The following is a 144,179-nucleotide window of genomic DNA, read 5'->3' as shown; positions in this document are numbered from 1 at the left end:
CCTGAGCACTTTGTTTCGGACGAAAACGGCAAGTAGGTGACTTAAATACCAGAACTTCCTGGCCTTGTTCTGGGGTGAGAAAATGAGGACGCCACTATAAAAATTAATGTATAATACTCGCCTTAGAGTCTTATTTTGGGCGAAAAGGAGAGAAGCCACCTCGTATAAACTCAGCTAGGCTTCCTTCCATACTATGATTGCGAAAGTACAATATTTATGTTCGGTATGTTCTCAACTTTCAATAGAGGTATAATTGCCTATTACACAATTCTCATTGAAGATCCGATTTAAGACTACTAGTATCAGTGGCTAATGAGAGAATTAAACAAATTAAACAAATTAAACGATAATTCAGAAATGATAGTCAAGAAGCTAGTGACATGTTCAGCTTGTAATAAAACAGTTTTCACCTGGGTTAACCATGAAAACTGCATGCATAGATAGCTATAAGTATGCTGATGGAATTTTATACCAAAGGAGAATGACAATCATAAAGCAGAAAACTTACGCGGGTGAGGTACAACGAACCGAGAGCGAAGTATCAGCGAGAGTCTTTATGAGCGGAACGAATTGAGAATACTATGGCCACTTGAACATCTAAATGTCGACTTACATCGCCTTTAATGGCCACCTGAGCATAGTTCTCGAGGTCATGTGAAGGCAACGATGCTACCGTATTAGTCCTCATCTGTGATGAGCTCTGACTGCTTCTAATTTCACGTTTTCTCGTCAAACGCAATTATTTTCTCCCTGACTCTACTGAAAAAGTTGTAAACCGCGAGATTACGCTTCAAGCGTGGAGTGAATTCATTAGCACATATTAATGCAGGTTAAAAGCACTTTCGTGTAAAACTAATGAAGACTACCAAGTAAGTTGGATTTCCATGATCGATCATTTGGCCAAGGTGGATATTTCAAGGCCACACAGACAGACTGCTATGTTAATGAAGGGAGGTGGCTTCTACACTCCTGGTTAATGCATCGATTCTCTTCCTCTACGCGTGCTCTTCCGTAACCATCCACGGACGAACACTTCGAAATCTAAGACGATGGAGTAGTTCATGCTAGTGGTTATGACATAAGTGTGGTATCAGTATAGGGGAAGGTCACTGTCGATAGCTGTTGCCTACTAGGTGGCTTTCCAGGGTTCAACAACAGACAGGAGCTCTGACAGTAGGAGGAAGGGGGAAGAAGGGGGGGGGGGGTAATCATGCATTCTATAGGGTTCATCATAAGTTCCCGGAGTAGTATACATGTACCCAGATGGTGCAAAGTCACCCGACATGCCCGAGTTGAGTCAAGGGGAGGAAGCACGGACCCTCGATCGCGCGTAGTCATGCAGTCACAGCGCTCGGAGGGTAGCTCCAAGCTGCTTTGGCAGTGCGTCACAGGGTGACCTCACGCCAGGTCTGATATCCTCAGTGACCAACTCCATAAAGTCCGACTTATCCTATCGACGACAGCGCCACAAATCCCATGGAATCAGACAGTTTTCACTTCTCCTTTCCATTCTCCTTCTCCTGAATTATTTTCTCTTGATTCTTCTTTTTATGTTTTTTTTTCAACTTCCATCTCACTTTCTTCTTGTCGTTGTTCTTCTTTTTTTTTTCATCTTCTTCCTTTAATTTTATCAATATTGTGCCAAATCTCCAGAGAGCAAACCCACTTTCAATTTACACCATAGGTCCCAAATTTTTACATTAAAGTTAAGACTCAAGATAATGGATGGCAGAGTGCCTGATCAGAAACGATCTGAAACGATTTAAGGGCACTTGGCTGATTTTGATGATATTCAGCGACTTGGGCATTAAAATGCTTTAGCGAAAATTCCATATGACTTTAAAACAAAGACTTAGTGAGCAAACAATACAAAGGAACTCCTCTCACGCAGGTTTGATTTTCTTTGAGCGGTGCCAATAAAAATCTTTTTTTTTTTTGGTCAGGTGTTACCCAGCAAGCCAAGGGGATCATATCAAGATTGAACTGACAACGAACTTTAGCCGCCAGCATCTCCGTTGCTCCGAAACACACATTATCGCAGAACAAGCCTCGAATCGATTCGCGAGGGAAACGAGGCGGTATATATATAGACGCCCACCTAGTCGCTGGATGCAATTCCACACATTTTCACGGGTGGCATGTGACGGAGAATGAAATTGGATTTTAGCTCAGCGGTTGTGGGCATTGGAGAGAGAGAGAGTGCACTGATCGCTTTGTGATATAAATATCGGCAGCTTTGATCTTCAGCTTCATCGATATTCTGCTCAGCGCCTTCGATATCATTACTGTATCGATTGGATTGGTGCAGAGGCGTGCGTACGGCCGGGGAGAAATAGTAAATCACTTTCAGCCTCGGTGGTTTTCGTACATGGGCATCCTTGTCATGTTCCTCGCATACACTAAAGGTGTCGTAACAGTCAACATATTATAAATTCTGATAAATTAGATATATATAGTGCCACGGAAATCTATAGAAAACATATTCGACGTGCAGGTGTAGGCTAACAGGCAAGTGGGTTGAAAATGGGAAAAAGCAAATTTCCCGACTTAAATGAAGGCATTGTACATGTGTGTGTGTGTGTGTGTGTGTGTGCGTTTGTGCCTGTGTTCCTCTGTATGTGCATAAGGAACAACAGTGCATTGCTAAATAAAGACTGACTGTAACTGGGGAATCGTCGCAGAAAGCTTCAAATGCAAAAACATGTTTTTGTTTTTGTTTTTTGTCATGTGACAGAAACGACACTGTGTGACGAAAGAGAGCACATTGTCAAGCTGTACTGTACTGACCGTTAACCGCATTCAGATTGCTACTATAATGTAATGAACGAGCACGATTATTAATTTTTAAAAAGAGCAATTAAAATGCGCAGTATAGATCTCTTCTTTGGCATACTGCATTTCCTCCCAATTGTTTGATTAGATGTCCGTATCCATCATAAGGTTCGATAGCTTAATAGACGACTATTTTCTTTGCAGTTTACCATCTTGTTTATGGTTTGCGTTCGAGCATAACAATCGAATTATCGTCAGAAAAAACAGCCCCACGCCTTGACGAGAGGCTAATGTCAACAGGTCTAAGGATGTTGTGAAGTTGGCAGCGTTTTGCTCCACAGGAAGCGTGCAGTGCCTGTCCCCTTGGAGTAAGTACACAGGAAGCCGGTGGTTCGGGGACGAAAGGGTTCCTGATTCTCGGTCCACAGAGTTCTGAAGGGGTGTAGAAGTATACCCGAAAATAATTCTTCCTCCCTAAGATCCGTCCAATCATATTTCTTCTTATCTTAATGCTTCTACCTCTCTACTCCCCTCATCCTCCCTCAATCTCTCTCATATTCCGTCAGTCAGTCAGTCTGTCTGTCCCCCCCCCCCCCCCTGTTTCTCTCTAGTTCCCCCTTTTTCCACTTCTGGTTCCTGTTTTTCAGGCAAATTATAATCACTGAATATTCTCCTTCTATATCTCCGTCAGGTCACGTTTCTTCTCATCGCTAGTTCCCTCAACTCACTTCGTTTCTTATTGCAGGTCTCCTCTGTCAAAATACATCGATTACTATATATTTGCACTCATCAGAATCCTTGATAATCCCATTGAGTAATTTTTGCCTGCGTTTTTCTTCCTATCTCTCCTAAAGGCAAAATAGATACATAATTCCATCTCTTCCCCTTCCGCTTTTTTCTTCTTCCTTCGCATAGAAAAATTGGGCAAAATAGGTAATTACCATCCACAGTCTGTTCCATTTCTGGATGTTCACAATCCTTCCCTCCCCCCTCCCCCCCCCCCCATCCCCAACCCCTCTGGTCCCGACAAACATTTCATTCCGCACACGTATAGCTCCAAACTGCGCCGCAACTAATGCGATTTGCAATGTGCGTCTATATTAAAGGGACTGTACAGTACTGGTTGAGGTAGGGATTCATGTTTTGAACATTCCTAAGTGAGATAATGAAAAGCCTCTTATGAAATATGAAAGAGCATGTAATTTTAAGAAGGATTCAACGTTTATTTGATGAAAATTGGTTTTCAAATGGCTGAGATATCCCAAAAAGTGCTAATAATAAAAGGCGACATGCCCCAACTTTATTAGTATCTCTTTGTTTCACCTTGTTTTTGGATATCTCAGCCATTTCAAAACCGATTTTCATCGAAAAAACTTTTGATACCCCTTAGAACTGCATGCTCTTTGACATCTCATAGAGTGGTTTCTGAATATCTCACAAAACGTTAAAAGCTAAATCTTCACCTCGACCAGAACTGTACACACCCTTTAAAACCATCTAAGTGATTGCGGTACTGATGCTTTTAAGGGTGCTGTTCGTTATTCCGAAGGTTCGATATTCCGAAGGTTCGTTATTCCAAAGGTTCGTTAATCCGAAACAAGCAAATTCCCTATACCTAGAGGTTCATTAATCCGAAAATGAAAAAGGGTTCGTTAATCCGAACATTTTTGGCGTTATTCCGAAGGTTCGTTATTCCGAAGATTTGTTCATCCGAAAATGAAATTCGGAAAAACGAACCTTCGGAACAACGAATCTTCGGACTGAAGAGCCTTCGGAATAACGAACCTTCGGAATAACGAGCTGTAACCGCTTTTAAAGGTAGCACGTAGTTTTGCAAATGAATAAATACGTGTGTGCGTAAAGCACTTCCTATGGAAGAAAATTAATTCAGAATAAGTGTATAGAAAACTTGATATAGAGAAAAAGGAACGTGGATAATGGTAAATTGTATGTAGTGAGGGTCTGTTTTTTTTTAAAGGTGTTCCCTTACTGAAAATGCAAAAAAGAAAAAAAAAACTCACTACATATTATACAATGTACCATTATCCACGTTCCTTTTTCTTTATATCAAATTTGATTTCATTTCGGTTGTTCATCGAAGAAAGACGACTCATTATTTGAAAACAAAGGTGTCGCCTGTTTTTGCAGAAACACATAATTGTGGCCGACATATTATTATGTTGGTGTCTTGAGCGCGTTAAACACAATCTTGCTGTCATGCGTATAGGCACCCTACATCTGATTGAAATCATAAACTATACCAACTTTGCATTCAGCATGTTCATTCATCAAGTTCTGGGGAATTCTGCTGCAGGAATAATCATCTCGTCATCACTAAAGTGGCACCTCCTCTGACATTCCACTGCCTTTGCTAATCTTGCAGAAGATTTATAGAAGGTACTACATTCATTAATCTGTAAGACGTTAAAAGTACATTTTACATGCCTTGCCAATTTGAGAGAAAAAAACAAAACAGAAACTTCCATTTCCTTGAGCTTGTACTGATTGAAGAACAATGTTTGGTTATAAATCGTCCTATAAGAGGCTATAGAAAATTCGACAACTAAAACAAACAATTACATGGAAAGTAAAGAGTTTAAAAAAATGAATACAGATTATTGATAGTTACCAATACAACAAAAGAACACGGTACCAATGTGGTTTCTGGGACTTCGACAATAATAACAACAAATCAAAATTGTCAAGAAAGAAGGGGTTATAGAGTCATAAGACTGAAATTTGCGACAGACGTGGATTTGGACGAAAAAGTTTCAACATTTCTTTAAGCCAAGCACAAAATGTGTGTAACATGGTGCCATCCTTGACATTTGTAACTACGGAAACGTTTATTGTCTGAAACTGTGTGATACTGAGTAAACATATTCATTCTGTTTGTTTATGTGTATATTTGTAAGTGTGTCATTATGCGCGCTTTTTGTGAGAGTCGCTTGTGTTGTGAGCAGGTGCATTGTGTGCCAAAATGGTCGTTTCTTGTTTTTTTTTTTCCTCTGTCCTAAAATTCCCTTCATTGTCGCTACCCCGCTACCTTGAACGCTAGTCAGATTAACAATTTTACGATTTTCACAACCTCTCTTACCCTCCAAATTTTCGTGCCACTGTCAACATTATGGGCTCAGCAATTGTTGCCGTCACCTTCAACTTTAAACTGACTCTCAAAATGACAGAACTTGACGTGTTTTCAGCAGACCATGTTTTTCCGCGAGGCACGCAGCTAATCACACTAATAGTGGCCGATCTCCAGCGCGCGGACTAAAGCAGTTGGCGCATATCCATGGGCTTTTCAGCCAACACGATGGTCACAGAAATAGAACGAAATGCGCACTTAATTATATTACGACCTTGTACAGTTGCAGCTCGTTTTTCGAATTCGATACCGCCCACTCAAGAGACAGATGCCTTGTGAATTTTCGTTTTCGTTTTTGTTTTAAAGACACGTGTGCCGTCATTTCTAGAGTCGTGTGGGGCGTTGTTTGGTGAAGTGAATGAACAACTGTTGTAAAACCTTGTTTTTCTCTCGTGATCATATTATAAGGGGAAAATTTCAATGCATGCGTGAATTTCAAATTAGACAAAAAATGACGTTTTTAAACTGAATTTATATAATCCAATTTGTGACAAACCTTTTCCAGAAAATTGTAACAGGGCGTAAGTCAATACGTGAGAACTGACAAGAAGTCAATATCGAGTCATAAGCATTTTGATCCTGAGACCTGTTGGAGGATCAGCCAGGGGCGATGATTGATAAAGCTAGAGCCGACTTATATCATTAATTTGACAGGGTAACTAAAATGTCGTGCGTGATTGCTGCTTATTTCATCTTAGCATTCGCATTCCAAGTCATTTTAAAAATAAATGTCATAATCCAACTCGTGACCGACTTTTCCCAGAAGGCTATCAAAGGAGTCGTCATTGGCGAAAATATGTTGAGTGCGGTTTTCGAATAAATTTCGATTTTCGATTTGCAAGTCCGCAGTGCAGAGAAATGAGCCTGCCTACAATACGCTTGGATCGAAATAATGGGTGATGTTCGTTATTTCGAAGGTTCGTTGGTCAAAAAATGAAATAAGGTTCATTACTCCTAAACACACAAATGCCATATATAGGGCCTACCTATTGAGATATTCGTTGATCCGAACATGAAATAGGGCATTTGTGACATTGTTCCGAAGGTTCGTAAATCCGAAGGTTCGTAACTCGGAAAATGAAATACAGTTCGTTATTCCGAAGTTCGTAAATCCGAAAATTAAATAATGTTCGCTATTCCTAAGGTTCGTTAATCTCAAAACGAAATAAGGTTTTTAATTCCGAAGATGCGTTTAGTATAGGCCCACACACCTTCTTTTCATTTTCGGATTGACAAACCTTCGGAGTGACGAATCTTCGGAAAGGCGAACTGTAACCGAAATACTCCATTTGCTGTCGAAAGCAAAATTTGGAATTTGAAAATTTGAATCAGAAGCCACGTATCGGGTGAAACTGTCCCATCTCATTTTTTTTTTTCTTAAAGAGAGAGAATGAAGCGTCCCTTGCTTTATCTTTATTTTTTTTATGGAATTCACCTTTATGTAACTAGTTCTGCGTGTCCGTCATAAAATCTTAATGTCTAGGTTCAAGACCACAAATCAAAAAGTAGTGATCGCCAGGGAAATCTGCATTTCCGCTATTTGAGCCCCTCCCCATCCCATTCTCTACCCCCCCCCCCCCACACACACAAACACAACATACACAACGTTTTCATGATTTCAATAATAACACGCAACACTATACTAGCGATATATTGTGCTAACATTATACGTTCTCTCTGACTTGTCTTATCGTTCTGAACCAAACGATGCTACAAATAACAGACTTTAGAATTTTCTTTTAAAAAAGTATCCGCGTAAATTTGCTTGCAAACTGATCAAAAAGTAGTTTAACAATTTAGATAAAAAATGAAATAGTTATCTCTCATCAGATTCTGAGTGACTGATAATATAATTGTTTAGACAGTTGAATTTGTTGGTCTTCCAAACGAGCACAAATACAGCCAAAATACAGCCAAAAACAAATATCAATTATTTCGTGGTTTAAAAATGCACCAGTCTATTCTAAAAGTCTATTCTTATTTCACGACTTGATTCTTGACGTGTTGACTTCTTGATTTCTTCTGCTAGAGACGAACAGGTATAAGGCTATCTACAATTCGTAGTTAATTTGGGTCAAATTGTATCTTGATCACAGCAAATCATGATTTTGGAGTCTTTTACTTTTGGCGAGAAATCTAAATTTATTGATGCTTTCGTCAATATACGAGGTATACATGACTGTGTATCACAAAGATTACTTATGATGGAAACAAAAAAAAAGAGGAAATATATGAAAAGAAAATCTTGCTGTGACATAAGTCTAGAGGAGACGTTCAAATCGAGATGGATGGTGAAAATGACAGAGATGACAGGACATTTTCTATTCTTTAGTTTCTATATCTATTCTCTCTTTTTTTTGGGGGGGGAGGGGAAGGGCTCTCATCTCTAGGCTCTCTTCTACAGAAGAAAAAAAATGACAGAGCAATATGAAGTCATAACTGTCTACTGTTGTCTTCAAATGTGACAGATAGGCAACATCAGGTAATTATTGCTGTAAATGTCTCCATGATTGGACTAATCATCACGCATCATACTCGATCTCTTCTCCAGCGATAGCTTTAAGGGACGATCCCTCTAGATCAGATCACGTGGATGCGATCTTGCCTTTTACATCTTTGCTTTTTTTATTTTTTCCCATCCATCTGTTCATTCGAAATTGATTTCTCTTGGTGGATTTTTCTTTCTCATCAAGACGTGGTTAAAGGCGACCTTGTCATATCCTGTCGTGCCAGCTGATATTTAAAATGGCGCCTTCAGGCTAGTCTGTCGATCAGGCGTTTCCATACTGTTTGCAGAATTAAATGTCACGTTTCAAAGATCGTGTCATTTCCGAAATTTCTTTTTTTCCCAGGAATTTTCCAAGGAAAGAAAAATATGAAGTAAAGAGGTGATTGTTAAATGCTTTAATTTTCGTTTACTTGTCGATTTAATTGACTAATTCGTGGAATGTCAACCCTAAGCTACCAAAATATCTAAATAACATAAATAACTCTTGACAGTAGGTCTCTAGCACGTGTGCTATAGACAATAGAGTTCAAACATTTAATTTGTGGTGATTGAAAGCACGCATTTCGAATCATTTAATGCAGAATCCACGATCTACCTGTCGCAGGACAATCAACTATACATTGCTCGTATTTATGGGGAAATTCACTCCAATGTATAGATGCATGAGGCTTCGAAGACTGCAGTTATATAAACTTCTGAATGGCTCTGCGGTACCCACGTGCTCTGGATAAGAAGACTACAACAATTCGTGACGTCACATTAGGGAAACGATATAAAGAAGATGTTAAGAGAATTCAACACATTTTCATGAGTAGGGCCCTAATAGTCTTATATCTTTCAGAAAGCAGGGGATATTATTGCCCATAACATATCATGTCAGTTACAAGGAAGGAATGCTTTTATTTTTAAAAAGCGAAATATTTTGAAACTATCTTCATACAATATACGATGCAAACTATTGCATACACGGGCACACAATGCTGGAAACATATTGCATAATTTTGCTACTATGATAACTTGTGGCGAAACTCGGAGACTATTTCTATCAGTTTATCACCAGTGGGGGAAGAGTAAACATAATGTCTGTCACAACTCGCGCAATATGTTGAGGATGGGAAAATATTTGAGACACAAAAATATTGCTCGGGGAATTAGAGTGCAACGTCCAAACTTATAGGATAGAAAGGATCTGTCACAAGCGCTAGTACCCACATTTTTGTATATAGTGTTGTAGCTCAACACACAAATACAATGTATATACCCGCTCAACACACAAATACAATGTATATACCCACGAGCGAGCACACTCACAACACCGCACCCAAACATACACTTATAACAGACGCAGACCAACACACTCACACGCATTGCATCTTGTGCTAAATTGATCCAGGTATAGTCAATCACGATGAGACACTGGGAGGTCAACGAAGGGGTCTTCGAGTTGGCCAACATGTCGATTCCCTTGATTGGACAAAAGTAATATCGTCACGCCAGCTGCTGGCAAATCAGAAGCTGAATCGCTCCTATGTCTGTAAAAGTAATATCGTACAACGCCTCAGATAGCGCCGCGCCTCATCGCGGGAGGTTACGAAAGAACCGACGGTCGATATTTCACCAGAGGACGTTTGGCGGGAAATCCTGTCCGCTAGCCACGTCCGATGACATTGCGCTTGTCAATAACGAGGGAACTGACACGAAATCAATATCAAGCCATACAGATTTTGATCCCGAATTCTGTCGATGGATCAGCCGGGGGCAATCATTCACAAAGCGTGGGCTGACAGTCGAAAAGAAAATGAACTACCGTGCATGACTGCTTCATCTTTCACTTTATCTACTGTATTCTGCCACTGATTATATCCACATTTTACTCTTTGAGAATGTTGTGACACTGTTTCACTGCGTCAGAGACTTTGGATAGTGTGTACAACTAGTTTTGTACAAGTTTTCTGAACCAATCGACACTAAAAGCACACAAAGGGTTGAAGTGTTGATTTCCTTCTGTTCTGAGTATAACAGTTACGAACCTGTTAGCCCATACACTTGAGTTTGTCACACCTTTACCGTCACCTAATTTCTACCACACCTTTGTGAAACATCAAATTGGTGACAATACACGTCAACGAACTCTCACGAACGCTATTCAGTCATGCTCGCAGCAGCACTCAGCCCATATTGCCAGTTGAAGGCTAGCAGATCTTGCAGCCGTAGCATCGTGAGACAACTGAAGAACTATACATTCTTTCAATATCATTATAATAGTAGAAAGACAACAAAGAATTATTCTTATGTTATCTTTTGATTAATAGGTAATAAGGAATGTACGGCGAGACAGATAAATAGAAAAATAGATAGATGGATGTATAGATAGATAGATAGATAGAGAGAGAGATAGATGGATAGATAGATAGACAGGGGATACGGGGAGAACCTTTTGAGTACGGCCTTGCTTCAGCTCTAATTGATATACATAAAGTTCGTGCCAAAATGATGTCATTTCATACCAGAATGGTATTGGGTTACAAGAAACACTGGACACCTGTGTAAGACAGCTAACACCATTTTGAAGAGGTTAGCCTTGGTCAAACGCAACCAGACATGCAGGTGAGACGTGTCCTCAAGAATACTTAGTACGTTTCCCAACCTGCGTTAAAACGTAATCCTAATGGCCTTTAATCTTTTCCAAGCTTTCTGAAACAGCTAACGACAGATATATAAGAAAGCCATACGTGTAATTGACGGCGCACACTCGAAATGTAACAAACGCACACACACACACACACACATACGAACAAACAAACAAACCCGATCACCACCTACAAATCCCCCACAGTCATCAGTAGATATGTAAGTCCTAACCATCCGTGACTTGACTTGTAAGAGAATTACTGTGTAAATATGATAACAAATATAAATTCGTCTGCATGGTTTCGTGTATGTGAGAATTGTGTATGATCAAGATGGATTTTGACGCTATCATCATCATCATCGAAGTTGAATGTTTACCAGTCCTTATTCCTTCAGACTTCCTGTTTCAGATAATATGCGCGCCTGGCTCCTGCTGCAGGCAATAGTGGTAACGGCAACCTCACTCAACCCCCTCCCTTTTTCGTCCCCCCCCCCTCAAGTTAACTCTCCTATTAACTTGTGTTATCACATGACTACGTTCCAAATTCTTCTAATCAGTGTGGTTTCTGGAAAATTTGATCAGTCATTAAAACATGGGACGTGACGGCAGCCCCAAGAATAACCCGCCTCACAAAACCGAGCTGTCAACTCCAATTTCGGGCGAGACGTTCTCTGTGGAAACTAGGACGAGGTTTTTGGACGACCTCTTTGCAAAGTTTGGACAGAAATATAAACAGAGAGGGAACACGGAATCAAATTAATGCAAATAAAAATAGCTGCTATCAGTCTACTTTCATTCACCTTCGTGCGTTGCGTATAATATGGTATGTTATAATGGAAAAACTTCGTCTTATTCTTTCGGTTCATACTCTCATACCAAGAAGTTACTACCAGGGGTCTGGTAGTAACTACTTGCTCTTGGTTTACCAATGTGCCTTTCTTTCCCTTATATTCCTTATTTCTTCCTGCCAATTCTTCTACTTTTTCTTCGTCTTCCATTTCTTCCACTACTCCGAGTCTCCGCAGAAAAAAAAAATAAAAAGCTATTTATTTCATTAACTCGTGTGTTTTCTATCTAACTGTGTCTCTTTTCACCCTTCGAGTTCCCAACAGAATTCGTTCTTGGGGCAATAGAGCTTCCTCCCAGTCCTAGTTCTTAAAGGAATGGTACAGTATTGGTTGAGATGAGGATTCAGCTTATAACTTTTATCGAGATGCTTGGAAATCACTTTATGAAACGTTCAAAAGCATACAAATAAGAGAAATTCAAAGTTCATTTGATGAAAATTGGCTTTGAAATGGCTGAGATGTCCAAAAACAAAATAAACCAAAGTGATCCTAATAAAAGATTGGTCCCTCCTTTTATTAGGATCGCGTTGTTTTGGATATCTCAGCCATTTCAAAACCAATTTTCATCACATAAACATTGAACTCCTTTTTAGAATTACATGCTCTTTCATATTTCATAGGAAGTTGCTCATTTGATCTCACTAAGAAATGTTAGAAACCTGAAGCCAGGTCTAAACCAAACCTATCCCATCCTAAACTCATTGCCTATATGAAACTGAGAATAGAGACATCGCGCCTACTTTTCGAGAAAGAACTCAAAAGCTATTTGTTTCATAACCCTTGTGTTTTCCTTCTTTTTGCTCATTATTCAAATGAAGCGATGTGAAAAAAAAGAAGTCTTACCCTTCTGTACTAGTAGTGTCTCTGTGTGACAGACACTGTGCATTAGAAGACCCCATTATCATCATCATCATTTATTATTGTTCTAGTCATCTCTTGTAAGTGTCATCACTACTTCGCATGTAATCATTTCATTACATGTAATCATTTCATTTCAAACAAGAGATTTGTAATCTACATTTATTTCATCATACATTCTACTACATTAGGAAACAAACATTGTTCTATATCTTTTTCATTATTTTGGTGTTCTTACGAATTTTGAATTAAATGAATACCTCATTCCCTCTAATCTTGTGATTTGACTATAAACTTCATATGAGCGCATTAGATTCCTTCTATGATGGCATAGACATACGACATATACATATATAATATAGTGTGTATATATATATATATATATACATACATATGTGTGTATATAAACTATTATAATACGTGTATTCATGTGTATTCACGTTGTTTCCTTGTTGCGCGCAGATGCACTAGTGAGTGACTCTCGAAACACAAATTAATTGTTAACTGATTTCATTTTTACATAATTAACAATCTTATCTATCTCAGTGGCAGCTGAGGCCACTCCTAATCAAATTAATTAACATCATGACCATTAGCCCTCAATCCGAGGCAATAAGAGTACCATCAATCACAGTTTCACATGTCCCGCTAACCTTTCTATAAAGACATTCTGGGCCGATTTACGACGTCTATTATACTAAAGGATGTTTCTTTGATGATCATAATCATATCATGTGATGTCTACAATTTAAGCAATGCACGTCATTCATTACATCGTTGATGTATTCATTCCTATTCAGAAATAGTTAACAACAAGCACTTCAGTTGTTCATACTAAATACCCATATAGTTATATATAAATGTATATATATATATATATATATATATATATATATATATATATATATAACACACACATATTCGTTTGGTATGTATCCGTCGGTAATTTATAGTTTGTTGAGGATTGATGAAAAGTGCTCGATGCTGTAAACCAGAGCATATTAGGCGTGGACATTAGATAGACGTATATATATATATATATATATATATATATATATATATATATGTGATATGTCTATCTGTTTAATCATATATCTATGAAATGATAGAGTCGAAATACAGTGAATTGGAATCTAGAAGAACTAAAGATCCTTCTTGATATGCATGCTATACATACGATAACTCTTTTGGAGTATTTCAAGTCTATACTATACGGCGCTATATACCTTCGCCAGCGGCATCCCCTTTGCATACAGCGGTGAGGAAAACTTCCCTTTAACAACGCAATTAGTTTCAAGGTCGACTCTCTTCGGGATATGCGATAGGGAGAGAAATCGATGGACTAATTTGCTCTCAAAAGCACCATTAAAAAGAAGATGGGATACAAGAACATTAGATATATACACACCGGAGAGATGGAGAGGTAAAATGAGTTCGAGGGAGAGATCAATAGTAAAACAGAGAGGGAGAGAGTACAAGAATGGAAAACGGGACAGGCAAAAAAAAAAAAAAAGGGACGATATGAAACACAAATTTGATTGTTCTTCTGGCTAATAGAATCTTTTCTGAAAGAAGATTTGATTGGATATCCCTAACTCCACTGAAATAGGATTCACAAGCTGAACTCAATACTGCTCCCGCAGGGAAGTAAATGTTTAGCGAGCCTTTTTTTTCACTCTCTCTGGATCAACAAGACACTCTGAAGCCGTAGAATCTTATTGGTTCGAAATAAAAAACTTACTCTACCAGCAGACACAGTGTCGTGTGTGGCATTAGACTACGCTATATCTGAATTAAAAGAAGGAGGAGAGTCTGGATTACTTTGAAAATAGTCAAGGAAGTTGGTGAGACGATGACATAACAGTGTTTTTATTGTGCTTACAGAATCAAGCGAAGGAAAAAAAAAATATCCCACATAATACCACCAAGATGCTTGAAAGAAAAGTTGCTACTTTATAGAGGCGGATCTATAATCCCCCATTTAAGAAACATCCTACATCTGAATCAATATACATGACCATATGGGCGCGATTAGTATACATGGGGGATGGCAACACTTTGAAATACCGGTGGATCTTTTATTATTATCATTATTATTCAAACCATACGCTTCCGAACATGCACTTCTATTTCTCGAAACTGAAACAACGCTGCAGCGTTTACGAACCAGGTGTATTTGGAAAGATTGTTTTATTAACAAATTTTATACAATGACAAGATCTGTTAAAGACTGTTAAATGCGGAAACAGAGGGAACATTTTAAAAGCATTGTATTAAAGATCTCTGTTGCACGCAGCCACAGTGACGGACGTGTGTGTGTGTGTGTGTGCGTGTGCGTGTGTTGTTGTGATGATCTTGGTGAGGGGTGTTCACACAGCCATTATTGTAAGCATGCTGTGTCACGTTTGAATCGTGACCCCATGCAGAAGAATGGAAACATTCTTAATCATATCATGTTTGATTTGAAATCTATTCACTCACTCGACATCTCCGAACTAAAAGGAGATTTAAGAGGGATTTTTTAAGAGGGATTTTCATAATGTCAGGACCAGTTGTGTAAAAATCGAAGTGTTACTTACCTTTAATCGAACTTATCTATATAACATGAATGCATGTGCTTGATTCCATGCTTAAGATAACTTTCGTTGTGCAGGAGTGAAGAAGGGTATTGTTTACGCCGTACCTGAGTTACGCGCACTTTGGCATTTTCACCGCACACTATCGGGATGACAGGAGTGCGGTGGGGGCACCTATTTTCCGAATTGCACTTTATTTTTTTTTCGATGTAACGTTACCATCTAGGTGACATATAGATGTCTCCGAGCGATACTATAAGAAATAAGCTTGGTCGGAGAGAACACCGAACGAACATTGTAATGTCATTATCATAGAAGACAGGAGTATGGTGGAGAAAAAAAAAAATCGTGAGATGTGTCCTTTTGCAAAGCTGAGGCAGACCATGTAATACACTCCTGCCATGTGACCCGTCTTCAACCTTCTTGAATTTCTCTTCAAACCATCTGTTGGCATAGGAGTAGCACTTGTCTAATTTCGAAACATCTTTTTTTTTGATAGTCAGCGAGAACCGTAAAATTTCAATAACAATGTGCCAGAAGGTGTCTTTGTAAGCTGTCATAGAGTAACTTAATCTCACATCATTTTATGAAGATATTGATTCAAAACAAATTATATCAGCTAACAACTGGACGTATTTTAAGTATGACTTCGTTTTTCGTTTCAAGTTCATTCTCAATCTATTTTCATTCTTTCTTCCACGGAGCATAATGCAATAATATAACATATTACTAATGTTTGTTTTTGCCAAAGGCTTGCATGTCCAAAGTATATCTGCTTGGGTTTTCATACCTAATGATCATCAGATTTCTTCCTGTTCTACCCTTCGAATTTCTTCAAAGTGGAGGCTGAATTGCTTTCCGTAAGTCCTAACAACGATCCTTGTATGTTTTTTTTTACCCTATCTTGTCCTATCATGACAAATATGTTGTATAATAAACATAATTCCGCTTACCCCTGGGGCTCCATCTCCGATTAATCTTCTTGTATCTCCCTAAACCTATCTTTTCCTCTTTCCCCTATCATCAATCCTCATTGCATGGTAGTCTCTTCTTGCCATCACTCAATGCTGTATTTATCATTGGCTCCTCTCTTTCTCTCCAGAGCTTTCTTAACTTCTTGATTTTCTGTTATAAATGACTGGTGACAGAGTCTACCGCCCGCAACCTCGAGACCATACAATGTTATAAAAGATACATGTGAACTATCCTGGCGTAGATCTCAGTTGGTTAAAGACCATTATATTATAACACGTGCCAAGAACACCGAAAATGTGTCTTCACCCCATCGAAAATGCATGTGTGTTTGGGGGGGGGGGTGGGGTGTGTGTGTGCGAATGTGTGTATGTTTAAGCTGATCACGGTGAATACTTAATTATCAGAGTTCTATGTGTCAAGGCTAATACTTCATTGTCAGACGTCTATGTATACATGGTGGCAGATTTTTGTATAATTCTTTTTTTTTTTCATGAAACCGTTTTAAACTTGATGTATACGCATTTGTTATCAAGTAGCATAATTGAGTGTTCTTTGTGAATAATTATGATTTTGATAACATCGAACTAAATTCAAATAAAGAATATAAATAGTGTGTGTGTGTGTGTGTGTGTTTGTTTGTTTCCATTTATTCTGCTTCTCAAGTTAGAACAAAAAAAAACATTCTTGTAAAGAATCAAACAAAACAAAACTAAATTACAGAGGAACGTGTGTGCGCGTGATCGTTTTACGAGCGTGCGTTTACAGGGGTGATGTGCTGGCTATTAGAATTAAACTTCATACTTTGGAGAGGAAAATAAGCCCACTGGACATCATGACTTCTTGACTCTAGGTGACAACGAAACGTTCAACTTAAAATATGTATGTCAATTGCCCTATGATTATAATTTCGTCCTTGTTGCCAGTCGTTCCTTGGTAATTACTCGTATCCTCCGAACCGTATAGCGGAAACCACAAATTTGAAAATACACATTCCAAAGGTGTCATGCACATGGAGTCCATGTATACAGTGGACTGACCGAGATGATACAAACTTGTGAGGGCAGGTGACGGTTTCGCAAGACATGAAACCAAAAACCAAATCATCCGCAAAGTGCACGTCACTATTCAATATCTTACAATATTGTTTTCTTTTATTGTCAAATATCGCGGAATATATGAATTTATTCAACTTATAGGTCGCAGCAATACCAAGTGGTCCATACAAGTCCATTCGTAATTTTTACACCAATTAATTTGGGACTTGCAGGTCTACAAGTTTGTTGTTGTTGTCGGTTTTTTTTTTATTATAGACCCCAACATTTTTCTGTTACTTGCTTGAGACACCTTTATACAATCCATAACATGACCATCAATATTTGTGTTCAGTTCGATTCTTTTTTTTTTTTTTTTTGGGGGGGGGGGTGGTAAAATGACAGTGTGTAGTCAAAAGACATGATTGTATGCATTATGTATTCTTATTTGTTACACAATGTCAAAGAATCTGTTATTCCTTCGACAATTGTGGAAATATGAAGATGAATTGAACTGGACTGCGCTGAACATATTATATGGCTTGTACTTGTTGTTAGCGAATTCATCTGGAGTCCCCAATTCAATCCGTCCAATGCGAATGTTTTGGTGACATTAAGGGGCTATAGATAAAGACCCGAGACCTCGAAACTCTAGAGGCGGAAGGATGAAATAGAGCCAGAGAGATACAGGACATGTTTACAGGAGGGACAACGAGAAATAGCAGACGACTAAGTGCAAACATAAATTTCGCGCTTTTTTTTTTCACGTTTGCATGGCAACGCTGCTAGCCGGCTTAACCGAGTCATACAGGCATTTAGAGCGTAATAGGTTCTGATAGACCTTGACGTAAGTAGATGAGGGTAGTGAAGGGGATGTTGTGGCTACGTCTCATGTTTACAGATCCGTAACAGAACTTTACATCCCATTTTAATTTCAGACCATTCAATCACACCAATTTTGTATGGACTGACAATATTACTGGTAGGCTATTTCATCACATCACACAGCATGAATAACTTAATCAACCCCTGAGGGGGAAAAACACATTGTGGTGACGACAGTTGTGTTATGTACACAGCAGACAGGTGAGTGTCTGAGCAAAATCAAACATACATACACACGTACATACACGATATCACATACATACATACATACATAGGCCCTATAATATACATGATATCCAAACCATAGGAATAATTATACTAGTAGTTGTTGTGGAGTGTCCAATCTGAAATGGCCGCAGCCATATTCATATGCATGACGATCATTAGGGCCTATCATCACTAACTGCGTATAACTCAACATTAGTTTTGTTACAAAAGCAATTTGCATCAGGGTGTTCTTTTTCGACTTCTCAACATAGTGAGTGCGTAAGAACATGGCGCAAAAGAATAAACATGAGCAAATCCTGAAATAGAAACCGTTGTGTGTGTGGGTGGGTCGTTGTTGTTGTTATTATATTCGAGGAAGTGTCATAAGTACACAGGAGCCATGTTGATGTTCCCGTATAGGACATCGTGACAGCTGACTTTCTGGAATTCAAGCAAACCAGTATCTTCTTTCTCTCTCTCTCTCTCTCTCTCTCTCTCTCTCTTATATATATATATATATATATATATATATATATATATATATATATATATATATGTATATATATATATATTATACGTATATATATAATTTAACTATCTATGATACCTCTAATTAATGAATGCTGTTATGTCTCTTGCCTTGTGTTCGTTACCAAACCCCCATCATGCCAGACACTCAGACATTAATATATTATCAAGATATATGTTTGTATGAATATCACTACCGAATAATTAGTTTTACAGAAAAACATATGGAAATAAACAGTGATATAAATAATAATACGAACACATTGCAGTTGACTAGAATCTGAGAGCATATCAATATGCAATACCACACATCTACATTGCATCATGCTGGACTAATGAAATTAACCATAGAGGACAAAATCAAGATCGCCCTGGGCATGCTCATGAGTTCTAGTTGATGGCTTTATAAATCATATTTATATTTAAAGATGACCCTCTTGATAGAAAATGTAAAAGTTTTTTTTTTATTACCCCTTATTTGATTAGTTTGATACAATACATTCCATTTGGAAAATGTTAACTTTGTTGTTGTGTGATTTTACCCCTTGCTCTCTCATGACGAAATATAATATTGACATTTTGTAAGAGGGCCTGCGGACAATGCAGTTTGAAAACTAAAAACATCTCTTGACAAAAGGGGATAAAGAAAATACTATATTGATCAGATGACCATACAATTAAACATAAGCTCTGCAGTTGTGTAATTTAGTTCGATAATCTCCCTACCAGAGTCTGTATGGAAAAGTAAGGGAATTCCGCTTTAAGTGCACTTATTTTCTCGTGTGGAGAGAAAATGGGCTCCGCAAAATACTGGATCCTAGATGATTGTACATTGATATGGTTCATTCGAATCCAATTAGGAATAATTTGATATGATTGGTGGAAAGAAAATGCAGTCCCCTTTCATCTTCCGATTGCCTAGTTCCTCCCACATCATTGCCCCGCTCAAAAAAAAAAAAAAAATCATATCCTGCATAAGATCACGAGCCTCGATGAGATTGTCAAGAAGATGCTAACATACGACCATAAATCGCGCTCCTCCATCTACATGAGGCCAATTTACAGGGGTTTTAAGGGGGATACTCAAATGGCTCCATCAATAATGTCCTTACGGAAGGCCTCAATCTGTACCACCATAACGACAGTCTTGCAGGAAAATCGTCAAAGTTCATTTTCATCTCTTGTTTGTCTGGCAAAATATGGTTTTGAGTAAGGTTTCCGCAATTTCAGTCACAAATGCATCAAAAGTTAAATTGATAATCCAGTTTAGATCCGGAGTTTTATTCAAATTGAAATCACATTGTACTACAAATGTAATCATACTCCATAGGGACCTTTCGAACACTGCACGTGCATTATTTTGATCACGTAACTTTCATGTCATTTCTTCCATGCTTTTCTCTTTGTCTTGTTTTGCTAGTTCGACAATTTGTTACTTTTTATAAGTAGACTGAAAACTATGATCCTGCTTTTAGCAGTCGATTCCCCTCCATTTCCAGCAACTTTGATTCGGTATTTGTCATAAAGTCACATTGTTCACTGTATTTCAGTTCGCAGTAATTTCCTCGATTGCATTGTACTGATTTCGTGTCATTATGTGTATTCAAATATTTTATTGGAATTACATTTTTTGTTGAAATGACATAGATGAAATGAACAAATGAAAAACGCTGTTTAAAGAATAGATGAAAGATCTACCGTACACTTCGAATTAAAATTACTGAGATTAATCAACTTCGTTTTTCTCTTCCTTTGTTATACCACGCTGTGATGAATAACTGTATCATATACTTTAAATACAAAATTATTGAGGTCAGTCAACGAGATTTACCCACACCGTCTCTGATTATAGTTGATTTTGGATCAATGAAAGAGTTAAAATTGATTTTGCAAAGTTTTAATTGATTCGGGAGGAAGTTATAATTGATATTGATATCAATTATAGGTCTCTTCATAAAACAGAGTTATATTGTTGATTGCGAATTCATCATTGATTTATAGACTTATGATTGATTTGGGAGAGTTATCATTGATGTCCAGGACTTAGAATCGATTGTAAATTTTGATAAAATAGGCCCAGAATGCTACTCGCCTTTTGATGACTTTTTATAGTGTATAGTTGTGTTTTTTTTTTTCAATTCCAAGACCGTCATTCATATTGCAGGGTCAATCGCCGCACTTGCAATTTTACCACTTTCCAAAATAGACATTAAGTCGTCATCAGAGGGGAATTAATCTCAAAAATACATGTTAATTTATGTAAAATGTAAAAATATAAGAAGTACATATTAGTAAAGTTAGAAGAAATATCGGACAATCTGTTCAAAACATTTTTTTTTTTTTAATTTTGGTTAAATCCATGTGCCGTTATTGCTGGATATGAAGAGCACATATTTTATTATTGTCACATTGTATATAGGGCAACGATATAAAGAAATATACAAAATCTTTTCATTTTACAAACGTAATGAAAGAGCACTTGATTAACCTCTTTCAGAAGGAAGACAGGATGAATCTTAAACAAGTGTTAGCAACAAGTCGAAGTACTGTGTATACGTTTCAAAAGAATGAAATTTTGTGGTGTTCTCTTTCGACCTTATTCACGTCGTTGCCCTACCGTGACCTTTAAAGGGATTGTTGGATTTTCCCCACACTTCACTAATGTGTAGAATGATTTTGCATTCACTGAATCCTCATATATATATATATATATATATATATATATATATATATATATATATCATATAAGATTAATGGTATCAATTTAAACCAGGTAGATATATCAAGTTTCTCGGACTTTATATTGATAGTGATCTATCCTGGAAAAAGCACATTAACTATTTAAGTAAAATTTTGTCCAGAAACATAGGAATTTTAAACAAGCTGAAATATTATTTCCCCGTACATATATTACAAATTATATACTCAACAATAATTTCCCCTTACCTCAACTATGGAATTCTAGCATGGAGTAATTCGTCCAGATTTTTGCTTGATTCGCTTTTCCTTCTTCAAAAACGCACCATCAGAATTATCAATAACGCCGGATATCTATCTCATACAAATGAATTTGTTCACAAGAATAAAATTTTGAAATTGATTGATTTGTTCGATTATAATCTAGGTATTTTCATGTATAGATATTCCGCAAATAATCTTCCTGATGTTTTTCTTCACATGTTCAAAAGAAACTACTCAGTTCACAATTATCCCACCCGCCACCGGGACGCTTATCACCTTCCACGTACTCGCACAATTTTCGCGATGAAAACAATTATGTATGCGGGGCCGAAATACTGGAACGATCCCCCCCCCCCCCCGAACTCGCAGGTTGTTTATCACTATCATCCTTTAAATGTAAATTGAGACAGTATTTATTGAATAATTATATCAATTGTTCAGACATAAAAAATTATGAACAGCCGACAGTCTCAGCTGCAGGTTGAAAAAAAAAACCAGTTGACTCTTCATTGTGCCGTAAAAAAAAAAAAAAAAAAAAAGGAAGAACGAATGCAAAGCAATAACATTCCTCACCAAAGCGTAATCTTCGGTCGATTATACCACGATGCGAAGCACGGCATAAGAACTAAGCATGAACAGAAATCGGATTATACGCCTGATGCTGCGATCCGTCTCAACTCTGTTGATCAGAACGTCAAACCCTGATTTTTATAGGCGATATGGGTTTTGCTTTGTGACAAGTTGCGATCGATTCCTTTGCTAGCACTTAGAATGGAAACTTACACGGTATCATCGAGTATAAGATGTTTCCAATTTGTGTTGAGGAATCTTGTAAATGAAATGATTTAATTCAATTCAATTTAATTTGATTTGATTTGATTTGATTTGATTTAATTTAATTTAATGTCATTTCATTTCCAACAGCACAAAATGTATACACATAGTAACACAATCAGTACAATGTTATAACAAAGAAATCTTACTGTCAACAGACAACAGATACTGTGGTCTTTCTGATTACACCAAATTAAGGGTGAAATTGCTGGAAATTTGCATTCATGGTAACAGAAAATTTTCAGGAATAATGATCCTAACGAATGCATGACCACGCACACTGAAATCCCATAATATACGTGTTGCACCATACTAACTTGTTGATGCAAGCCATTATAAGTACGGTTAGCATCATCATCATCATCATCATCATCATCATCATCATCATCATCATCATTATCATTATACTGTATCATTTTGATATGCGTTACGTGTCTCACTTCTGCCGTAGTCATATTACATAAATTGCATTGATCTGTATTCGTTTGTCATTCGTCAAATCGTCTGATCAACCTAAAACAGAACTATGAACCGCTTCCCAAGATGCATAAGCGACTCAGGTAAGTGCAATCGGTAGATGATTTTTTTTTCCAATCACTTTTGTCGCTGATTCTAAATTTGTTGCCGTGGTAAAGACGGGCGAGCTCCACATCAATCGAAAGACGCGAGGCTCGAGCAGCCACGCGAGGCAGAGCTGTCGAGATGGTAACCATCATCATGTTCGATTTGTCGTGTAGATACGTGTCCGGAATCTACAAGAAACAGAAATATCCAAGCTCCCCCCCCCCCCCCTCTCACGTCTGATGTTGACGATCCTTCCCCCTAGACTAGAAAAACAAGAGAACCGCGAGGCCTCAAGCAATAATGATACTAATGATAATAAAGACATACCCCGGATAATTATGTTCCCTCAACCTCTGCTATGTGACAGGATTGTCGACACGTTTTCTCCCCCGTACAGGAGATTTCTTTTGCCTCATCACATTGTACCCTGAAAAGAATAAGACAGAAATAGATAGATAGATATTTAGACAGATAGATGGGGGGGGGAGGGGGGGGGGAAGCAGTGAGAGAGACGGGGGAAAATGTCCGCTCGAAGACAAAGGGTTTCGAGCACACGAAACTTGGTGACACATAGTTTGACAAACAAATCGTGCTTGCAGTAATGAAATCTTGACGAAATAGGACTCGTTGAATGAGAATGAAAAAAAAAAGTCACTTTTGCAGGTCTTCCGCCAAGCTGTTTATTTTGCACGGTCCAGCTTCTCTATCTCATCTCTCTCACTTTCTCATTCTCCGTACCTTCCTTTCACTGTGATTCCTCTTTAATTTGGTCCCCAGAGTATGTCCCCGCTCTTTCTGCTCGCTCCCTGCCGTCCGGTTTGCTCTGGGGTTATAACATTTTTAACGCTCGCAATCCCGTCATTTACCCGCGCTGATTTGTTTGAATTTTCACTTGGTACCTTTCAGTATTCCCCCACGTGCCTCGATCTTTCTTTTCTCTCCTTTCTTGCGTTAGAATCAGACACAAATTCAAAATATAGACAATGTTGACAGTGTATCATATTCCATGCGTCATCGGCAAATCTCACGCCGACTAGTTTGCTCAATTCAATATACACTTTCAACCATCTTTTACTATATATTCCATTACCGACTCGCATGTTCGTGTTACGCGATAGGAATTGGTCACACCTTTCAGTCACTGACTATACCTGTCCAGGATGTATACATGTCTCTGAAATCTGTATCCAACATCAGTCAGAATTCTATTTCAGACGTTTGAATATTCTATGACAACAGGTGAAATATACGAGAGCGATTCCATACCCTGGTTTGACTACTGTATATGCAACGACTTTATTCAACAAGTTTTGCGCTGCTTTGTAGCTGCAGTGCTGATAGACCCTGTGCAGGGAACGACCAAGCAGTACCAATGAAAGCTCCAGAATTGCATGGCTGTATAAAACATACAAATAATGATAGTAAATTCACGGACTGATTATCAGTTAAATGATGACCAAGTTTCAAAGTATCGCACGAAATGTTCAGTGAAATCATCATCATCATCATCATCGTCATCATCATCATCATCATCATCATCATCATCATTATCATCATTATCTTCAAAGGATCATTATAATATGTCCAATGCTATTACAGCAATTCCTTTAAATAACATACATGTACAATACATTTCCTGCTTTGCAAGGACGTCGTGTTGTGTAACCTGCACGAGGAGCGCAGCCGCACTCGAATGCCGCCTACATTGCTTTCATTGATAGCGCAGGGGGTGTTTCACGAAGAATCTAAGTCAAACTTAAAATCTAAGATTGACTGAAAAATTTTGGTATGCTGTGTATGTCTTCAATGTTGCTAAACTTTGTAATGAAAATGAAGATTTTGGTGATATTCATGTAGCAATTGATAATACAATATAGAATAAATAACAAAGGAATTATTCTGTAAACATTAATGATAATCAAAAGTGGGTGGTGATTAGGCTAATAAAATTGAACAGGGAAACCATTGGCATACCATGATTTTTAGTAAATCCTAGATTTTAAGTTCGAGTCAAATTCTTCGTGAAACACCCCCAGATTGTGTTTTGTGCCACATTCGAGTTAAACTCAACCCTCATTTTGGAGAGATTGATCTTGAATGTATATCGCCACCTGTTGAGTGACGAATCCATCAAGATGTTCGATGATGGAATCTCATACTGTTCGTTTCAAACAACGCGAAAATGATTATCGCTGACGTCATTGGTCTGATTGTTGGTTACGTCAGACCATCGTAATTGTCTCCCGTCTAAACAATGAGGGCTCCATCCATTCATTGTTGGACCAAATTTCGATCGATTTCAATAGCGCGGCTTTGAATGATTTGACCTTTTGAAATGTCCACAAAAATAGAGTATTTAATGATTCGAGCAGCAAGAATCACGGAGAGCTGTCTCAGACAATATTCACGAGCTGGTAAGCGTGAAAATCTACCTTGATAATCACAGCTTATATAAAGATTTTGAAAGGTTTTGTGGGGTATTGTTTTTGTCAATACGCATGCAGAGCAGGTGTCTTGAACGAAAGTCATACCTCATTATGAGAGGTGGGGTTTTTCCCGTTCAAGGTTCATGCTTAGTAATGCTCTTATTGTGTACAGCTCGCTATAACAATCCCCGAGGCCCAGCTAGAACTGGATCAGGTATCAGATAGATTTTTTTAAAAAACTTGTATTAACATAATATGATTTTTTTTTTCACACCAGCTGCTCGAATTGCTTTCAGCAGCTGCTATCAGCAACTATATCATTATTATTAATACTGCATGAAATATAGGTGAAGTAATCGTAGAAGCAGTAGTAGAGTAACTGTTGCAGAAAGAGATGTAGTTATGAAGTTATACTAACAGGAGGTTGTAGATTTCAAGCACTGGCAGTATAGTTGTCAACAATATCCTATAACCAAGTGTTTGTAAATGCAATTTACTACAAATCCAAAATGCATCTTGATGACGAATAAATGGTGATATGGTCACAGAAAAGTGCAAAGCATGTCCGAGAAGCAAGGGGGATAGCATGAGAAATTGTTGATATCATACTCCTTCATGCACACATATTATCTGACACAGGTGAAAGGAGGAAGGTAAGGGAGACTTAGTCCGATTACAATGAAAGGGACAGACGGAAATTAGCAGGATGAGAAGGAACGAGGCACTCAATCAGAATGCTGTCAAAAAGGCGTCTTTATGCGTTTCCGTTGGAAGAAATGGTGAATACTTCAGAGTGGAGTCATTCAGATTGGCGGGGAAAAAAAAATCGTTCGTAATCTCGTTTCATGAAACACGTTTCAGATCGTGTTTAAATTCATCGTCTGTTCATACAGACACTGGAACAATTTCCTCTCCTTGCAAAACTTCATTCCATACAACAGGAGTGTCAAGCAATCCATGGAGTGTTATTCTAATATGTAACTCTTTATGATCTAACTCGCGAGAGTACATAAACAAGCACTATGGCGGAAGTGAATTCAAGGTCAAGATAAGATCCGTCCCTTCAGTCTCGTTTAAAGGGTGTGTACAGTTCTGGTCGAGGTGAAGATTTAGCTTTTAACGTTTTGCGAAATATTCAGAAACCACTCTATGAGATGTCAAAGAGCATGCAGTTCTAATGGGTATCAAAAGTTTATTAGATGAAAATCGGTTTTGAAATGGCTGAGATATCCAAAAACAAGGTGAAACAAAGATATCCTAATAAAGTTGTGGCATGTCGCCTTTTATTATTAGCACTTTTTGGGATATCTCAGCCGTTTGAAAACTAAAAAATAAACGTTGAATCCTTCTTAAAATTACATGCTCTTTCATATTTCATGAAAGGCTTTTCACAATCTTACTTAGGAATGTTTAAAACATGAATCCCTACCTCAACCAGTACTGTACAGTCCCTTTAAGGGATCAAACCATTCAAAATAACAAACATACATTCAGAATCGATGACTCCAAAACATAATTGGAAAAATGTTTTTGAAACACTTACTTGGGAGAAACACGATACAAGTTTACTGTAAGACTAACAAAACTACTCGATGAATATGAAACGAGCAAGTGTGATATGAAGACATGATGACGGGTATGAAGGCAGAAGTGCGAGCTGACAGTAAGCAGTGATGACAGAAACAGCAAGTTTCCAGACGTGAAAGGCGTTGGATATTTAGACCAGCCTCCTCACTCCAGTATACTGAAGTCCGTCTACTGAAGATAGAAACATATTGTAAATGAACTGATGTTGCGCTATTTCCCTTCCTATGTATGCAAGTCTGATGGATAAAATATAGACACCAGTGGTTACGTATGTCATTACTCATTATCATGATACAGTGGTATCGATATCATTATGAATACATATTTCATCAAATGCAATATACCCCCTCCCCCGATCGTCAACCGCAGAAGGTAGAATGCATCCAGTTGAATAAAACATACAAATAAATTTGCAGAATCTCTACCACACAATCCATTATTTACGTTTACATCAGATATACCCATAAAAGTTTGCATTATACTTTTTGCGATAGCTTCGGGGATTTTCCGAAGGTATCACACGAGAGCGCTGTAAGCCACACTACATAAAAATAAACGGAAATTGCCCTCCATAAGTTTGTTCAGGGTCCCAATTCATTAGATTTTTTTTTCAACTCTCCCTGCAATGATAAGTGTTATGTTAACTACAAGAATCCTGCCTCCTGATTGGCCGTTGCTACAGAAAAAGGCATTGCAGTAAGACTTGTAATCCTCACATCTTTTATGAATTGGGACCCTGAATTTAATGGACATTTTCTCAATGCCTGTTCACTTTCACACCCTGCCCCTTTTCCCTCCTTTCTTTTCACCTGTTCTTCCAACAACACAAACACTCATAGGTTGTGTCCATTAACACACACACACACACACACACACACACACACTCTCTCTCTCTCTCTTCCTTTTTTTTTTCTGTCTCACTCTGTGAGCCGTATGTCAATCTCTTTGGTTTAAAATGCAGAGTGATGGATTATCAAGAACAAATATCAACAACAACAACAAAAGTAGCAGAAGAATAATTTGATGTGTCGGGGCTATCTCGTCTGAACGAATTCGATACCCGGTATCCCCTTTTTGGTCGTTGCTGTGGTATCCCAACATCCATCGCAGTGTGACATGATATATTAGCCCTTTTCTCTCTCAAACACACGCACACACACACACACACACTTCTTTTTTCTCTCTCTCTCTTTCTCTTCCTCCAGTAAACTGTGGTCTACCAGGTGGTTGACGCCATGTCATCCTCCGACGCGACGAACCGCGTCGGCATTCCGCATGGGTAACAAACACCCATCGCGGCGAAAAACTAAACAAAGCAAATTAAAAGAAAGAAAAACGATACCAGCATCAATTTGATCCATCCATGGGCATTGTGGTGTCTAACCATGCCCACCCCATCATCATCATCATCATCATCATCATCAACGAAAACGACAACGACCATCATACAGATAAACAGAAAGTCATCGTGAAAGTTGTCCTAACTTTCCTTCTGGCTCCTACCGCAGATTTCACGTCTTGACTATACATGCGGGAATGTGAAATATAATGACAGCCAACTGTGACTCTCAATACTCGAATTCATTTGACGTTCTTGGTAGCTTCAAACTTATATATTGAGACCTGATTTCTGAAATCATAACGTTCAAGAAATCAGAAAAAAAAAACGTTAAAGTTACAGCTACTTCCACAATGCAGCTGTTCCACATATTAACTAATGCAATTAGGGCGTCTGACGAAATTTCTTAACGAGGTAACGTTTATCTGTCCTAGATATACTGAGGCCCTATCGCTCCTATATCATACACTATACAATAAGTTCTACTAGCACAAAAAGTACAGATGTAAACTCTTTATTTTTTCGCAGTGTGATATGGCACATCGTAAATTCTAATGTTACACTATTGAAAATAAAATTGAAGATAATGTAAGGATTGGAAACCCTTAATATGAGAGAGGGTTTTTTAATTACAACGTGATGTATTTCATCGCATAAAAATCGTTTGCTTAGATCGTATCTGAAAAGGTATAGCATCTTTTCACGTTGTGAAACTTGCCATTTGGTCTGCATTTACGTCTTCCATTTAAAATCGAACAATTATCTCTTCGACGCCATAGCGCAAGTGTATACCCTCCCTTCCCAAAATTATCCAGCCACAATTTAATCTATTCGTCTACAGTACGCCTGACTTCCGTCTTACGGACGACGCGCAAAGTGACCAACGTCAGTGGCCGGCCGTCAGTAATTCAATCATTTATGCATATTTTTCTTATTCAATTACGCCTATTTTGACGAAGGCGCGTCTTTAGCCTGTTTTCGGTCAGTTGACATTACTCCCTGTAACATCCTACACCTTCTGTTAAATAAAAGAAAAAATATGCTTCATAGCATTTCAAAATTTGGACTTCTTCTATGGTGGAAAAAAAAAAACAACTGGAGAGTTACGGTTCATCAAGAGCACGGATAGGGACAAATAAGTGCATGATGGAGTCGTGTTTGTTTGACATTTCTGCCATGCTAGCCGAGTCTAAATCGGTCCTTATTGCTCGCACGCGGCATGCGAGGGCTACTCTTTCATTCAAGGGGAACTAATGCATTCTGGGAAGAAGTCTGTTGCTCGCTCGGTAGGTATATATAGTGGTCTGCCTGTGCATGTGATGACGGTATATTGCATGCCGCCTTGTAAAGGTCGCCGTGATCATCCCCGGCACGTTAAGCATTTCTCGATATATCTATACGCGTTGTGGTGAGGAAGATCACCCCTTGCTAATGAGCGGGTGATTCCACCCGAAAGGAGCTTGTCGAGATTAGAGGGGAAGAACTATAGGTAGATAATCGAATACGACAGGTAATGAGGAGAAGGGACTCTACAGAAAGGTGTAAACCGGCCAGCAGTGTTCAGAGTTATTGAATTGTCAACAAAGCGCCCAATTGTTGAGGTATAAGATGTATTATGTTGAAATACCTTGAATATCGTGATTTCTTGACTTCTTGCTTGTTGTGTGATAGCCGTCAATGATATAGGTTTGATACGTTCCTTCGTCGCGTCTCTGCGTTTTCTCCTCTTCTCAACAAAGAGGAGGATCTTACGTGGGATATTGTCGTTTCCATGGCTACAGGAGGGAGGGAACTTTCACACAGAGAGCGAGTGAGTGAGAGAGGGAGGGGGCAGAGGGAGTGATGGAAGGGGTAGAGAGAGAGAGAAAAAAAAAAGATACAAGACAAATCATATTCCAATATTGCAGTACGAACGTTGTCCCAAGCTTCGCAAAGATTCCGTCACCGCATACGAGAAAAACGTCATAACGTCCTAGAAGCGAAATTGATCATTCCTCGTTTCGCGCCACCGCGACTCCGGTTTCCTTCACGTTTTCATGCCTTGAGCTATGATTCCTACCTTTCCGCTCAATCGTCGGTGCAAAAATTCACAGACGATATTCGATATTTGGTGATGCTAGACAAGGCTCAAGAATCAGAATACATGGGCTATACACGGGACTGGGAAAGAAGAGGCTGAGGATATTGGAGCTACAGCGTCCGTCATTACTCTTCGCATGTTCTCCTGATGAGTATCAACAAACCTTTCACTATCGCTTTATAACACTGTAGATCATTGCAAGGCAGCTCGCGAACTCTTTGGGTCAGGAAGAGGTAACGAAATAATGTGCTCCCGGTGCATGCTAGCCGTATAGACAGCAGAGAAGAACGAAGACCAATACTGGTCATACGTGTTAATATAAACTACTACAAGCTGGAATCCATGGGAGCAAAAAATAATGACGATGATGAGGAGGAGGATGGCAGTAATATTGATAATGATGATGATGATGATGATGATGATGATGACGATAATTATAATGGTAGAGATAATAATAATGATAATAGAAAAATAATAATGGTAATGATAATAATAGTAGAAAAATAATGATAACAATGACAGTAACACTTACAAAATAATGATAACAATGATAAGAATTATATTAACATCAATGATAGGGTCTATGACATACAGGTCTGGAAGGAGTACTACTAGTAACCTGTTTTATTGGGAATTATATTACTGTGATTCCTTATGAAAAATCTTCTGAATATTCATGATGTATTAACTAACTACAACTAATGTGTCTGTTTCCGTTGTTGATGCTATTGTTGTTCAGTGATGTACCCCATTCATCACACGAGGCTTCAGTCAAATTAGCGTCACTCGTATAAATCCATCGTCGTGAAAAATGTCTCATAACATTAATAAAAATTCTCGCCTCAAGTCTGTGGTCCACTTTCTCCCACCTGTGCCCGTGAAGCTAACATTAATATGGGTCTTGGATTTAGGCTATCCTCATATCCTTTGCAAGGTCATCAGGGAGCCTCCTTTTACATATTTTAGTGATTCTAGCGCTGAAGGTTTATAAAACAGGTTGCAGGCTGGAAACCAGGCTAAATCACATCCATGCGTTGGAGCAATCTTGTGGAGGTTAGAGCATGGTTAGAGGATAGAGATGCTGCTGTTCCTGAGGATAATGATGATGATGACATTTTTTTTATGGAGGTTGTCAAGGTGACAGGGCTGTGCATGAAGCTATTGATTGATGTGTGTCATAAATCTGCGAGAAAACATTTTATTTACGCATACGACCGTGTGAGAGCAAGAAAAGTAAACAGCAGTAAAAAAAAATAAATAAAATGATAGTGAGTTATTTTTGTCACTCTTTTCATGTAAATATGCCATTCGAGAGATTGCACCCGAATTTCTCCGTCTGGTGTCGTAAATTTCTCTCGCATCGCGATTATGTTTGGTTAGGAATGTATGGCCACATTCAGACGCAATTTAGGCAAGGCAGGTGAGAAAACGTGAGGGGGGAAATAATGAGGACGGGGGAAGAAGAACGAGATACAGAAGGGAGAGAGGGAGAGATGGGGAGAGAGAAGGGGTAGAGATAGAAAGAGAGAGAGAGAGAGAGATGGGCACGCAGACAAACTGATTATCATGCTGTGGTATAGTGTCCACTTTTTGGTTGCAATCTCTGTCTATATGTCTATACTTCTATATACCTTTTCTCTCCCTCAGTCTCTATTTATCTATCTATTTTTCTTATATCTATATATTTTTCTCTCTATCTCTCCCTCTCTTTATCTCACTGTATCTTCATACTAACTACCTGTAACAGTAATAATTATAGTTTTATATCTGAGTAACCAAAATATATCTCCTTTGAAACACTGCATTCATTCCACAAAGTAATACCCCCATCCACCTCGCCACCCCCTTTCTCTATCACTCTATAATACGTAGATATCTCTCCTAAATTCCAATGATACGGTAAAATTCACACCATCAGCCGTTTTCGCAAAAGATGACTTTCAGACTTGGTGCTGATAGGTGTCACCCGAAGAGTTACATGCATAATCAATACGTCACAATTGCAATGCATCAACGTCATATTAGCAAAGAGAAGTGTCATGGGAGAGCATACTGCGTCACATATCTTCCTATCTCCATTTTCTCCTTGCTATCTCCCCAAGCTGTTATATATTTTATTTCACTTTCTCTTCAAATCATGACACCTGTGGACATGCTTCAAATCTATATTTATGCACAGTTTTCTGCATTGAAAATATAACATGGGAGTTACAGTGATTTTTATTCATTTTTCGAAAACAATAAGACATTCAATCGGTACATTCAATGGGTTAAAACATGAAATTACGCACACAATAGACTGATAACAGCCTGGAAAGAACAAATGTTGGCTTAGACCTATTTAGGATAGAGGAATAAATGGTAATCTGACTGAATTTTGGCTGGATTTTATATTGGTGGGACTGAAATGCAGAAGGCTGTATAACCAAGCGAAAGAGGTCAGGTTATGCGTTACTGTATTTCGGCTTTGCATTGCGACGATAACACATCACCGGATAGCATAATGTTCTGCGAGTTTGACGGAAATACTGGCTGGGCATCACTGACTTTCAGCAAGCACGCTGAGATCTTGACGGAAAATGTGTCCCCACCCCCACAAAAAATGGAAACTTAACAATTTTTATCTGTATTTCTTTCATCAAGCCATGTTGTACCATGTGACTTGGTGATATCATCACCCTATCTCACTTGTGGTATCACCAGTCGGTGAAAGCATGTGAAACCGCCAACACCACGACTCTCTAATCTCATATCCGGTTTTGATGTAACTTCTTCCAAATTTAAAAATGTTCTCCCGATGTATCAGCCACTGAGAATATACACACCTTTGACGACATAACGTCATAGATGATGTTTCAAACTTCTAAGATACCACACGAAGAAAAGGGAAAATTGAATTGTCTTGACGTACTGAAACGAAAACAGCAAATTGCGAGCATTTAAGGAAAAACCGGTAAACATCAAGATAATTATGACCATTCTTTTTATCAGACATTGGAAAGTCCAATAATGTGCCTTTCAAAGGGCACTTGGAAGTGATACTTTTAGTGACGTGATTATGACGTCGTTCCACTAACTCCCAATTCATGCGTCGAAATGTCAACAACTAAAACATTTTTTCAAGACATTGATTTTGTTCTCCATGACAAATGATCGTCTATTCCTTTTATTCATTGCAAGACTTTCATCTTAGTTAGTAAAACACCACTTTCACAAGAGATATAAGACTTCAAGAAAAATCAGTTTCATTATACTTTTATACGACCACACTTTCATCTCTTTGCATTACAGATGAAGGCGGACATGGTTGCCATGACAACAATGATGAGGTATTCAGTGTCCCTGCTGGATTACCAACTAACACCCAACTTGACATAAAGGTCCTCTTTCCTTTGATTATTCCTCTTGCTGATTTTCGCCTTGATTTCACCAATCTCATTCAAAACAACTCCATCTGTCACCCTCTACAACTGTCTAATTATGTTTGTCTGTCTGTCTGTCTGTCTGTCTGCCTCTGTCTCTCTCTGTCTCTCTCTCTCTCTCTCTCTCTCATTTAGGTAAATTTTGTACGTGATTCATTGCGAAGGAAGTGGGAGTTGAGGGGAATTATTGCCTTACAACACTGTACAATGATATAGTTATAGATCGTTATAGACTATCACCGATAACTTCACTGTCGCTTTAAAACTGAAGACCTAAACAAAATCTCTCGTATTTGTCATATTGCGACTACTTAGTTATCAGACGCCTTAAACAATTTAAAGAGAAATCAATCCGGAAATCTTTAAAAAGTACCCTAATTTCCCAAACGACAAACACCCGCTTATAGTTTTTCATCTTTGACTAATGTCACCAGTAACACGATAGCCCATCCCATGGAAGCAAAATTTGGTTTGATTGGGAGCGCTTTCCACTGCCTATAATAATCGCAGCTTTCTGATAGGATCTTCAAGCCTTAAGGCAGTGGGGAAGTAAGCGGCGGGTGCCTGGAAAGATGGAAAGCGATATAATGAAGGGAAGACGACACCATCAAGTATACCTAGGGGGGAATGGATGGGTGGATCGAAACTTGAGGACCTCGAAAGAGCTGTAAAGTTTGGGTTTTTCGACATTATTTTCACATGAAAGTAAAAGTAAGCTTACAGATCAAATACCGTGTATACAGCATTTTAATGTCCACTGACAAAAATAGCATGGTTTCAACACTGAATTGAGATAGAAAGACGCCTTTCTATCTAAGAAAGAGGAAATCACTTAATATGAGCAGTTAGGGATCATTAGCAGCTCAAATAAATTACTATTCCTTGTAAACTTGCATGTACACTTATTTTAAAAACTTGAATTTCGAATGCTCTAGTGATGGTGGTTTTGTTCTTTATATTTATGTAGTGGAACAAAGTGGTCATAAATCTCCGTGAATAACGGCCTTTGACCATATCTTCCGCATAGCGAGAAAGCGAGGAAAGACAGTCTCCATTCTCACGTGCGATGATTTATATGTGACACAAACATAATAGATATCCGCTGTCTTCCAAATCAGAAATCACTGCTGTTTAGCATGAAACAAATGATTTGTCCTCCCCCTTTAGCTGTTTAGTATTAGTATTTGCTTCAATTCTCTAGAACAACTTTGAGCTCAAGGCAGCCATCACTTGGTTTACTGGAACCTCTTCACGCTCAAATGCCGACGAAAAGATTCCGTTCCCCACGTCGCGGTGTGTCCTTCGAAAGTTTCTCAGTAAAAGAAAAAAAAAAAAGAAAAGTAAAAGCGTTTCGGTAAGCAGAGAGAAAGGGCATTTCAGGTCTTCAAATCCTATATCTTTGATCACGATGCAGATCACTGCGCTAATTCCCCACCGTCGGGGACGGCGCTTTTCTCTTTGGGATGGGGGAATATATAATCTCCGAAAATGTTCGTTAGTTTGACTGAAGTATACCACGCATATCGAACTTCATTCAGCGCGCGCTAAGTAGGAGCTTTATAGTCTGTTCTATACAGTTGTGAATGAGAGCAACTTTTGGCTAGCAGTTTCCGGTTGTAAAAGAGACGGCCCTATCCTATGCCTGGAATGTGACTCTCTAAAAACACAGAGAGGATTAAAGTGCTTGCATACTTAATGATGTAACCTCTGTATAACGTTGTCTGCATACTTCTGAGTACACACACGACACTAATAATATGCCCCTCCTCTCACCCCCGATAGTACTTTCAACACAAGCTATCCGGGCATACCTAACAGTTTACCGTTGCAGTGAAATGAGGCAAAGAGCTAATGCTGTTCAAAAACCCATGATATACCAGCCCTTGCGGCTGAATCTGCCTCGTTATCATTATCTTCAGTGAGGCAATGAAAGAAATAAGTGTCATGAAAATTTTCCTGAAATCTCACTGCCTTGTCAATGTTTTTAAATGTGTGTTGCATTTCATTTGGATACACATTTTTCCCCAATGAATTATTTTATGTTGTGAGAAAGCCACAGAGTAATAACAAAACAAACATTTTGTTGTACCCATTTCATTATGTTCAGCGCATAGTTAGCTTGCTACCTAACCCTAAGTTAGATTAACGTTAATGAAATAGCATGACATACAATACTTTGAGTGATGCCAGCTTTCGGGAAACGTGCTTTAGTTATCTCTACCTCCCGTAACAGTCCATGCTGAGTTTGTTTCATGTTACGTTGAATAAACTATCGTTCTTTCCAGCCGCATTGTGTATACTTGTCATTATTCAAAGCAACTCTTGCGACGGGTGAAAGTTGCCTCAATTTACGTAAGGAAAGAAAAACGACGTATGCCTTTCGATTGAAAATCAAGAAGCATGCCGATAAAAGGCTAACCTTTCACTGAAGCTGTCAGGCATGCTTGGGATTGTGGAGGAGACTTCAGGTTACCGCTACTGCCCCTATCCCCTCTCGTCAGGCCGGTTAGAAGGAAAGTCGGTCGTAGGATATACTTGGAGGATCCAGCATCAACACTTCAGTGCACTCTGGAGGGTCACACTCGTCACCCAAAGCTAATCCCTCCAACGACTCCTGTCAATTCCAAGCGTCGGATCAGACACTCTTGTCGAGATAGGACGTTGAGGTCTCCTAAAAAGCCCACCGGACGCCACAAATCTAATAATAAGCCCACACCACTCTCGAGCTCCCTTCCCTTCTGTCCGTCTTGCTCTCTCTCCTTTTCCACCTTTCTACCTCTCTCCCTTGTTATTGTACACTCTCCACTGCTGAATTTCCAGACAAGAGGTACTTTGATATACGTGCACTGCACTTAAAATCGTCCAAAAGCTTTCCCTTTTTCACGTCTAGATCTCTAAGAGCAGACGACACCTGAATGCATGCACTTTTCGACACTACCACTTGCTGGCTCAGGGTCTCCCGCGCGCACAAGAAGATTAAGCGTCATTAGCGAAGTGTTGCATTAGTTACGGGGCTGCAAGCACGAAATTAAAATGGGGTATAAAAGAACAACTCATCCTACCTTCCCTGCACGTCTAGAGCGTCTTTCCCACTCCAGTCACTTTTCCTTCTCGCCTTTACTTTAATTTCCCTCCGTTACTTTCCTCTCCTTTTTATCGATCTTATTCCATCCACAGCACAGCAGGCATCGCAAACTTACTCCAGCGGCAGAGGTTTATATTATTTTCCCAGGCATGTTGTATTTCAACACGAGAGACTCAGCAATGATTGGGTGGCTGGAGCGTGCGTTCTGCGAGGCAGGGGACGACGCTCTGAGGAGTTTGTGGTTGCACGGATTGTCTGCAAAAGCACTTCACTTTGCCGCGCGCGGCGGCATCACAAAATACCCAGTCGTTCGACCCTTCGGTGCGGTGCGTCTCGGGAGAAACTGCGTGCACTATTAATAGTAGCGTTCATGCTTTTCACAATACACTGGTGTGTGTAAGGTGATGATTAAAAAGCTGAAGTATCCAAAAATGAAAATGACTCTAATCCCCACGTGAGCGATAGATTGATATCGTCCCCTTCATTTACATCTTTATTTTAACTTGGTAGGGTAGAACGTCTCATGTGAGACTTTTATCAGACTACTGCATCGACAGTTACGGATGTAGGCATAAAATTATTAATATACTTAGTATATAGTACCAATCACATGACTTTGATTTCACAGAAATCACCACACATCCAAGCATGAAGTGTTGACGATTCCGTCGACTTCAACCGTCACTCTTGGGTTTATGTAGGGAGATGGAAACTTAGCTTAATTGCTGTGTAAAGCCCGTCACTGATGGACAAGCGATTCCAACGTCTCTGTATTTTACTGCATACCTCAAAGGGAATGATCGCAGCAACAATCTGCGGATAATCGAGGGCGCCCTCATGAAACACGATCATGTTGATAGCAATGTAGTTCATCACTGACCTCATTGAGTTACATTCAGAATTCGTACATTCCGGTCGGCTTCCATTTTCTAAAATCTTAATACATTATATTTTCAGGTCCCGGTCTTTTTCTATAATCTTCTATAAAATGGCTTAAATATCCAAAATAGAGCAATCTTAACAAAATGTGGGTCGCTTTGTTTTACTTTGTTTTTGGATGTCTCGGACATTCCAAAATTGATTTTTATCTAATAAACCTTGAATTCCTCTCAGAATAGTATGCTTTGTATTATTTCGTAAGTGGTTTCTTGGTATCTCGCAAAAAGTTAAAAGCTCGATCCTCATCTCCGCCAATGCTATACCATCCCTTTAAAGTACCTTCTGCTTAACGGCAAACAGAGTTTTTTTGTGTATGTTTTCCCTTCTCACAACTATAAAGCTTGCCAGCAATAACACCCAGAAAATGCGTTTGATGTGAACAGGTCCTGAAGGAAGAATTACACCTACTATAATGCCCATAAATTTGCATACATTCTCAATCTGAACTATTCAATTAAGTGATGACTTTGCATTTGCTTTGTATATAAAATAAAGGGAAGAAGCGGCTTCTTCCTTTTTATGTAGGGGGAAGGAAACAAAAACAAATTCTGCCTTGGAAAATTTAATATCAGTTATGATTAATTTCAAATACAAAATCTCAGCTTGCGGGGTCACGTGAGTTGAATTGAAAATGGATATTGAACTCCTGTATAAACGGCGGGTCATAACCTGAACGGGCAGAACGTGCCTCTGTTGAATGAGTTGCACGGTTCGAGGGTCTGGTCTCCTACGTCATCATGACGTAACATTCAAACGTAAGAGGAAAGAACAAAAACCCTTCTCCACCATAATGAACAAAAACAGCAAAACTTCCAAAGAACAACAACACCAACAACAAAATCAAGAAACAGACACAGAACAAATAAAAATGTGCGACAGTGCGAAATCAACGCAACAGACCAGCAGAAGTTTCGGTGAAATCAGAAAAATTGTAGAGAAATGATACTTACCAATAGTATGTCATAATTATAGGATATGGCGATTTACGGAGACCTGGAAATGGTCGCTTTTATCAGTCAGTAATACGCAGAGAGCTTAGAATAAAATAGAAAGAAGGGGAGGGAGAGAGTGAGCAACTTGTTATTCTTTTAACTCACTCATTGTCATTGTCGGACAATTCATCGCCATAAGTGGTTGTGTTACCCTTGGTCTTGATAGGGTTAAATCATTTCTCGCTGGAAAAACAAAAATATGAAGAAGAAGACATACTCACTACTCCGAGATATGAAGGGCAGGGGGTGGAGAGGGTTAGCTTTTCCCTTTAAAAAAGGGCGGCAGCTCCCCACAAAACGGCAACGTGACTTTGCATCTGACAATCCCATTGTCTGTCGTGGTCCATGTGTTGCGGCATCACCCCCACATGATTATGATATCAGCAGCACCCCCGAGCTAGCCAGCTCGATACCCAGCCGGCTGCCGAAACCAATGATTCAAGGAAGCCTGGCAGAATACGTCAACGCAATCATCATTCTGTGAACACGCAATGTGTCATCTCGCCCGCATGGTGGCGCACTAATTAGACCAAGGCCGGCGTGAACCGCTTGCCCCTGGGGAAGGCGAAACACACGCATAATAATTCTAAACGATCTAAAGATAGTCTGCCACTTAAGCAGACGACGTAACGGCTATTTGCTCTGTAATTCATGTTTATCATGTTACGCATTTTGCAGTAGTTTAAATGCAGATTGGATAACAATAATCTCTGTTTATCTTGGTACCTTGATTCCAACGGAAATTGAGCTGTTATGAACAGACGATGATCAAAGCAAAGACCAGGAGAAATTCCATTGAAATAAGGCAGAATTCTTACAAAATGAAAGCAATTATGGAATTTCATTGGATGTGGTTAATTTCAGGGACTTCGAAAATTTGTTTAACCGTTTAACTTGCATGATTAAAATATCTTGCGTGGGCAGTCACAAAGAAAGTAACTGAGAAGAAAAATAAAATAATGTTGAGAAATATGACACAATTACACGTGGACAGCCAAAATGAGCGGAGCACACACGCAGTTAGGAACCACGACTGTCCCGTACCCAAAGGAACTGGTTAAAGGTACATTGTTAAAGGTGCAGTCATAACCTTCTTCCTGTTTATCTTCTTTCCTTTCTTTCTTCATTAACGGCCTTATGAAAATTAGTTTTTAGATTAGTTTGCGGCTTTGGTATTGTTGAGGAGCATATTAATATTTCTTCTGGGTGCATTTTCATTATAGCAATGTATTTCACTTCGGATAAGTTGTCTAGCTTGACATTCCACTGGTGTCTCCAAGGTGCCCCAGACTGCATCATCTCGATCTTCCTTTTAGTATGATAACTATTCTTAATGTTTCACGTTTTCTTGGATGTAATTATGTCATCATTGAATGTCATGTGTTACGTCATCAGCATGTTTTGATTCCTCGGACTTTAAACAAGAGGAAATCATTTTTTTTCTCCATAATCTTTTATTGATTCCATATTCAATACAATTTCATAACAGATCAAATCACATGTATTACAAAATCCACGCTTCAGCAAAACACAATTATAATGATATCAGACAGTACATTCGTAAAAAATATAAATTATGTTGCACCGGGAAAACAAAAACAAAAACAAAACAAAACAACAACATACACTGCTTACTTACTTTCATTAAAATCAAATCGAGCTGTACTTTCAGCATGACAGTACATTCATTAAAAAAAAAAAAAGAATACTTAACATGTCATCAATCTATACACAAACCTATTGGATTCTGCAGTCGATGGTCATGTTGTCACTGGTTGCGATTGGTTCCACTCCATATATTATTTGATTTGGATTTGCTCACTTCATCTAGGTTAAGTTCATACTATACAATTACGCTTAGGCCTCACTGCAAATAATTTGAAATACACAAATCGACTATAAATGTCATAGCAATGTCTTTCTACTTCTTCCTTACTGGTCTTTACCAGTGTTGTTGACGTCTTACTTCTTGACTCTCGTGCAGGTCGTTTCAAGAGAAAATAGCATTACATTTCTCTCCAATAGCACAATGTGCCTGGTTGATACCGTTTGCTAACTATATTGCTAGTCACCTGGGGTGAACCACGAGGGGTCGACCATTCACCCGTTTTACTTTTATGGGTAGAGATAGGTGGACCATTTTCATCGGGTTATCACCCTACCTACTCTTTTGAGCTGAATGAATTAAATGGGATATATCTTTTACACGTTCATGAGTAAAATGTGACTCTCTCTCACTCACAGGACCTCCATTTTATGTCCTATTGGAGGGACAGAGTGTTTTGCGTCTTACTAGAGGAGACGGTATAATAATTGTACACACATTGCGAATCAGTACTAGACTTGAACCAGGGTCCTTTGGATCTGTATGGAGGCAGACGCGATACCGACTGAGCCAACTCATATGGACTTCATTCCTTATCTTATGGATCAATCTCGTGCTACTATGTTATAGTATAGATCAACAGCGTATTGTAATTGTTGTATGTACTTTTTTGTGATTCTATGTGATTCTATGTATGTTACTTTAGTACAAGTATTATACCAACAAGCGTCATTGCCATTATAGTATTTTCATCAAGTTTCGAAATGCTAAAAAAACAACAACACAGAATTAAACGAAGTGAAGTGAATTTGAATTCCACAATGCTGTCATATTGTTTCGCGATGTCTAATTCTCCAAAAGTAGGGCAAAGATCAATATTGATGTCGAAAATGTCAACAGGACAATCGATGTATTGATTGACATTATCTGCACCTTCTTCCCGATCTGTCGCCCCGAGCTGCTAATGAATCGATACATTATTACCGATCATCGACCGATTCTTTCTCTTCTTGCACGACATGAGGGATTTTGAAGTACGCTGACTTACATGGGGAAAGATAGATGAGATTAATAAATTGTGTATAGAGTGTCTGGTTCAACACGTGATATGTTAGGACTGAACCCCATCAAGACACGTTCTGGGTGCGTTCGTATTTTCTAGGGGCTGGGAGAAAAAGAAAACAATGGAATTAAAAGAGTAATGATAAATCGCCGTTGTTTGTATTGCCTCAAGAGTATGATACATTTGTACTATTATTATGCTCTCGGGCATCATCACCAGAGCAGATTCGTACACTGGACGCATTTCCCCCAATTCGTGTGGACATTCTGCAGGCGAGCAGTTCGTTTTCTGGGTCTATGGTCCGACCGCAAGAATAATAATTCTGTAGGGTTTTTCACTGCAGATGGCAGCAAATAGTGTCGACGTAAAAAAAAATCTTCGTTATTGAATCGATAGTCCCATTTCGCTCAAACTGTCACCTCTCTTTGTGCATTCGAACCCATTGCCCTTGTCGTAGCTTCTTTTATGTCTTCGTCTTTGTTTTGTTTTGAGAGAAGTGTTCACTTATTCTCAGTTCTCCGTAGCTATATAGGAGCGCAATGGTGTGGTTTATTTATATCTATTACTTTTTTCTTTTCTCTGTGTGCGTGTGTGTGTGTGTGTGTGTGTGTGTGTGTGTGTGTGTGTGTGTTACTAGTGGTGGTGGCTAATATTTATCAAAATGTGTTGGTATACATTATTTTCCCACTGACTATCTCAGGAATTTTGCAGCTTGACGGAAATTTACCTGATCGATATAACCCGAAGACTTTAATTTGGAATCGATCTAAGAATGTAGTTGTGCGAACAAATACTTGCAAACATTGATAGTTTTTTATGGTTGTACCAAGACGTTTGTTTCATGATTTCATATACAATTATATTTAATAAAATTTAATCTATTTGATTACAAACATAAATGACTGGCATAACTTTCTTCAAAAAAAAAATCTTTCTCTAAAAAAAAAATAATAAAAAATAACGTTGTTTAGAAAGAGCATATTTATATTTATTTACCACACATCATCCTTATTGTGATATAACAAGATATTCGATGACCAAAAAGGTTCATAAGTCTCTATTTTGGAAGGATCATATATCATGATTTGATGATGATCCCAATGGTTATCAAACAAAGGTAGAATAGCCCTTTTCCAACGAAATTTGGAACGTCCTATACGTACAATGTAAAGTGATTGTTACGCAAACATCTACACCCACCACATCTATGATCCATGCTTAGCAATGCTATAGGCCATTAATATGTGTTAAGGGGATTTTCCCTTTCTTATACGGATCAGTGTGATTTAGAGAAAAAGAATTTTCATCTGTCGTACGCCTCATTTAGACTTTTCAATTAACGCCACATCTCTGATGATCAAAATTTGATATAAAATTCTACGCTGAATGAATCATTTCCTGGGGATATCTATCTTCATTTGATCAAAAATATGTTCACATTCTCCACTCTCTTTTTTAGATACTTCCCAACAAGATTGAACATTAGCCATACTTACATGTTGATCTTGAAAAATAAATACAAATGTTATGAAATATGTAATCAAAATTTTCTGTGTAAAAATCACTATAAATTTTGTTCCTCAGAATCAGAAATTTCCTTATCATTAACACATGCACTTTTGAGAATCGTTTTTGTCTTAATCAATTCCATTAAGTGTTATTTGAAATAGGATGAGTCACATTATGTTATATATCGTTCGATAATGCCATTTGTAGCATTGTGGAAGTCATTGTGGCCCTTGCGCAGATAAACCAATACGTTGAAAAAAATAAACATAATGCTTATAGACCTACACTGACCAAGGATGGTAGAGACTCGCATTATTTCAGCAATGCAACAATGTAAATCAATATTCAACACAATTTTACTTAAGAAATTTACCTATGTAGAATTTATGCATGCTTTCGTGTTTTTTTTTTCTTTGCTCTGCTTCCTTTAGCATGCTATGTACATCATTCTTCTTCATTGTAATCTGTTATGATTTTTTAGATGTTCTTATTCCTCATCCCAATCACTGTAAATTCTGAAATCCTGCATCTAATAGAGGCAATTTTCACGTTCAAATGCAAAAACTGTTAAAATCATCCGGAAGTGGGGACGAGACCCAGCGGTGACAATAGGTGGCGCTCTATATCTCTGGCTGACTGCGGTGTTGAAATCAGCTCTTTCGTTGGGCTTTGCTGCATGTATAGCAACGAACAACATTACTCCTGCATACACGCATTAACATTTTATTCAAGCATGATCAAAGCGAATTATTGAGTTATAGTATGATAGAAGACAAGAGTGCATGACGGACTTCTAAAAACAAAAACAACACACACACACACACACAGACACACACAAACAAAAAAACAAACAAAAATGTTAAAGGGACTGTATACAGTTCTGGTTGAGGTGAGGATTTTGCGAGATACTCAGAAACCACTCTATGAAATGTCAAAGAGCATGCAATTCTAAGGGGAATCAAAAGTTTATTTGATGAAAATCAGTTTTAAAATGGCCATTTAAATACTAATTTTCATCAACTAAACATTGAATCCTTCTTGAAATTACATGCTCTTTCATATTTCATAAGAGGTTTCTCATTATCTCACTTAGGAATGTTATAAACCTGAATACTCACGTCAACCAGTACTGTACAGTCCCTTTAAACACCGTCTTTTGATCTTCTGGATGCCTGCCAGTGGACAGCTCTTCATGCTGAAAAACAAAACAAAACAAAACAAAACAAAACAAACAAAACAAAACAAAACAAAACAAACAAACAACAAACAAACCTCCCTCTATCCATTTGGAAATCATTACGGTGTCTCTTGTCGATTTGTACTGTCTACCCCCCCCCCCCCACACATTCTCTCCCTTCCCATCTCTCTACAATTCTCTTAAATAGTCCCTTCCATTGTCATTTTGCACTATGTAGATGCTTTCGATGCTTAGGGGTGTGATTTTCGTTACTTATCATGATCATCTGTGATTTCTAATTTGCTTTTTATTTTCATAAGATGCCATGTTAACTTATAATCAGTAATTATTTTCCAGCTGCTGTAATAATCCATCCTATAACAGAAATGAAATCATTTCCACAGGTGCATTTGTGTCTTTGATAATCGGGGTTCGTTACCGCCGTCTTGCTGAGCAATCTAAAGATTTATTTTGAGCTCTAACATTTCAATTTATGTCGGCTATTATTTTGCTTGTAGTGATCAAATGAAAAATGCCACTTAATGATATGGAGGACATATAGGAATAATACTATAGGAACATGAACGGACATCCTGGTATTTAGCGGCGGCTGGAGTAAAAATAAATTTTCGATTGGTGTATTGGTTTACACGAAATAATCTCCTTTTTTTCATAATGAAAATCATGCACCATGAGACAAAAATATACCACGAAGCTATTAGAGTTATGGTCCATCTATATTCTAATAACCACAAGAAATATAATGAACAAAATTACTGAAAAGAATGGGGAGAGCCGAAGATCTTTTTATCTCCGACGAGGCGTCGTTTGAATCATCCTAAGAGTATTATTTTTGACTATTATTATGCTCTAGGGTATCACCAGAATAGATTCGTACACTGCACGCATTTCCACCGATTCATGTGAACATCGCGGGCGAGCAGTTCCTTTTCCACGTCTATGGCTGCGTTTATCAACGTTCCCCTGTTTAAACGGCTTTCCAAAGCCCTTTCCAAAGCCCTTTTCTAAAGCCCTTTCCATAGCCCTTTCCAAAGCTCTTTCCAAAGCCCTGTATGGTAGGGGTCCAACCCACCGACCGGGTCCATAACGACCGACCGCGCATTATAATGGCATTGCGCGTACAGAAAGAAAATGTACGCATGGGACTACGCGCAACGGTGTTCGATTCTTCACTGGGCTACGCTACCGAGTAAAATGTGGCGAAAACAACTAAGTATTCCCTCTAAATTACCAAAATTTAGCAAAATCGAATAAGGTTTATCGTGTAACTACATATAACTAGGCCTACCTTTGCTGACTCGTTGTTAGATGTAGAGTATCCTTCCGTAATAAATTTGACGATTTTGACCGCAAAATTGTCACCGCCGCTTGTACGATCGTGCACACACGTAGAATACACATACACATGACATAAACATTTTGTCGCCCGCTACGACCGTACGAGTTGATGCAGAAACGAGAAATGAATGTGAAAAAACAAACCGACTCATCTAATTTATTTCAATTACGATGAAAAGTTTCCTAATGAAAATCAAGTCAAATTCATCAAACAGTCCTTCAAAAGTAATATCGAAGGATTCAAAATATATTCAAATATTATTGGGGAAAAAAAATTACGACTAGAAAAAAACAGCAGCTTGTCGAAAAAACGCGTTTAAGTACGCTTTATACGTATTGTCAATAGAAGGCGGGGTGGTCGGTCGATATGAGCCCGGCAACTGAGTGCGGAAAAAATGACACCCCACGCGTTCGAAGCCGCCATCTAGAGCGCGTACCTCAGATCGCATTTTCAGTGCGCGCTTGTGAATCCGGAGTATTTTCTCCACACGTGAGTAAAATTTCAGGCAAATTGTGAGATTTTTCACGTTTCTATTGATAGAAAAACGTTAGGTGTCCGATATTATGAACACCCAACCATACTATTAATGTGCCACTTTTTTTTCTAAGAAGGGACGGCGAAAAGGAATTACCATCATAAAGACATATCTTTCTTTGAGAGTGACGAGTCATGATGTAATGCCACATGAATCAATTGTCTTCCTATCTGTGAGGCAGCTCCAGTTCAGCACATACTTCAAATATTTCTGAGTGGCGGCATGAGACTTTGGCTGCGTTTATCATAGTCTAGCGGGCGACGTATTTTTAGCCTACTGTAAATCAGTGATTGGCAGTCAATAGAGGGCGCGACGATGTGGAAGTCGAGTTGACTAAAAATACGTCTAGCAAGAAACCTCCGAATAGAGGCGTGGAACCGGGTGTGGCAAGGCAGTTGTCAGTCGTCAACTCTCGAAGTTTTATTGGCTGAGCATCGGATGTCAATCAAAACACGTCGCAGAGCCCGAAGAAATGCTAGTCTACTCTCCTAGGTATACTAAAGATAATCTTTCAATAAATATACAGTTTGCCTCTCTCTTTCAGCTTACTACAGTATTTTTTCACTCTTCTCCATTCTTTTTGAGGTGTATTACATCTTACCTTACTTCAAATAGAAAAGAATGATGGCAATCAGTGCAACTGACTTCAGTTGTAAATCTATGAGGGTTTTTCACGTGGAAACTACGCCCAAATTACTGCCGAGTGCGAACCTTCAATATTATTGGAGTAAAGTCTACTTGATATTTACTTCAATTGTACGTTTCGGAAATGTATTTGATATCGACACTCCCCTTTGTATTTTTTAACCTTGAGTTACCATATATTTTGTATCAAACTTTGTATGATATGTGTTTAACATGAATAAATCTACCATCAAGACGTCAATCTCTATATCGGAGCACCATAGACTTTAAACAGGCATTTTCTGTGGTGTTCACTTGTGATCACACTGTCACGGAAGAACCCGTCCGCGGTAACATGGGCGTCCAAGGGGAAAACAAAGAGGAGCTGTGACACAAAAAGATTCCTGCAAAGCCAAAAGCCCAGGGGAAATATGGTGCATTCTTTGCAATCATGAAATTACGAGATGCCATCTATGTGGTCCTGGCAACAAGTAATAATAAACCGATTCAATCTGATTCACATTTCATTACAAATGCATATATGAGGACATCTTTGTGACCATTCTGTTTGCATGTACAATTTAGTCCATGGGCCAGGCCAGATAATGGTACCACCTGAGGTGGCAATACCTTTTTGGTGTCATTTTGTTTATCAAGCTATGATAGCATTTCCAAATGAGTAGCTTAGTCATAAATGAATTTTAAACCAATTTGGTCTCGTTGTTATATGCCTATACTTCTGAATCGAGACCAACCGCTATACAAAGAAGAGCACTGTCTTCTGTATGTTCACAGGTGTTTTGTTGTAAACGCGGTGCGCTTAGTCTTTATCCAAGGCAGCGAAGGGAATATCCAAGGGTTATGATGTCCACAGCGCTTAGTCTAATATTCAAGACGGCGAAGGGAATATCCAAAGCTTATAATACAATGCATATCCCTTTATCTAAAAACAACAACAACAGAGCAATTCCTCGTGAATTTTATCGTATTTTCCAATTATTTATCATTTTCCGGTGAAAACGCTACAGCTGGTGAAAACGCTACAGTGAAAACGCTAATACCACGCCAATGTCGCTTTATTTCCAGCCAACAATGAAAGATAATGCAAAAACAATGTACCGGTACACTACGATACATTATAATAAATAATGTTGTAAATGAACAGAGTGATTTTTGTTTAAAACTGATGTATTTGTTGAGAGGGTGGTATAAAAACAATATTGATAATCCCTTTTGTTAGGAAGTTTAGATATGATAACGGTACATTGGTCTAGATAAAGACTAAGCGCACCGCGTGACAGCTGTGGACATCATAACCATTTGGATATTCCCTTCGCTGCCTTGAATAAAGACTAAGCGCACCTCGTTTGCAACAGAACACCTGTGGACATACAAAAGGCAGTGCTCTTCTTTGTATAGCGGTTTAGTTTCGATTCAGAAGTACAGGGATATAAAAACGAGACCAAATTGGTTAAAAATTCATTTATTATGACTAAGCTACTCATTTGGAAATGCTATCATAGCTTGATAAGCACATCTATGTCCGACAAACAAAATGACACCAAAAAGGTCTTGCCACCTCAGGTAGTACCAAAAACCCATTTTTCGGGTCTTGGCCCATGAACTAATATGGCTAAATTGAGTATCATCAACAAGCGAACAACTGTGGTAAAATACACGTACAAACACGCACGCACACACACACACCAACACACACACACACACACACACACACACACACACACACACACACACACACACACAAGACGTATTACGCAACTGAGGCACAACACGCAAGAGTTGTGTCCATGTCCAAATCGCTAGAAGTTACACGTGTACATGGCTCTGCTAAATAGTCTTGTGCCATTTTCGCCTGGAACATCTCATTTAGAGGTTAGGCGTGGTTGTTGAAATAACATTCACTTGATTCGACCTTTCAGAAGAAATGATTATACTCGTATTTTCTGACAAGATTTCAGAAATGATTGATATGTTCCTTCATGTCCTTTCTGGGATTCATCATTCCAAGGATCGTTAATCTGATAATGAAATCAGGTTCGTTATTCCGAAAACGAAATATTCTTCTTTTAGTTACAAAATACGTTGATGTGACAGCAATAATAAAAAGGTTAAATATTATGCAGTAAAAATTGAATGAAAACAAGCACACGTATTCATGCCTACACACGTGCACACACAAGCATTGACACACACAAGGACAAGTATAATGACAAACATACACAAACTAAAAACGTCAAAAATAAAGCATTCGTGTATGTGCTGATATTCCCCTTTGAAGTACGGCCCAAATCATAGATCAGCCCCTTCCAACTCTCATAACTCAAATGCATCAGACAGGCAGTTGTAAACCATGGATGACAGCATGTTTTACAGTAGGGCCTACTAGTAGTCGTTGAAATAATGGTTTAGTTTTCGGCCTATTTGCACATATATAGAACGCAAGGTTTCACTTCATATCCTATTATTCGATATTATTCGATAAGTTATTACTCTATTGAGGCACTTCCATCATGACTGGCGATGTATGTGTCGCTAGACAGAATCTATAGCTTTATAGAGGATCACATTTCCATGTTTCGCCATTCGAACAAAGTCACTTTCTTTGTCAGCTCAATTGGACATTGTGAAAAGTGTCTTTTTTTTTTTCAGGCAAACGTCTATCAAAGCAATGAAAATTCTGGCTTTCGTGCGCTAGCCACTAACGCAAGTTATTTATACAGATATTTGGTTGAATAGATGCAGAAAATCATGATGGATAAAGCTTGAAAAGAAAAGTATTACAGTGTGCTGATAAAAGAGAACAGGGTCTTTCGCGAAGCGTAATAAGCGGTATCGTGTTTATTATCTTCTATGGAGTGAGAATGGTGAATCTCCACATGCAAGCGAAGCTTCTATCTGAAATCGTTCGTCACTGCATTCAGAGCAACAATTTTGAAAATTTCAATTCAGATGTCCTCATGCTCACTTGAGGTGCATCCATATTTAAAGAGTATGTTTTACCCATTTACGCCTATACTTCCTAGTCATATTTCACACTTTCAACAAAAATATATAAAAAAAAAAATACTGCTGGCGCTCGCGCATTTCCAAACATTTACCTAATGTCTATACTTTGTGATGCCACGTTGACCTGCTGTACACCTGGGCCCTGTTTTATCAAAAGATAAAATCGATTTTAAATTTCCTTACCACACAGGCTGCCATAGACTTACAGTTGAAATCAACTATATAATCAATTTTAACTCTTCATAAAACAGGGCCCTGGAAATATAACTTTAATTTTTCAACCAATGTATAACGTCCCTGAGCCTCGAAGCACTTTCTGAGATATGAAAACCAGGAAAGTAATATATAGGAATTACCATGAGCTACCAACTATATAAGCATGTACACAAATTATTCGTGGATGTTTGATTTGACAACGGTGAAATTGGATAAAAAATGATCATCACTTGTCTTTTCCGGCGCTTTGGCCATGGTCACATATTGTGCGTGTTATGCTTCAGTTTCGTAAGTAGGTCGTGCTTTTTTTTTTTTTCTTCCTTTGCGTGTGTGTGTATGCATAAGCCTCATTGGTTAGCTTAATTTTCTGCATTGGCATGCATTCGGAATGGTGAGAAAGATGTCCTCATTTGCATTTGTAAAGAAATGTGAATCAGATTGAATCGGTTTATCATTACTTGTTGCCAGGATCACATAGATGGCATCTCGTAATTTCATGATTGCAAAGAATGCACCATATTTCACCGGTGCCTTTGGCTTTGCAGGAATCTTTTTGTGTCGCAGCTCCTCTTTGTTTTCCCCTTGGACGCCCATGTTACTGCGGACGGGTTCTTCCGTGACAGTGTGATCACGCGGAACACGATAGAAAATGCCTGTTTAAAGTCTACGGTGCTCCGATATAGAGATTGATGTCTTGACGGCAGCTTTATTGATGTTAAGCAAATATCATGCAAAGTTTAACACAAAATATATAGTAACTCATGGTTAAAAATGATAAAGGGGAGTAATGATATCAAATACATTTCCGAAACGTACAATTAAAGTAAATATCAAATAGACTTTACTCCAATAATTGAACGTTTGCATTCGGCAGTAATTTTGGCGTAGTTTCCACGTGCAAAACCCTCATAGATGTACAACTGAAGTCAGTTGCACTGATTGCCATCATTCTTTTCTATTTGAATTAAGGTAAGATGTAATACACCTCAAAAAGAATGGAGAAGAGTGAAAAAATACTGTAGTAAGCTGAAAGAGAGAGGCAAACTGTATTTTTATTGAAAGATTATCTGTAGTATACCTAAGAGAGTAGACTAGCATTTCTTCGGGTTCTGCGACGTGTTTTGATTGACATCCGATGCTCAGCCAATAAAACTTCGAGAGTTGGCGACTGACAACTGTCTTGCCACACCCGGTTCCACGCCTCTATTCGGAGGTTTCTTACTAGACGTATTTTTAGTCAACTTGACTTCCACATCGTCGCGCCCTCTATTGACTGCCAATCACTGATTTAGGCTAAAAATACGTCGCCCGCTAGACTACGTTTATCAAAGGGCTTGTGCCGAAAGGGTGGGTTGGGTGGTGGCGCGTCGCGTTAATGGAACACCACCCTTCGTCCAAAGCCCCCCCCCCCCCCGGTTTTGCCGAAAGGTTGCGTTGGGAGCGTTGGGTCGCGTCGCGTTGACTGGAACCCCACCCTTCGTCCAAACCCCCCCCCCCCCCCCCGGTTTTGCCGAAAGGGTGCGTTGGTATATACTTTTGCTCATGTAATATTAAAAGACAAGTTTTGAATTTATATTTAACCTTCAAACAACCATTTCAAAGAGGATATCGTCCGGATCGGTTTACACTCTATTACCACTTGGTCTACAGCCAGCTGGTCTAATAGACTGTTTAGATATCAGTTGGTCTAATAACCAGTTGGTCTAGTCATCATTTCGTCCAATTTCTGTTTAGTCTAATTGTTATTTGGTTTAATTACTATTTGGTCTACAGTCAATTCGTCTAATAATAGCCATTTGGTTTATTTTTGGTCTATTATGAGTTGGTCTAATTCCATTTCGTCTAATCATCAAATGGCCTAAAATAAAACCAAATTTGTTCAATATAAATTTGGTGTACACATCAATAAAAAGGGCCCACCCCCCCCCCCAAAAAAAAAAAAAAAATAGCCCATTTGGTCATATAGACGAAACGATGATTGGACCAAATGGTACCTAATTAGACCAGGAGGCTGGCTATTAGACCAAATGACAATAAGATCAATGGTTATTAGACTAAATGGGTGTAGACTAAATGATGATAGACCGAGGCTTGACCAAACTTTATGGGCAATGGACCAAAATTAATGATTTGTACACCAAATTTATATTGGACAAATTTGGTTTTATTTTAGACCATTTGATGATTAGACGAAATGGAATTAGACCAACTCATAATAGACCAAATCGGTATTTGATGATATAAATTGGTGTTAGACCAAATTGTAGACCAAATGGCTATTATTAGACGAATTGACTGTAGACCAAATAGTAATTAAACCAAATAACAATTAGACCAAACAGTAATTGGACGAAATGATGACTAGACCAACTGGTTATTAGACCAACTGATATTAAACAGTCTATTAGACCAACTGGCTGTAGACCAAGTGGTAATAGAGTGTAAACCGTTCCGGACGATAGCCTCTTTGAAATGGTTATTTGAAGGTTAAATATAAATTCAAAACTCGTCTTTTAATATTACATGAGAACAAGTACCAACGCACCCTTTCGACAAAACCGGGGGGGGGGGGGGCTTTGGACGAAGGGTGGGGTTCCAGTCAACGCGACGCGACCCCAACGCTCCCAACGCACCCTTTCGGCAAAACCGGGGGGGGGGGGGGGGCTTTGGACGAAGGGAGGTGTTCCCATTAACGCGACGCGCCACCACCCAACCCACCCTTACGGCACAAGCCTTTCAAAAGCCCTTTCCAAAGCCCTTTCCAAAGCCCTTTCCAAAGCCCTTTAGAAACGGCTTCTAAAATAGTTGCGTTTATCAACTCTCTTCGCGAACACGATACTGGCCTGTCACTGCACAGCTGCACTGCGCAATTCGACCCGAGGAGAAGAGGTCATAAGGCGTTGCATTGTTCGTAACTGCAGTACAATACATGTACTACAAAGCCGTTTCAAAACATGCTTTGCGTTTATCAACTTCAAAGGCTTTTACAAACAGGTTTCTGAAAACCTGTTTAGGAAACCTGTTTGGAAAGCCACAAATTTACGGCTTTCGAAAAGGCTTTCCGAAAGGGCTTTCAAAACAGCTTTGCGTTTATCAACTCGTAAAAATTCCTTGAAAGCTGTTTGGAAAACCTGTTTCTGCCGAGAAAAGGAGAGTTGATAAACGCACCCTTTCGAAAAGGCTTTCCGAAAGGGCTTTCAAAACAGCTTTGCGTTTATCATCTCGTAAAAATTCCTTGAAAGCTGTTTGGAAAACCTGTTTCTGCCGAGAAAAGGAGTTGATAAACGCACCCCAAGACAGCTATGTAAGGTCCGACCCATAGAACTCTACACAGAATGTGCAGAGTTCGATGGTCCGACCGCAAGAATGATTATGCTGTAGGTTTTTCAACTGCAGAGGGCAGCAAATAGTATCGACGTTTAAAAAAAAATCTTGGTTTTTGAATCGATAGTTCCATTTCGTTCAAACTGTCTCTTCTCTTTCTGCATTCGCCAATTCTAGCATGGACAAAGTTCAAGGAGAAGACAAAATGTCCCGATAGTATTGACTGCAAAAGCACCCATTGCCCTTGCTGTATCTTCTTTTGTGTCTTTGTCTTTGTTTTGATTTGAGAGAAGTGTTCTCTTATTTTCAGTTCTCGGTGGCTACATAGGAGGGCAATGGTGTGGTTTATTCATATTTATTTCTTTTTTTTTTTGTTCTGTGTGCGTGTGTGTTACTATTGGCGGTGACTAACATTTATCGAAATGTGTTGGTAGGCCGATGCATTATTTCCCCACTGAATGATATTAACACACTATCGCAGGAATTTTGCAGATTGACAGAAATTCACCTGATCGATATAAACCGAAGCAGTCATTTTTTAATCGATCTAAAATATAAACAGTTGAGCTAACATATTATGTATGCAAATATTGTTGTTGTTTTTTATGGTTGGGCCAAGAAATTTGTAATATGATTTTGTTTAGAATATATTTAATACAATGTGATAAATTTAATTACAAAAGTAAATAACTAGTGGAACTTTCTTCGAAAGAATCCAAAATAAAAAGTAACTGCGATTAGAAAAAGTATATTTATATATATTCGACAAATCACATTTAGGTAATGACAATGTATACTTTACCAAACGTTCTTTAAATGCAAATTTTGAATGGGTGATACATCATTCGTAGATGTCGATCGCCCACATCTAAACATGTAACGAAGGATACAATGATCGAATGAGTATGGCGCGCGTAGTTCCGTTTCAAGCACACGAGTGTCATTAAGAAAATGCATCTACAGGTACGCTATATTGGAATATGTATAAGACTAATGCACCGATATCTTATAATCCACGTCAGAATATGAGACAGGCCTGTAATCTGCATTGAAGGGGTTTCCCCTTTCAGAAGACAATATTCAACTGTCGTATGCCTCATGTAGACTTTTCAATTAACGCCACATCTCTGATGACTAAAATTTGATATACAACGTTATTCTACGCTTAATGAATCATTTCCTGGGGATATCTATCTTCATTTGATCAAAAATATTTTCACACTCTCAACTATCTTTTTTTTAGATACTTCCCAACAAGATTGAAGATAATCCATACTTAATGTTGATCTTGAAAAATAAATACAAATGTTATGAAATATGTAATCAAAATTTTCTGTGTAAAAATCACTTTAATTTTATTCCTCAGAATCAGAAAAAAAAAAATGCTTATAGACCTACACTGACCAAGGAAGGTAGAAACTCGCATTGTTCCAGCATTTTTTGGATCGATCTAAAATATAATACAGTTGTGCTAACAAATGTATGCAAATATTGTTGGGTTTTTTATGGTTGGACCAAAAAATTTGTAATATGACTTTTGTATAACATATTTAATACGATTTGATAAATGTGATTACAAAAATGAATAACTAGTGGAACTTTCTTCGAAAGAATCCAAAATAAAAAAAATAACCATGGTTAGGAAAAGTATATTTATATATATATACCACGTCACCTCTCTATCAATCGAAATCATTTTTACACCCATAAAATATATGGAAATTTTGGAAGGGTCATGCATCATGCAAAGATGTTGAGCCTCTGAGTAGGATAACATGCTAGAAAGAATAGAGCAGCTGTATATGTATCGCGTGATTAGTCCCAGTAAGCACACGAGTGTCATTAGACACTGTCTCTAATTGTATGCAATGTTGGAACATGTATGAGATTATCGCACCAATATCTTATAATCCACATCAGAAAATGAGACTGGCCTGTAATCTGCATTAAAAGGATTTCCCTATTCATATGGATCAGAATGATATTAAGAAGAAGACAATTTTCATCTGTCGTATGCCTCATTCAGACTTTTCAATTAACGCCACATCTCTGATGACCAAAATGTGATATAAAATTTGACGCTTAATGAAGCATTTCCTGGGGATATCTATCTTCATTTGATCAAAAGTATTTTCACACTCTCCGCTATCTTTTTTAGATACTTCCCAACAAGATTGAAGATAATCCATACTTAATATTGATCTTGAAAAATAAATACAAATGTTATGAAATATGTAATCAAAATTTTCTGTGTAAAAATCACTTTAATTTTATTCCTTAGAATCAGAAAAAAAATAATGCTTATAGACCTACACTGACCAAGGAAGGTAGAGACTCGCATTGTTCCAGCAATGCAACAATGTAAATCAATATTCAACACAATTTTACTTAAGAAATTTACCTGTGTAGAAGTTATGCATGCTTTCGTGTTTTTTTTTTCCTTTGCTCTGCTTCCTTTAGCATGCTATGTACATCATTCTTCTTCATAGTAATCTGTTATGATTTTTGAAACATTCTTATTCCTCATCCCAATCACTGTAAATTCTGAAATCCTGCATCTAATAGAGGCGATTTTTGACGTTCAAATGCAAAAACTATGAAAATCATCCGGAAGTGGGGACGAGACTCAGCAGTGACATTAGGTGGCGCTCTATATCTCTGGCTGACTGCGGTGTTGATAAGCTCATTCGTTGGGCTCTGCTGCATGTATAGCAACGAATAATATTACTCCTGCATACACGCATTAACATTTCATTCAAGCATGAACAAAGCCAATTATTGAGTTATAGTCCAATAGAAGTCCAAGAGTGCATGACGGACTTCTAAAAACCGAAAAAAAAACAAAAAAAAAAAAAACACACACACACACACACAAAAAAAAAAATCACCACCAAAAAAATGTTGAACACCGTCTTTTTGATATTCTGGATGCCTGCCAGTGGACAGCTCTTCATGCTGAAAAACAAAACAAAACTAAACTAAACTAACAAACAAACAAACGTCTATCAATTTGGAAATGAAATACATTGTCTCTTGTCGATTTGTACTGTCTAACCCCCCCCCCTTCTCTCCCTCCCCCATCTCTCTATAATTCTCTTAAATAGTCTCTTCTATTGTCATCATTGCATTATGTAGATGCTTTCGATGCTTAGAGGTGTGATTTTCGTTACTTATCATGATCATCTGTGAATTCTAATTTGCTTTTTTTTATTTTCATGAGATGCCATGTTAACTAATAATCAGTATTAATTTTCAAGCTGCTATATTCCATCCTATAACAGAAATGAAGTAATTTCCACAGGTGCATTTGTGTCTTTGATAATTGGAGTTCGTTACCACCGTCTTGCTGAACAATCTGAAGATTAATTTTGAGCTCTAACATGTCAATGTCGGCTATTATTTTCCTTGTTTATTTATCAAATGAAATCAAGTATCACTTTATGATAAAGAATATAATATAGGACATATAGGAATAGGAATGTGATCGGACATCCTGGTATTTAGCGGCTGGGGTAAAAATAAATTTGCGATCGGTGTATTGGTTTTTACGAAATAATCTACGTTCTTCATGATAGAAATACATACACCCTGGGACAACAAACCGTATACTCCACGAAGCTTTCAGAGACATGGTTCATCTTAACATTCCTAACAGCTACAAGAAATGTAATGGACAAAATAAGTTACTGAAAAGAATTGTAGAGCCGAAGATCTTTTTAACAAAGGCGAGGCGTCGTTTGTATCACCCCAAGAGTATGATATATTTTTGTACTATGCTCTAGGGTATCACGAGAATAAATTCGTACACTGCAGTCATTTCAACCGATTCATGTTGACATAGCAGGCGAGCAGTTCGTTTTCTACGTCTGTGGTCGCGAGTATGATAATGCTGTCGGGGTTCTTCATCAATGGAAACATAATATACAAATAAATTGATACAAAAATCTCCGGACCAATTTTATAGTCCTTTTCATCAATGGATGCAAAATTGATACCAAAACTTTACATTGGTTTAACATGTTTTGATACACTCTGGTACATTTTTTTTTTCACATTCAATACATACAATCCATATATAAACATCTCTTCTTTTCTAGTTTTACATTACTAATTCCTCAATCTTTTTTTCTTTCATTACATAATAAATTCTATTAACTGAATCACTTACCCCAAAAATATTTCTTTTCAGCTTTCATACAATCCAACCTAAAATATTAATATCCATTGATTGAAGTTTTTTGTTAAAAAACAAAACAAAACAACCCCCTCGCCAAAAAACTTCTGATATTTTAGGTTGGATTGTATGGGGTAAGTGATTCAGTTAATAGATAATGGATATAAAAAACTTGGTTTTTGAATCGATAGTTCCATTTCGTTCAAACTGTCTCTTCTCTTTCTGCATTCGCCGATTCTACGTTCTACCATGGGCAAAGTTCAAGGAGAAGACAAAATTTCGCACCAGCATTGACTGTAATAGCACCCATTGCTCTTGCTGTAGCTTCTTTTATGTCTTCGTCTTTATTTTGTTTTGGAGAGAAGTGTTCACTTATTTCCAGCCCTCGGTGGCAATATAGGAGCGCAATTGTGTGGTTCATTAATATCTATTTCTTTTTTTGTTCTGTGTGCGTGTGTGTGTTATTGACGGTGGCTAACATTTATCGAAATGTGTTGGTAGGCCTATGCATTATTTCACCCACTGAATAATATGAACACACTATCGCAGGAATTTTGCAGCTTGACGGAAATTCACCTGATCGATATAAACCGAAGCAGTCATTTTTTGAATCGATCTAAGGTAATATAGAGAATTTGCGTGCTAACAAAAATGCTTGCAAATATTGATTGTTTTTGATGGTTGGACCAAGACATGTGTATCATGAATTTACGTGATATTATATTTAATGCAGCTTGATTAATCTGATTACGCAAAAATAAACGACTAGTGTAACTTTCTTCAATAGAATTCAGAATCTTCTTCATAGACGATAACCCAAACAAATAACTGTTTACACAAAAAGAATATTTATAATTAGGTTCCACACGTATGTGCGCATGAATTGTGGAACAACTATCTATTACAGAAGAAAATTTTGACGGGTTCTAACATCAGATGTAGATGGGGGACCCTTAACGTGCAAAGAAAGATAGGTTAATGGTATGGGTAATACTTTTCAATAGCAAGCGATCGCAAGTTTCATTATCAGGCTTTGTAAATTGTATTTCATATCTGCATCACTGTTTTTCGCCGGCATCGTAATTATCTACATCAAACATTGATCCGGGCCTGTAATTGTTTGTATTTTGTACTAAAATGATCCCCCCTTTCTTATGGGTACCGGGTCTGAGTGATTTTGAGAAACAGACAGTTTTCATCTGTCGTATGCCTCATTAAAGAAATCGTATACTACAATAGTTGGGGTTGAGACCTAATCTCAGGTTTCCAACATTTTTTGGTGAGATAATGAGAAACCTCTTATGAAACATGTGAAATAATTATGAAAGAGCATGTAATTCCATTAGGAATTCAATGTTTATTTGATGAAAATTGGTTTTGAAATGGTTGAGATATCCAAAATAGAGCGATTATGATAAAGTGTGGGACCCACATTAGAGCTCTTGATGCTAAAAAAAAAAAAAAAAAAAAAAAAAAAAAGCTAAACAAAACAAACAAACAAACAAACAAACCTCTATCTATCTGGAAATGAAATACAATGTCTCTTGCCGAGTTGTACTGTCTAACCCCCCCCCCCCATCTCTCTGTATTATAGTCTCTTCCAAAGCCAATCGAAATTAGCAATTTTAGATCAAAACAAATGTATTTGCAATTTCTTAAGGAAAAAGATAGTGCAGTATCGATTTTTGATAGAATTAAACGAAATTATGGGTTTTCTGTTGAGGAGATTATAGAAAACATATTTTTTAAGGCCAAGACAATGTACATTAAATACGAGAGTTTCAATTTAAACTGGTGCATGGTATTGTTTATACAAATCATCATCTTTTCAGGTTCGGTTTTGTTGCAAGTAACTTATGCTCTTTTTGTGAAAAAGAAGAAGAAACATATAACATTTATTTTACACTTGTGAGCATGTGAAATTGATATTGGAATTATGTGAGAAACTGATAGAGGGTGTTGATTTAAAGAAATTCTGTTCGGGAGGAAGGAGGGCAATGTGGGAAAACACCAATTGTTGAATCATATTTTAATTTTGGTTGAATATTTGATTTTTAAAAATAGAGAATATGGAAAGCCGCCTACATAATAATGAAATTTTAAAAAAAATAATATTTTACAGGATAGATTTGAGGAAAAGAAATTAGCATCAATGAGGGGAACTGTGATTATTCATTTTAGTAAATTGGAAAATTTGAAAGTAAGTATGGAAGGACCCGGAGCCAGATGTCCACGGGGAAGGGTAGTTGGGAGGGGAAGGGTAGTTGGGAGGGGAGGAGGGGGGGGGGGGTGATTAAATGGAATGATGATTCCACTTTGGTGTGTGTATAGATTGATGATGTGTTAAGTATTCTTTTCTTTTTCTATGAATGTACTGTCATGCTGAAAGTACAGCTCGATTTGATTTTAACGAAAGTAAGTAAGCAGCGTATGTTGTTGTTGTTGTTTTTTTTTCCGGGGCATTGTATATTCTTTACGAATGTACTGTTTCTGCTGAAAGTACAGCTTGTGATGGCTTGATATCACTATAATTGTGTTATGTTGAATCGTGGATTTTGTAATACATGTGATTTGATTTGTTATGAAACTGTTTTGAATATGGAATCAATAAAAAAAAATTATGGAAACACCAAAAAAATGTCATGTTGCATTATGTAGATGCTTTCGATGCTTATGTAGACATGTTAGTGGTGTCATTTTTGTCACTTATCATGATTATCTGTGAATTCTAATTTTCTTTTTTTTTATAATTTTCATAAGATGCCATGTTAACTAACAATCATCAATTTTCCAGCTGATGTATATAATCCATGCATCCTGTAACATAAATGATACCATTCCCACAGGTGCATTTGTGTCTTTGATAATCGGGGTTCGTTACTGCCGTCTTGCTGAGCAATCTGAAGATTTATTTTGAGCTCTAACAAATGAATGTCGGCTATTATTTTTGTTTGTTTATTTATCAAATGAAATCAAATGTCAATTTTTGATAAAGAATATGTAGGACATAGGAACAGGAATATGATCGGACATCCTGGTATTTAGCGGTGGCTGGAGTAGAAATAAATTTGCGGTCGGTGTATTCGTTTACACGAATAATCTAAGTTCTTCATGATTGAAATACAATGCACCATGGGACAATAAATATCACGAAGTTATTATAGAGTTATGGTCTATCTTAAAGGGACATTCCAGACGATTTTCATAACTTCACATCATATAGTACATAAATCAACAACTAGATTTGTGGAATTTATTGTGCTTCTTGAGCTGCAGAGAAACAATAACTTGAAAAACCTTAAACAAATTACACTAAACAAGGATGATGACATAGGAGGTTCACATATTTCAGAAATGTAACAGTGTAATTCCATTACAATACTGCTTGCTGGCGAGTTCACCTGTGTATAATCTATGCATACCTTCTTTTTTTTTTTTTTTTTTTTTTTGTTCTGCTTCCTTAAGCCCCAACCCATGCATTCTTATGGTGACTCTGCCATGTCATCATCCTTGTTCATTGCAATTTGTTCTAAATTTTGAAAATATTCTTATTCTTCATTCCAATTATCACAAAATCTGAAACTCTATCCTCTGTATAACTAATAGTTGTTCAAATGTAAAATCTAAAAATCATCCGGAGGTCTCCTTTAACAATTCTAATAACCACAAGAAATGTAATGAACAATTTTGTAATTACTGAAAAGAATGGGGAGAGCCGAAGATCTTTTTTTTCAGGGGCCGCGGGACGTTTTTCAGTTTGGGGGGCTGCGGGACCGGAGGTCAATTTAGGTCAATTTAAATATCTCGTATACGCAGGACGGAATATGTGGGAAATTATCAAAAGAAAAATTGATCGGGGGAACTGAGAGAAGAAAGGGTTGATTAAAAGGGAATTTTCCACTTGTACATGAGGGAACTATTATGTTTCCCTTATGAGTGATAAGTCTTGTGCACTCACAATTATTCACAAATCTTAAGGGGGTCGACCACCCCCATCGCCCCCCCCCCCCCCCCTGCTACGCCGGGGCTTAGACGGGAACTTATGTAAAGGCGGAATCTTTTTGGAAATTCAAATTCATGGGTGTTGTGATTTTTTTCCCCGATTATTCCTTTTATTCTTTCTTTCTTTCTTTCTTTCTTTCTTTGTTTTTTTCTTTGTTTCTTTTTTTTTCATGAACCAAAAGCCGGTTCCGCGGCCCCTGTTTTTACCTCCGACGAGGCTTCTTTTGAATCTGAGTGTATTTTTGACTGTTATTACGCTCTAGGTTATCACCAGAATAGATTCGTACACTGCACGCATTTCCACCGATTCATGTGAACATCGCAGACGAGCAGTTCGTTTTCCATGTCTATGCTAAGGTCAGAACTCTACACAGAGTGTGCAGAGTTCTGTGGTTCGACCGCGAGAATGATGATGCTGCAGGGTTTTCAACCGCAGAGGGCAGCAAATAGTATGGACGTTACAAAATTTTTTTTGTTTTTTGTTTTAAAGAATATTTTATTCTTCATCAATGGAAACATAATATACAAATAAATTGATACAAAAATCTCCGGACCAATTTTATAGTCCTTTTCAACATTGGATGCAACACTGATACCAAAACTTTACATCGGTTGAACATGTTTTGATACACTCTGGTACATTTTTTTCACAATCAATGTATACAATCCATATAAACATCTCTTCTTTTCTAGTTTTACATTACTAATTCCTCAATCTCTTAACATTTTTTTTTTCTTTCATTACATAATAAATTCTATTAACTGAATCACTTACCCCAAAAATATTTCTTTTCAGCTTGGTTTTTGAATCGATAGTTCCATTTCGTTCAAACTGTCTCTTCTCTTTCTGCATTCGCCAATTCTAATACTAGTACGTTCTAGCATGGGCAAAGTTCAAGGAGAAGACAAAATGTCACACCAGCGTTGACTGCAATAGCACCCATTGCCCTTGCTGTAGCTTCTTTTATGTCTTTGTCTTTGTTTTGTTTTGAGAGAAGTGTTCACTTATTCTCAGTTCTCGGTGGCTATATATAGGAGGACAATGGTGTGAGTTATTCATATCTACTGTATTTGCTTTTTTGTTCTGTGTGCGTGTCTGTTACTATTGACGGTGGCTAACATTTATCGAAATGTGTTGGTAGGCCTATGCATTATTTCCCCACTGATTAACACACTATCGCAGGAATTTTGCAGATTGACAGAAATTCACCTGATCGATATAAATCGAAGCGTTCGTTTTTTAATCGATCAAGAATGTAATTCAGTTGTGCTAACAACTGTACGCAAATATTGATTGTTTTTGATGGTTGGACCAAGAAATTTGTATTATGACTTTATTTAAAATATATTAAATAAAATTTAATTAATTTGATTACAAAAATGAATGACTAGTGTAACTTTCTCAGTAAGAATCTAAAATAAAAAAAGTAACTGTATTTAAAAACAGTATATATATATATATAGGTTAGAGAATTCACAGACCTTGCGTTGTTCGTCCCAAACACGTTACGTACGTACAATACCAGTCAGTACGTCAAATTTTGTAAGGGTCGCACATCTCTCGTAGATGAAGGACTCCTTTATCGTTATATGGAAGGAAGGTTAGGCCAAAAGAGAAAATGGTTTGTTTGCCCTTTTTCGCGACCGACCGAAAATCACGGAAATTTCGGGTCGCGTTTTTTTTTTCTTTTTTTTTTTTTTGCTCTTTCAAGTTTATTTTTTTTCCACAAATTTCATCTTCTACAAATTTGTGAATGGTTTTAAACCCAAAATTATCCATTTTAAGCTAGAGAAAGAATTTTAAAAAGTCTAAAAATGTTTGGTTTTTTTTTTTTCATCTCATCGTCCCGTCGTAATTGTGTTCGGGCCGCGCGGGTCCACAGGCTACGTTTTATAGCATGCATTGCATGTTACAATGCATGTAGCTACCTTTTTGGCTCACATGCGTGCACGTGCACGAAATCCAATCAATGCATGCACTTAGTACAGGGCTGCACACTGGCGACCAGTTATTCGCGCTAGCTTGCGCATTGGCGCTGCTCACGCACTGCCATGCCATGCAATACGTGCAAAGCATGTACAGTGTAACTGTTTTTCGTTTGCTTGCGATCGGCGGTCATGCCAGACAAGAAGCATTGATAGAATTAGAAGCGCACGCATTTCTGGGTCATTTTACTCACGATCCGATCCCGGCTTCGTAGCAGCGTGGCAGTTGACATGTTAGAACTAATTTACTTGTGTCGATTTTTAGAAAGTAAAAACATATTCGATATTCAGCGATACAGTAAATGGATCTGATTGCATTTAGTTTCATTTTACACAGTCATTTCACAAATGAATATTTTCATTCGTTCAGAATGATCTCACAATGAAGATAGGCGCAAAAAGGATCACGAAATTGGCCCTTCCGTGTACTTTTTAAGAACGCATGCACAAAATGTGAAGAGATAATACTAGGGAGAAAAAACAAATCATGAAATCATCGCAGTCCCGCTTACATATTTGAGGTAGAAATCGTCCCAAAAAGGATCATGAATTCGGCCGGCCGCGTCGTATACACCTTTCAAAAGCTCATGTACGAAATGCGAAGAGATTATAGAGGAGAAAAAAAAAATAAAGGACACATTTGGTACGTGCATCATCAAAGATTACAGCCGAATAAAAATTCATGAAATCAACGCAATCCCGTTGAAATTTGAGGAAATAATAGGCGCAAAAAGGATCTTGAATTCAGTCCTGCATGCCGTGTTGGTTATCAAAACGCATGCACAAATGCGACGAGATTATCGGGAGAAAAATAAAAAACACATTTTTACCCTTCTGGTGCGTGCATTACAAAAGATTACATCCGAAGTAATTAATGAAATCGCCACAAACCCGCTGATATTTGAAGTAGAAATAGGCGCAAAAAGGAACGTGAATTCGGCCGTGTCGTATACCTTTTAAGAACGCATGTACGAAATGGGAAGAGATTAGCGGGAGAAAAATAAAGGACACATTTTCATCCCCTTTTGGTGCTTGCATCATAGATTACAGCCGTGTATAGTAATTCATGAAAATTTCGCAATCCCGTTGAAATTTGAATAAACAATAATAGGCGCAAAAAAAATCTCGAATTCGACCCTGCATGCAGTGTTATACTTTGCAACTGATTGACAAATTGCCCTACATCGACGTAAATAAGCACTGAATTGATCAGTGTTTCAGTAGTAGCCATGACAAAAAATCATGGGCGTACATACTCGAGCAGGATTCGAACCCACGACCTCCCGACCTCGACCTCGTGGGCAATTTGTCAATCAGTTGCAATGAAAACATCTCGACGGAAGAATTTGAATAACAAAGCAATAGTGTGGTTTATTCATATTTAGTTCTTTTTTGTTCTGTGTGCGTGTGTGTGTTATTGACGGTGGCTAACATTTATCGAAATGTGTTGGTAGGCCTATGCATTATTTCACCCACTGAATGATATTAACACACTATCGCAGGAATTTTACAGCTTGACGAAAATTCACCTGATCGATTTAAACCGAAGCGTTCATTTTTTTAATCGATCTAAGATATAGAGAATTTTTGTGCTAGCAAATGCTTGCAAATATTGATTGTTTTTGATGGTTGGACCAAGACATTTGTATCATGAATTCACGTAATATTATGTTTAATACAACTTCTTTAATTTGATAGCGCAAAAATAAACGACAAGTGTAACTTTCTTCGATAGAATTTAGAATCTTTTTTTAAATACGATAACAAAAAGAAATAACTGTTTACACAAAAAGAATATTTATATATATTCACCACACATCTGCTAGTTTTGCTTTGTAAATATCAATTTAAAATCCAAAAAAATTTTGACAGGTTCTAGCGTCAGATGTAGACGTGGGACCCAAAGTGAGCAAAGGTAGTTACAGTCAGTTTAATACGGGTCAGTACCAAACAATACAGGCGAGTCATCATAAATAAAAGTTCAAAATTGTATGTTAAAACTATATTAGTTCCTTTCGCCGGTATCATTATTATCTGCATCAAACATTGAGCTGGGCCTGTAATTATTTGATCCCCCCTTTATTATGGGTACAGGGTCAGAGTGATTTTGAGAAACAGTTTTCATCTGTCGTATGCCTCATTAAAGGGATCGTATAGTTTGGGTTGAGACCTATAAAATTTCAGGTTTCCAACATTTTTGGTGAGATAATGAGAAACCTCTTATGAAATATGAAAGAGCATGTAATTCCATGAGGAATTCAACGTTTACAGTATTTGATGAAAATTGGTTTTGAAATGGCTGAGATATATCCAAAACAGAACGATTTTGATAAAGTGTGGGACCCATATTTTGTTACGATCACTTTATTTTACTTTGTTTTTGGATGTTTCAGTCATTCCAAACCCGATTTTCATCAACTTAACTTTGAATTTCTCTTAAAATGGTATGCTCTGTACTATTTCATAACCCGATTTTCATCAACTTAACTTTGAATTTCTCTTAAAATGGTATGCTCTGTACTATTTCATAAGTGTTTTATTGGTATCTCGCAAAAGGTTAAAAGCCCAATTCTCACCTCCACCAATACTTTACCATCCCTTTAAGACTTTTCAATTAATGCCACATCTCTGATAACCAAAATTTGATATAAAATTCTACGCTTAATGAATCATTTCCTGGGGATATCTATCTTTATTTGATCAAAAATATTGTCACCCTCTCTCTTTTAGATATACTTCCCCGCAGGATTGAACATAATCCATACTTAATGTTGATCTTGAAAAAAAATACTAATATTTTGAAATATGTATAATTAAGATGTTCTGTATAAAAATGACTATAAAACTTTGAATATTGACTCCTTCATACCCCTAATACAAATATTATTCAAGCTTGAACAAAGCAAATTCGAGAGTTATAATTTGATAGATGCCCAAGAGTGCGTGGCGGACTTCTAGCGTAGAAGGGATGAAATTTTATCTGTTTTATTGTAGCCATAACAAAACATGGTAAACACCGTCTTTTCGATCTTCTGGATACCTGCCAGTGGAGAGCTTTTAATGCTGAAAAACAAAGCAAGCAAACAAACAAACAAACAAACAAACAAACCTCTTTCCATCTGGAAATGAAATACAGTGCCTCTTGCCGATTTGTACTGTCTATCCCCCGCCCCATTCTCTCCCTCCCCATCTCTCTATAATTCTCTTAAATAGTCTCTTCCATTGTCATTTTGCACTATGTAGATGCTTTCGATGCTTAGAGGTGTGATTTTCGTTACTTATCATGATTATCTGTGAATTCTAATTTGCTTTTCATTTTCATAAGATGCCATGTTAACTAATAATCAGTAATTATTTTCCAGCTGCTATAATAATCCATCCCATAACAGAAATGAAGTAATTTCCACAGGAGCATTTGTGTCTTTGATAATCGGGGTTCGTTACCGCCGTCTTGCTGAGCAATCTGAAGATTTATTTTGAGCTCGAACATACCAATGTCGGCTATCATTATGCTCATTTGTTTATTATTAAATTAAATTAGATTAAATTTTACTTTATGATAAAAAATATGAAACAGAAATCAATTCCGTCGAAAAATATGAGCAAAGGTGTAAATCTGAGCTGCATGTTGTGAAAGTGTTTGAAATGTCACCCTCCTGACGAGCCGGTTTTTTTCGATTACTTGAAATATAACTAAAATGGTATCATCTTCAAGTATAGTTCTTTAATCAAATAGTTATCTGTAAGATTTGTGCACAGACATGTTCAGTTGAGTAATTTTTATTTTTAGTTCTTGATTTTTTTTTTGGTGCAATTTTTATTCGCACATCCCTGTGTCTGTACTATGTACCGCTCACGTTTCATAAGAAGGGACAGCGAAAGCTAATTACCACCGTAAAGACATATCTTCCATTGAGAGTAACAAGTCATGATGCAATGACACAAATCGTCTTCCTATGCAGCTCCAGTTTAGCACATACTTCAAATATTTCTGAGTGCCGGCGTTAAACATAGAACAAAGGGAATAAGACTGTTGTTTTTACTCCGTTCGTCTTATGAACCTCCTTGATACAAACCAAGGCAAAACAATAAGCCAGTTCGGAGTTCCACTTTGCGCATGAGCAGAAACAAGGTCATTCGGACCAACAGGCATGTTGGTTTTTAAATTTACTGGGATAAGCATCTGTCATGTAATGATTATTCATGTAATCCTTATACAAATGCCGCTTGCCAGCACATCCACCTGTCAGCAAAAGTGGTATTTGGCAATATCAATAGAAAGATATTGTCAATACATCCAATGCAAAATAATGAAATGGATGCTTTCTCAAGTGTGACTTGACCGATCATTCTGCTCATCTGGTCTACGCAAGTTTATTCTTTGTTTGAACGGGATTGATGAATCCCATAAATTGTTACATAAAGCTTATGCATTATGTCGCTCTGAAAACGAGTGAAGTGCCCCTAACCAACTGAGAAAAAAGAAAGGTCATTCGTACCAATGTGCCCATGAGCTAATTCCGAACTGGCTTATTGGAAGCGCCCGGGAGAATTCACAACATGTATTTTTGGATGCAATGGCGCCGTCACAGACTGCCAATTGTATTACTCAGTCCAATAAGCCAGTTCACAGTTCCAATCTGAGCATGTGCAGATAAAGCAGACCTTCTCTTGAAATGGATTTGCAACTGAGGTATTCAAAACCTAGATAGGGCTTCATGACAACTGTGTTGTAAATGAACCAGGTGCAGATTGGTATTTACAGGTGAATGTGCATTCTTTTCAGCAACATTAACAAAAGACATTCATGCAGCAATGACATGTGAATTACCACTTCCTTCATGGCTGTTATCAACTACTCTTCTGGAAAACTATTCCATGTTTTGCAAAGTCTGTGGTTGGAGAGGTCATTGCAGACTACATAGTGCTAACTGTGAACTGGCTTATTGTCATACCTTTTTTTTTTTTTTTTTTTTTTTTTTTTGGTCATAACAATACAATACACACACCCAAGTACAAGTACCCAAACGCAATTAAAAGCAACCCACACATTCAAATTCAGTGGACGAACATTCTGAAAAGACTCCCCATATGAATGCCATGCATTATCTATACACAAAATAATACCACGTTTATTCGCTTTGCTTGCTGGAGACAAGATCAATTTATCAACCACAGACGATGGCACGAAATGTAAAAATTATTTTCCACTCCTGAGACACAAGAAGTCCACAAAGTCTAGCCAAGAAAAAAAAATAACAAAAACAAAACATCCGTAAGGTCTACATGAAATGATTACAAAATACTCAGTATATGGCAGACGAAAATATAATTCTATTTCATTATGTCTATTTTTTTTTTCGATAGAAATACCGTAGGGACACAGTAGTTACTTTTACAAATCACGGACACTGAGCTACATGGCGTTAGCAGACAATAAATGCAAGATATATAATTTTCATTATGCCATTATCAGTATTGATCACAGTTCATGAATGAACGGTCAAGAAGGCGAAGGAACAGGATTTATTCAATCAATTTATTTGATCCAGGCTGTATAATAGTGTTTTGTACAACGCGAACAAGGTCCAAGCAAGGGCCCTAACGTAGGTAACACGACAGCATGCTAGCTTAAAATCAGATTCTGCGAGTTTGCTGGACAGCCTATAGACAGGACTCATGCACAATTTGATCAGTGACGTTTCTTTGAACCGTTGATACCTGTTCGACGGCGTCTGCGCGCTCTCGTACAAAAGCGCGCGATGATACTCTGTGCACAGCTATGACCGTCTTCTCATGAGCAGACGACAAGATCAATCTAGTAGGAAAATCTATATTAGGGCATTGTATAATGATGTAGGCTAAATATCATTTGTCCTTTTTGTCCTTATTCTCCACCATTAAAGAATTTTTAAAGGGTTTCCATGTCTGATTAACTTGTTTGATAAAAAAAATAACAACAATGTCATTGGCGCCAGGTTTACAATCTATTTGTTTCCCACCAACGGACAGTACATATACAAAGAGTATAAAAATCTTAAAATTGGCAACAAAGTCTTCCAGATATAGGTAGAGACACAACAGAGGTAAAGACGGGCAGGCGGAGTTAATGTATACCTCTATCTACATCAATATACACACACTGTACACATTTTTCTTGAAACTCTTTCTAACATAGTATGTTAGTGTCAAACCTCACATATATATATTTTTTTTGTAGTAAAACTATGAAAGACATAGGTTGTAAATATAAAAACGCCTGCAAATTACATTTGGATTACAAGTGTCTATCCCCTTATATATCGAGTGATTCTTTTGTTTCATTGAGTTCATGTTTTTCCAAATTAAAACCTAGTCAAATGATTTCTCTTTTAGATTTGAATGAAATGTACTACCAGATACAATAAGGAGAGGTGGATTTGAAATAAGATAACAGAAGTAACATTTAAATTCAATTATTCTTGATGCAGGTAGAAGTAGAAGCTATATTTACAGCTGTGATTTCTTCTTGTAAACTCGTGGATCTGTCATATATATAACTGAGATATACACCAGACGCAAGAATTTAGATCTGCTAAAAGTACTGTGTATTCATTTGTGAATTATTTCATTCAATTATTATTTATCATTTATTCGATCTTTATTTTCAATTCATGTGACACCCCGCTAAACCTGGTAACTATATTAAGAATTTGAAATACCTAACATAAGGTTTTGCTGAAATAACTTACTGTTCCTCGTCGATTATCCATCACATCCCATCCCCACCACCCCCATTCCATCTCATCCCTCCCCTCCCTTCCCCTCATCCCTATCCCAACCCCATCCCATTCCATTCCATCAGCAACAAGAATAGATTATTAATGAATTCGCTTGTCCCTCTTTCCTATTGATCCCCCATGCTTGGCATTGTGAGTGTGCGCTGGGGACGTTGACACACCGATGACTGAATTCCTCCCCAAAAGAGCCGCGCTCATTGTCAGTCTTCTAGAACTTGGTGGTCTCGCCCAGCTCTAACGACCGCTGGGCCTCGGGCTCGTCGAAGTAGTTCCGACAGCTGAACTCGTGCATGCACTTGGCTAACCCCACCATGGCTACGACGATGGCCACGCAGCCCGCCACGGCAGCAGCGACATCTGACCATGTGTAGATTCCATCTGCAATGAAATGGCAACGGAGGAGAGATATCACGAGGAGGTGAGTAATTGTGTATATAAAACCGACGATGACGTCAGAGAAGGGATATGAATGGATAGATGGATAGATAGAGGGATATAGATACAAACATACATACATACTTACAAACATAGTGCATACATAATATGCATAGTTACATAGATTGATAGATGGATGGATGGATGAATGGATGAAGAGATAGAGAGATAGAGATAGATAGAGATAACGCTATAGAATTGAGCATTTTCGCACATTTACAAAAAGCAGTTCATGAAAAGTCAGTATGAATGAGCTAAATGAGTGAGTTGATGATGTCATCGCCTCACAAATGTTATACTTGCGATAAAGTTTGTACACATAAAATCTTGACATTTCCGGTTTTTCTTATTCTTGTTCTTTGGTCACTGCGCCCAGCCTAAAAACCTGTTATATCCGACTGAATATCTTCAAGTTATTCAGCCAGGAATAGCATGTTTTACATATTTATCTGTGAAAATTGTCAATTTCCAGTCATTTTTTTCGTACACAATCAATGGAAAAAATGAAAGGTGCACGACATCATCTGCTTACTCATTCGCAGATTTGTATCGACTGTTCGAGAATAGTGTTTTGCAAAAATTAGAGAAATCTTCACAGTCTCACAACTTCCCTCACTTGTATGTGCTTATGAAATCTTAACCCTTTCTTTCCATACCAACGTCTAACTGGTCCAGTGGGGTAGTGCTCTTTAAGTACAATTTCAACAAGTTGTTTGTCGTGTTTGATAGAACGTGTGTGGGATTTTAAAGCACCTTGCATATTGTTGTATAAATGCACCGTTGCGTGTACATTGAAATACCTCAACATTCACCATGAATGAATTACCTTTCAACGAAGCTGCGTTGGCAGCTCCAACAAGTGCGAGGAGGAGGACGAGGAACCCAACACGAAGACCCATCTTAACACAAATAAAAAGGAAAATAAACAGAAGAGAATAGAGAGATGTCCTTATATTGATGTACTAGCTACAGGTCGCTTCATATGCATATTCTATGAATGCTTTGTTTTACAAAAGTTGCCCTTGATAACCACAAACATTGTCTCCCATGTATAACAATTAACAAATACATAAGTGAATTTCTGTCCAAGAAATAAATGGAGGGAACGGGTGAATAAAATGATTCACTGGTCTGAAAGAAAAGAAACATCCATGACAGAATCGGTCTGGAGGACGGTTCAACTGAGGAGGTTCAAGAGATGGTTTACAACAGTCTTATTCTATACAATGCATGTCTGCCATTCTTCTACACTTTTGTCCATGCTCCACGCCACTCTGTCTCCAAGACGAAATTTTGAGGGATGAAAAACGTTCATATTTCATTGTAGATTACAAGCTGTCAATCTCGTATGAAATTGACATGAAATGAAAATTATAGGTCCTCTTAAAAATTCTATGGACTTCCATAATGAAAACATTTGCGCGTGTTTTTGCACTTATAAAACATGTACATGTACCTTTGTACCATACATTAATTGATTTCCTGTTCCAATTCAAAGCACACATTCATTGTTGCCAGCAAATTGAAAGAGAGCGCAAACTGCGGCAGAGGAGGTTTCTGCTGTGAGTAAAAAAAGAATTCGAAAAAAAGTGCTCTTTTGTAAAAGCACCTGGGTCCCACCTGTATAACGACTCAACGGCAACAATGGAGAGCGTTGGAGAACAATAAACCTTTTGTGTAATGTAGGCTACCACAATTAATGGGTGTTTTTTCCCCACACCCTATTCTGTTTTGGTACTGTTTCGTAACTGGGGGCTTCAAGTATGCCTATAACAAGAGATAATTTATGCACTCAGATAGCAATGCACCTGGCTCATGGCATAACCCATTGAAAATGTTTTTGTTCTTCTTTGGAAGCCCCCCATATCCCCAGTTATGGCCGCCATAAGTTACAATGCTCTAAGAAGTCGGTTTCATCTATATAGTAACGAACCATTTCATACATTTCTCCCTCCAATTAAGTTCCTTAGGCAGGATTTATTGCTAGGTAGGGCAATCCTTGTGGTTGTTAAGAACAATTTTTGTTAAGAGCGAATAAAAGTGTACATAGAACTTGAATACATTCACAAACTGTCTGTTCGTTTTTACTCATCCATAATGCCTCCCTGGCTCTATACAATGTAATGAAGTTAATGACTACCCCGTCTTTTAGATCTAGCAGCAACCGCCATTAGACTATACAGTCGACCGAATGATCAAGTGCATTGTAATAATTTGACTCCCTGCCAATGGATATTGAGCATACCACGGTGGGAATACGGAATCGTCATAGGGTTAAGGTAGTGATTTGTGTAAACCAAGAACACCTTATGCAAATGGAATGTTGTAAAAGAAAAATTATCCTTGTGATAAAGGGGAAAAGAAATCAAATCCAAAGACAGCATTATTTGACTGATAGACGCATAAAATAAAAAATCAGCAAAATGTTTTTGAACTGAAAGCAGTTCACCGCAAGCTCCGGTTATAATACAGTAGCTTTTGAACACGTCTTCAAGACACCCTCGCTGATTGTATTTTCAGCACATATATTTTACTTCATCACTTTGCTGAAGGATTAAGAGCATTCTATCTCTTTACATTACATTAGACATATTCGAGTTTTCAAGTATGAATAGAATATTCCTTTCAAATTTTTATCAGTACAGGCAACACAGAGCGTATTATATTTTTCTCAAATGAACTAAAACCACAAGACAGTCTAGACTACTAGCTCTTGAGCTTTGATATGAAACAATTGATATTATATGACTGCTAGTCAAAACCAGCTTAAACATTAGTTTTTATGGCAGAGAGAGCAGTGTCGTATATATTCATTAATACACCACAGTAACAGTGCTAGATCGTTATATTCAGACAGTTTTCAAGTGTAGGCGTTCGTAAAAAGTCCATCAGATGACCTTATGTACATTGTAGTCTATCATTTCTCTTTAACTTTATGTACAAAGTGTAGAAGAAGCTCCAGTATACATGATATCTGAATGACAAATTTTGAAAGCTTCCGATAAATGTGACAATCACGAATGGTGTTACGACTGCATTTTTGTTCAAAACTTGTTCGCTTTAACACACACACAACGACTTCGATTGGACAAAGAGTTAGGTATCAGCTGCAACGTAGTTCGAAAACTTCTCTAGTGGCGTCACCACAGAAAAAAAAAATACAAACTATGGACCAACTGACATGAATTTACTTTTGCACTTACCTTGACAGAAAGTTCTGAAAGGAACAACTGGACGTTAAAACAGACGAAATGTCTTCAAAGAGACGCAAAATTTGGACAGGAATAGAGTGGGCTCAGACCCGACGAACAAAATGGCGGAGATATTCACGGTAAAATTGGTGTTATTGTGGGGCGGTGTATGTCAGAGGTGCGTGGATGGATCGTCAACAAGTGCTGTGCACAGTTCAGTAACTTTGGCAGGGCGTAGTCCTCGAGTAGGCTTGGCGTTAATAGAAGAGACAGTATGTGGTTTATTTGCATGGCAAAGGGGTGACTAAAGCTCCCCAGAGCTGGGTAAGTGAGAACAATGATGACTGTATCCTTTCATTCGTGAAGGTGAGTCTTTTTTTCTCTCATGACGGGTTCACCTCTTGTATCAAATAAGGTCACTGCGACTGAGATTATAAACTTTGATGAATATAGGCTTGCTAGGAAGACTAACAAAGCCAATTGAAGGGCAGGGGGTCATAAAGACATGCGCTGTGAGGAAAAATGGAAAGATGAAACGAGAAAAAAAAAAGAGAAAAAGTAGGGCGATCAAATTCAAAGGAGTTCTTAAGCTTTGCTGGTCCACTGTCCGATTGTATTTTTTTTATCTGCCATGTAATTGCATGGGACGTTTTAGCCGAATGTTCATGGGTTAATCGTGTTTGTGTTTTAAAGATGTCTGCGAGTAAGATAATGTTCCATTCATTATCATAATCAACGATAGCAGCTGTCACACGCGCACACACATTTTTTTCAGTAATCTTTATTTGATTTCTGTTATTTCACAAAAAAAAACAAACATTCATCTTGAATGTATAAACACGATATACAATCAGCAATGTATGAATACAAATTCAACACATAGACTGACACGTGGCTGCCCAACCAAAAAGAAAAAAAAAGTAGAAGAAGAAGAAGGAAAAAAAAAGAAAGAAACCTACCTGCCCTCTTACCCGCCCACCCCCCATGCAGTACTAGGGCCCCTGCTCACATCTCAATCTCTGCATTCCCGTAACATAGCCTAACAGAAAGTAACAAAAAAAAAAACACACACACATACACACACACACACACACACACCCACACACACTCACACACACACACACACACACACACAAACACACATAATTCCTCTTACAGCAGATTTTGATTTTATGTGATTTTACTCTTTGAATGAGTTGAAACAAATTAGCCAGTTCGGGGTTAGCTCATGTACAGATGGGCACAAATGACCTTTCTTCTTTCTCAGTTGATTAGGCACTCCACTAGTCTTCAAGCAACAGAATTCATCAGCTTGCCCGACATAACAATTCATGGAATTCATCAGTCATGTTCAAACAAAGGATGTACTCGCGTAGACCAGGTGACCAGAATGATCCATCAATTGGCACTTCGGAAAACATCCATTTATTTTGCATTGAATGTAATGACAATCTTCTTCTATTGATATTGCCAAATACTGCTTTTGCTGACAAGTGGATGTGATGGCAAGCACCACTTTAATACAAGGATTACTTGAATAATCATTACATCACAGATGCTTATCTCCGTGAATTTGAAAACCAACATGCTCTGCTGGTACAAATGACCTTTTTCTGTTCATGCTCAAAGTGGAACCTAGTCTAGCGGGCGACGTATTTTTAGCCTAAATCAGTGATTGGCAGTCAATAGAGGGCGCGACGATGTGGAAGTCAAGTTGACTAAAAATACGTCTAGTAAGAAACCTCCGAATAGAGGCGTGGAACCGGGTGTGGCAAGACAGTTGTCAGTCGCCAACTCTCGAAGTTTTATTGGCTGAGCATCGGATGTCAATCAAAACACGTCGCAGAACCCGAAGAAATGCTAGTCTACTCTCTTAGGTATACTACAGATAATCTTTCAATAAAAATACAGTTTGCCTCTCTCTTTCAGCTTACTACAGTATTTTTTCACTCTTCTCCATTCTTTTTGAGGTGTATTACATCTTACCTTAATTCAAATAGAAAAGAATGATGGCAATCAGTGCAACTGACTTCAGTTGTACATCTATGAGGGTTTTGCACGTGGAAACTACGCCAAAATTACTGCCGAATGCAAACGTTCAATTATTGGAGTAAAGTCTATTTGATATTTACTTTAATTGTACGTTTCGGAAATGTATTTGATATCATTACTCCCCTTTATCATTTTTAACCATGAGTTACTATATATTTTGTGTTAAACTTTGCATGATATTTGCTTAACATCAATAAAGCTGCCGTCAAGACATCAATCTCTATATCGGAGCACCGTAGACTTTAAACAGGCATTTTCTATCGTGTTCCGCGTGATCACACTGTCACGGAAGAACCCGTCCGCAGTAACATGGGCGTCCAAGGGGAAAACAAAGAGGAGCTGCGACACAAAAAGATTCCTGCAAAGCCAAAGGCACCGGTGAAATATGGTGCATTCTTTGCAATCATGAAATTACGAGATGCCATCTATGTGATCCTGGCAACAAGTAATGATAAACCGATTCAATCTGATTCACATTTCTTTACAAATGCAAATGAGGACATCTTTCTCACCATTCCGAATGCATGCCAATGCAGAAAATTAAGCTAACCAATGAGGCTTATGCATACACACACACGCAAAGGAAGAAAAAAAAAAAAAGCACGACCTACTTACGAAACTGAAGCATAACACGCACAATATGTGACCATGGCCAAAGCGCCGGAAAAGACAAGTGATGATCATTTTTTATCCAATTTCACCGTTGTCAAATCAAACATCCACGAATAATTTGTGTACATGCTTATATAGTTGGTAGCTCATGGTAATTCCTATATATTACTTTCCTGGTTTTCATATCTCAGAAAGTGCTTCGAGGCTCAGGGACGTTATACATTGGTTGAAAAATTAAAGTTATATTTCCAGGGCCCTGTTTTATGAAGAGTTAAAATTGATTATATAGTTGATTTCAACTGTAAGTCTATGGCAGCCTGTGTGGTAAGGAAATTTAAAATCGATTTTATCTTTTGATAAAACAGGGCCCAGGTGTACAGCAGGTCAACGTGGCATCACAAAGTATAGACATTAGGTAAATGTTTGGAAATGCGCGAGCGCCAGCAGTATTTTTTTTTTTATATATTTTTGTTGAAAGTGTGAAATATGACTAGGAAGTATAGGCGTAAATGGGTAAAACATACTCTTTAAATATGGATGCACCTCAAGTGAGCATGAGGACATCTGAATTGAAATTTTCAAAATTGTTGCTCTGAATGCAGTGACGAACGATTTCAGATAGAAGCTTCGCTTGCATGTGGAGATTCACCATTCTCACTCCATAGAAGATGTTAAACACGATACCGCTTATTACGCTTCGCGAAAGACCCTGTTCTCTTTTATCAGCACACTGTAATACTTTTCTTTTCAAGCTTTATCCATCATGATTTTCTGCATCTATTCAACCAAATATCTGTATAAATAACTTGCGTTAGTGGCTAGCGCACGAAAGCCAGAATTTTCATTGCTTTGATAGACGTTTGCCTGAAAAAAAAAAAAGACACTTTTCACAATGTCCAATTGAGCTGACAAAGAAAGTGACTTTGTTCGAATGGCGAAACATGGAAATGTGATCCTCTATAAAGCTATAGATTCTGTCTAGCGACACATACATCGCCAGTCATGATGGAAGTGCCTCAATAGAGTAATAACTTATCGAATAATATCGAATAATAGGATATGAAGTGAAACCTTGCGTTCTATATATGTGCAAATAGGCCGAAAACTAAACCATTATTTCAACGACTACTAGTAGGCCCTACTGTAAAACATGCTGTCATCCATGGTTTACAACTGCCTGTCTGATGCATTTGAGTTATGAGAGTTGGAAGGGGCTGATCTATGATTTGGGCCGTACTTCAAAGGGGAATATCAGCACATACACGAATGCTTTATTTTTGACGTTTTTAGTTTGTGTATGTTTGTCATTATACTTGTCCTTGTGTGTGTCAATGCTTGTGTGTGCACGTGTGTAGGCATGAATACGTGTGCTTGTTTTCATTCAATTTTTACTGCATAATATTTAACCTTTTTATTATTGCTGTCACATCAACGTATTTTGTAACTAAAAGAAGAATATTTCGTTTTCGGAATAACGAACCTGATTTCATTATCAGATTAACGATCCTTGGAATGATGAATCCCAGAAAGGACATGAAGGAACATATCAATCATTTCTGAAATCTTGTCAGAAAATACGAGTATAATCATTTCTTCTGAAAGGTCGAATCAAGTGAATGTTATTTCAACAACCACGCCTAACCTCTAAATGAGATGTTCCAGGCGAAAATGGCACAAGACTATTTAGCAGAGCCATGTACACGTGTAACTTCTAGCGATTTGGACATGGACACAACTCTTGCGTGTTGTGCCTCAGTTGCGTAATACGTCTTGTGTGTGTGTGTGTGTGTGTGTGTGTGTGTGTGTGTGTGTGTGTGTGTGTGTGTGTGTGTGTGTGTGTGTGTGTGTGTGTGTGTGTGTGTGTGTGTGTGTGTGTGTGTGTGTGTGTGTGTGTGTTGGTGTGTGTGTGTGCGTGCGTGTTTGTACGTGTATTTTACCACAGTTGTTCGCTTGTTGATGATACTCAATTTAGCCATATTAGTTCATGGGCCAAGACCCGAAAAATGGGTTTTTGGTACTACCTGAGGTGGCAAGACCTTTTTGGTGTCATTTTGTTTGTCGGACATAGATGTGCTTATCAAGCTATGATAGCATTTCCAAATGAGTAGCTTAGTCATAATAAATGAATTTTTAACCAATTTGGTCTCGTTTTTATATCCCTGTACTTCTGAATCGAAACTAAACCGCTATACAAAGAAGAGCACTGCCTTTTGTATGTCCACAGGTGTTCTGTTGCAAACGAGGTGCGCTTAGTCTTTATTCAAGGCAGCGAAGGGAATATCCAAATGGTTATGATGTCCACAGCTGTCACGCGGTGCGCTTAGTCTTTATCTAGACCAATGTACCGTTATCATATCTAAACTTCCTAACAAAAGGGATTATCAATATTGTTTTTATACCACCCTCTCAACAAATACATCAGTTTTAAACAAAAATCACTCTGTTCATTTACAACATTATTTATTATAATGTATCGTAGTGTACCGGTACATTGTTTTTGCATTATCTTTCATTGTTGGCTGGAAATAAAGCGACATTGGCGTGGTATTAGCGTTTTCACTGTAGCGTTTTCACCAGCTGTAGCGTTTTCACCGGAAAATGATAAATAATTGGAAAATACGATAAAATTCACGAGGAATTGCTCTGTTGTTGTTGTTTTTAGATAAAGGGATATGCATTGTATTATAAGCTTTGGATATTCCCTTCGCCGTCTTGAATATTAGACTAAGCGCTGTGGACATCATAACCCTTGGATATTCCCTTCGCTGCCTTGGATAAAGACTAAGCGCACCGCGTTTACAACAAAACACCTGTGAACATACAGAAGACAGTGCTCTTCTTTGTATAGCGGTTGGTCTCGATTCAGAAGTATAGGCATATAACAACGAGACCAAATTGGTTTAAAATTCATTTATGACTAAGCTACTCATTTGGAAATGCTATCATAGCTTGATAAATAAAATGACACCAAAAAGGTATTGCCACCTCAGGTGGTACCATTATCTGGCCTGGCCCATGGACTAAATTGTACATGCAAACAGAATGGTCACAAAGATGTCCTCATATATGCATTTGTAATGAAATGTGAATCAGATTGAATCGGTTTATTATTACTTGTTGCCAGGACCACATAGATGGCATCTCGTAATTTCATGATTGCAAAGAATGCACCATATTTCCCCTGGGCTTTTGGCTTTGCAGGAATCTTTTTGTGTCACAGCTCCTCTTTGTTTTCCCCTTGGACGCCCATGTTACCGCGGACGGGTTCTTCCGTGACAGTGTGATCACAAGTGAACACCACAGAAAATGCCTGTTTAAAGTCTATGGTGCTCCGATATAGAGATTGACGTCTTGATGGTAGATTTATTCATGTTAAACACATATCATACAAAGTTTGATACAAAATATATGGTAACTCAAGGTTAAAAAATACAAAGGGGAGTGTCGATATCAAATACATTTCCGAAACGTACAATTGAAGTAAATATCAAGTAGACTTTACTCCAATAATATTGAAGGTTCGCACTCGGCAGTAATTTGGGCGTAGTTTCCACGTGAAAAACCCTCATAGATTTACAACTGAAGTCAGTTGCACTGATTGCCATCATTCTTTTCTATTTGAAGTAAGGTAAGATGTAATACACCTCAAAAAGAATGGAGAAGAGTGAAAAAATACTGTAGTAAGCTGAAAGAGAGAGGCAAACTGTATATTTATTGAAAGATTATCTTTAGTATACCTAGGAGAGTAGACTAGCATTTCTTCGGGCTCTGCGACGTGTTTTGATTGACATCCGATGCTCAGCCAATAAAACTTCGAGAGTTGACGACTGACAACTGCCTTGCCACACCCGGTTCCACGCCTCTATTCGGAGGTTTCTTGCTAGACGTATTTTTAGTCAACTCGACTTCCACATCGTCGCGCCCTCTATTGACTGCCAATCACTGATTTACAGTAGGCTAAACATACGTCGCCCGCTAGACTAAGTGGAACCCCGAACTGGCTTATTGATCTGCTGCCACTTGGTGGCGGCATTGCGCTAAATGATCAACAGGACGGTGTTCACTATAAAGAGAAATTCCACTTCTCGCTCCCTGGAGTTGACTTGAATGTTTCAAAATCTCAATGAAAGCGGATACATGTATGACAGGGGCCACGGAAGCGGGGGGGGGGGGGGGCTGGGGGGCGGCAGCCCCCCACACTTTTGGTTCGTAAAAAAAAAAAAAAAAAAAAATCGAAAAAAAAAAACACAACACTCGTGAATTTCAATTCCCAAAGATTCCGCCCTTAGATTCTTCCCGTCTAAGCCGGGGGGGGGGGGGGGGGGGTGGTCTTGACCTTGCCACCCCCTCCCCTCGGTCCCGCAGCCCCCCCCCCCCCCACACACACACTGAAAAACGTTCCGCGGCCCCTGTATGAAATGAAAGTTATGAAATCTGATGGTTCCGAATGTTGTTGCCTAAGTACATATTGGTTCATGCAATTACAGTTCAGCCGGGTGCGCGTCACGAGCTCGGCACCAACGAGTCATTAGCCCACGAGTCATACAGCCCACGAATCACACTGCTCTTGTGTCATACTGCCTTCGAGTCATACAGCCCACGAATCACACTGCTCTTGAGTCATACTGCCCTCGAGTCATACAGCCCACGAATCACACTGCTCTTGAGTCATACTGCCCTCGAGTCATAAATAGCCAACGAACTATGACAGACAGCTCACGAGTCATACAGCCTACGAGCTTGACACCACCTAAAGTATAGGCCCATGAACTACTTAGTATAATACTGTACATGAGCTGTTGCTAGACACCAGGGAAATACGGCTCCCAAGATCGATATCAGGCAAAACAGGCCACGAGCTCCACAATTATTATGTACGTTACGCCCCGTGATAATAATGTCGAGCTCGTGGCTCTGTCTTTTCTTGTGTCGAGCTCACGGGCCTTATTTGCCTAAATGTGCTTGTTTTACTTTGTGTTTCGCTTGTGGTCCTGCTTTACTTGATGTCTAGCTCATGGGTTGTATGACTTGTGGGTACATGGCTCATGGACCTTTTCTTTTCAATGTCTATATAGCTTGTGGTGGGTCGTATTACTCGTGGGTGTCGACCTCGAGGGATGACTCCGATCAGTCGACGAAACAATGTCCTCAACTCCGAGCTCTTCCATTAGCTTGTAGAAAAGAAATAAACTATCAAGATAGACACGTTTTAACTGAGCAGCTAAAGTCCTTTCTGCTTTAAAAGGTAATTGATAGGTCATTGCAAAACGTCAAAACTTTGATGCAACCAATATAAGTTTACACTATTTGAATTCGTTTTAAACGAGAAAAACACTCGGGGAGCCCAGTCCTCCGCCAAGCAGTTCATTTCCACCATTACTGTGATTTCCACGCCATTGTTATTATAGTCAGACATTCATATTACATGTAAATGAATTGCATTATGACCAGTGATCAAAACATACCCTCGCTGCGGCCGACCTGTCAAGCCTTCGCTGCATCTGCCGGTACTTTCTGGCCCACGCGGGGGCCAGAAAGCACCGGCACAATGGCTCTGTCGGTCGCAAAAGTAAGCGCGCCATCTATCGTTTGTTCTGGACATAGACGGTGAAGATAAAGATTTTTTTAAAATCTTTCTTCCAGACTACTATCAAAATCAAAGCTCCTGTTCCTTGTGTCATTATCAAATATTACTTGAAAATTTAGTCTCTACCCGTTCATGGATTTCTGAGTTTAATATTGTGCAAACAGACCAAGCAACAAACCAACGCTGGCAAAATTATAATCTCCTTGGCGGATGTAATTTAAAATAAAAAGTATCTCTAGTCAATTTATTCTGTTATACGAGTTGATCGTAGTTAAAATTATTGTTCTGTTTGTGGATCGTAAAAGAGATTTGGACATTCAGGGAAGTCTAGGAATATTTGAAGGGTTTGTTTGCAAAAACCGATAAGTCCATTTTTGAAGATTTTAAAGTACGATCTCTGTCATAAAGTACAAAATAATACCTTTTAAATGATATATTGGTCACTACATAATATAAAGGTATATTTTTGAAGTTATGGTCAAAAGAAGCAAAAATTTTCTTATTATTCTCTTTATTTTTCTTGACCTTTAATCGCAAATATCTCCAATAAGCAAATATGGACTTATCGGTTTTTGCAAACAAACTCTTCATTTCTTCAGCTTTATTTATTTGTTTGTTTGTTTGCTCACGGAGGTTAGAGTGGTGATATGTTACAAGGAAGTAAGTAAGTGATACCATCAAAATCAATTTTTCTTTTTTTTTTCTAATGACTACCCAAGTCTTTGTCAACTGTTTAAAGAACATTGGCGACTTTGAAGCCTCTTTTTCGTCATTTTGGTTCAAACTCTAACTAAAAATAAATGTCAGTGTGCACAAAATTAATGATATGGAATACAATCGATGATGATGAGATGTGATGTTATGATTCATGTATAGGCCCTATTACCTAGTATGATATAACAAGGTTGAATGTTTTTAAAAATGTTTTCAATCAAGTTAGCGGAATAATCTGTTCAGCGGGTTCATTAAGGCACTTAGGGCAAACATAAAACAACAAGAAAGGGTACCAAAACAGTTTGATAGATTGCCTATCAGTTCGCAACTCCGTTTTCTTTTCTTTTCTTTTTTTCAAAATAGCTAGGCCCCTATATGTTGAAGTGGTCTATGATGAAAAAAAAAAATTGTTATGTGTAAATTACGCAAGAAAATGATCATGAAGTGTTGTAGTGGCACATGCCACAACTGTTTCCCCAAGCAACCCCCCCCCCCCCCCCCCCGGTCAGTCAGTAGACTCATCCAGGGTCTGACCCTTTCCTGAGCATCATACGCGGCATGGGGTCAGAAGCAGACCAACATCCAAAGTGAAAGGACATTTATACAGTCTTTTCAATTCCTCGGGGTTTCAAGCAATATTGGTAAGTATAAACAGTGATCTCTTTCATCAGTACGATATATTTCATGTTATAATGCTCTCAGGGTAATCGATGGTAATCCTGGAGTTTAAGGGCAGAAGACATTTCTGACCCTCTCAGTTATACATTATTGACACTGTTAGAATAGGGAGATTATTCCAAGAAGACCATGCTCCTCTTTTCTTGTAATTTGTCCTGAGCATTCGAATCATTACATGTTATTTATAAGTTGTTAATTTAGACTTCACATTGTATATATTATATACGTAGTGTCTGTTTAGTGTTCATTAATGAACTCCTCTTGTGTGGAGACATTTTCATTGTATTTACGTACTATAGTATTGTACCTAGCATGGAAAGTTGAACTCTAAAGTATGTTAGAACTGCATGGACTTTCCATGTGGTAGTAAGTGCATGCCCTTTCTGGTTGTCTGCGATGTGTGTAAACAGACGCAATGTTGGCGTCATGCATTGCTTGACCCACAGTGTGGGCGCTGGTGAGCGTTACTGGGGTTAGAGAGGGCATGGTCAGTGCGGTCATTGAAGCACATTCCAATCTTGTCTAACGGATAGTTTAATACCACTACTGGTCCTTAGTGTTAGAAAATCTACGATGGTATTCCTATCTTAACAACCTATATTTAGGCTTTTGACAATGTTTTTAGAACGATGGCGAATTTGAGGGTTTTTTTTTCATCATTTTGGTTGAAATCCTAAGTAAAACAATTATAATCATGGGTGTATCAATATAAGGAATAATCAATAATGAATAAGATGGGGTGTTATATACAAGTATAAGATAACAGGGTGAATGTTAATAAAAAAATGTTTCCTATTAATATAGCAGAACGATCTGTTAAGCGAGTGAATTTAGGCACGTAGGGCAAACTTGACATTAATCAACGAGAAAGAGTTCTGAAAATGTAAAATTGCCCATTAGTTGGCAGCTCCGTTTTTCAAAATGTCTGTGTTAAACTTGTTTGTAATGAAAAAAAAAATTGTATTAGGTATAGAATTGTCATGTAATCTTTTTTGTACTGACATTATGAAATGATTCACTCTGCGTTTTGAAATGGTTAGGCCTATAACATCCTAGTACAGTATAATTAAATACGAAATTACGAATATTTCATGTTGATAATCCGCTTGATTTCTGCACATTGTATGAACCTTAAAATTTCGAAGTTGTTGTTGCTGTTGTGAAAATTCCAGTGCGTCACGAATATCGAAAAGTAAAAAAGAATATCGAGATGATCGAAAATTATGTAACTAGTTCGTCTTTCCAAACATCCCCTCAGCAGGCTGCAGCTCTGCAGGTAGTGATTATTGAAGAGTGCCAACACACATGTTTATTCTTCTAGCTGTCTCGTTGAAGCCAGTTGGGTCACACTCACAGGCCGAGAATAAAGGGTGACTGCACTTTTCTTTCAAGAGTGGTGTGTGTGAGTGTGTGTGTGTGTGGGGGGGGGGGGTTACGAGGGAGAATTGACATATTTGTTTCGCAGAGAATATTTCCTCGTCAGTCGTCACTCCTCTGTACGTAGGCCCTATAGACCTGTAAACAAAATAATATTATGATGTACTAGGGACTGTGTAGTGCAATTGATTTGTATCGATTCATGACCCTATAGTAATCATTAATGTGGTCAAAATAATATGTAAATATATGCCATATATTTAATAAAAAAAAAACCTGTCATTTTTACTCAGATTATTTGGATATACCTACAACAAACAAACAAACAAACAAACAGCTTCCACACCAATATTCTTGCCAGTGACACCATTTCTCAGTCATTGTTGAACGTTATGATAATAAATTAACAAGATATATTGTAATGTACCTTTCCTCATAAGATTGAGTATAACTTATTACAATGTTCCCCGCAATGTCTTTGGTTAATCATTAGTATGTGACATGGAAACATGCATGTTATGATCGGGGCCGGGAGAGTCATTCCAATGGCTTTTGTTGATAATAATCAGTGGACCTACTTCATGACTGATAGATATCACTGTCAGGGTATCCAAGTAATCTGAAGAAAAATAGTGGAAGCATTGATTATCATAAGATATATGTCACTTATATCCAGATATTCATTCTGCCACATAAGTGATGTTTAGGGTATCACTAATCAGTACAACCTGCAAACAGTCAACCTGCATCTGCATTACATAATCCTTTTAAGTCAAGGTCGATAGTTGTGTGTATACACTGACTCTAGAAAAATAAGATCAATCAATAGGCCCTAACTTATAAGCAAATAGAAAAAGATATTTAGTACGGTCTGACACAATACAACTCCCTTTACGTCTCTATTTTGGGTGATGTATTATGGTTGCAAGAGCCTGTCATGAATTAGTAATTTATGTAGTATATAGAAACGTCACTGAAAAAACTACCTAACAACTTAGCAGTTCTCATCAGTAGGGCCATGCAGGGAAGTGGAAATTAAGAGATCTCTTTCCACCTCCCTGGTAGGGCCTACCAGATTCACGCTTGGTTGACAGAAATAATATCTCACATGGTCTCTCGCGTGGGCTTCTGCCGCAAGGTTTCGTTCACAGTTAGATTTAAATGAGGTTGTCAGGCGAGATCAAAAAAGATAAGCCTGTAGAATCTCTTCCTATTCCTTCCTGTTGTATGAGTGGGCATTGTTTTCGGAACCCTTTCCTTTATCTCCGTTATTGATCGGTTGCGAAGACAACGATTACGTAATATATCACGCGTGGTCTCTGTAATCGGTAAGATGCTTCGCACTTGTTGACTCACTTATTGACTTGCTGTCATCAAGCGGAGTCTCCGTTTGCAAAACTTTTTACGAATGTTTAGTGGTGTTCAGCCATTGGCATTACAAAGATTTCTATTAAACCATGGACCTCCAACAAAAATAGGTCCATAAACTTTAATAAAGCGTTCCGTCATGACTGTACAATGTTCAATATTCTTCAATTGATTTCATGAAACAAAAATAAACAAAATAATGATCAAACAAAATCATGAAGTTTTGACAATTTCATTTATGGAAAGAATGATAGTAGCACGAGCTCGACGTCCTCATCGGCACACTGTGTGAATTTACAGATTGTTCGTTTAACTGATTTCACATTAGCGTCAGAAATATGAAGAGAATTCCACAAAAGGTCCTGTGAACTCATTCCTTTGACTTTTGTTTAATTGTTACGGACGTAGGAGGCATCTATATAAGCCTACCATGCTAAGGCAAAAATGATAATTCAGTTATCCCTGCATGCTTTTTGAAATAGGCATGTCAAGCGCAATATGAAAAGAGAATGAATAATTAGGGCCTATAAAAATGTTTAATTCTTTAATATGTCTGAATATCTGCCCACTGCTTGCCTGGGACATAAGGGAAATTTTATGTCGCACATGTAAAGATACAAAAATGGTGACATTTACCCCCTCGATCGGAGCGGATAAAAATTTAATGTGTATCTCAAAGTGACGGAAAATTATAAAATCGAACCAATTGCGAAGAATTTGCCCTCATTATCATAAAATGCGAACAACCAAGTTAAAGATCGAAGCAAAAAAACAAACCGCGCGACTTTCGGTGTAACATTTTGTAGGTCTATATGCGCAGGGAGGTCTTATATCGCCTTTTCGAATATGCAAGGAGCTGTTGCATACTCAATGACGTCAGAGCCATAGCCCAAGAGCAATATATGCAGAGAGAACATGCATTAGGCTATATACCTGACATAGAAATAAGGCGGTGCAAGCGCATGATATTAACTCAGCTCAGATTGCCAGCACATTTACTATCAAGCGATCTTTATCGAAAAAAAGTTAATATTTCAAGCTCGAGCTGATGAAGACCCACCTAGTGGGATGAAACGAGAAATCTGTTATTATTGTTGTTGCCTGTGAGCAACAGTTGAATCCAATTATAACAATCTATGCATCATTATGTTGTCTGTGTGATGATCGTGCATATATTATTATAATGTCATCTTTCCCTTCCCGTATGCACGTCTCCCCTCCCTCATAACACTAATAGTAATTTGAATCTCACTATAATAGTCTTTCAGATATTCTAGTATGATCAATTAAAAAAAAAAACACTTTGCTCAAGGACTATCAACATCGACGAAACAAAAACAATAAGCAATCCTCTTCACCATATATATTCCAAGTAAATAAAAACGTGTTGAAAATACCCGGAGACGTCCATAAAAACCATCATAATGTCCGTTTATCCATCTGTTCTGCTCCAGGTATGCTTTGTTGCGAAAATATTCAAATCCATAAAATCGAAATCACAGCTCTTGTAACCCTGGAGATTCAGAATTACAAACAATAGTCATAAAAAAAGGCGTTGGCGGTCCAGATTGATGAGAAATATACCTTCATTGTGTGTGTGTGTGTGTGTGTGTGTGTGTGTATGTATGTGAGGTTTGTTTTTTTTTGTTTTTGTTTTTTCTTCTTCTTCTTATTATTATTATTATCATCATCATTATTATTATTATTATCATTATCATTATTATTATTATTATTATTATTATTATTACTATTATAATTATTATTATCATTATTATTATTATTATTATTATTATTATTATTATTATTATTATTATTATTATTATTATTATTATTATTATTATTATTATTATTATTATTATTATTATTATTATTATTATTATTATTATTATTATTATTATTATTGTTATTGTTATTTTCATTTTCGGGCGAGTATATGTTCCTTTCGGTTCCTTGCCGGAAGAACAAATATCTCTATGGTGCTACACTTCATTGAAAAAGAAAACGGGAGTGTATGCCACCGCCGCGCATAATAATTATGAACTTGGAAATCCCCGAGACACGACGCGCGTGAGCCAATAAACAAGTACTGTTAATCTCATTGACCTGCCAGTCGTAAACCAATTAGTCAAACAGAGTTCAATATCGTATTGCGGACGTAGTTTCGGCCCATAGTCACGGACAGAATCGATAAGTCACAAAGAGATTGCTGGTCATCGTTTAAGTATGATGAGTTGCACAAAGATCTCTTTCGTGTTGACTGGCCTATCTCGTTACGGTAATTCGCTACACCATTACCACACACGCTTATCGTGTATTCACTATTCGACTATTGTCTACAGAGCCCAGACGTCCAAGACGCTGGCACTTATGAATTGCGCAGCACGCAAGTGCACATCAAAAGAGCGCATTGGCTGTCTGCTACAAAGACAAGAACTATTGTTTTCCAGGAAATTAACGATGGGTCCTGAACATAAAAGCAGATCGAGAAAGGCAACGCAGTCTACTCCTTCCAAGGACCGAGCTGAGAGAAAGCGGCAAACAGAGGTTGAAACATCACAGCAAAATACCGGTAAACGACAGCGTCGACAAAATATATCGACGACTATCGCTATGCCAGCAGACGATGAGAGCAGCAACCAGGTCAAGTCCGGCTTCAAATTCACTGATGTCGTGAAAAAGAAGATTAACGGAGAAGAATGGAGTGATGACGAAATTACGTGGTTTATCCAGAGTTTGGTGAATGGAGATATTCAAGAGGCTCAGATCGGTAAGACCAGCTAGACGAGATTGTTTTCTGATATATCAACTATAGAAATGAATGATCTCGTTGCACTCGTTCTTTATCGTTCTTTCGATTGTGTTTTTGTTGTTGTTGTAAAGGTACAAGGTAATAGCAGACAGTATGATTGCTGTTTTTGCTGCGCGTAGTGTTACAGGTGTAGGGGGTGTTTAAAGAGATATATATTTCATATTATGCTTTTCTTTTTTATCAGTCATTTTACCTTTTCTCTCTCTCTCTCTCTCTCTCCAATGAGCAGTTTTTGGAGTGGAATTAAAGATTATACTCTTGCAGTCTGCATATTTTCTTTCAATAGATCTATACATTTTCTTTGACTTCTAGAATATGTAAATCTAGCCCGACCAGACGCCGTGCGCTAGCGCTAGCATTACACTAGTGAACGGCGACAGGACTGTGTATAGTTAATGTAAATCTAGACAAGTTTTATACTGGTATCTGCATTACTATATGTACCATTCTGCTTCTAGGTTCTAGTTGTCAAAGACTGTAAAATGAGCCTATAGTTGCTGTGTTTTGGCCACTATTTACAGGAACTTTTCCCCCATCAAATGATAACAACAATGAAATAAGATGAGGAGTGTCAGATGCAAATAATGAGGTGGTTATTCCTGTTGGAATCATACCTGGTGATAACCCTGCAGGGCTGTATATGCAGGAACATTCACTAATGTGGTGGGGTCACTGGTGCAGTTAACCTACAGTGACATTAATAGGCCTACTGGAGATTACAAAGTATACTCAGCTGCAAACATTTGTTGATCAAACAGATGATTAATCTATGTTTCATTATAATGTACCATGCACATCTGTTACATATCATTCACTTGCTAGTGATATAGAACTGTAACATGACCAGATTTGTTGGAAACATGTAGGAACATGTTTGTTGGGTTTACTGACAGATTTTCTAGCATATTTTATTATTAGTGTGAACATTTGAGACCTTGCATCACAGAAGTAATTAAGATATCATCAGTATAATTTCTACTTTGAAATCAGATCGTCAACTTCATGCATCAAAATCTGCCATTCCCAACCCACTGAAGTTAAAAATAATCCTACCACTCACTTTTTGAGAAATTCTAGAGCTTTGTAGCATGGGTCTATAATTGAAATTCCTTGGACCAGGCCATAACAGGGGATGAAAAACTCTTGTGCAACCAACTGTGAAGGAATTTTAAGATTATCCGAAAACTTGGCATACTGTCTATTCATGAACATAAATCAGGGCATCATTGTGATTGCTCACTGTTTCACTAACATCTTTTCATGCATTTATACTTCACTAGCTCACAATGAGGAAAAATCATTCTGTACAATACAATGAGATCTTCATAGTTTTCTGGTAGAATTTTATATTCCAAGCAAAATCTGATACTTTGGCATTATTAAGCGAAGATTATTTCGATACAGGGAACTCAATAGGTGTGAGTTACAATGGAAATTAAAATATGACAGAAGGGATTTTAATTAGACTGTATGTCTCTAAATATTTAAGGAGACATACACTGGCATGAGACAAATGCATCAGCTAGGTTTTTGAGGGGAAAAAAATCATTTATTTTTTTTAATGAAAGCAGGCGTCTGTGCCCTCTTTCACTCCTTTTTTCTTTTTTCTTTAATATCTTGTTTTCAACAAAAAAAAAAAGGGGGGGGGGACTCGCACCCAGGATATACAGTTAACCTTGCTTATAAGTCAAATCTATTTGGACTGAAGAAAAAGCTTTGACTTGGAGAAAATTAGGCCCCGTCTTGAGGGATTAAAATCTATAGAATATAAAGAGAAGAAGCCTTGAAAAGACCTTCGACTTTTGTTAGGTCAACTTAAGCGAGGTTGACTGTATTTGTATATCAGATGTAGAGTTTAGAAGGGGAAAGGGTTACAGAGTCCGATATGAATGAATGTGCAGACATCAGCCGCATGATAGATTATGCAGTCTGAGGAGTGTGTGTGCAAGGTGATAAGAAGGTCCTAATACATTATGTCCACCATGCAAAAGGAAGTCATTCTTTCAAATAACATAATACGTTACAGCCCATTGTCTATAGGCCTACAAAGCATGACTTGGTCTGTTTGCTCTACATCATTGGATCCCAGTGTATTCTGATGTCGCGAAGGAGTCAGCACACATAACTTGGAATACAGTAGATGATATCATGCCATGCAAACCTTTTTGTGATAAACTAATGCCACGAGAGTCTTATATCACTGTTTTATCTTTGCTCATTGTGCTCTGTTTGGAATTTGGAATTGAGTTTCGATTTGGAAAATCAGCTGAAGTAAGCAAATTTAGAAGGACACCTTTATATCATGATTGCTTTTTAATCGGTTCTGAAAAAAAACCCAAAGTCAGGAGTAAGTAAACCAAACTTATCATGCAGACTGCAAGCTCCATACCATGGTGCTATAAACAGACACATCTAATCTATCCAATGTTCATTCAGTCATATATTTTTCCATTTCCAACAGAAACATATAAATATTTTACAGAAGTTGAATGCATGGATTACATGACAATGTACAAAAAATGAAATTCATAAGTCTGCAAAATTTTGAAACTATACAGAAATGCTGGAAATGTGGAGGAATGCTAAAAAGCAATGCCTGTAGGATGTATTTCCCCATAAAGTAATACAACAACAAATCACATGATTGATACTGTAAAACCCGATATATTCGCAGCATGAATTTTTCGCGAATTGGAGCCGACGGCCTTTTTTGTGGCGTGAAATTTTCGCGAACTGCCACTGGCATTCAATCTTTATAGTGTAGACAAGAGCTTTCGTGTGCATTTTAATTTCGCGAATCTTCGCGCTCGCAAAATTCACGAAATTAAAATGCACGCGAACATTCCTCGTTTTACAGATACCGTTATAGATTAACCTAAGCCAAATTCTGAAACAAGCTAACATATAGGAAACCTATATAACTAACCCTTTGAAACAAATACTCTGGACAAATACCTACACTAACTAAGCCACTGTCTTGCAGTAGAAAAGGAAGAGAGAAAGAGAGAGAGAGAGGGGGGGGGGGGGAGAAAGTAATTATTTGGTGTGAAAATAAATAGGCAGATGACAAATTACAAGACAAGAATTGATGGCTGATTAGAGCCGCGCTGATCAATTGCTTGATTCTAACAGAAAATAAAGTTTGTCGTTCCGGTTCTTTTGCAACCAGTAAAGAATCAGCACAATGTTATGATTTCATAATGTTAATATATGAAATATTAACTGTGGTGATGAGAATCACATGAATTTTTATAGATAATTACAATTATTTTTCACATGAATTTTGAAAGAACTGAAACTAGTATTGGTTATTCCGTAATGGTTACGCCATATTTTTTTCCAATCAACAAGTGTGAGATACGTTGTACATTCAACAATTCCAGATGGGCCACCTGTTCATGGGTATTGCAACACGCATTTCCCATATAGACGCTTGTCCGAGTATACTCACGACTCGTCCCCAACGGGTTAAACTCATATTCCAATCCATGTTCATGATAACTGTGGCTCAGTCCACGATAATATCACAGGCTAGGTTCAAGTGTGGGGAATTCCATGCCTACGTCATCTCCATGTTAGTTTCTCTGTTTGTCAGAATAAGCACACACGAAAAAGATGCTAATGAAAGCTCCTTCCTCTGTGTGTGACACCCCCCTTTCTACACCTTAATTGACCTTCGGTCGGATTGCGCTATAGTGCTGTGCAAAATCTCACACCTCGACCCTCTCTGGCCTTGACATCTCTGCATTACAGTACAATATACCAATTGTTTGAAATTAATTCCTTGTGGAGAAAGATGACCTGATGTAGATCAGATTATGAGCAAAATGCACACTAATCTATTGGAAAACTATGGGTATGAAACACACACACACACACACACACAAACTTTTAAAAGCAAAATGTTGCCCTTTCTAAAGAGGGAAATGTATGAAAGCAGTAGTTTCAAAACAAAAGATCCATCATGTCCAGCAAAGTAGGAAATATGCATAGTGGTAAGCACTGTATGTACTGCATTGTACATGTATACACCATGATACTGCTGACAACGAAATAATAAAATGTGTGTGAAAAGAGGGAGGAAATGGCAAGGTTACTCAGCAGCAGGCCTGTGACCACAACAGTTACATACATGCTGTAGTCTGGAATTAGTCACAATAAATGAATAGTGTTGCTTTCAATACTGTATATTGAAGTAGACACTGATCAGTGCAGGATCATATTCACATGAGGGCAAATGCACATTTGATGGCCAGGTTTAACAATGTTTTTTTAATCTATACATTTATCAAATTTCAAAAGGCAATTAAGCATTTTACTGTAGTCAATACACAACCATCATACAATTTTATCTGTAGTTGCACATTGTAAAGGATGTTTAAGTATGCCTATGATTTACTTATAGATGAAAAGAAATGCTAGTTATGAAAGAACAGCTCCATTGAATGAAAACTAAAACCCCGTATTTAAGGATAGGCCCCTTGTAATATGAACATATAATATATAAGAGACAATCTCAAGTGCAATCTGAGAATTTATAGCAGCATGCCAAACAAAGGTACTATATCTGTCTCATGTGAAACCTAGACCATTTATTCAAGTGTGTGATCTCACAAATTTACATAATGATGATCGCTATTCAATCAAATTGATTAGCTTTAGGCCAATACTGTCTGGGCGAAAACCCATTTTTGCAAAATCTCCCGTTCTCCCGTTTAAGATTTAATTTCTCCCGCCCTGGCTCAATGTCTCCCGTTGGAAAGGATTTCTTACTTATTGCTATCGTATGTTGCAAAAATAAGTCTTAGATAGCACCAGAGAGCATCTAAAACCCTAGGAACTTCGCGCTTCGCACACATTAACTTGGAGTCTCCCGTTTGCTAGGGGTTTCGGGCGGGAGAATCTCCAGATCAGAAGGTGCTTCGGGTTGGAGTCTCTGCATGCATGTCCTGTGCAAAGTGTTATCAAATTACCGTCATCTTTTGTTGCTGTTTGCATGAACCATTTCCTTGATATTTTCTTTTGTGCTCGCAATCTCTCCTGATAAGTGTATATTTCTGCTTGAGTAAGATTTATTTGAAAGATTTAAAGGTAACATATGAACAAAATTCTGAATACTGAAAAGGAACTGTATAGGGGGAAAAAGATTGATGTGGGTTGATTCAATGTGCAGTGTTTGATTTGTACTTTGTCAAAATAGAGGGGGCGGGGGGCAAAAAGTGCTCAATGTCAACAGAAATATTGTGAGTGTTATTTTCAATAGCCTACAAGTTTGTGAACATCAAAGAATTCACAGCAAGATCAACTGTAGAAAAGAAAGGTGTGTATCTTTACAACAGGACTGATGATTGTGTACAGTATACTAGCAGTAGTACATATATGAATGTGAGCTTCCAAGTTCTCTTTGTGTCATGTCACCAGAGGTTTTTTGTTGTTGTTTGTTTTTTGTTTTTGTTTTTTGACAGTGCGTGTGTTACAGACTGACCATTGGATGTTTATACAGTACACTGTGTGTATCAAAATCAAGTAGCAGCATTCCAAGGTATCATGTCATAATGGTACAAGTCACAGGTGCTTGTAATCTTAGCCCGTTAAGGATGGGCTGATTTTGCATGCATGCCAGGGTCTTCCACTCCAGGGGGGCGTTTCATCAACAAGTTCGTCGGAGATTTCACCGACAAATTTGCTATCAGCCAATCAGACCAAGGATTTCATTAGCTTTTAACAGTTGTCAGTGTAAATCCTTGCGTCTGATTGGCTGATAGCAAATTCGTCGGTGAAAACCTCCGACGAACTCGTTGATGAAACGCCCCCCTGGGGGGCGTTTCATCAATGAGTTCGTCGGAGATTTCACCGACAAATTTGCTATCAGCCAATCAGACCAAGGATTTCATTAGCTTTTAACAGTTGTCAGTGTAAATCCTTGCGTCTGATTGGCTGATAGCAAATTCGTCGGTGAAAACCTCCGACGAACTCGTTGATGAAACGCCCCCCAGATGGTCTGTGGGCAAATTTACAATTTGAGCTGCAAAATTTACATTTCACTGCATTGTTCACACCAGGCTGCATCCATTGTTTTGCATTGATGAGAGGATTTGGTCAATATGTTTGTCGAGGGAACAATTGATTCAAATGTGTTTTATTTGCTAAAGAGAAGGCCACTCAAGGGAAAATTCCGAAGGGAGGTCACTGCTATCAGTTCAGTGCAAATAATTTGACACCATTATACATTGTGCTGCAGATAGCAAAAGGACAGTTTTTTTTTTTTTTTCTGACCACTCAAAAGTATGGAATATGTGTGCTCTCACGATAAGAAACGTGTCAAAGCAATTGAATCTTCCACTCCTCCACTGTGGAGGAGTGGAAGATTCAATTGCTTTGACATGTTTCTTATCGTGAGAGCACACATATTCCATTCTACATATATACAAATATATATGTAATATGTATACATATATATATATATACATGTATATGTTTGAGTTTGTTATCTTCTTTGTTTTAATCAAAAATCCTCTTTTGGCAATATTTATGACATTCCATTGCAGCAAACTAAAGTACTGATGACACTGATGCACACAAATTTTTTTCTTGAAACATTTTTTTTAATGTGAATTTAAACTAAAAACAGAAACAAAAGGAATTTCAACTTTCTCATACAACCTTGCTCTGAATTCTATTCACATATTTGCACTGTCATGCAGTGTGTCCTCAAAAAGTTAACATGATATGACTTTTCTGATAAGTGTGGATGAATGATTGTATCTTTTTTACATAAATCTGACTCTGAAAAAAGGAAACCAAAGGAATGAAAACTTCCTCATACAATCTTGTTCTAATTTCAAGCTCTATTTCATCAGCTATTGACTCTCCTCATTGGCAGTGTCTTATAGTTTCTACAGGAAAAGAAAAGAGATATGTTTTTAGGCTGGAGTGGAAAACATATGGTTTGATGAATGAGATGGCAGGGAAAGAGACTGTGAAATATTGCTAGATGAAATCTTTGATAAGAAATTTTTGAACATTTCAGTTCAGTATTCAGAAGTTTAAGTTCCCAAAGTTGCCGTCAGGGTTATGGCAATACATTCAATTTCTTTTCTACTACATGTAGACACTGAACTGGAGTGAAATATTGGAGATATAAGTTTCCATAGTTTCAGTGATACTTTGAAAGGGATTTAAGAGGCCCAATAAATGAAGCATAGCTGCACATTTCAGAAGAAAAGGAATTCAAAATTGATACAAATGGTCTCTGATACTTTTTCTTTCTTTTTTTTTCAGGCGCCTGGCTGATGGCTGTCCGCCTGAAGAGCATGACAACCGGAGAGACCACACAGCTGACGCAGTGTATGTTGGACAGCGGTGAGGTGCTGGACTGGTCAGATGAATCACAGGAGTTCCGAGACAGTCTGGTGGACAAGCACTCCACAGGAGGGGTCGGGGATAAGGTCAGCCTCATCCTTGCACCTGCACTGGCCGCCTGCGGACTGAAGGTCAGTGTCACACGAACTTCAGGGTTTCAAGTCGCTCCACGTAGTGAAACTGACATATATAGTTATTTTTAATTGTCATGTTGATCAAAAATATGCATAGATCTACAGAAGTGTGCTGATAATAGCAACTTCATTTATTTTATCTCACATGACACTGTTCTTTAATATCAGATACTATTTTTCAGATAGTTTGATTGGAAGAAGGCAGGAGTGTCTGTCTCCAGGCTGTTAGAATGCAATCATGTCTTATCATATTTTTTTTGTTAATGCTAAAATTGCAGGAATTTGCAATTAATATGGCATTAGCCTATCATTATGCATTCTACAAAAATTTAATATGGTCTTTGCTGGAGAATGCTCTGGACCTCCTGCCTACACTCCAAGACAGCTAGCACATGGGAAGTGCTGCATCAGAACTACATACAAAAAGATAAGCTTAATTCACCATGGCTTTTTTTTATTTATTCATTTATTGTTTTCTTTCTTCTTCTTTTTTCTGGCTCATTTGCACTACCAACCAAAATGCCAAAAGATTTTTTGGTTTCCTATCAGTGTTGATCGGTACATCAAAAAAGTGTGTGTGTTTTTTTTTCCTATTCTGTTTTGTTGTTGTTGTTGTTGTTGTTGTTGTTGTTGCTGCTGTTGTTTTTGCAATATAGATGCCCCTACTGACTGTTGCTCCCCAATGTGTCCCCACTCTTGACTTGGTATAGGTTCCCATGATCTCTGGGAGAGGACTTGGCCACACTGGTGGGACTCTGGACAAGCTGGAATCCATGAAGGGGTTTCAAGTTCAACTCAGTGTCGAGAAGATGAGAGAAATCGTCGAAAATGTCGGCTGCTGTATCTCAGGCCAGACAAAGAACCTGGTGCCCGCTGACAAGAAGCTGTACGCCATCAGAGATGTGACAGGCACCATTGACAGTGTACCTCTCATCACGGGTGAGTCAGCTCAAACAAGCAAACTGTTTGACTTTGTGATCAGAGGTTGACCCTAGGGTGGCCTAGCTGTTCATACACCTCTGAAATGAATGCAGTTCCAACAATCAATGTTCACTTTGCCATGCTATATGCAAAACCTGGGAATCATGTGCATGTAGGCCTATGGGCACACTAAAAAGTTGCCAACTATCACAATTTGCTCTGCAATGCAATGTAGATAGATTGTGATGTATGTAAATGGCAAGCAAAAACATTACAGTTTTTCAGTCCCAGTTAGCATACGATGCAACTCCCAGCACTAGGGTCCATGCACTAATGGCATAGAGATCAGTGGGTCTGATGGGATGCATCACAATCTGTTCATTGATTAGTCATGTGCAGTACCAGGAAATTTCAAGTGCTTTGCTTGCATTATTTTTTTTCAGGGCGTGGGGGAGGCTATGTTTGAACAGCAGCAAATACAACATTGGACTTTTGCGTCATAATACAAAATCCGATAGCAATTCTGTGTATGTGATGATTTTGAGTGCCGGTATACTCTCTTGTGTTTCAATATTCATTTTTATTTGTAGTGTGAGATCAGAGCTCAGTTAAACTATTCTTTTGGCAGGTTAAGTTCCTGTCGTGGCTTGTTTTAGGGCTGTCATAGTTGAATTTGAACGTATACTTCCTCTTCAGCTTCATTGTTTACACTCACTGCCCATAGTATCTGGAAACTGCCTGCCAATGAGAAGTATCTCTAATGCTTCACTATGGCCTTAGTATTGGACTGAGACACATATTGTTATGTCAGATTGGGTTGTGTGGCCAACTGCAATTAACTCGTTGAGGATAGCTGATTTTGCTACAACATGCACTTCCCATCGACACTCGTTGTAGTATACTCGGGGACTCACTCAATGGGTTAAGGAGAATCAAATTATCAGCATTTTTGCCTATAAAAATGCTTGGCAAGTTATACGTACAGCTAAGAGTCATGTAAAGGGATAAGGTACACACAACATTCCATGTGGAATCATAAATTTGTTCAACTATTATTTTCGTAGAATCATATATGGTTTTCTTTGTTACTTTTCTCATAGAATCATGAAGTTTAGTACTACCATAATAGGCCCGTGCACACACAACGAAAATCGAAATTACAATCGTGATCCAAATTTCGATTTTTTTTTTTCGACCGTTTATACACAAGGAAAAAACGCACTTCGCAGAAAGGAAAGAACGATCAGTGGCCAAATTGCGCATGCGCGAAACTTGCATGACCGAAGACTGACCCCGCGGTCCCAATAATGTTGACGTTCACATGCTACGAACGATGGGATTAAAAATACCGATTTCCGAATCTCGATCGCGCTCACACACACAACGCTTGGCAAAATAATTGCGATTATTCTGAAAAATCGCACTAATAGTGCGAGTTGGATCGCGATTAGGATCGCGAAAATTAGTGAAATTTTTCTGTCCACACAGGAAAAAATTTCGAAATTTTGATCGCAATAAGAAAATCGATTTTTAAATCTCACTTTTTCCCTTGTGTGTGAACGGGCCTAATGTGTTCCTTTCAGTCTCTGGGTTCTTGTAGCTGAGTTTTTCTTTTCTACTATTAACAGGATCAATCATATCCAAGAAGTCCGCCGAGAAAGTGAAAAGGCTCGTCCTAGATGTGAAGGTCGGCAAGGCGGCATTCTGTACGACAGAAGATGAGGGTCGCAAGCTTGCCCAATCCTTGGTGAGTGTGCCAGATACGGTTCCATGACATTTTCCCCAGGGACAGTTGCTCCCATGAAATATCTGCAAGCTAAGCCAAACATTAAACTTACCCACAAACATAACCCTATAGCCCACATCAAACTAAACCTAAAACCCTATTATAACCCTAACTTTAACCCTAAGTCCTTGGAGAAAATAAGACCGCAGTGATTGTCGCAGGAGCAAATGTTGAGTCTCCATCAGAGAAAGGTACTGTACACGCCATATATTTCGCGAGTCTAAATTTTCGCGAATCGGGAATTCCCGGCAATTTTGCGAGTGGTTAAATTCGCGATCGTGGAGTCCTGCACTGAACGGAGAAGTGTACATACGTGCATCACATTCACATCGGGATCAGAGTCAATATTTTTGTGTGTCCTTAATTTCGCGAATAGCACCCGACTCGCGAAATTCGCGAAAATAAAAACCTCGTGAAATATTCGGCGTATACAGTATGAAAGAGATGAGATGACTGATTGTACACAGATGGAGGTGCTAGGATGTATTAATCTTTCATTGTCTTGTTTCTTTATGGTAAGGTGAATACATTTGAAGAGTTTGTTCGCAAAAACCGATAAGTCCATTTTTGAAGATTTTGAAGTACGGTCTCTGTCATAAAGTACAAAATAATACCTTTTAAATGATATATTGGTCACTACATATATAGTCAAGGCGCTAATTCCTGTACGGGCCTTAATTAAGGAGTTCGTTCAACCCACCCCGCAGAAAAGGTTTGACCACACAGAGTGGTAGATGGGACCTCCAGGAACACCCCCAGGTAGTATGTGATTCGAAACTGTGGTATCAATAAAATTTTACAGGCCATTTTAGTTGCGACAAGACCTTATTGTTCGAAAAAGAGTCTGCGCACGCCAAGACTACTACACGCACCGCTAGCACTGCTACAGGCGCCAGTGCCAGTGGTGCGTGTAGTAGTCTTAGCGCACGCAGACTTTTTCCTCGGCAAACAAGGGTTTTTGCCAGCAAACTCACTAGCTGAGGTCAGTGTAGTTTAGTTTCTAGCCATTTTTATTTCGTGTATATTTTTTCCGAGTTGCAGCAAGCCGAGTGAGGTTGCATACCCAGTGATTGTGACCCCAAACCGTTCGGGCGTCGCAATCACTTGGTATGCGCCTTCGCTCGTCTTAGCACAATAAACTGGGCTTCTACACATGCGCAAGCTGCAACTCGGAGAGATGAAAACAAAATAAAAACGACTAGAAACTAGACTGGGGTCGGTTACGGCTGGCACCGAAAATTACAACATAATCACAGTTTTTTGCAGTTATTTCATGAATAATTCCTCAAAACTCCGTAAAACCATATTATATATGTTGCTAGAGATGTCAGCAAAGCAATGGGATACATTGTAAGTTAAAAATATTGTGCATGGTTACCATGGTAACCAGATGTATACAGGTGATTGATAATCCAAATGGTATTTTTTGTTCAGTTTTTGTTTTAGATAGGTGAATTAAAAACAAACATTTCTATTGATTATTGTTCCTGTTGCCATGGCAACCAGTAATATCCAATCAGGATTCAGCTGTCAATACTTAAGAACTAATGCCCATATTTTCAAAAAGCTCAATAAGCATGTCATTCTGCATAATTGTACCATTTACCGTACTTTTAACACATATTTGACTTCAAATTACAGGCAAATGTTGTTTCCACCAATGTATGGACACAAAATTCCCTTCAAAATCTATGTTAATACAGAGAGCAAAGCCGACGATATTCTGATACTAGCTTTTTAGAGTATATATTTACAGAGAAATGGTTATTCGAAACAACCTTGGAAAAGAGCAGAAGAAAGCAATTGATTGTTCTTGTTCTTAAAGGAAATTTATTCAAGAATGCAGATAAATTCCTTTCTAAAGAAGGAATATACACGTACACTGCATTATCCATCAATGGAATTAAAAGCGTACTTTTCGTTGTTAAGCTATATATATTTGGACAACTTGTGGTGATATTTCATAATCAAGTTCGAATTACCAATTCTTTGTTAAATATGAATTCAATTTTTCATTTCTTGTTAAGCCTGTTACTAGAGCTCACAGTGTGATGGATTGACTTTCAGTACTTCGTTATACATATATAAATATATATATATATATATATATATATATATATATATATATATATATATATATATATATATATATATATATATACACAAGTATTTTAGCTTTATTTTCAACAAGTTTATTTGTGGATCGAGTTATTTGTGAATCAGGGTATTTTAAGGACGTCTCAGGGTCAGACAATTCAGACAATCAGACAACTTTCTGTCTCAAATATACCATCAGCATTTATGTTTGTACCACACCAGCGTGCGAAAAAAGTGAAAAAGAAATATCTCGAGTGTAAATACTTTTTCGTGCTTTTCGTGGACTGTAAGTGCACAAAATTTGAATCATTCTGTTTGTTATAGGCTATATCTAAAGTGTAGATACATTTTTTTTTGGTGCTTTTCGTGGACTGTAAGTGCACGAAATTTGATTCATTCTGTCGATATAGGGTATCATTATTTGGACAACTATTTTCGATTATTTCTATTATATCTATTGTTTGATGCCTATGTTATATAGAAAATAAAGGAAATAATAAGAAGACCATTTCAGGGTAATTCTCAACCATAATTACTTCACATTTCTTTCCTTTAGCAAACTACAGCCAAGAAAACCCCAATTTCATCCATAATTATATTGTTAACTGAAATTGAAACAGAAAATCATACAAACTCTGACTAACATGGTTGTCAGTTTACGGTTGCCATAGCAAACAGGAATATCGGACATACCTAAATTATATATCAAAATGTTTGTAATAAGATTTTAGGAAAAGCCACCAAATTTGGTTGAAATCGGGTAAAGGGTTTAGGAGCGGCAAATGAAGATATGGTAGGGGGCACAATGTGCCCCCCTTGGGCTTTATAGTGTTTAACTACCCACCTCAACACTACAAAGTTAACCTGGATAAAACGAATAGGACCCCTCATCCCTCATTCTCTCCTTAATAGCATTAATTCATTACTGCACGTTTTAATACAAATTTACATGTCATGACTTTTCATTTTATTTTTTTATTTTTAACCCTAGCTTACCAACGAAAAAGTACGCTTTTAATTCCATTGATGGATAATGCAGTGTACGTGTATATTCCTTCTTTAGAAAGGAATTTATCTGCATTCTTGAATAAATTTCCTATAAGAACAAGAACAATCAATTGCTTTCTTCTGCTCTTTTCCGAGGTTGTTTCGAATAACCATTTCTCTGTAAATATATACTCTAAAAAGCTAATATCAGAATATCGTCGGCTTTGCTCTCTGTATTAACGTAGATTTTGAAGGGAATTTTGTGTCCATACACTGGTGGAAACAACATTTGCCTATAATTTGAAGTCAAATATGTGTTAAAAGTACGGTAAATGGTACAATTATGCAGAATGAAATGCTTATTGAGCTTTTTGAAAATATGGGCATTAGTTCTTAAGTATTGACAGCTGAATCCTGATTGGATATTACTGGTTGCCATGGCAACAGGAAAAAAACTTTTTTGAACAATAATCAATAGAAATGTTTGTTTTTAATTCACCTATCTACAAAAAAAAAAAACTGAATAAAAAATACCAAAGTTTGCAGCAGTTGGAGGCATTTTTTGGATTATCAATCACCTGTATACATCTGGTTACCATGGTAACCATGCACAATATTTTAACTTACAATGTATCCCACTGTTTTGCTGACATCTCTAGCAACATATATGTATATATGGTTTTACGGTGTTTTGAGGAATTATTCATGAAATAACTGCAAAAAACTGTGATTATGTTGTAATTTTCAGTGCCAGCCGTAACCGACCCCAGTCTAGTTTCTAGTCGTTTTTATTTCGTTTTCATCTCTCCGAGTTGCAGCTTGCGCATGTGTAGAAGCCCAGTTTATTGTGCTAAGCCGAGCGAAGGCGCATACCAAGTGATTGCGACGCCCGAACGGTTTGGGGTCACAATCACTGGGTATGCAACCTCACTCGGCTTGCTGCAACTCGGAAAAATATACACGAAATAAAAATGGCTAGAAACTAAACTACACTGACCTCAGCTAGTGAGTTTCCTGGCAAAAACCCTTGTTTGCAGAGGAAAAGTCTGCGTGCGCTAAGACTACTACACGCACCACTGGCACTGGCGCCTGTAGCAGTGCTAGTGGTGCGTGTAGTAGTCTTGGCGTGCGCAGACTCTTTTTCGAACAATAAGGTCTTGTCGCAACTAAAATGGCCTGTAAAATTTTATTGATACCACAATTTCGAATCACATACTACCTAGGGGTGTTCCAGAGAGTCCAACCGACCACCCTATGCAGTTAAACCTTTTCTGCGGGATGGGTTGAACGAAGTCATTTTTTCTGGGCCCCTGCGCCTGGACTAATAAAGGTACATTTTTGAAGTTATGGTCAAAAGAAGCAAAAATTTTCTTTTTTATTTTCATTATTTTTCTTGACCTTTAATCGCAAATATCTCCATTTGGCAAATATGGACTTATCGGTTTTTGCGAACAAACTCTTCATTTCCATGCCCAAATCATAGTTTTGCATCATCAAAAACAACAACAACAACAACAAATGACAAACTGACATTGCTGTATGCAGAAGCTAAAAATTCAACTAGAAATAGTAGACATAATGCCATAAAGGAGGATTTTCATTTTACCTCTAATATGCTCTGAAGGCAGAATTTAGGAAAGAAAAGAGAGAATGGAATGAAAAGATTAAAGAGAATGATTATATAGAAAAGGAGAGGAGAATAGATTAGAAGAGAGAGCTGTTACCCCTTCATGAATGCCAGCGTGGTGAAATTTCAATCATAAGTTGCCACATTGAAAAAAGCTAGTTGCACGAATAAAGTATATGCACATTGGGTTTGAATGATATATGCCCTATGCTACTCTTAATCCGTTCAGGATGGTTTGATTTTGCTACAACACGAATTTCCTATAGATGCTTACCAGAGTATACTCAGGACTCGTCCTCAACAGGTTAGAAAAAATTGATTTAGCTTTTTAGCAAAGATCCCAGTGTTATGCACCAGGAGAGTGTTATGTGCCAGTCACGTTCGTATCATCTGCATTATTAAGGATGCATTGAATTAGAACTCAGATTTCCATTTACCCCAGTAAGTATACCATTAAAAGAAAAATATCTCTGATTGTCATTGTGTATGCTACCATTCATGCAAAAACTTGTGTCCTTGGTTGCACTATGATTGCCCTAGCTGGTTCAACTGTTTTTCATGTGAATGAACGCTTCAAGGCAAATTGCTGAATAAAATGGTGTAGCATTATAAGTAAGGCTTCTTTCTGACTATTCCATCAGTAGGCCTACAACACTCTCTCACCTGAATTATAATCTTTCTTTTGATTCTCATCTTTGTTTTCTTTTTTCTTCTTGAGGTTAATACAAGCTGTGGCCTTGGCACCGAGACTACGGCTGTCTTGACGCGAATGGATGACCCCATTGGTTGCTGCATCGGTAATACCTTGGAGGTGGCTGAATCCATACAGTGCCTGAAAGGCAAGGGCCCTACAGACCTCCATGATCTGGTTGTAGAGCTTGGTGAGTCTGATATACAGAAACAGGGTCCTGTTTCATAAAGCTGTTTGTAATGTTACGCATGACTTTACGAACAACTTAAATATGGCAAGGCAAGTGGGTTTCCTAGTCATTGTTAATTTCGATAGCTAAAGTTGAAATTTGCAGATGATAATGATCATTCTTACATGTTCACACACATTTTTAGTTGAAAGTGTATTTCGCCCCAATGTCGTACTTTGTTAAAATGTAAGAAAAAAATGGGCACATTGTCATATATTGGCACTTCATATTCCAGTCGTTTGTAATGTCATGGGTAACTTTACGAATGGCTTTTATATTAAACGGGGCCCAGGTCATAGCCAGTCAAATTTCTTTGTCTCTATCCGTTCTTCAATCAAATATCTGCATAATATAGTAATCTACAAGTTTTCATTTTGTTGCTAATATAGTGCCAGTGGTGATGGTGGCAATTGTGCTTTGCTTGTTGAATGTGTTTGTTTGTTTGTTTGTTGTTTTTGTATAGGGATGGTGAGAGAAGTGAAGTCAGCCATTTACACTTGCAGTTTTGTTTATATCTTATTTTTAGAGTTTCCTAGGTTCTTATTTGTGCTCACTCAATGTTTCGATTTTGCTGCATCTATCAAAGGTGTCATGTTTTCCAGCTAGTGTGTGTGTAGCATCAAATTCAGTGTTTTTATTCAGCTCTAACTGCGCAGGCAGTAGATTAGTCCGATTTACATGAGGAAGGACACTTGTCCATCCCTAAAAGAGTATCGGCCAAATTGCTTCCTGAAGTGACCACTTCCTTCCCTCCTTCCATCGCCCCATGCAGTCCTTGCCCATATGATGGAAAGAAGTGTCTGTCCTTGAACAATCCAGCAGTCTCGAAGATATGATAAGCAGAACTATTCCAGTGACACACCTATGTTATGTGCAAAAACAGTCAGTTGCTACCCAAAAATGTTCATACACGTAAACCATCTCTATGGAACTTTGAGGAACAGTTTCTGAGGGAACAAATCTATAGGTATATACATATTGCTTCAATAGATAGACAAACAGTTTTGAATTAAAAAAAACTAACAAACAAACAAACTGAAATGCTCAGCAGACACTGATGAGCAATGAGGAATTGCAGCTGTGAGTGACGTATGGTTTATCAGATGATAAAAATGACATCCCACTGATAATTGAAATATTGCTCGTTAGAAGGCAGTCACGTAAAAAAGGATCCCCCCCCCCCCACACACACACATTCACAAGTTAATGACTATATAGGGCCTATATGTTCGAAACTGGGAAGCTGCCCAGAAGCTTTCGTCCATGGTGTAGTACTTGAATGACAATGCTTTGAGAAAGATGCCATAGTACCAAAACAAACTGCTGAAGTCATACTAGTAACAGACACAATTGACTACACTCATGGTATGGGTTCGATTGCCTAATTACAAGGCAGGAAGTACCTATATTGAATTTGTGCTGGGCCAATCATAAGTTGGATTTCCTCCTCCCTGTGTACCCCACATTTATCTGTCTTGTAAAATGCAGTTACGCCAGTATGACATTAAGTGAACATCTACATAATATGTCTATATTAGGAACAAGGTTAAAAATGGTGAAGAAAGTATGGGATATAAAGCAACTTTATATATCAAACTTCTAATTTTGAATAATGAGACAAAATCTTCAATGTTTGCAGTTGATATATTGTCCTGTCATCTTCAGTTGCAGTGATTAATTGTTTGATACATATCTCAAAACACATTGACTTTGCATTGATCCTTTTTCCTGTTTTGACAAAATTCAATGATTGCATCAATTTTATTATACCCCCGCCAAACGAAGTTTGAAGGGGGTATATAGGAATCAGCGGACGGTCGGGCGGGCGGTCGGGCGGTCGGTCCGTTGCAAATCTTGCGTCACGAACTACTTCCTCAATTTTCAACCAATTCCCATAAAACTTGGCACAGATGTGTGCCTTGGGTTGTAGATGTGCAAGACGTATTTTTTGACAGTACCCAAAAGTACGTTGCCGTGGTAACGGCATATTATGGGCAAAAATGGGTACAAATCTTGCGTCGCGAACTCCTCCCACAGTTTTTGATCAATTTTTATGAAATTTGGTACAGATGTTCATCTGAATATGTTAATGTGCAAGACACATATTTCCGCAGTGGCAAAAAGTGAGTTGCCATGGTAACGGCATGTTATTGGTAAAATATAGGGCAAAATGCTTCATGGCAAAACTGCTTCATCAGTGTTCTTCCAATTCTCATGGAATTCATATTGAATGTTTGTCTTAGGATATAGGTCAGCATGACACATTTCTTGACAGTGACAAAAAGTATGTTGGCATGGTAACAGCTCACATATTATGAGCCAAAATGATGGAAAATTTTGTGTTGCAAACTACTTCCTCAGTTTTTGCCCAATTTCCATGAAACTTGGTACAGATGTGTGCCTTTGGTTGTAGATGTGCAAGACTCATTTTTTGACAGTACCCGAAAGTACGTTGCCATGGTAACGGCATATTAATGGCAGAAGATCAAGGAAAGATCTTGCGGATTTAACTACTTCCTCAGTTTTTTGACCAAAGCTTATGAAATGTGGCACACACCTTGATCTTGGTGGGAAGATGTGGAAGACATATTTTTCGGACGTGTCGGAAGCTGCGTTGCCATGGTAACGGCATATAAATGGCAGAAGATCAAGGAAAGATCTTGCGGATTGAACTACTTCCTCTGTATTCGACTGAAGCTCATGAAATGTGGCACACACATTGGTCTTGGTGGGAAGATGTGCAAGACATATTTTTTGGACGTGTGGGAAGCTGCGTTGCCATGGTAACGGCATATTAATGGCGGAAGATCAAGGAAAGATCTTGTGGATTGAACTACTTCCTCAGTTTTTGACAAAAGCTTATGAAATGTGGCACACACAATAGTCTTAGTGGGAAGATGTGCAAGACATATTTTTCGGACGTGTCGGAAGCTGCGTTGCCATGGTAATGGCATTTAAATGGCAGAAGATCAAGGAGAGATCATTCCTTGGGTAAGACTGTCGTCACGGGGCGGGGGTATTAATCACCTTCAGTGATATTTCTAGTTAATTTATGTCTTTCTAACATGTATCAGTGTGCTACAGAAAGTTGTGCTCCCTGAGCATGCTATGACTGCAGTTGACAGAAAACTTTGGAAACCAATGATAGAGGGTATATTTCGCAAGATACTCTTACTTGCCTGAAAATGTGTCCATCTATGCCCTAAGTACGCAGGCTTGTAGACACATGATTCACATGTAATAAAGATGCCAATGTCCTTCTACTATATCGACTACAGATAAAACTGATTCATGCCTGATTTTTTTTTTTTACTTACTTCCCCATTTCCACTATACAAATTTGCTTGTCAATAATTGAATAAAGAAATGATTCAATCAAAATCATTAGCAACTGCCCTAAAAAAAATGATAATGATATTCTCTGATAGATGCATTTTGTCGCTGGGGTGACAAGACCTTGTATCTGAAATTTTGGTGAAAATGACTTTTTTTGATTAATGGTCAAATAATGGGTTTAAGTGATGTCCTGTCCAAATCCTAACTGTCTTACCCCAAAAATGAAGCCACCACGGCATGTCGAAGGAAAGGCTGTCCCATTTGCCATAGTACTTTGAGCACCATGTTTTTTGGCTCTCCTGCGACATTTGACATTCTGTATGAGGTCTTGTCGTCCAGCAATGATTTGTGATATTGCACGAGTATCTTATTGGAAATTTGTATGGCTTGCTCTTTTTCTCTTTGCACAGGCCCTCTGAAAGAAAACATATACGCAAGTCCTTAGCTTGTTTACAATTGCCACTTACAATATAGACAGTTTTGTAGAGGTGCATGTGGAAATTTGCTCTCTAAAACTCTGTTTCATACTCCAATACTGTTTCTGCATCTAGGCCTTTAAGGCCTTGTGGTTATTTTACTTCAAGGAAGTCTTCTTCTTTTTCTTTGAGGAAGTGAAACCACTGAACTGGCAGGTGTGGTCCATTGAAACACACTTTGCAAGGGCAGACCAATTTGTTGATAATGCCTGTATTATAACACCTCTGAAAAAAAAAATATATGCCTGTGTGATGTGGCTTAAACTGAATGCTCTCTGTGAAGGACATCATGCATAATTTTAGGAATAATTGAAAACTCACTTCTCTCCCTCAAAGTGTGAGGGATGTACAGAAGAAGATATGAAAACATGAAGTCTTAAAGTGGCTGTTTTAGGGTTACTTAAAATGTGTAGGCTGGCTTGGGGGGAAAATCCAGCCAGGGCCCAATAGGACACAGATGTTTGTACAGTTGAACATGACAAACATATTGCACTGAGTGAAGACACAAGATGCCTGTAAAGCTATGCAATACACAAGACTGCTTGGTACAAACTTGTTGTGATGGTTACAGGCAGATGCATTGCGATTGAGTAAGGTTTGTAGAAATAAGTATATTGCATGTTGCAATATACATTGGAAAATTTCATACTCCCAACAAGCTTTTGCTGTATCAAAACAGAATAGTGAATGGTGTCAAATGGCCAAATTTTTGAAGTTTTGAAGTTTGACATGACATTTTAAATCCTTTTTGATTGGAGGGAGGTTAGATGGATGTTGAGGCAACATGCATCTGTAGGAATGTATTTTATGTTGAAATGACAGCTAAATAATAATGATAGTAATAATAATGTTTTGAACAATATGGAAGGCAATAGCTGATGCAATTGTGATAGAAAACAATAACCTTACATGTATGTGAAGGTCATCATGCTGGTGTTGCAATAAGATGCAGTGTTTCACTACTGGCACATTTATTTCATTTTGGGTAAACAACAAAAAAGAAACAGCAAGTATAGAACCACCAGAAGAGGGTGAGGTGAAGTCGCTTGTGCAAATTCCATCGGATATCTGCTTTCAATTGTGCAATACTGTTTTTCAGTATGTCAAAAAGACAAAGATATATAAACCTGCTCCCTGGGAAGTGTCTGTGAAAATGACTGCATAGGCACATGTGCAACTCTGTAGGAGTCTGGCCTCGCTCCAACTTCTTTTTAAAACATATTCATGCTGAGAGGAATAGCATTGATCCTGTAACAATACATGGATTGCGCACAGCACGTCCACTCCTGGGGAATTTAGGCGGATGTGAAGCAATATGAGCCTACGTGGCACAGGATGGAACGCAACTTGTGCAGATGGAGACATAATAGAGTGGATTAGATTTATCTACCATCTTATCAGAAAAAAATAACATACAGAACATGCCTTTTTTGTGATGATGAGAACCTTACCCAATGTCTTCATGTTACATACTTCCTCCTTCCGCTCATATGATGGGAAGTGATGGATTATCGACTGTTTTTGTCGTGTTGCTCATCCTTTGAGGTAGTGCTTACCTTACATTGCATTCAACATAGTTCCAGGACAGTTTGGGGGAATTCTTGATCTTGAACATTTGCAAGAAACAAAGTCAAAACATTTTGAATTTTTTGGACAAATTTATCATTTCTATTAAAGTACTGTATATGCTTTATATTTCACAGATTTTTTATTTTTGTAAATTTCACATGTCAACTGATATCCATATGTAATGAGCAACTTGCAAAAGTATTACATAGCATAACATAAGAAACATAGGATCATTGCATGTTATCTTCAAATGGGAAATTGCTAACTTTTCCTCTTGAAAAGAATTATTCTTTCTCATTCTGTCGATATGATCCTTTATTGCAATTTTGTGAATAAAACCATTCAAAAAATGATCTTGGAAGTCCTAAGTCATAAAATATTATACTCACAAAATATGGCATATACATAACTTAATTCTAGTTGCTATCAGTGGCTTAAATTGCAAACACATGATCTCATGTATCTAGCCATTGCTCATATACTTCTGTACATATATGAATATGAGAAATGTGACCACTTTCAAAGAATTATGTGATCTGAGGTTATCATACTTTTCCTGCTTATTTTCAAGTTCCAGTGCTATTTTCTCTTCTTCTTCTTCTTCTTCTTCTTCTTCTTCTTCTTCTTCTTCTTCTTCTTCTTCTTCTTCTTCTTCTTCTTCTTCTTCTTCTTCTTCATTATTATTATTATTATTATTATTATTATTATTATTATTATTATTATTATTATTATTATTATTATTCTTTTTCTTCTTCTTCTTCTTCTTCTTCTTCTTCTTCTTCTTCTTCTTTTTGTGTGTGTATGGGGGGGGGGTGGGTGGGTGGGAGGTGATGAATTCATTCATTCATCCATTCATTTTATTTTTCCATCTCCAGCAGATATATCAACATTATAATGTACAATAAAATATATGTAATTGACAAAGAAGATAAGAACATTTTGTGAGTATGTGAAAATGCTTAGAATGCATGGGGAATAATAACTTATCTATCCTATCTGTGTAATCTTATACCACTAGTATTGACCTGCAATTTGACAAACTTCCTTGTTTTGTCTGCCCCATGATATTATTTGTTTCATTCATTCATTCATTCATTCATTCATTCATTCATTCATTCATTCATTCATTCATTCATTCATTCATTCATTCATTCATGCATTCATGCATTCATTCATTCATTCATTCATTCATTCATTCATTCATTCATTCATCCATTCATCCATCCATCCATCCATCCATCCATCCATCCATCCATTCATTCATTCATTCATTCATTCATTCATTCATTCATTCATTCATTCATTCATTCATTCATTCATTCATTCATTCATTCATTCATTCATTCATTCATTCATTCATTCATTCATTCATTCATTCATTCATTCATTCATTCATTCATTCATTCATTTATATTTGTCCACTTCCAGCAGAACATGTAAATATTTTCCAAAACTTGAATGCATAAATTACATCACAATGTATAAAAAAAAAAACATATAAGTTTGCAGAATATTAAAAGTGTACAGTGAGTTTCTTTCGATACACAAAGATCATCCTATTATAGACGGGTGTTTCTTCACTTGAGAAAAATGACAATAAAATATATACTGAATAAAATTGGAACTATCATTTGATTTTGTTATTGCAGTGTATTATGTCAAATGTGTTACAGTTTCATTGAAGTTTTCTAGTTTTTGGTATGATGAACTACACTTTTGCATTTGTGTTTTATACAATTAAATGAAATCAGATGGGAGTATGACAGCTAAGAGCTGATCCACGTGGGCAGTGTTGCAAACTCTCTATAAAATAAGTTTATTATTAACGAGAATGTGTACTAGATGTTTTCTGTCGGCAAGTACAGGCAATTGATAAAATGTCAAACTGGGTAGTAACTTGCCACATATTCAAAGAATTATGCAAGTGCTCTTTTATTTACATGGCAAGTGTTGCTTTCTGATGTATTCAATGTTTCGTTAGGTGCATACCTGCTCAAGGGAACACCAGAGGAGGGAAGGCAGGAAATGAAGAAAGTCCTCCAAGATGGGTCAGCCCTGGAGAAGTTCAAGGAGATGATTGTAGAACAGGGTGTCAAGAAAGAATTGGCTGATAAACTTTGTAGTCTGGAGATGGATGATATCGATGAAATCTGGGCTCCTCTGCCAGTCAGCAAAGATGACACTCCATATAAGGAACTAGAAAAAGAGGAAATTGGTTCCCCCAAATCAGGTGAGGCACAAGTTTTCCTAAAGAGACGAGGTCCATTGCGATTTGGTTATGATAAAAATGTCACCCTGTAAAAGCTCAGGTAAAACCATCCTTCAGGGTTAAGACCCCTCGACAACACAGAACAAAAACAAGCTGATCAAGCTGTCGTCAAAACTTCACTTAAAATGGTCAAATCTCATATATCACAAATCAGATATGCCTTTCCAGAGATTTACCAGATATGCCTTTTGTCAGGGGTGGATCCAGGAATTCTGTAAAGAGGGGATGCCTTTACAAAATTAAAGGGGGGGGGTGCACACACCCCTCCCCCATTTTTTTCTTTTTATTTCATTTTTTAAACAAAAATAATGGGGAGCGCGTGCCTGGTGTGCTCCCCCATGGATCCGCCACTGCTTTTTGGGAGATTTTTCATGTAATTTTCAAGTGCATCAATCTCATCACAAGAGATATGCATATCTCACCTAATCAAAGCTTTTATAACAAATGTGACATACATGGCTAAAAACATTTACCATGGAGATGATTGGCCATGTTTTTATGAGAGATCACAAGATTTTACTTTCGCAAATGTAATTCCCTTACGATAAACATTGAAGGTTTTGTCCTTGATCCTTCTTTTTTTTGTTTCAAAACGTTTGCAATATAGTATGATTTGTAACTTTTGCCAGAGGGATTATGAAATCTGCTCTCACCTTAAAGAGTGACCCAAATGCACAACCCTAGACCTATGTAAACACAGTTTCAAAGACAAGTCTGTAAATTAAAATGTTTGGCCTATAAAAGTTCTCAAAAGTAAGGTAGGATTAAGTGACAAACAAGAACTTTACAAAGTATAGATACTACAATGTAATCAAATGATTTGCTGAGGATTTCTTTTCCCTGCAGCAGCATTTCATGTTTTCTGTATCTTTAGGTGCATATGCTGTTATTGTGCCATAGCCCTGTTTTCATTAGAAAATAAGATGCTGCAAATGCCACGATCATCACCTCTTGATTTGATGAATTGAGACAAAATTGGAATAATGATCAGAATGAAGGGAATTGTGGCTCAATCCTTTCTACCCAACAGGCTTCGTGGCCGACATCGATGCCTTCTCAGTAGCTGACGTTTGTCTTTCCTTGGGGGCGGGGCGGAAGGTTGAAACAGATGTCATCAACCACTCAGCAGGGGTCAGGATCCTGGCACATGTGGGGTCAAAGGTCAAGCAAGGTAAGCGTGCTTTCACATTTTATGCTTTCCTACACCCTATCCTGCTTTCCTACACCTCATCCTGTTCTGGAGATCTCCAAATGGCACAGATTGAAGAAATGTAAAATGCCAGAAAAACATACAAACAAACAAACAGTCACAGATACAGGGGAATCACATAAGGAAGGGGTACTTGGGTCAACCGACATTTCCTCGTTTTATCAAGTATCTCATATATTCAGGGAAAAAAAACAGAAGAACGTATGGAATTGACCTGCAAAATCAGGTATCTCACTGGCCGATCTTGTTAATAAAGAGGTTCCACTGTATTGCTATTTGTGTGTGTGAAGCATCTTGGAAATAAAAAAAAAAAAGAAGAAATAAAACAGGCACTGTTTGTGAAGATGTGTTCCTGAGCTTGGATGAATAAAATGAGGCGTGCAGTGCTTGTGAATGAAACATTGTGGTATGTTGCCTATTCCATGCAAATTTATTTCAGACCAGACAGTGTATACTTTAACAGAGAAAGAATTGAATAATTCTGTATTTGTTTTCTGGTCAGATGTTGAAATGCTCCCCCCTTCCCCACTTCAGAGAAACCAACCCATGTTACCCATCCCACCCTTCTCCCATATTTCAGACCTTTATTGCACAATATCAGATGTGGATGTATTTTCCGCTAACATATACCCATCTTGTGCATTCATTTACAGATGAGCCATTGATGAAAGTCTACTACAAGAAAGATACTCTGTCAGCAGACATGAGAAAAAGACTGCAGGATGCCGTGTCAATTTCTCAGGAGAAACCAGAGCAAAAAGACATCGTGATCAGTGCTGTCAAAGCAGCTGAGCCTGTTGGCAAAAAGTAGAATCTTAAATGCTGTGTAGAAGTAATATCTTTACTGTGTGCTGCTTATACACAGTATGTACACACTACACATCTGAGAGAAACTTCTTTAAAATCTATTAAAGTAGAAAGCAATAAAAATAGTAACCAGCCATCTCAATTGCCATAGCTCATTCCAAAAAGAATTTAGTAACAGCAAAGCTGCAGCAACAGAATCAGGTTAGTCTTGCTTCACAATATATTGAGATAAACACTTTGCTGCATACAAGTTGAGTTCATTTTATTTGCTCGCAGCTCTGTTATGCCAGAAACAGACTGTTTCAGCCACAATCTGAAAAAAAAAAGATGCAGATCTAAAATCTTCAATCTAACTCATATTGTAGCATGGGTACAAACATATTAGTCATGATAGTGAAGGCTCGTGACAGAATTATGATAGGAAAATAAATATTGCAATGATATAGATATTTGTCCTTTCAGGACATGGAGCTGCGTTGGAGTTTTTGTTTGACAAAGTTGAAAACTTTGTCATACGTGAGAAAAAACCTGTACTTAGAGTGTGACACTATGAATGGCACCACACTCCTCAGTAAGCCATTTAAAGCATGCAGGCACTTGGGTTACAGGTTTAGGCACCATCAAATGACTGGGATATATTCTAAATCATGGTACCTCCTCAAACTTTACAAACTTTGAGAACTAGTATTAAATAGCCTCAGAGATGTAACTCATTCACCCTTTCAGTATCTTCCTTTGCATGTGGCAGGAAAGGAGAATGTGCAATATATTATTTTTACCCAGATAATCCAACACTTCCTGTTATTCTTGCAAATTAGAAGATTTATATAGTTTTTGTATGCACGTACTGCTCAGACAATTTATGTGTGTGGTAGTGGAAGTTGCTAAGAGGTAGTTTTAAAATAAGCGTGAGAAAAATACAAGTTATACACTGTACCTTTAATTTGTTTGCAGTACCTCAGCTACCTTCATATAGTTTGGAGAATAAAGGGAAATGTTTCTCTAATAAAATGGAGGACCATAACATTTTCAACGCAGAAGTTATGAATGCAAAGCAACTGATTAATTAGAAGTTCAGCAAATGTGGGCAAGCAATATTAAAGAAAGTTGAAGCCATCTGAATATCAGTGAATCATCTAATACAGCATTCCATAGGTGCAGTCAGACTGGCAAAGTTCGAGAAGTTTAAGATCATGATCTTTAAGAACTCAAAGTTTTTCCAGTGTGACCGCAAACTTGCCACAAAACTTTTCACAAAAATTCTCATGAAACTTCTCGCAGAACTTCCCACTTCAACCAGGGATATTTCCCCCTTATATATGCCACCCCCGCCGAACTTCTCGATTGTTTTTGCCAGTGTGACTGGACAATAAAAATATCGCGAAGACTTCGCTATCGTAAACTTCTCAATCTCTTGCCAATCTGACGGTACCTCATGAGCATTTTGAAGAGTCAGTGTGGTCATCTTAATCAGCAATCCAAACAAGCTGTAGGGGAACTATGCAGAATGTGTGTTATTGAAAGGACAACATATTGCCAATGCAAATTCTTTGCCGTGGTTTGTATGTAAACTTATGTCTCTGCTGCTGTACAAGCCTTCACCATCTTTATAGTGACTGCCGAGAGATTTAATAATTTCTTTCAAGCTTATCATGCCAGGTGTGTGCAGCAAAGCACTGTCCGATTATGACACAAGTACTCTGTGCCTTTGATACCATCTGCCACCAAAGAGATTTTGTACAGATATACACACATGATGCTGCAAACTTTTCTTCCATGCCTATTCAAGTGCAAGCAATGTGCCTCATACATGTGTGTTGTATAGTGCTAAACGTATGATGTCTATCAGAGTGCTTGGTGTTAAAAAGATTTGAATTGCCTATACCTTCTGAAAACTCTGTGTAGTGCATGTTTTTGTTAGTGGTATATACAGTCAGTTTTCTACTAATTTCTGCTGACTACCTTGTGCATGTTACTGGAAGGATAGGATCATGGTATTGTCTATTCAAAGTCCTAATGATATCTGGACTGATCAGTTTGACCAGTCAATCAGTCAGGGCAATGAAGGGACATGGAAAAATCATGACTATCTTGCAAATGACCCTGATGGATCACACCCTCAAACTGTTCTACAAATTCTGTTTGCCCATAATACATGCATATTGAAAATGCACGAAGTGAAGGTTGGCGCTGTCTTTCTGTTTAGTATTTATTTATTTTTTTTTTTTTGGGGGGGGGGGGGAATGGTTACCACTTTTAAAAAGTAGGTTCAAATTATATCAGCTTTAATATACTAGTTTAAATTTCGATGTCCAGAACAAACTAACAGTTGATCTTTCTTTTTCTTGGCTATCTTTTTTTTTTTTTTTTTTTTTCTTGCAAATTTGTTGTTTCTCTTCTACTGCTGCGTCCAAGGCGGAATGCGCAAATTGAAGAGAGCTCATTGTGCATGGATCTGAACATGGATAATGTTTGGCACAGAAATGACTGAGTAGTGTTGCAAAACTGCAGACTCAAGACATTTTTAGAAGTCATTTTAGAATGTGGATAGTTCTATTATGGTTGTTTATGGTCAAAGAAGGTCTTGCAACCTTTGTAATGGTGTAAAGTTCTTGGTAAATGAATTTTTTATAAAGCTTTTAGTAGCTAGACTTTGTAGGTGTACCAGCACAGTAAATTGATATTATCATAATAAGTGCATATGTGTGTGTGTTTATGTAGTATGTGGACCATTTGGACAAAGCAATGCCTATCAAGTGAGCAATATCTTTATCTAAAACATCATGGATATGGTGGATGAAGAGATGTTTATCTCATGCTAAAATTAGATTAAAGGGCCATTTGTAATTTCCAACATGACTGAGTAGAAGTGGGATATTTGGGTCCATTACTAAGGCAGTTTATCCTTGGTACAATGTTACTTACTACGTGTATATAAAACAGCAGTCATGATTCTGCTCCTAAGAAGGTTGGCATTCCGTTGAGCTTGCATTACTGTATAAGCTCTTATTTTCGTGAGGGTTTAGTTTTCACGAATTTCGTGAATCACAGTTGGACCGCGAATTTAATAACATGCGAAAATTTGTGAAAACCTCTCGCAAAAATGTCCATGACCTCATTTGCAAAAATATCTATGCAAGAAAATACAGTAATTCGCTGTGCACGATCAAAGTCTTCCATTCAAGAAGTATAGGCCTGTGTTATTCTAAATTTTATCAAATTCTTTTGACCATACACCATACAGATATTGATGTTAAGTTGGATATTCTTTATTGACAGCTTGCAGTCATCTGAAATAATTATGCCCTAGGCATATAATTCTAACTTGGTGGTATATATAAGCCATTCTATTCAATCATTTTTTTTTTTTTTAAAAATCAGGACAATTTTTTTCTAGGTAATCATTGCTCTTCTGAAAATAAGTGTTTTGCCCAGATCAGTGATATACAATATCTTATTTTTATACATATGCTGTGATGACAGCATTATTTTATACATATATATTTTATTCTTTCTGCACTATGTGCAGATTTTCTGTTGTAAATAAGAGGAAGAAGAAGAATATTATGTTTGTATATCAAAATATTGACAGAATGTCTTTTAGGATGCATGGCATCTCATGTATATAGATTTGTTTTTCTTCTTTTTAGTTTTGTTCCGTCTTCGTCAATGTAGATTTGACACGTTGTGTTTCAGGTGAATACAGCTGTTGAACCGATACTGGTATCCACAACAGATTGTTTATAGTAATTTTGTCAGGGCATGAAATTAAAATCACTTGAGAAAGCAAACCTGTGAGACTACCAAGTTGTTGTTTTTTCCCATCTACATCAATGTAGATTCATTTTGTGTGTGTGTGTGTGTGTGATTTCATTTATGTGTGTCCACTACGTGGTTGAATATACGTGTATAACATATACCTGTACATCCAGGACAAATCTGTGATTATAGAAATGGATATAATTCAACCTACAAGTTATGCAAGAACAAACACTGACACTTAATTGTTTCTGGCAAGCTCAAGTTTCTTTAATTGTGCGCGTGCCTGCAATTTTTTGCCGCTTATCAACCACACATTTAATATCTGTGTGTTTGTTTGTTTCCTTGTTCCTGTCAATCTTTTCAATTTACAGTCAAACCTGTCTATAGCGGCCACCCAAGGGAGATGGAAAAAGTGGCTGTTATAGACAGGTGGCTGCTATAGACAGGTAATCCAACTTTGTGTGCATTGCTTTACATGTACATGTATCATCGTTGTAACCTTACATGTACATGTATGTGTGTACGTGTGTATGTGTGTATGCATGTAAACCATGCCGGTGTACATGAAATTGTTGCACAGTAGTATGTGTATTGTCGTGAAGAAAGCTTAACACCAGTGCATTATTATGACTGAATGAGGGATGAATGCAGCGTTACGATCACTGAACGTTGCCCACACGGCTACAAAGCAGAAAAACACGCTGAATTATCGGCTCGGCTCCATTGGGTTTTTGGCCGCTATAGACAGGTTAAAATCTACCGTGGGAAACAAAATTTGTGGCCGCTGGCCGCGTTAGACAGGTGGCCGCTGTACGCAGGGTCTTTAACAGGGCTTTTCTCTCGGGGGGATTTTTCAGTGGCTACTATAGACAGGTGGTCGCTATAGACAGGTGGCTGCTAAGGCAGGTTTGACTGTAGTTGATTTATTGAAATAGCAATAAAGGTAATGAAAATACACTACGCAATGACAATATTTTGTGATGATCATTGACATAAGAATCAAGAGAGAGAGAGAGGGAGAGAGAGAAAATCAATAATGGAAGGAATTAAATGAAAAGAAGTTTTGGTGCCACCATCGCTGGATGAGAAGACTACTACAGTTTGTGATGTCACACATGAAGAATGATATGAAGAAAATATTAAGAAAATTCCAACATATTTTTGCATTTCTAGCATTATGAAAGAGCACTTGACTTGCCTCTTTCAGAAAGCAGGGGGAGTAATGTTACCATATGCCAGCAACAGGTTGCCTGTCTATTTTCATCATAAAATGAAATTTTGTTACATTTTCTCTGTATTTTCTTTACAGCTTTTCATACATTTAATTACATCACAAATTGTACTTATCTTTTCATCCAGTGATGGCTGCACCAAAATTGTAAAAATTCATAACTTTTGAATGGATTGTCAAACTGGGACTGGGTTCTTCCTCACTGTCATTTCCCTAAATACTGTCCGGTACACAGCATATTTTCTAACGGTGTGTCCGTAGTATATTCCGTAGTATATAGGTGTAAGATTATAGAATTACAACTGTGGTGTAGAAATGGGGGGAGGGGTTTATAAAGATTAGCATCTTGGTGACTTGGGAGATTAGGAGTTACAGACTTATATTTTGACAGCTTCAAGTTATTTTTTATTTCTTTTTATTTTTTTTTGTTTTGCCAGGAAAATACAGCAAAGCATTTGAATACTTTTGCTGGAGCGCAAACAAAATGAAATTCCACTGAATGGTAACATACCCAGATAGCAATCTAAGCAGCCATTCTAAGCATTCACAAAACATCAGGGGTTTTCAATCACACAAGGCATAAGCGGCTATATGCGGCATATATAGTACATATTTATTTCTCTGTTGCACAGATATCTCGCTGCTTTCTAACGTATATATTACATTTGTACAACGGCTTACGATGTTGCTTATAAAGGCTAGACATTGATGACAAACGATGTTGCTTTAATATAAAGGATAGACATTGGCAATGGAAAAAAAATACAAAAATAGTTTATAACATTTCAGAGAACCGATTGAAAATATGTACCTGGTATAAAGATATGATCATCTACATGTACATGCTACGAGCAAAGCTTTGCTCTAACTCAACGAGATCCTTAAAAAAAAAAAGAAGAAGATAATTTCAATCAACACCAGAGACTACAAAAACAAGATAAACTCACATTTTTAATTGATGGTTACAATGAAAGCTAAGGTGACATCTTTTAGGTTGCATTGAAACATTTAGCAGGCCATGGATTGCAAAGTCTCCTCCACTAATACAAAAGCTTTGTAATAGCAGACAGAAAACTGGCTCAGAAGTGTTGAAGTGCAGAATCAGTAGACATTAATTTAGGTTTGCTTCTCTAAGACATGCAAAGCAGCAAGTACTGATGCCTAATTTGTCTGTCATCATGGGCTAGTATGGCCCATTTTCAAAAGCAAATTTATTGTATGTACTCCATTTAGTATCGTATCACAGACATCTGGCGGATGTAGGACTAGAATTCATCAGTATGGAACACCATTGGTCAAAACATGCCACGTTGCACAAAGTCCACAAAATCTGCTGCCAGGCACATCGTCAAAATTCATTTCACAAAAAGAAAGACCATTGCTGCTAAAGTTGCAACACAGTGATCCATGGTTCCATAGAAATAGACAGAGCCAGATGTACACTACACTTGGCTGTGAGGGCTCACTTGATAATGCTTTACACCGAAGGGCTCATTTGGTTACATGTTACACCAGACGTTCATCCAAAGCCTGCAGAGAACACACAAGGCAAACTGGACCTGAAGTATCCCACGAATCTAGCAGTGAAACATTCTTGAGAATTTTGTGCGTACTGCTTCTTTTTTTCCCCTTTCTTTCTGTTAAGGGGGGGGGGGAATAAGAAATACTTGGGATTAATACTTCCATCAAAATGTGAGGTTTTGCTGGGTGATGTAAAGTGATTTGATCTTTCATCTCGTGTTGAAGTGAACCGTCTCAAATTACAAATCCCAAACCACCCCCCCCCCCCCATTTTGAACAAGAGGGGCAATTATCACATGCAACGTTTGAACCACATATAACCTTCGTCCAATATTTGAGCACACAGGCCACAGGCATTCTCCTGCGAATCGCTCCCCTGCAAGAAAATTACCAAAGAAGTAGAGCTCAGTACAATGTGCAATTTGTTCCAACTCTCACAAGACCAAAACTCTGCATCATAAATCCACAGCTATTGCACAATGTACCCTTGTCTTTAACAATGTAAGGGTTGAGAAATTAACCTTTTAAAAAAAAAAAAAATCAAAGATCGTCTTACTAGTATGAACACAACAAAGATGAATTTATTAAGTCTAGCACATTGTCAAACTTGTCCGCTAAGAGTAAGCTCTGTGTATTTTCCACATGAAAAGTAGTATTCCACACATCTTCCCCAATAACAAAAACAAAAAATATGAAATGCATTTGCCCAGTCAATCAAATTTACACTACAATGTGCCATGTTTCAACAGACATGACCTACAGTATTGTATATGGACATCCCCTACCACAAGTCCTCTACGTAAAATTTCAGCCAAGAATCAATTTTCCCCCCTTTTCACATGGAAGCCGAAGTTACATGACAAGTACAAATCTTGTGTTATCATACCTCCTAGCTTTCTACACACAACACTATGCAAATCAAATAAACCTGATATTCAGTACAAGGCTTGTTCTTTTTGTTGTGATTTTTGTCTGTTTGAACTTCTTCCCCAATTCTTTCATTCACCCGTTTTGCTGTTGGTGTTATATATGTCCCTTTTGGTTTCTTCTCTTTCCTGTTTCTTTTCTTCACCTTTTTTTTTTATATATTTTTTTCTTTTACCAAGAGTGCTTCCCATGCATTTCATAAAGTAGATTCCAAATCAGACCTTGACATTTCTATTCATATACTATGCTATCCCCATTTTCTATTCCTGTCTTTACTACCAATCTGATGCACAATCAGTGTAAATACGTTTGACACATTTGCATACAATTGCCAGCTAGACATCACTCATATGGAACAGCTGGTAAGAGTTAAAATTGAACAATTTCTGGTCCAGACGGATTTGAAGGGTGCACTTGCACTTTTCTGTGCCTATGAATAACAAGACAACTTGTATTGGATGAGCATTTACATGTACTTGTTGTACATGTACAGATATCTGATTTAGATGAAGATTTCACAGGTACTGCAATCGTTTCTACTGGAAGCTTTATAATGGGCATGGTAACTTTGTTGCTGATACATACACACACATAAATTGATGCACGGCTCTGTGTATACATGTCGGTCATTACTTGAGTTGCTCACATTGCAGAAATCCCATTCGATTTGAGCACATCCCTCTTTTTCTTCCAGGTATGCAACTTGCTGGTACATTCAACAGCACCAGCGCTTTTGAAGCACTTCTGATTGTAATAAATTATGCATGTCACAAAAGGTGACACAATCGTACCAACAAAGCAAAAACACCATAATAGACAGGACAGTGGTAAAATCTTAATGGAACTACACAGCCTGGTGACACAAACGCTCCTCCGCTGCTCAGAGCTACTACGTTCCACCCATTTCAAGTACTGAATACTTACTTACTTGAGTGAAAAGAGAGAAAATCAAACCATCTGCTCACACATGCCAACATCGGATTTACAGAAAAGGGATATGGTAGAAAGGTTTAATTCTTCTACAGAGCACTGAGCACAGCTTTGTGAGCTAGTGAATGCCTCTCTTTCCAGCAGTAAGACAAGAGCTATTAATTTGCTAAGCAAGCGTCGCAGTTTACACTACACACCAAGACTGGAGATTATCACAAACTTGAGTTAACATTCATACAAAGAGTGAATTTCATGTGAGCATTAGCTGTATGATTGGCTTTCAATAGTAAACAGCTGCACTAGCTGTATGATTGGCTTTCAATAGTAAACACACAAGTCACACGAGAGTTGTCACTTTTGCCCTTAACGACAGAATGTGGTAGAACTACAAATTGTTTTAGCCTGATAAACTGTTCCATGTCCGCAGTAATCCATCAATATCACGCGTTGATTAATGGAATGTACTAATAAACTCAGATGAGCAGATGTCATGACACTTCCAGCATTCCACAAGATAACTGGTGTAATCATGAGTATGTGGCATCACTTTTGACCCACGCCAAGAGATCATATCAATTCTAAATTTGAATTTACATCCAAGCGATTGTTCACACATTGCGGTATTTGCCCAGGCATGTAGTGTTCAGTGACATATATTTAATCCAATGCATTCAATAGCCATTAAGACTTGTGGACTGCAAGAATACAGGCACACAGCTACACATATTTGTTACTTTGACAGGAAGTATTCAAATGAAAAATCACTCATTTGAACCATCCGGATATGAATTTCAAGCAGCTTCAGACATTTTCTTCTGTTTGTTCTGAATATGCAGAATCATCATTTTTTATGTATTGTTCAGCCAACAACTACATGCAAAAATATAAAACGGGGGACGGGGGAATGCAGATGCTTTCTCATGATGGCTGTCTTGGGTAAAATGTATGATGATGTGCACATACGATATTTGAAATCTAAGGGAGCAGGGAATTATTGTGGGGGAAACGAATTAGAGTTGAAGACCACACAGTAACAAAGTAAGAGTTCAAATCGCCGATCTAGTCCTGTCAGTGTCTGCCTGGGAAGAAGGAGGCAAGATAATCAGAGTCACTACGAAGCAGGCGGGCCCCAAGCTTCTTCCATTCAGCTTGCTCACAAGGCTGCCGACATTCATGCATCAAACTCGGGCAGGTTTCGATATTAAAGCTATCGAGGAGATGCATGTGGAGTACATGTACCTCAATATGCAACAGCAAGCCCCACATCGAGCTTTTGAATTCTTTCGTCATGGCTTTTAGACATAAGTTTATTTCTTCAGGAAATAACCTCTTGTAGAATCGGGGAGACTTGACAGCACTGCACTCGTCCTCCTTGACCTCGGGGGATTACTGTGGACTCGGGTCCCCGTCTCCCAGCACCTCGATGCTGCTGTCTGAACACTCCGAGGTGGCCTCGTCGCCGGCGCCCCTTCCCCTGTCCGCCAGGCCGATGATCTCGCGTATCGACGAGGGGAGGTCCTCGCACTGCGAGAGTTGCAGGTAGATGCCTTCCGCCTTCTTCAGGATGTCGTCGACGTCGATCTTGAGTGCAAGCTCATTGATGTGCTGGAAATTGAGAGAAGAACAAGACAGGTTTTCAAAATCTATCTCTTCTTTATGAACACCAAACAATGAACTTGTCATATTACATACCTATATGAAACGAAGTATTCCTCTGCCATAGGGCAACGTAATAAGAAACATAAATATGGAACAACACAGATTTCAATACCTAGGGGCTATTCACCTGTGTGCAAGTATGAAATGATATCATTCAAAGGCTCCTTCAACTCCAATTCTTTCCAACAATAAAAGATCAGGACCCCAATAGAGCTATTCTACAACCAGCACAATCACGTCATCAAACAAATCATTTTAAGCCAGTCTAATCAATGCTCTGGATTCATATATCATGTCTAGACACAAGTGACGTGTAACATACTTGATACATGTATACCATTAATGAGCTTCACGTTGTATAAATACTGCCATCTGTGGCCGAGCCAAGCACTCACCTTGAGGATGTCATTGAAGTCATAGTCTTCCCTCTCCATCACATCCTTCTCACCATTCAAGATGGCCACACAGAGGAGGAGGTGGAAGTTCTTGCATGGCAGCTGGGTCCACATGACCTGGAGGATGGGAACAAGGGTACACCTTTCACATGACTTACTTAATCTCCTCCTTCATTATCATTTGAACACAGTAGAAGCCAGTAATGGGAATAACAGTATTTTGAATGTGTCAGCTTCAATCATACAACCGGAAAATGCAAATTAAACCTTGCCTGAAAAAAAAAAAGCACTCCTGTAAAACCAGAATTTTTTGCATATATGAGTGTTTTGCGAATTCTGTGTGTAGCCAAGATTCATGAAAGTAAAATGCATGCGATAGTTTTTGTTTACACAATGCACTGGATGCCAGTGGCAATTCTTGAAAGTTTCACGCCACGATAAAAGGCTGTCTGCTCCAATTCACAAAAGTTTCATCCTGCAAATGTTTCTGGATTTACAATATATTAAATGCAAACTAGATCTTGTCTTAAAAAAACAACAACAACAACAACCCAAACACTTATTTTCATATCAACATAAGTCAACGTTGAGTTAAATTTTCATATCTGCTCAGAACAAGCAGATGATTGTATGGTATTGCTGTTTCTATTTCATACAATTAAGGTTCACAACACAGGAATATAATGTCAGCTACATGATCATGACAACAACGATAACAATGATCATGACAATGATGATGATGATCATCATCATAACAATAACAACAACAATAATGATAATAGCTGAAAGAGAAACACTTGTGTGTAAACCATCCCAATGCAAATTCTTTTCACAGCACTTCACAGATAGGTGGTTGAAAAATCAATTAAATGATCAAAATATGATAAACGAAATATTCCCCTAATGCCACATATCCTTCTCAAACAGAATGCACTGAATAAATGGAAGAGTGCACTCACCTCCCACAGTCTCATGATGTCATCCATGGAAAACTCCCTCTTGAAATGGATCAGCATCCAACGGAAGCAGAAGTACAGGTTGCTGCTCTCCTTCGATTCTGCCCCGCCGAGAATAAAAACAAGAGAGAGATACCAATATACACCCATTGACTGAATATTTCCTATCGATTCAAAATGAGCAAAGCAAGGAAACTTGGACGTGTGATTAAAAAAAAACAGAATGACATACACCCATTGGCTGAATATTTCCTGTCGATATGAAATGAACAAAGTAAATAAACTTGGGCATGTGATTAAAAAAAATTAAAAAAAACAGAATGATGTCACTTTTTACTGCACGAAATCTCAGGTAGGAGCGAGTCATCTGATTCTTTATCTTTTTTGCCCAATGACAGTCTTTCTACAGATCTCTGTAATCATAATTCATGACAGAAATGGCTGCTGCGTGACATGGCAATGAAACAACAAATGTCTTGACCTACATACAAGCAAGACAATCTTTGTGTTGACCACAACCTCTGGTATACTTACAAACATTTCCCCATGTGAAACTCTACATAATTGAGGTATTCCGGATAGAGAACATTCTGCATAAAGCAAAGAAGCAAATGCACACTGCATTGTGAAAAATAACTTTATCAAAAAACAAACAAACAAATCAAGAAATTCCAATATTGTACAATGGTTCTGGTAGACGGTACAGCTGCAGTTGTGTTCATTAATACCCCTGTTGAGGTTAAGGTGCAGTTGCGCTGCTCTTTTTGTCACTATCATAGTCATGGCAGTTGTTATAGCTGTCACAAAAGTGAAAATTGGTTTAAAAGAAAATAGCTTGGGACCTCCACAATGCAATACTCACGCAGGTAGCTGTAGAACTTGGGTTCAATGACCTGGAGGAGAGTGTTGAGCTGAATTAGCTGTTTCTTCATGCACTCTTGCTCCATGTCAAAGTTCATGCACTGCACATCAAGAAGAATAATTTAGTGGAGAAAGTAAGACAATGAAATTCAGAGAAAATGAGGTTCGCGTTGATTTTGATTGTTTGTGTTGTGAAGTTGCTGACTTTGCTTCCTATTCCCAAATCATATACTTGTAGTATGAATACAGATAAAATTTGGAAACACAGAGCATATATTATACCAGTTGAAAATTTCTACACAAACTTCTTATCTGTTCCAATTAACATAATCATATCATAACACAATCATGGAGGTTATGTAATCAAACAGGGTATGTTGAAGTGCATGACATAATCTTGTCGCACACAACCAATACTCCATAAATTTTGGTAAGTTCTAGTACACTGGGCAAAAACTAGCATCAATAGAAATGGTATTGTCATGCACAACAAATGATAATCATCGCTGTGACTTTCTATTATCAAGCTCACGAGTTCTATCTTATTGAGACAGTTTGGATTTCATGGTATAGCAATTGACATTTGTGACTGCTAAGCTCAAAATCTACAAAAAATAGGTCAATATGAAATATCACTTTTTCCACTTGATTTTAAAGAGTACACTCTAAGCTTTATGACATGTTAAGATTGGACCATCTTAACCCATTCAAAAACTGGTTGAAATAAGAGAAAGTTAGGAGACACAGATTCAAAGAAAAGGGAGAAAAGAGGATTCAAAGATTTTGGTAGGGTATTAAAATCAATAAACACATGCAATATTTCCCAGTGAAAGCAGCACCTGATAAAGAAAAAAGAAAAAAAAAATATGGTCCAGAAAAACTGCCAATATCTTGGTTTCAGTTTCATTTTAAGCTGCCAAATTTTTGAAGGTACATAGAGTAAAGATTACTCTCCCAGGTAAGACAAACGTAACAAATTTGAGTCGGTGGACCCTAATTACTCGTTTTGGTCGGTTACAGAGAATCCTAATCGGCAACTTTTTGTGAGTTTTGACCTGAGTGGTCACATCTGCGAAAGTCTGGCTATCATACTCACAATTTCGAGGTCGTCTAGAAGACCACACAGACACCAGAAGGCCTCCACCTCGTCCTCCATGACAATGAGGATCGGTGACAGCAGGTCACTCATCCCTTGGACGTAGCCTGGAGTGGTCAGAGACAAGATGAGAGTCACAACAAAACCTTTTTTTCAACAGAGGAGCTGCTTGAGCTCTGTGGGCAGATACATTACACAAGTCAGACTAAAGCCTTCCATAGGGGTGTATGTTCTCGACATTTTTTTTTTTTTTTGTGTGTGTGTGTGTAAAAGACCTAGTAAACGCGAACACTATGCTATATATTTTGCTGTGTTCCAATTTTACAAGTCGACTGATATTCCCCAAATTAACAACTAACACAAATTTGTACCCAAGTATTATCTCCACGGTGGGATATTGCTAATCTTTCTCTTGAAAAGAGATAGTACATATTACATATTTCTTGTTCAAATACTGTGGTTTTCGATTGCCAGTTCAAACACTTGCAACAGATTGTCTTGTAAGCCTCCATTACCGAAATTTCACAGTATATACAGTAGTTCCTGGCCAATTCACACACATAAACATACTTTGTGTTTCATCTGCACAAGGTATTTCTTTTGATTTACAATTCAATAAAGATGTTTCACCACATAGCTAGCTATCATTAACTAATGTGTCAAGTGTCATGGAATAGTAAAATGGGCTAAATTTTATGACACTGGGAAGTATTTCAAATTGGTATTTTCTGAATAACATGAAATGATGGTATACACCACATGCTTATGAAACAGTCACTGTAGCTGATTGTGGATGCATGAAATTATTCATTCTGAGAATTTTGAGAACAACTTTAGTCCTCTGCACTTCAATGGAATGACCCAATCCCAGCACCCTGAATTTGTGGATTACATAGCATTGTATATGACAATGAAGTCCATGAAATATGTCATGAGACTTCAAAACAAATTTCTCATCAGACTGCTTTCTCATTATTTCAACTTCCTACGATGACCACTACCACCACTGAAGAATACTGCTATAAATGAAACAGTCCAACCCCCACATTACTGTGCAATGACTTTCATCTGCAGCTATGTGTGGAAATTGTATTACCCTTATCAGTACCAGACAATTAGGTGTCATGTGATGATAAACCAATCACATGATCATGCTACGGACTCACCCAGGTCAAAGTTGTACATGCAGTAGGTCATGAGGATGGAGTGCAGGGTATCCAAGTGTGAGTTGGATTCCCCCTCAAAGTATGGATGAATCCTGTCGGTACGTAGCACGTCTTTCTCTGTAATGAACAACGCACAAATGTCATATGACCGTAAGTTCATGTTCCCGATGGAAATATTATAAATCATCAGCTGTAGTATACGGTATCCAGGGTTGCACACTTTCCCATTTTTACCATTTTTTTTACTGGTTCATTCCCGAAAAGGTTACTGGTCCAACAGTGTTTTTTACTGGTCAGGGACCATCGGACCAGTACCAGTGTGCAGCGTTACGGTATAATGCTACTACATGTGCTGAAAAGGATAAATATTGAATGACCCCAGTGGTTGGTGATGTACAGGTGGAGTATTTTTAGAAAGCACTGACATGCGCCAAGATACACTTACGCCCGAATTCACGTAGGTGGTACAAATGAAACCATGGTTTAAACCATGTGGACAAAAACCATGGAGCACCAAGTGTCGTACGGAATATTTCGTTATGAAATTGGTCATTTCGTCGACAAAATGACCGTTTCATTAACAAAATTATCATTTCGTGGACGAAATGTTCATTTAGTTACAAAATAATCATTTTATTGACGAAATGACTGATTTTGTAACGAAATATTCCATAAGACACTTGGCGCTCCATGGTTTTTGTCCATGGTCTAAACGATGGTTTCATTTGTATCATCTTCGTGAATTTGGGCCTTATTAATCAGTCAAATACCTCTCATATGACTACAGCCCTGATTTAGCTGGTCAAATGAAGGTGAGCTGTGTATGAAGAACTATTTCAATTTTCACAGCTGTGTCTGACTGAAACAATGAAAACATAATCCAGGAGCCTTTATCATTTCCATCTCTACAAAATCCCCTATCCTCAATATGTTAAATACACTGCTTCCTTTAATATTTTATGTGGTGTTTCTGTAATACTGACTAAAGCTGAGATCAATTGGAATTTTCATACCACAAAATCTTTGTCTTTCCATGTCATTTTCAAGGTCACATCACCAGATAACCATGGTAAATGTTATATTTCCAAATGATTCATGAGCTAATTGTGAATATGTTACCACTGAAATGTCATATCCTCCATCTGTTCTTTAAATCTATGTGTGCATACAACAGTGAAGCCAATGTGAAATCAAATACCCAGGTCAATAAGACGTGCAGTATCAAAATAAAATTAGTTCAGACCACTTAATTTGATTGAAATTACAAAGAACAAAATAATCAGACGAAAAATTCAACAATTCCCTTTCGCTTCTTCTTCTTTTTTTTTCTTTTTGGCAATACATTTGCACACAGGGAAATGGTCTTGAATGAAAATTATCCCATTCCTGTTGAGCAAGATGTGGCTGTTGTTATGGCGACTCACCTATGATACTCTTTCTGTCTCTAAGCATGGCAAACCTCCTCTCCTGGGCCTCCGTTACTGTCTTCCATTGTGCTTTCATGCAGAAATACTCATCCCTGCAAACATGACAAAGAAAAAGGAGAGAAAGAAAGATTGTTTTACGTGTCACTCAAAATGTCACTGCATGAAGATGTGGATTACTGCATTGAGGGATTTTTGGCAGTTACTGCACAGTGTATAAAATAGCAGTGACTATGTATCACTTTTCAAGGAATAGAGGAGCAATTGTTACTTTGGGATCCCTCTACTTAATCTTACCCTAAAATTATCTTCAATCCTGAAGCTTTCACTCTACATGAGTATTTGGGTGGGACTGCAAGGGCCATGTCTGTCTCCTTTCTCAAACAGCACAGAATGAAATAATTGATACTTTCAGACACGGACCTACTGTTACGCACTCCAGTCTTGTCTATCTAAACAAAGACTGGTATGTGACCACATTTTCCTAAATCTATTTGAACAAATTAGGGGGAAACAAATTATTGAATTTCTGTCATCTGCAGAGACCTCTTTTGGTCAATATTTTGTGGGTTAACTGGAAAAACAGATCATTTTATAAGTTTCCAAAAAACAACCCATCACATCAAAAAGGCAACGCTAGCTGAAGATGCTGACTCACTCTTTCTTCCTCCGAAGGCTCTGCCTCTCCTTGGACGTGGAGTTCCATGGGTAATACCTCAGCAGGAACTTCCATGCTTCCTTTCGCAGTGACGGGACGAGACCCTGGGAATAGGAAACAGAAAAAGGAGATGCACAGCGTCACTCATGTAATCACCATGACATGTCCCAGCTCTCGCCATAAAAAATTGATACATGATGTGGAAGAATTTATGAGGTAGACATGTCATCACCGCATCAAATTTGCAAATGTGACTCTGGCCAGTATCAAGGTTGCATGACAGCTTACAAAGCTGGAATAGGTCACACCTCTTGTTACATTTGTCCCATTTTCATACATATCTCCCTGCTCTGTTTGTGTGGATATTGCATATACTAGTCAATGTACCCGTGGAGTGCCAGAAATCCTCTATGGGGATTCCCCCACAAATGGTCAAGGTCACTGGGTCAATGGAGGTCAAATAACTGTTTTGCGCTACTGTAAAAGTGGATATTTTCGCGCAACTAATTTTTCGCGCTAGGCCGGGTCAGAAGAGTTTCGCGTGTTTTTAATTCCGCAGAATCAAGACATCACGCACAGGAACGTATGGCAAGCAAAAATATTCGCGTGTTTTTATTTTCGCGCTAGTTTCTGGTTGCGCGAAATGCGCGAAAATTTCAACACCGCGAAAATTTCCACTTTTACAGTACTCCTTGGTCCGATCTTGGCCAAACTTGCTGGAAGCTAAGAAGGCGTACACCTGGGAATCCCCATATGAGTAGGACTACATAGCGCCCTCTATCGGGTGTCTGATTATATTTCTGGGGGAATCCCCGTATAAGTAGGCCTACATAGCGCCCTCTATCGGGTGTTTGATAATTGCAGCTGACGAAGATTAGAAGTTACTCGACCTTTGACCCCAGAGACCTTGACCTTGTCAAAAATGAACCCCTCAAGGGCAATTTCGTGGTCAACCTGCATCCACCCACTAAGTTTGATGGAGATCGGACCAAGGACCTGGGAGGAGCAGAGGAACAAACAGACAGATAGACAGACAAACGTTGCTCAAATTATAGTATGATGTCATATACTAGTATTTTGCAATTTGGTACGTGGGAGATAATTTTTGAATTCGTACTTGAGACACATCAGTGAGAGTTTGAGGAAAATCGGACAATCCATTCAAAAGTTATGAATTTTTGAAATTTCTGCTCAGTCATGGCTGGATGAGAAGACTACTATAGCTTCTGATGTCACATGTGTACAACGATATAAAGAAAGAATAAAGAAAATTCAACATATTTTCACTTTTCTCACATCACAAAAGACAATAGACTTCTCTCTTTCAGAAGGTAGGGTGAATAATATTACCCTTAACATACGTCAGTAACAAATCGAAGAAATGTGCACTTTATTCAAAAAGTAAAGTTTTGTGAAATTCTATTCATTTTCCTTATATCACTGTACGCATGTGACATCATACACTGTAGTCTTCTCATCCAGCAGTGACTGCGCAGATACTTAAAAAATTCATAACTTTTGAACGGATTGTCCGATTTTCCCCAAACTTTCACCGATGTGTTCTACTAATATTGTTGCCTTCACTCAATCCACATGTATATGATGGTGGACTTGTCCTTTAAGATAAATTTAAACAATATGTGGACTTCCTCTGTAAGTAATGACCCTCCTCACCCCTCCAAATATCCTCTGTGTGATGGTCTTGACATTTGTAATCCTGCCCTCTTTGTCCATGAAGCTGTTCCACTCCAGTAGGTCGACAGGTTTCTGGCGCTCCACCTCTGGTCTGGGGCATAGCCGAATCTGATGAGACGATAACAGCAAAGAAGACGCATCACAGCATACAGAAAATACGACACAAAGAGGACTTGCAAATGATGTTGACAAACATTTTTGACAACTTATTTCTTTCTCACAATAACTGTCTAAACTACATACAGAAAATATGCCATATATGAAGTCACTTGGTTTCATTTTTCTTTTGTAATGGGAACACCAAGTCTAAGAAATGCCATGACTTGTTTTGAGATATCCAGTAACAGTTGGTATGTATACCTGTGGAATAAGACTTTTATGTGCAACCTTGGCAAGATGTGCTGGTCTAAATTGTGCCATTTCAGTTACCACAGATATTCTTCTTTCAGAAAGTCTATCATACGATGAAACTTATCATCATAGTCATCTGCATGTGAGGGAGGGGGGGGGGGGGATTCAATTCACTGCCCACTCAGAATGTTAACAAATTTACACTGACAATTCAAAATCTCTGGCTACAAATGTCTACAACAATTCATCTGCTTCACACAATGACAATTCTCTGGTCACAGGCATAGCAAAGGATCAATGGTTACACTTGCGGCCAACCCAACTCCCTCCTCATCACACCGGGATTCCAGTCACCGACACCCTTACCTGGGATTGCGAGATGAGTTCGTAGCCCTGCTCCGCCTGGAGGTTGACACTCAGCCCCTCTAGGTCTGGCATCAGTTCCCCGTACTCGTCCGCTGGCCGCATGGTGTTCGTCGGCATCAGGAGGGCATCCTTCAGAAAGTTGGTGACCTTGGAGAAGCCACCCATTGTCATGGATACGGGATCTTTCACAAATTTCTGGATACCAGAAAACAATAATCGAACACTGACAAAAGTTATTTCTGCTGAACATTAACTAATTGCATGCCTGTTTAGGAATGAAGCAGAAGCATTAACACATCATTCCTTTGCAATGAATAAAAGAAAGCAGTGGTCACAAGAAACATACTAAATTTCATGAGTAACTCTCTTGAACTATATAAAGCAAAGCAGACTAATTTGATGGAATGTACAGCAACTGCACAAACTTTTTTCCCAAGAAACTGGAGACTTACAGAAACATAGCGTGACGATGTCTCTCCCAGGATCTGCAGTTCATTGAATGATCGTGAGAGGGCGGCCGTGTCATTTGGCGTCACGATGTAGAGTCTTGTGTCATTTGGGGATCTGGAACATAAGAAATGGAACTAAATGCATTGCAGACCTTCATTACAAGCACAACTTAGTGTTGGGCAGACCATAATTTCTGACATTAGGGGTCTACAATTTCACAGAAAATTTACCAATGGTTACACTAAAAGATATAATCATTGCTTCCTGCTTGTTTGATTTCCTGTACAGGCGCGGTGGAGCACCCCAATTATCTCGCAGAAATCCATCGGCAGCCGAGCCTCATTTGCATAAAGTAAACAACATGTACTCACGTAGTTGAGAAAAAGTAAACAACTTCTCAAGCTAATAACAATTAAAGGAAACCTATTTTCGGATTAAAATTAAGTTACTTTGAATTTGAAAACATGTCCAAATATGTACATATCGTCTGTTGAGAATGAGAAGGGTGTTAAGTGGTCTTGAACACTATGGGTTTTGTGGCAACTTAACGCCCTTATCATTCTCAACCGACGATATAACATATTAAAGGATTTGACAATGATAAAATGTGAAATTTTAGCGAAAACCTGGCGAGCAAAATTACCAAAAATATGCCTCGAAAATCATCCTAAAATTCACGAAGTGTGATTGTGGAACCAAAGCGCCATTCGAACAAAGTACACCGAAATTTATTTATCTGCTTGCATTTTAAATGTCATACCGTAATATTCCCGGCCATGGTTGTGTCGGAAAAAAACAGAAGGTGATGTCAAAAATGACACGAACGCAAAGCGTACAGGTCGGTCCCATGTATATATAATCGCGTGACTGTAACGTTGCATGTCACAGCACACACAACGCTTTGCTGCATGCAGCATGCGCGGCAGCAGCTCAGCAGTCACCGCCGTGCGACACTCAGCAAAATTGACTGCGTCACATGCAAACCAACAATGAGCACGAAATCCTGAATCTCACGTAACACGCATGCCCAATATTACGGGAAAAGAAATGACGTCAATGTTTTCAATTGTTTCACTGACTACAATTTTCTATTCCAAACCCTGTAGAAACAAATTGATTTCTCAAAAAGTACAGGTGGAACCAAGCGAAAACTTTCACCATATATGGATTGAGGCATGATAAACTTATGTTGCCAATTTCGGACACATTGGAGCCCGGCCATAGTCCAGTCGGAAAAAAACAGAGAGCATGTTTGGCAAGAGGTGATTTTCAAAACGCTTTATATCTCAAGTTCTAGTGCAGCAAATTTCATAATTTTTTCATCAAAAGGAAGGTTTTTAAAAACTTAGATAGTGTGGGAAGTTTGAGTTTACTAGCGGCACGCATAGCGGCACAAGGAGAAGGTAAAGATTTGACTTTTTCATGCACACAGTTTCGGGCAGCCGTGGATGCCCGTTGGGAATTCAAATAGAACGGGGCGATAATGAGATGCAAATTGGGGTGCTCCACCATGCCTGTGTATTCTGTGAACAAGCAGGGGGTAACTAAAAATACATGCGTGCATGTGTGTGTATATGTGTACCGTGTTGCGTTCACTATTCAAGGCTAACACAATCCATCATGTAACGATACTCTCATTTCCTCATTTTCAGCTACATAAACAAAACAACTGATAGGAGGATCATTTCCTGCACCCAATGATTGGAAAGATACCATCGAATTTCTCATGATATCCATCAGCAATTATTCTGCATTTCTACTGTACATGTAAATACATCTCTTCTAATAATGACCAATCAAGCTTACACAGATGCATTGTTTTTTGGGGGGTTTGGGTTTTTTTTTTAAAAACACAAGTTACAATTTTTCAGACACACATCTTCCTTTTCTTTTATAGTAATGGCCCAATTTCATGTTCATTGTTCAACATTTTTTATCAACAGTAATGCAAACTTTGACCTTTGGCCTTTCACTCCGGTCATTTCAAGCGGATATTTTGCTTAAAATTGAGGCTTTCTACCATATCATAAAATCACCAATAATGGAGAATCCTTGTTGAAGTTATGACTGGAAAGTGATTTTTTTTTTTTTTTTTTTGATAGCCAAAGTTCTCCTTAAGGATTCTTCTGAGTTCCAATCAATGCACAGTGTACACTTCAAGCAGCATGTCTATGCCATGTACCATGTAATACATCATAGCTTTTTTTTTTTCCATCACAAGTTCTGGGGAATATGTGCATACTGATAATTAACCAAAAAACAAACAAACAAACAAACACACACACACATACATGTACACATACACATACACCATGCACACACAAGAAAATACCTACCTTCTGTCACACACATTTCCATTTGTCTCGAAACTCCCCTACAACTGACACACTTGAATATTACAATCACTCTTCCAGATTCTTTCTCTTAAAGACCCGGCAAAGTGGGGATACAGTGAAGTGGGAAGGCTGGCCCCGCATGGATGTATTCGAGAATCCCTGTAACAAATTGTATATGGCCTTATCACCGATCTCTGTGTAAGTGCACACACAGCAAAAGAATTTTGACTGGAGTTTATGATTACCGATGAGCAAACACTTTGATGCACATACACTTGTATATTCGCTGCTTGACGCTATTTTTGTTTTTTAAATGTACCCCAGTGCGCAGTGAATGAATCAGGCCACCCATGAATCCCCACATTACCGGATCTACAGCTTTCCAATAGTTGGTTCAGGCAAATAAAAACAACACCCACTCACTTTGTCAGCATGACATATCTCTCTATGGTATGGACTAGGGCTGAGCTGCCGCCATCGTGAAAGTGGAGCGGGGGCATCGCTACGTTGTCCTTGAGGGTGAAGACGAGGTAGGACCAGCCGAGGTTCTGTTTGGATCGCCGGATGGTCTTGACATCAGACAGAGAGAAGCTCATGGCGTACTTGCTCTTGCGAGGAGCCATGGCCCCGGATGTTGGGGGATTCACCACCACGTTCTCATCTTTCAAAAAACAAAATAAAACAATGCAAACAAACCAATAAAACAACGCAAGTGCTTAAATGTGCCTCGTCCATTCGCGTAGAAGAAATTACTGTATACGCCGAATATTTAACGAGGTTTTTATTTTCGCGAATTTCACGAGACACGTGCACTTCGCGAACTTAAAGACAAGCGAAAATATTGACTCTGATCCCGATGTGAATGTGACGTACCCATCTACACTTCTCCATTCAGTACAGCACTCCACGATCGCGAATTTAACTACTCGCGAATTTGTCGGGAATTTGCGATTCGTGAAAATTTAGACTCATGAAATATATGGCATATACAGTAATATTTCCTAACTCCTGGCAGTTCATTGACCCAGCCTATGACCTTTGACCTTGTGGTAACCTTCAACTCCCCAAGGAACATTACCAGCCAAGTTTGGTCACAAACAGACATAGGGATCAAAAGTTATGAGCCATAATCGAAACGCACTGTAAAAACACAACATTGGGCCCTAAAAGTTTGTTGACCCCTGTCTGTGACCTTTGACCTTGTGAAGAACTTCAACCCCCAAAGGGACATCTACCAGCCAAGCTTGGTCACAAACGGACATAGGGATCAAAAGTTATGAGTCATAATCGAAACGCGCCGTAAAAACTTAACATTGGGCCCTAAAAGTTCGTTGACCCCTGCCAGTGATGTTTGACCTTATGGTGACCTTTAACTCCCCATGGGACATCTACCATCCAAGTTTGGTCACAAACAGACACATACATCAAAAACCATGAGCCATAATCGAAATGTGCCGTAAAAACTGAACATTGGGCCGTAAAGTTCATTGACCTCTGTGACCTTTGACCTTGAGGTGTACTTCATGTTTGGTAAAATGTGTAACTTTGCATAACCACTCTTCACTCCAAGTTTGATTGAAATTGAAGTCCTCAGTAGAGAGTTATTCAAGTTTTTGTAGCGTTATGGACAGACGACCAACGGATGGACGACGGACGCCACAGACAATCCCTAAGAAGATTCATCTCATAAGCCAATGGCCGATTAGAATTGCAAAGAAATGGACAAATATGGTGAATATTTTATTTTGGTACATTTGTCATTTCCAGAAACTATGAATTCATTTCAAAACCAGTGAACATAATACCTGTAGAATCACGATGCATCATCAATTATGATACTACTTTCACGTTTTACTGTAAAAATAATCAAATTTCTGTGCTTAGAGTAAAAACTCAAGTTCTACATACCCGCTGCTCGAGTGTCCCGTTGGTAGCTGACCGTGTTGACCATTGTCCAGTCCTGGTCTGGTTGCGGAAGGTTGAAGCCGCCCTCTTGAATGGGGATCCACTCCACATACTCCCCCCGTTTCTGTAAGAGCATATTGTTGCCATCCTGAAAATTTAGTTTGGATGGTCAAGAAAACAAGACGGATTGCCGGACAAGAGGCAAAATCCATGCGGCACACACATTCTATTTCTTTCTCCATGCAGATCATGATGATCACCCAGTGAACAATTACATGATGTACCTTCATGCATAGGGCAGGGCTTTTGAGTCATTCTACAAATTGTATATCAATCAGAGCTGCATAAGTACATTGTCATAGTCCACCACACTGCAAAGGCTTTTCAGAAAGTGGCTTTTAATAAAATGTAGGACAGTCAATTCAAGTAGTGAACTTGCACCACAACATATTAACAAGAACATACAAATCACCAGTTAACTTTTTGTGTGCCACAGTTCTACACATTGATATCACTCTTTCACTTCAAAAATGCCAATGATACCAAAATCATATGGGGATGATGATGATGATGGGGATGATGATGATGATGATAGTTATGACAACAATAATTTATGCTAATGACAAGGATAAAGACTTTTGAAAGATTGTACTTGTCCCTTCTCTCAAATGAGACAAAAATGCCAAAAATTCATCATAAAGCTACACAAAGAATGACAAACCTTTTTAACGAGTTGTACTCTTCCTTCCAGTAGGACATCATCATCGGATTCCCCATGAGTGGTATGAATGAAGACCCCTTTCTGCTGGAACACCACCTGAGAATGCAAAGTATACAAATATTGAGATATAAATAAAAGGTTTAACACAAATCCACAACCTCAGTAAAGAACTAATATTGTATATGTAGCATCACTGGGATTATACATCAATAATGGCTTCCCGATTCATAACAACAAAGCTGTGCCCATGAGATTTCTACATGTAAGCCCTCGCTTTTTGTGTAAAGACATGAACCATCAGACACATCGGTATTGTTTTATGCTGACAGACTCATATATGGTTCTAAAATTTAAAATAGAACTTACACTGCAGTGCAGTGTTTGCTGCAATCGCTGCTGCAGGAATGGAAATTGATTCGTCAACAGCATCATGAAACTTGAGAGGCTTGTTTTCAAGCATCCTATAATCTACACTCAACCACAAAATACAGATATCTCATCAGATGATCACGTTACATACTATACATGTGAGCAGCTTTCATGAATATGCCAAAATGCGGAAGAGTATAAACTCTGCATTCATCATTATCGAGATAGTGATTGCTTAATTTCATGCAAAGGTAATTGTCCTTCTTCCATCTCGTGAGAAACAGACAAGGCTGTTCAACTTTTGCTGCACATATTAGAATATGCAGTCAGTCACCAATGCATCGGTGACTTTGAAATCAAACAGATACAGAATAAAAACTAAATAATTAATGACTAAACACAGCTAGTTCCCTGCATTTACAAGGATTTGTGGTATGGTGATTGTAAAAGTTATGTTTTGGTTTTTTTAATTATCATAACCAGTCATCAATGTATTGGTGACTTTGAAATCAAGCAGAAACACAGTTACAAGAACTAAACACAGCTAGTTTCCTATATTCTTATAGGGATTCATGGTTTGGTCATTATGAGCGTCGCTGTGCAAGAGTGAAGAAACGTCATGTCTTCTCCATATGGCAGAGATGGCATGTCGATATGGTCAGTGCTCAGTACTAATGTACTTTTGTATCCATGTTAATATCTCAAATTTTACCACACCAAATTGCACCAAAATCACAGGAAATACTAAATAGCTTTATATTCCTGATCACTCTCATAAATCTGAACCAGATAGGTTGTCAGGAAGCATTGATATTGATATCGACTTTCATGTTGTCGCTCATAACAACTCACTATCCAAGAACAATCGCCACATACTCTGTCTGCACAATCTGAAACTGAAGTGACAATGTAGCCATCCAACATCATGCAACATATCTTTGAAGTGAAGTCATATGGGAGCAAATAATCAATGTGCATGTACCAGTTCTAGTACAATGATTATGGTAAGTTGAAAGAAGTCGGTTGAGAAATTTGCATATCATGTGTGTCCACATGTCTGCCTCTGCTCTGTCTGTATGCAGGTCTGAGAGTGTCTGTAATTTATGTGTTTGTGTGCGCTCTAGGAATTGAATTTCTTAACCGACTTCTATTCAACTTACCATTAGTCATTTGTACACCGATTTTTAGCTCCCTGTTACATGAAAATTGCAAGATACTGTATGTCACATAATACTAGAATACAAGATGGCCCACTTCAGTTTCAGTCCTCATAGGTACTCGATCGTAGATGCTTAAGATGGAATACAAACAAAATGGGCCCTGAATGGATACTCACACATTTAGACATGCATCACCTCAGTTGACCTTAGGTCACCTTGCAATGAAATGCATGGCGATGATTTAGTCTACTTTGTAAAGTTTACAGGAAGATTCTCACCAAATCAGATTGTGACTCTCTTCAAAACGACCTAAACGAACTGGCATCAAGGTCCAAATGCTGGCTGCTAGACTTCAATGCTGAGAAATGTGTTGTTTTATGCATATACGTGCAGATTTAGCTTACCAGTACTCCCTTAATGGCATTTTAATACCTACAAAAAGTGACTAGCCAAAAACATTTGGGTGTTACTGTAAACAACATCCTCACTCCAGCAAATCATATCCAACAGACAGTCACAAAGGCAAATCAGAAGATTGCCAAGTTTTGACGCTGTTTTACAGGTTTCAGTGAAGTTAAAGTCACCACATTTTACCAATCTATACACTAGTGAGACCAGCATTGGAATATGAATTCAATATGCATTATCAGTTTGGAGTCCTTTTACAAAGAAAGACATTGAAGCATTAAAGAAGGTGCAGATAAGATGCTTAAACAGTACGTTTATGTAGCGACAAAATCAGACTAGAACCTCTTCAGGGGAGAAGAATCAAGACTGATCTTATAAAGATAGGGCCTACCTACAAGTTTCTAAATGGTCATTGGTCATGCATTTATAAAACCACACCATGATATTATATATTTTCTTCTCTACCCCACCCAAAACACTAAATAGTAAACAGGTAAAAGGGCGGGCACCCCTAATACAAGCTTTATCAAAGACGCTACAAAACCCAACTTGCTGGCCACTTCTACTAGAGATCTATAGATCTAGAGTAGTCAAGCAGTGGAACTCCCTCCCATAGAATATTCGTGTCTGCACCCACTGTAATGATGGTAATGACATGTGGTGGCATTCTTCAAGAATAGACCTTCGGCTTCGCATCCTTCGCAGTTATTGACAGATACAACATGAATATAAAGGTACGGGACTATCAGTAGAACCCATTCTACCACACTTTATTCGTACATTTCATTTCCAACACTTAATACAACAATCGTTACCTCCAGCACTTTGTTTCTTCGTAAACGTCTCATCTCTCGTAAAAATTTGTATCGCGTGCCAAGTTGGAAACTTACCTCAGACACAATGTCAGTATTTGCCGGAATTGCCATATCTTCGTAACTCCTTGGACCTCGTAGTGTAAATATAATGACGTATCAACACAAGTTGAACGATGACGTCATGCCTCTGCTGAGGCTGTGTGTGATGTGTGCGCCACATGTCAGCTGATCATGAATACTAGTACTCGTATACTAGTATTTACACAATCTGGATAGGGTGATCAGCCCCCAAGAAACTCTTTTCTCAGAACTCAAACATTCTATCTTGATATTTATGACACTACTTGATAAAAATAAACACAAAACAAGAATGAATCATCTGTGCGAGTACTTGATTCATAATGACAAAACAACAATTAATAAACACTAGGGTAAGCAGAAAAAGAAACAGTAGGCCTAATGATAGTTTTATAAAACATATGTCACAAAGCTATACAGCTTGTGGTATCAGGATGAAAACACAAACAAACGAACAAACAAACAAACAAAAAGATATCTGGAGTGAGCATCTGCATCACTAATCACTGTTGTCTTCACTCACATGACATTCAATTGAAAATGCACGAATCCAAGCAGGTGATTATACATATAGCTCATAATGGCTTCACACTAAAGGTCATATTTCACTCAAATTGTGTCTGCCTAGGCATATATTTGATATCATAAGAGAATAACTTTTCCTCATGAATTGGAAAAGAGAATATAATTTTGACTGCACATGAAAAGTACAAAAAGAATTGAGCAATTTGGAAATTAAGACCCAAAAAAATTCAGTGTTTGGCAAAATAATGAATATACGTAGGCTCTACATAATTAGTTTCCATGTTTTAATTTTATAGTTCAGATTTCAGTGAAAATAAACGGGCATTCTCAAGTGTTTTGCTGCATGCTACTGCAGCTACTACTACTGCAAAAGTGGATATTTCATGAGGTGTGGTTAAAAAAAAAATCAGTACTAATAATGAATGTCAACCTACCACATAACCTGAACAGTCACTATCAAAGTTGAAGTTCCAAAGAGCAATAGGAATTAAGGTACAATGTACTTGTGTGAAACATGTATTTCCATGGGCAGAAACGATTCCCAAATAAGGCACACTTTTCTTTTTTTATTTTGATCTCTTGTCAGGACATAAGAATATTTCTAATCTTTCGAGGATCCTCAAGCAGAAATTGGTCAGGTGACAATTATATTGCCATTTTGAACAAACTTGAACAAACAAAGGAAATTCCAGACCAGTTTAAAGTTAGTCTAAAAAGAAAGAATAAAATTTAATGAGCACAACACCAAATATTTGATCAAAATTGGATGAAAATTATAGTTAAGTTAGGAACTTGTTAAATTTGGCTACATAATACAAACATTTCTTGAACAGTGGATATGAAAATGCAAATAAGTAAGCTTATGATGTCATCACCCCACAAGTTTTTATTGGTCATGTACACACACACACACACACACACAATCATATATATATATATATATATATATATATATATATATATATATATATATGTATATATTGAAATTTAATTCTCTGCTATGAAGGTGTAAAACATGTCATTCTTGATTGAATAACTTTAAAAACAATGACCAGTCAAATATATTAGGATTTGGGTTTTTTTTGTTTTTTTTTTCTAATCACGATTTTCTGTACAAACTATTTGGCAAGTTGTAAAATGATTACATCAATTCACTCATTTGCATATTCATATTGGGTTTTCATGAAGTGCACTGTGAAAATCAGCAAAACTTCAGAATTTCATAAATTTCTAGATTTTTATCCAATTTTTTTGGGGGGGGACACTTTCACTGTACACTGTGCTTACACAATTT

At 38.0% G+C, this 144,179-nt stretch overlaps 2 protein-coding genes across 2 annotated transcripts; one reads left to right on the top strand and one right to left on the bottom strand.

Moving 5' to 3' along the window:
* The first annotated feature begins 84,014 nt into the window (after positions 1 to 84,014).
* On the top strand, positions 84,015 to 116,910 carry LOC140229071 (thymidine phosphorylase-like). Its single transcript, XM_072309331.1, has 9 exons — positions 84,015 to 84,028; positions 89,258 to 89,577; positions 96,901 to 97,112; positions 97,826 to 98,054; positions 99,665 to 99,783; positions 105,252 to 105,414; positions 112,816 to 113,049; positions 114,134 to 114,274; positions 114,967 to 116,910. The coding sequence occupies exons 2-9, from the start codon at positions 89,268 to 89,270 to the stop codon at positions 115,122 to 115,124; spliced, it is 1,566 nt and encodes a 521-aa protein (XP_072165432.1). The 5' UTR covers positions 84,015 to 84,028; positions 89,258 to 89,267; the 3' UTR covers positions 115,125 to 116,910.
* A 3,801-nt stretch (positions 116,911 to 120,711) lies between these two features.
* Positions 120,712 to 142,423, bottom strand: LOC140228577 (TBC1 domain family member 15-like). The gene is made up of 15 exons (XM_072308808.1): positions 142,358 to 142,423; positions 139,531 to 139,626; positions 138,813 to 138,933; positions 137,328 to 137,565; positions 134,571 to 134,682; positions 134,119 to 134,313; positions 133,381 to 133,509; positions 131,707 to 131,810; positions 131,049 to 131,143; positions 129,625 to 129,741; positions 128,459 to 128,565; positions 127,364 to 127,463; positions 126,505 to 126,602; positions 125,546 to 125,662; positions 120,712 to 125,096 (listed from the first exon to the last, which is right to left on the bottom strand). The coding sequence occupies exons 1-15, from the start codon at positions 142,391 to 142,393 to the stop codon at positions 124,878 to 124,880; spliced, it is 1,884 nt and encodes a 627-aa protein (XP_072164909.1). The 5' UTR covers positions 142,394 to 142,423; the 3' UTR covers positions 120,712 to 124,877.
* Positions 142,424 to 144,179: the final 1,756 nt, after the last annotated feature.

This window comes from Diadema setosum, chromosome 5 (genome assembly GCF_964275005.1).
Source record: "Diadema setosum chromosome 5, eeDiaSeto1, whole genome shotgun sequence".
Taxonomy (NCBI): Eukaryota; Metazoa; Echinodermata; class Echinoidea; order Diadematoida; family Diadematidae; genus Diadema; species Diadema setosum.
Note: the sequence above shows the minus strand (reverse complement) of the source record. Positions and strands in the feature narration are given on the sequence as shown.

Excerpts from the sequence above, each read along its gene's own strand:
- LOC140229071 (XM_072309331.1), top strand. The coding sequence starts at position 89,268 with ATGGGTCCTGAACATAAAAGCAGATCGAGAAAGGCAACGCAGTCTACT. Across the intron at positions 99,784-105,251 it reads GCAAGCTTGCCCAATCCTTG|GTTAATACAAGCTGTGGCCT; the intron begins GTGAGTGTGCCA and ends TTTCTTCTTGAG. Across the intron at positions 114,275-114,966 it reads GGGGTCAAAGGTCAAGCAAG|ATGAGCCATTGATGAAAGTC; the intron begins GTAAGCGTGCTT and ends ATTCATTTACAG.
- LOC140228577 (XM_072308808.1), bottom strand. The coding sequence starts at position 142,393 with ATGGCAATTCCGGCAAATACTGACATTGTGTCTGAG. Across the intron at positions 134,683-137,327 it reads AGATATGTCATGCTGACAAA|ATCCCCAAATGACACAAGAC; the intron begins GTGAGTGGGTGT and ends CTTATGTTCCAG. Across the intron at positions 125,097-125,545 it reads ACTTCAATGACATCCTCAAG|CACATCAATGAGCTTGCACT; the intron begins GTGAGTGCTTGG and ends CTCAATTTCCAG.